Source organism: Peromyscus eremicus, chromosome 4 (assembly GCF_949786415.1).
Source record: "Peromyscus eremicus chromosome 4, PerEre_H2_v1, whole genome shotgun sequence".
Lineage (NCBI taxonomy): Eukaryota > Metazoa > Chordata > Mammalia > Rodentia > Cricetidae > Peromyscus > Peromyscus eremicus.
Genome location: NC_081419.1, coordinates 8,626,936 through 8,741,813, shown reverse-complemented (window position 1 = coordinate 8,741,813; position 114,878 = coordinate 8,626,936). Strand labels below are relative to the sequence as shown.

Genomic DNA, 114,878 nt, shown 5'->3' with positions numbered 1-114,878 from the left:
TCACTTCATCCTAGTAGGACAGCAAAACAAAAATCCCCGCTCCTTGACGATGAAGAACCCAAGACTAAGCCTCTTTCTCTTTGTGTTTGATATTCCCCAAGAAATGAGAGTAAGCCTCAGTCTGGATCTAAACCTCAACTTTTGTTTGGTTTTCTGAGACAGGATTTCTCTGTGTAGCTCTGGCTATCCTGGAACTCACTCTGTAGACCAGGCTGGCCTCGAACTCACAGAGATCTGCCTGCCTCTGCCTCCTGAGTGCTGGCACTAAAGGTGCTGCCGCTGCTGCCCCACCACCCGGCAACATTCAACTTCTTATCTAGACAGGGCTTTCCCTTTTCCTCCCTGTCCTGTGCCTCTCAATTCTTTTCTTTTAGAAAGAAACACAGCCCATGCCTTTAATTTCAGCACTCAGGAGGCAGAGCCAGGAGAAATCACAGGATTTCTGTGAGTTCGAGGCCACCCTGGTCTACAGAGTGAGTTCCAGGACAGGCACCAAAAACTACACAGAGAAACCATGTCTGGAAAAAAAAAAAAACAAAAAGAAAAAGAAAGGAAGGAAGGAAGGAAGGAAGACAGCCAGACAGCCTGTAATTTCAACACTCAGGAGGTTTGAACCAGGAGGATAGTGAGTTCAGAGCCAGCCTGGACCACACAGTATAAGCCAAGCATGATAGATATCCCTGCAATTGTGGAAACTTAAGGCAGAAGAATTGCCACAAGTTTAGGTCAGTGTGCGTTACATAGTGGCATAGGGCAGCCTGGGATGATGGATGAGACCTTGCTCCTCTGAAAGAAACAAAGAAACAAAGCAGCATGAAAGGCACCTGCCATCAAGCCTGACCACTCGAGTGCCTTTGTGGGAACACACACACACACACACACACACACACACACACACACACACACACAGTGGACTCACCATGTGCTTCTGGAGGTGAAGGAGAGTTGACTCTCTCCTCCAACCTTGTTGAGGCATCATGTCTCTGGTTTTTGCATCTGCATACTCAAAGCTAGCTGGCCCTCCAGCTCTCAGGTGATGCTCCTGTCTCCAGCACACATTTCTCAGTAAGAGTGCTAGGATTATAGATGCAAGGCACTGCCCTTACATGGATTCTGGGATCAAATTCTGAGTCAAGCTTATGCAACCAGTGGCTTGGGCCGCTGAGCTCTCTACCTGGCCTCATTATTGTAGATTCGGATGCAAACGTTTTCCTTCATAATTTGGGGCATGCATACTGGCATCTTATGGTTTTCCTCATCACTAATGAGATTATGTTTTTTATGTATCTATTGAGAGCCAGCTGTGGGGAGGCAGAGGCAGTTGAGTCTCTATGAGTTTGAGGCTAGCCTGGTCTACATAGTGAGTTTTAGGCCAGGTAGGTTACACAGTGGTTTTAAATCACGGTATGGGGGTGGTGGTAAGATGTTGTATGTATAGTATGAGAGCATGCACATACTGTAGTGCTCATATAGAAGTCAGATGGATCAGTTCTTGCCTTCCACATGAAGTCCAGGGATCACAGTCAGGTTGTCAGGCTTGGCAGCAGTCACCTTTACCCACTGAGTCAACTTGCCAGCCACCCCCTGCCCACACACACCATTTTTCTTTTTCAAAATCGTGTCCCACTATGTAATTCATGCTGGTCTCCTGCCTCAATATTCCAAGTGCCTGAATTACAAGTATGTAGCACGGACACCACACCCAGACATATGTATCTGTCTATCTATCTATCTATCTATCTATCTATCTATCTATCTATCTATCTATCTTTTTTTTTCATTGTTAGGGATTGAACTCAGGGCTTTGCATATGCCAGGCGAACATTTTACTTTTCAGCTACATTTCTAACCTCAGACATATATTTTTATTCACTATGTGGAATAAATAGGTTGCCCATTTCCCTACTGGCTTTCCTGTTCTGTAGTTATTTATATTGTAAATATTAGTCATTTTTGTTATGTGTATTGTCAGTAACTCTGATATATGTTTTTATTCCCTTAACTTTTATTTTGAGATGGGGGCTCATGTAACCCAGGCTAGTCTTGAACTGTGGAGTTGAGGCTTACTTTGAACGTCTGATCCTCTTGCCGCTACCTTCCAAATGCTGGGGTTGTAGGTGTGCCACCCCCAGTTTCATACCCTGCTCGTGTGCAGTTCAGGGTTTCTGTGTGCTAGACAAGCTCTATCCCAACTAAGCTACATTCCCTAGGCCTTCTTTTTTCCTTTCTTCTCCTTCCTTCCTTCCTTCCTTTTTTTTTTTTTTAAAGAGATTTATTTATTTATTATGTGTACAACATTCTGCCTCCATGTATGCCTGCATGCCAGGAGAGGGCACCAGATTTCGTTACAAATGGTTGTGAGCCACCATGTGGTTGCTGGGAATTGAACTCAGGACCTCTGGAAGAGCAGCCAGTGCTCTTAACCTCTGAGCCATCTCTCCAGCCCCCCTTCCTTTCTTTTTTGATTCAGCATCTCACTATGTAGCTCTGGCTGTCTTGGGACTCACTATGTAGACTAGGCTGGTCTCAAACTCACTGAGCTCTGCCCTACTCTGCCTCCCAAGTGCTGGGATTAAAGGTATGTGCCACCATGCCTGACCTACATTTTTTTTATTCACTCATCTGTTGGTGGGCATCTAGGCTAGGTCCATATCTTGGCTATTGTAAATAGTTCTACAATAATTATGGGTGTGTGGGAATCTCTGCAGGATGCTTGGATTCCTTCAGGTACGCAGTCAGAAGTCTCCCATCTGGATCATATGGAAGTTCTGTTTTTAGAATTTTGAGGAATTTCCACATTGATTTCTATAGTGGCTGCCTAGTTAACAGTTCCATTATTTGTTGTGGCAGCAGTGAAGGTTGAATTTATGGCCGCCAGGATACCACTGGTTTATATTTAAGTCTTATTTAAGTCTCACTCTGTAGCCCTGGCTGGCCTCAGACTCCCAGAGATCCACTTGCCTCTGCTCCTCAGTGCTGGACTTAAAGGAATGAGCCATGATATCCTGCCAATGAAGTCACTCCTTATGTACTGATAAGGAAAGATGCCCGAGATATGATATAGTGTTCAATAAAAAGAAAATTGTAGAACATAGCGTAGGATGTAAAAAGTGAACTTATTTGTATTAAACACACACACACACACACACACACACACACACACACACACACACACACACGAGGCACAGGCACAGGCACAGGCACACAAAGTGCACCCAAATTGACAAGAATGGCTTTCTCTGTGTAGAACTAGGAAGAAACCAAAGGAATTTTCTCTCCCTTTTGCATCATCTCCCCCCCCACACACCTCCCACCTCCCCATTTTTCGAAACAGGGTTTCTCCGTATAACCCTGGCTGTCCTGGAACTCACCCTATAGACCAGGCTGGCCTTGAACTCACAGAAACCTGACTGCCTCTACCTCTGGAGTGCTGGTGGGATTAAAGGCATGCACCACCACCGCCTGGCTGGCTTTATCTTGATAACTATTGGATGGAACAGAGTTGTTGCTATCTCTGTTTATGGTTAAAATAGGTAAAATAATGTCTCAGGTAAATCTCTTGTTTCTTCCTTGCATCTTTCACTTCCTAACCTTTGCCTTCTTTCTAGATAGGGCCTTGTTTTTCTTTCTGGGATGGTTTGCGGTAGGAACTAGGCAATCTTTGACATATAATCTCTAATCACGTATTACTAAAAGCAAGACTATAGGGCCAGTGAGATGGCTAAGAAGGCAAAGGTTCTTGCCATCATGGCCTGAATTTGATTCCAGAACCCATATGGTGGAAAAGGACTGATTCACATGAGTTGTCTCCTGACCTGCACACACACACACGGCACACACGTATAAACAAATGTGCACAGACACACTCACATACACAGACACATACACACAGAGAAATGCTCATGCTCACAAAGCACACACACATGCATAAACAAATACATACAGAGACACACAGACACACATATACACACTCACAACATAGACACACATACATACAACACACACATACACACTCACACACCATCACCCTCCCAATCCCCCCTCACACACACACCAATTGCATAAATACATTTAAAAGAAGGAAACAAAAAGCTAACCACGTGGGACTGGAGAGATGGCTAGTAGTTAAGAGGGAATATTGCTCTTCCATAGCATCCAAGTTTGGTTTCCGGTATCCATGTCAGTTGGCTCCCACTGGCCTATCACTTCAGTTCTAGGGGATCCAGTCAATACCTCTGGCCTCCTTGATCACCTGTGCTCATGTGCACAGATGTACATGCACACACAAAATTAAAAAAATAGTAAAAATAAATCTTTTAAAAAGCCAAGTGCATATTTATTTCTAGGTAGTAAATTGAGTTCCAGGTTACCAATGGTTAATGGTATGGGGTTCTCTGACTTTAGGGACTAAGTATTGATTTTAATCAAGTCAGCTGGGTGTGATGGCTTCCAGCAGTAGATAGAGCACTTGTACAGCACGTGTGACTCCAAGTTGGGCTCCCTGTACCATCCCCAACACTGAAAATAAATAAGTCAACACTAAAAAGACATTTGCCAGGTAGTGGTGGTGGTGTCAGAGAGATGACTCCGCTAAGGTGTTTGCTGACAAGCCTCATGACCAGAGTTCTTTTTTTTTTTTTTTTATAACTGTTTGGCCATTAGCTCAGGCTTATTACTGACTAGCTCTTACACTTAAATTAACCCATAATTCTTATGTGTTTAGCCACGTGGCTTGGTACCTTTTCTCAGTTAGACATTATCATCTTGCTTCCTCTCCATCTGGCTGGCGACTCCTGACTCTGCCCTTCCTCTTCCCGGCATTCTCCTTGGATGACCCCAGTTCTAATTCCAGGTCCTACCTTGTAGACAAATTTCTACAAGTTGTCCTCTGACCTCCAATGGGCATCTACATACATATACACAACAAACAAACAATAAGTAAAAACAACTTTTTTGTCTTTTTTGAGAAAAGATCTATTATGCAGCTCTGGCTATTCTGGAACTTGCTTTTGTAGACCAGACTGACCTTCAACTCACAGAGATTCTCCTGCCTCTGCCACCCTGAGTGGGATTAAAGGAGTGTGCCACCAGGTCCTTGTTCTTGTTCTTTTCTTCCTCTCCATTTTTTTTTTTTGAGAACAAAATCTCACTGTGTATCCCTGTCTTGCCTGGAACTCATTGTGTATACCAGGCTGGCCTTGAATTTACAGAGTTCCTGCTTTTGCCTCCAGAATGGTGGAATTAGAGGCATGAGATAACATGTCCAGCTCCAAAACACCTTTAAAACAAATTCTATGTCATTTTGTTTTGTTGTTTTGAGACAGGGTTTCTCTGTGTAATAGCTCTGGCTGTCCTGGAACTCACTCTGTAGACCAGGCTGGCCTTGAACTCACAGAGATCCACCTGCTTCTGCCTCCCGAGTGCTGGGACTAAAGTCGCGCACCACCACCTAGTTAATTGTTTTTTAATTCAGCACATCTAATTAATGAAGTCTGCCAGACCCCCCAGTTTTCCTTTGTTTGTTTTGTTTCGCCCTACTCCTCTAAGACCGGCTGGCACCCCAGGAAGGAAGGCAACCACTTCAAAAGCTGAGCTCCCGAGTTTGTGGCTGCCATGTGATTGGGAGGCACAGCACTTTAATGGACAGCATGGAATTGGGAGTCCAAATATCTGAGCCCTGATGAAGAGCCCGTATAATTGTCACTGTTGTGGTCAATTGAGACAAGGTCTTGCCCTGCAGCCTAGGCTGGCGCCAGCTTGTGACCTTCCTGCCTCAGCCTCCTGAGCACGGACATTACATGTATGTACCACCATGCCCAGAAAGATTCAGTGAGAATTTGTGACTGTGGACAAATAATTTTACATCCCTGTGTATCAGGAAGAAAATGTCTTTGGATAGAATTCATTGTTCATTTACTTATTTATTCTTGAAATGGAGTCTCATATATTCCATGTTGGCTCCAAACTCTCTGTTCTCCTGTCTCCATGTCCCAAATGCTGGGATTACGGGTGTAAATCACCACACTCAAACAATAGTTAGAAAAAGAATTATCACCATGACAAATTCTAGAAAGTGGACAGTTGATCTGCCCCACAGAGCAGTACCAGCATTGTTTACTAAGTTCTGAGCATTTCCCCCAAATTTATTAATTTTGACCATATTTTTCTCTCCCACACGTAAGAATCATTGTTGTGGTCCAGAGTTCTGGTAAGAATGTTATGTTCCTTAGGAATGCTGAGTGGAAAGATTAAAAACTGCCCATCTAGTTCCGGTACTCCATTTGTAGCTGACAGAACAGGGCTCTACCAAGGAACTGAACTTTCCTGTTCTCCTTTCATTTACAATGCACAATGCCTCGAATCCCAGCACTCGGGAGGCAGAGGCAGGGGGATTTCTGTGAGTTCGAGACCAGCCTGGTCTACACAGTGAGTTCCAGGACAGGCTCCAAAGCTACACAGAGAAACCCTATTTCCGAAAAACAAAACAAACAAAAACAAAACAATGCACAATGTACTTCTTTTAGGACTCTTAAGATCCTTTAGCATTTCTCTTTCTTTTATTTTTGTATTTACATATTCATCTATGTATTTACATACTTATTTACATATTCACACCATCTACTTATTTATTTATTCGTTTATGTGGGGGGCAAGTCCTTGCCACAGTGGAGGTCAGAAGACACTATAGGACTCATTTCTTCTTCAGTCATATGGGGTACTTGGGAATCAAACTGTTGTGGTGAGGTTTGGTGGCAAATGCCTTTACCTGAAGTCTTCCTTTTGTGTCTTTGAAAGCCCTTCCTTTACCTCCATGCTCCGGGGCCTTTGAACACAAAGAACCCACAAGCTGGGTTTTTCTTTATGCAATCTATTAATTCCATCTTCTATCTTGAAATCCAGCCACAGCCAAATTTCTAGTCTGTCTTTCTTCCTCCCTCCCTCTCTCCCTCCCTCCCTCCCTCCCTCCCTCCCTTCTTTCCTTCCTCTTCCTCTTCTTCTCCTTCCTCCTTCTTCTCTTGTTTTGAGTCTGGGTCTCTCTACATAACCCTGGCTCTCCTGGAACTCACAGAGCTGGGATTAAAATTGTGAGCTGCCAACCCTAGCCTGAGTCATGATCTCTTAATTTTACAAGGTCTCTTTCTCTGGAATCTCATAGCACTTTGTAATTTAGTTTATTGTTACATTTCTTAATCTGTGAGAGTTCCTCTTCACTTTAGATTGTAAATTGTATCCACTTGCCTTTTCATCTTCTTGGTGCTTTGTACAATGTAACAGACCCAACTGATAATCTTAATTGAACTCACTTCTCAACTCTGTTGAATGGCAACATGGTACCAATAACCAGCTACTCACAATGCTGTTGTTATGAGGTAGCAAATAGGAAGCAAATTCTGTCAAAATTTTTCTTTTTTGAGTCAGGGTCTCACAGGATAGCTCAGGCTGGCCTGGACATGCTGTGTAGCTCAGGCTGGCTTGAGCTCTTGGTAATTCCCCTGCCTCAGTCTCTCAAATGCTGAGATCACAGGTGTGAGCTACCATGTCAGTTAAATTCTAATGAGTTTTAAGGAGGTGCATGGAAGAGTGATGGAAATCAGCCTGGGATCTGATTCTTATTTACATTCGAAATAGTTGGGAAGATGAGTTTTCTTTTTCTTTTTTTCCTTTTTTTTTTTTTTTTTTTTTTTTTTTTGCCATAGACTCCTGGTGTTGTTGGAGGATATATTTATTGTCTTCAATGTTTTGAAGGGCTGTCAAGTGGGAGCCAATCCTTGCTACAGGCAGCCTAACTACTAGCAAAGGGAGGAAAGAAAAGGGAAGCAGATTTCAGCTCAGCAGGAGGCAGAACTTTTTAACCTTCAGAGCTGTCCAACAGTGGAGCATGCTGCACTTCTTAGAGGTTGTGAGCTGCCTGATATTGGAACCTCCGAAAATAGAAGCGACACAGGGAGGCCATCTGGCTGAACTTGCCTCAAGGTTTCCCTGCCTGGTCAGGAGCTGCACCGAGGACCGGTAAGGTGTGTTCTGATTCCAGGGTTTCTGTGACAGTTCGCTTCTGCTAACTTGACACGTCACGTGTCATTTTTGTTAAACAAACAAACAAACACAAAATTTAAACCTATTTAATGTAACTGTATGGTTTACAATAAAAACCGACAAACGAGAAGTGGGAATTAAATACTAAAAATGAAGATACCGCCCAATTGACATAGCTTTTAACTGAAAGGGAGTGTGCGTGCGTGAGTGTATGTGTGTGTGTGTGTGTGTGTGTGTGTGTGTGTGTGAGAGAGAGAGAGAGAGAGAGAGAGAGAGAGAGAGAGAGAGAGATTGAGAGAGAGAGAGATCATTGGATGATGTCCGGGGCAGGTGAAGAGTGTCATGTTTTTGCACACGTCTTCTCCAGCACCAGGTACACGGAGAGGTGAGAGCGGGGTTGGGCGGACAGGTCCCGAAGGCGGCTCTACCGGGAGCGGAAGGGCGGCCGCCGGCCGGACCACCGATCCCAGGGGGCCCCGCGGCGCCGCGCACGCGCACTGGCGAGGGGGCAGCGCCGCCGCAGGAGGCAGGGGAACCGACTGGCGATCTGTGGCGGCGGCTGGGCGGCGGTGGCAGTTCGCGGCGAGGGCGACGGCTCCGAGGCCGAGTGGCCGTCCGGCGGCGACCTGGACGCCGTCCCCCGCATGACCTCATCGGTGAGTGCGCGTCCCCGCCCGGCCCGCGCCGCGTGCGCCGCTGCGGGCTCGGCAGCCCCGCCGTCCGGCCTAGCCCCGCAGCCCGCGCCTGACGGCCGGCCCGCCCCGATCCCCGGGCCCCCGGGCCTGCCCCGCGCCGGGCGACGCTCGGGTGGGAAGCCGCGCGGCCCGGACCCGCGGGAAGGTGGCGGCGTGCGGGCCCCGGCGGCCGGCCTGAGGCGGCGGGGACCCAGGGCGCGTGGGGGATGGGGCGGGAGCGCGACGCGGCGGGAAGGGGCGCAGTGGCGCGGGTCGCCTCCGTGGGCGTCCGGGGCAGGTGGGCAGCCGAGCCCCGGAAGCCAGGAGCGGACCGAATGGCTTCGGAGCGCCGCCGGTGACGCGCCGGACGCTCGGGGCTGGGGACACCGTGCACCCGCAAACGCGCACCGGGCTCGGCGTCTGTGCACTTGCTGCTGGTGGTCTGCAAGTGCCCGTTCTTTCCACCTCTCTTCCTTCAATGTCGCCTTTTATTGACCGGCAAAATTGCCACGGGTACTGGCTGGGCAGACCGCAGAAACGAGCGGGATTCAATGCATAATTCTACATACAGTGAGATACGGTGAGGTGTCAGATGAGAGGTAGGTACAAGGAGGACTCTGTTTTTAACGTTAAAACTCAGTAAAATCAAGCTTAATAAAATGAAAATTCTGAGTTTGAGCAAAAGGGATGAAGGCTTGGGTCTAGAGTTTCCAACCCGGGGTTCTTCAGTGGGTTGAATGTAGATAGAGTAAAACTGGTCCTTTAGCGAGAATGAGGGTAAAATTACACCTTTATTTACAAACTAGTAATGGAAACTGACTGTTACCTTCAGTTATGAAAGCAGGCAACAAACCACACAATAATACTAGCAATCCTTGTGAGTTTGCCACCAATAGAAATGACATGTTTGTGTCACGTTTACAGTTAGAGCTATCTCAAAATATCATATCTGTTTATCGATAAATTTCTTTGAATTTGTGAGTTTCTGTTATATCTTATGTAATATGCTATAGCTGTACATGCCAATTTTTCATTTCATAATGCATCAGTATAATTTTTTTCATACTCAAATGAATTTTGTACTTAAAAGCAATCTGAGAAAGGGACCTTAAGCTTCACCAGACTATCAAAGAGGTAGATCCATGGCACAAAATGATGAAGAATTCCTGAAATAAAAATAAGCTTTGGGCCAGGCGGTGGTGGCACACACCTTTTGATCCCTGCACTTAGGAGGCAGAGGTAGTCAGTCAGTTCTCTGTGGAAGTCAGCCTAGTCTACAAATCGAGTTCCAGGACAGCTAGGGAAACCCTGTCTCGAAAAACAAAACAAAAGAAAAGTTTTGGAGAGGACTTGGTCTTTCAGTAAGAAAGCAGGGTGTGGTGGGGGGAGCAGACAGGATGAGACTATATGCATACAAAAGAATGTTATAATCAAGGACCTAATTGCCCTGTTGACCTAAAACTGGGTTTGTACACTCAGCTGGCCTCTAACTTGCTGTAGCTCTTCTGCCTCTGTCTCTCTGTCTTCCCCGTGCTGGGGATGTAGGTGTATGCCACCACTCCTGGCTTTTTTTTTTTTTTTAAACATGAATCATGCCAGAGTAGTAGTTTTGAAAGATAGACCAGACTGTAGATGTTTCATCTAGGATACTTGGGAATCAGCAAAATGCTGTGCTGAAGAAAGGGAAGTGAGTACTTTGGCCTTTTGATTTTTGTGCTGAGGCATCCCTACACTTACAAGTGGTGGAAGCCCTTCAAGCTTGTGAAAGGAGAGTTTAGTATTTGCTGATTTTCTTTTTCTTTTTCCTTCTTGTGTGTGTTGTGGGTATGTACATGTTCATGTATTTATATGTGTGCATGTATATGTTCCTGTGTTTATATGTGGGTATGTACATGTTCATGTGTTTATGTGTATATGTGCATTTTTTTGGAAGCCAGAGTTTCATGTTGAATGTCTTCCTGTCTTTTCATCTTATTTTTTATTTTTTTGATTTTTCAAGACAGGGTTTCTCTTTGTAGCCTGGCTGTCTTGGAACTCATTCTACAGGCCAGGCTGGCCTTGAACTCAGATCCACCTGCCTCTGCCTGGGATTAAAGGTGTGCAGCAGCAGCACCACCACCACCACCACCACCACCACCACCACCACCACCACCACCACCTGGCACCTTTTTGAGTCTAGATTTCTTACTGGCTTACTAGAAGCCCCAGGACCTTCTTGTCTCTGCTGCCCCAGTGAAGGAATTATAGGCACTGCCACCGTGCTGACTTTTTACATAGGTGCTGGGATCTGAACTCAGAGTCTCAGGCTTGTGGGGGAAGTCCACTGCCAACTGAGTCATCTCCCCAGCCCTCCTCCTCTTCTGAAAATAAATGGACTTTATTTATTGTTTGTTTGTACATTGCTGGGGATGGAACCTAGGGCTTTGCACGTGCTAGGCAAGTGATCTTACTGCTGAGCTTTGAAGCCAACACCCCTTGTATGGTTTTCTTAAAATCATGAAGCTAGTGTGAGCTTTACATAGGAAGAGATCCTTATTTTTCTCTCTGTGAGTGAGAAATAGCAAGCTCAACTATAATATGTCTTTGGTTGTTATTTTTTCATATAAGAAAAAGTAAACAGATTATGGAGAATCAGGAAGTTGGTAAGTCATTTTTTAAAAATTCTTTTGGGGCTGGAGAGATGGTTCAGTGGTTAAAAGCACTGGCTGCTCCTCCAGAGGAACCGTGTTCAATTCCCTGCACCCACATGGCAGCTCACAACTATCTCTAACTTCAGTTCCAGGGGATTCAACACCCTCACACAGAATATATACAGGAAAAACACCAGTGTACATTAAATATATAAATAAATCTTACGAGTCTTTTTTTTTTTTTTTTTTTTGGTTTTTCAAGACAGGGTTTCTCTGTGTCATTTTGGTGCCTGTTCTGGATCTCGCTCTGTAGACCAGGCTGGCCTCGAACTCACAGAGATCTGCCTGCTTCTGTCTCCTGAGTGCTGGGATTAAAGTTGGGCGCCACCGGTGCCCGGCCTTATAAATAAATCTTTAAAAAAATAAATTATATCATTCCTTTAAAAAGAAATTCTCTTTTCAGTAGCTGGAGAGATGGCTCAGTGGTTAAGAGCACTGGCTGCTCTTCCAGAGGTCCTGAGTTCAATTCCCAGTACCCATATGGTGGCTCACAGCCATCTATAATGAAATCTGATGGCCTCTTCTGTCATGCAGGCATATATGCAAATAGGGTATTCATATACATAAATAAACTTTAAAAAATTCTCTTTCTATGGGCAGTGGTGGTACACACCTTTGATCCCAGCACTCAGGAAATGGAGGCAGGCAGATCTCTATGAGTTCAAGGCCAGTCTGACCTACAGATCCAGTTCCAGGACAGCCAGGGCTATGCAAAGAAACTTTGTCTTGAAAAACCAAAATAAATGAATAAATTAGTTAATTAAAAAAATCTTTCAAATTCTTCATTTTCTGGCTCTCCCGTAGTACTGAGAGTGGACTCAGGGCCACAGGCATTCTGGACAGGTGCTCTATTACTGAGCTGTCTTTACACACAGAAAAACTTTACACAGCTTTTCATTTTGAGACAGGGTTTCACAAAGTTGCCCAGATTGGTCTGGAACTTGCTACATAACCCAGGCAGGTCTCAAAGTGGCAAATCTATGTGCCTTCAATCCCAGTACTTAGGAGGCAGAGGCAGGTGAATCTCCGTGAGTTCGAGGCCAGCCTGGTCTACAGAGCGAGTTCCAGGACAGGCAGGGCTGCACAGAGAAACCTTGTCTTGAAAAAACCAGTAGAAAGAAAAAAGGCATGCACCACCACTACCTGGCCCACGGATGTGATGCGTTTGTGTGTGTGTGTGTGTGTGTGTGTGTGTGTGTGTGTGTGTGTGTGTGTTGAGAGAGAGAGACAGATAGACAGGGTCTCACTGTGTAGCTGTGGATTGTGGCTTGTCTAGACTTCCTGTGTAGACCAGGTTGGCCTGCTACTCACAGAGATACACCTGCCTCTGCCTCACTAGTGCTGGGATTAAACGCATGCACCACTATAGTCATCTGATTTTAAAAAAAGATTAAATCTGACAATAATTAGTGTATTAGTGTAGAGTATAAATTTGTACAGGTGCCATTAGAGATAGTATTTGTAGTTCTTACTGAAGTTGAAATGAGCATACCCTGCCCTATAATTTCACAATATTTGTTAGGGAATAAAGATGGTAGGTGGTGAGAAAGGTAATGATATTTGTGATTTTTTTTTTCTTTTTTTCTTACTGCTTAAGCAGTAATGGTGATGTAGCTTAGTGGTAAAGCAGTTGTCTAGCATGTGTGAAGCTTCCAGTTTAATTCCAATAATATGCAGGCACACATGTGCATGAATTGTGATGATGCTAACAGTTATTTCTGGAAAGCTGAATACAAGTGTTAAGTTGTTTTATAGTTTTTTGGTTCCCCATTTTCTGCCGTTGGACTTGGCTTTTAGAACCTATAACTTAAATTTTTTATTTTAGCTGGATATGGTCCCAGCACTTAGAAGGCAGAGACTAGTGCATCTTTGTGAGTTCAAGGCCAGAGTGATCTATATGGTAAGCTCTAGGTTACAAAGAGAGACCCTGTCTCAAAACAAAGAAAATACAATAAAAAGTAAAAATGTTTCCCTGAAAAAAAAAAATGTTTCCCTGTTTTGTAGTCTGTAAGTTTTTATTTACTTACTTTATTTTGCAGTGTTAGGGATCAGGACCGGCCCCCCCCACCCCCACCCCAACACACACATACACACAGCCTGTGAGGCAATTGTTATACCACTGAGCTGGACCCCAGCAGCCAAATTGTTGCTTTTGTTGTTGTTGTTTTGTTATTCCAGACAGGTTCTCTCTGTGTAGCCCTGGCTGTCCTGGAACTCTCTTTGTAGACCAGGCTGGCCTCAAACTCACAGAGATCGTCCTGCCTCTTCCTCAAGAGTATTAGGATTAAAGGTGTGCACCACACCTGTTGTCTGAGTGTTCTTTAGGTCAGAATCATGTTAAACATTTTTAGCTGGGATGCTAGGGTGATTTTAGGTCTCTCACTATGTGTCATCAGAAACACTTGATGCCAGTTTCACTGTTGACATAAATGTGACTGATTAAGGAGTCTCACTAGATTTCTGTTGTAAAGGCATCTTTCCCCCTTTTTAATAAGTAATCTGTGGAATAATCATCCTTTTTACTTTCTCAAAGTCATGGTTTTGGGATATGTGTGTATGTATAAGCCAGGAGTTGATGGTGGGTGTCTGCCTTTATTGCTGTCCACCTTATGTTTTGCTTACTGAACCTAGAGTTCACTGATTGGCTGTACTGGCTGGCAGCAAGACCCTAAGGACCCTCTTGTCTCCGCTCCCTCAGTGCTGGGATTACAAATGTGTCATCACAGGAAACTTTTTATGTAGGTAATGGGATGGAATTTAGGATCTCATGTTAGCGAGACAAGCATTTTATCCACTGAGCCATCTCTCTAGGCTCTCTGTCCCCTTTTTTTCATGAGCCACGATCCCACTTTGTAGCCCAGACTGGCCTCAGACTTGCTATGGCAGTTTGGGGGACCTCGTCTTCTTAAATAATGGGTTTACAAGCAGGAGTCACTATCCCTGTTTTATGATTTCTCTTGTGTAAGTACTTGTAAAGGGTACTGGGGATTGAACCTAGGCCTCATATGTAGTAGGTAAGCTTATATCATTTAACCCTCCTTTTGTGTTTTATTTTGAGGTAGACATGCGTTAAATTGCTTAGGCTGTCTTTGAAGATAAGATCCTCCTGACTCATCCTTTCCAATAGTTGAGATGACAGCTCTGTGCCACCAGGCCTGCTGTCCTATTCCAGACTTTATTATTTGTTTATTGATTTATTGATTTATTGATTTATTGATTTATTTTTTGGTTTTTCAAGACAGGGTTTCTCTGTGTAGCTTTGCGCCTTTCCTGGAACTCACTTGGTAGCCCAGGCTGGCCTCGAACTCACAGAGATTCTCCTGGCTCTGCCTCCCGAGTGCTGGGATTAAAGGCGTGCGCCACCACCGCCCGGCTTTTTTAGATTTATTTATTTATTTATTATGTATACAGAAGAGGGTGCCAGATCTCATTACAGTGGTTGTGAGCCACCACGTGGGTTCTGGGAATTGAACTCAGGACCTCTGGAAGAGCAGTCAGTGCTCTTAAGCTCTGAGCCATCTCTCCAGCCCCCTATTTACTTATTTATAAAGTGGTCTCTCACTGTGTGGCTATGGCTATGAATGGCCTGGAACTCTGTAACCAGGCTTTTCTCAAACACATTTAAGTCTGCCTGCCTTTGCCTCCCCAGTGCTGGGATTACAGATGTATACCACCTCACCTGGCTTTATTTATTTATTTATTTATTTATTTATTAAAAGCAATTTTAAAGACAGGTGTGTAGCTAGAGTTTTCCTGCCTGGCCCACAGTCAGGGCAAGTTTCTCTCACCTGCCAGTCCCACAGCCGCTCAGACCCGACCAAGTAAACACAGAGACTTATATTGGTTACAAACTGTATGGCCGTGGCAGGCTTCTTGCTAACTGTTCTTACAGCTTAAATTAATCCATTTCTATAAATCTATACCTTGCCACAGTGGCTCGTGGCTTATCGGCATCTTCACATGCTGTTTTTCATCGTGGCGGCTGGCAGTGTCTCCCTCTCAGCCTTCCACTTCCCAGCTTTATTCTCCTTCTTGTCCCGCCTATACTTCCTGCCTAGCCACTGGCCAATCAGTATTTTATTTATTGACCAATCAGAGCATTTGACGTACAGACCATCCCACAGCACAGGTGTGGTGACACATGTCTTTAATTCCAGCACTGGGAAGGCAGAGGCAGGCGGGTCTCTGAGTCAAGGCCAGCCTAGTCTACAGAGTGAGTTCCAGGACAGCCAGGGCTACACAGAGAAACCCTGTCTGAGGGGAAAAAAAAAAGTTGTTTTTTTTTTTTTTTTTTTTTTTTTTAAAGTTGCATTTATTGTGTGTGTATGCTGTGTTTGTTTGAACAATGTTCTCATGTAGCACAGGCTGGCCTAGAAATGACTCGGTAGCCAGGGCTGCCTTCAAACTCCTGGTCCTCCTGTCCTTCCCCCTTCAGTGCTGGTACCAACCATGCCTGGTACCACAGCCTGGACTTTTCTCGGTGTCTCCTGTGTCTACGTCCCGAGGGTGCTGAGCCGCTCTCCAGTGACGACACAGTTCTTACAGCCTTACAAGGTAGTACGGAGAGTGTGAGAATATATTCTTCCTATTGGTGCAGCTAACTGTGAATTTTGTTACTTTTAAATAGGATGAACTGCAGTTTACTTAGTCTATTTTTAAAACTACCCTTATATTTTCAGAAAAGTTTAAGAGGTTTCTGAAGGTACTTCTTGGCAGAAAGGCATTTACTTTATTCTTTCATCTTTTCCATTTTTCTTTCTTTTTATTTTTTATTTATTTATTTATTTATTTATTTATTTATTTATTTATTTATTTATTTATTATATATACAGTGTCCTGTCTGCATGCATGCTACAGGCCAGAAGAGGGCACCAGATTTCATTATAGATGGTTTTGAGCCACCATGTGGTTGCTGGGAATTGAACTCAGGACCTCTGGAAGAGCAGTCAGTGCTCTTAACCTCTGAGCCATCTCTCCAGGCCCGCCATTTTTCTTTCTTTGAGACACAGTCTCATAATGTAGCCCAAGCTGGCCTCAAACTTGAGATGCTGCCTCAGTCTCCCAAGTATTGGGACTATAGGCAGGTGCCATGATATCCTTTTTTTTTTTTTTTAATTCTTTCAAGGGTGAATATTGGGGAGAATTGGTTACATGTTCTAGGAATCTCAAGGGTAAAGTATTATTTCCACCCCCCACCCCCCCAGACAGGGTTTCTCTGTGTAGCCTTGGCTGTCCTGGAACTCACTCTATATAGACCAGGCTGGCCTCGAAATCACATAGATCTGCCTACATCTGCGCCCCCCGCCACCAAGTGCTAGGATTAAAGGTGGACACCACCACCATCCAGCTCCATTCTGTATCTTTTTTGAGTATGAAGATGAATCTGACATCTGGTAAGTATTTCTACCTGAAAGAAAAGCATATCACATAACTTACAGCCAGGTGTGGTGGTGTGCACTTGTGGTTTTTATTTGTTTTTCAAGACAGGGCTTCTCTGCATAGCCCTGGTGTCCTGGAACTGGATCTGTAATCAGGCTGGCATAGAACTCAGAAGTCCACCTGCCTCTGCTTCTCAAATGCTGGGACTTAAAGTGTGTGTCACCATGTCCAGTTTGTGATATATATTTGTAATCTGAGTCGTTCGGTACTGGAGGCAAGGGGAACAAGAGTTCAAGGCCAGCCTTGGCTACTGAGTGAGTTTCAAAAAACAGACACGAAAAAATCCTATCCAAACAGCAGCAACAACAAAACACTGTGTGTTGTGTGCATGTGTGCTAGAGCAAGTCAAGCAAGCAAATCAAGTCTAGCCACAGTTCTGCTTAAGCTTGTGTATGTGTTTATACAGCTTTTTAGTAAGCTGTTTTCTTAAGACAAGGCTGTGCTCAGACTCTATAATGTCTGCTCATTATCTGTCTATCCAGGAAGGTGCTTGCTTGGTCTTGCTCCTTTATAATGCTGGTACGCCCACACAGAGACTAGCATATCGTCAAACATGTCTAGTTCTTCTCCTCTTCCTCCTTCTTTTGCTTACTAATGTATATTTTATGAATTTTTTTTATAATTCTTGAAGGATTAAGTAGACCAGAAAAGTGAAAATATTAAAAAGGGGCTGAGGGCTAGTAGCTTTCCTTTACTTTAGGATCAGAGCTAAATAGTACCCTCCCAAGCAGTTATTTGGACTAAATACTTGCTTTTTTCCCTCTTTTTCTGTTTTCTTTCTGGTGCTTTAGCTCAAATCCAGGGCCCTGTACATGTTAGGCAAGCAGTCTACCATTGAGCTACATTCCCATTGTGAGTGCTTATATGGTTTTAACGTTTTAGAAGTTTATGAGCTGGCCCACAAGTCACTGCTCTTGCAGAGGTCCTGGGTTCAGTTCCCAGCACTCATGTGTCAGCTCACAGTTGTCTGTAATCCAGTTTCAGGGGGTCTGGTCTTGTTTTGTTTTGTTTTGTTTTGGACACAAAGTTTTTCTGTGTAACAGCTCTAGCTGTCCTAGAACTCAGTTTTGTAGCCCAGGGTGGCCTGGAACTCACAGAGGTCCGCCTGCCTCTACCTCCCTAGTGCTGGGATAAGAGGCGTGCGCCACAATGCTCGGCTTGGTGCCTTCTTTACCTCCCTGGTACCAGACACACATGTGATGCACATACTTACATCCAGGCAAGGAACTCATAATCAAATACGTTTAAAAAATTTAGAACTTAGACTAAACTCATCTATATTTAACCCACTCTGAACCATCTTAGAAAATATATATTGTGTGTAAAGGGTGTAGTACCTTGGACAGAATTTCAGAATCCTTACAAATATGAATATTTGTATATGTGCAGACATACATGCAGGCAGAACACTGTATATGTAATAAATAAATAAATCTTTAAAAAAAAGAAAGATTTATTTAGCCGAGCAGTGGTGGCACACACCTTTGATCCCAGCACTTGGGAGGCAGAGGCAGGTGGATCTCTGTGATTTTTGAAGGCAGCCTGGGCTACAGAGTGAGTTCTAGGACAGCTGGGGCTACACAGTAAAATCCTGTCTTAAAAAACAAACAAACAAAAGATTTATTTATTCATGTATTTATGTGTATGAGTGCTCTGTCTTCATGCACACCAGAAGAAGGAATCTGATCCCATTATATTTGGTTGTGAGCCACCATCTTGGTGCTGGGAATTGAACTTGGGTCCTCTGGAAGAGCAGCCAGTGCTCTTAACCTCTGAGCCATCTCTCCAGCCCTAAATATTTTTTTCTTTTCTTTTCTTTTTTTTTTTTTGGTTTTTCGAGACAGGGTTTCTCCATGTAGTTTTGGTGCCTGTCCTGGATCTCGCTATGAGTCTTTTTTAAAAAAAAGACTATTGCTTTTTTTCTGGGGGATAGGGTGTCACTATGTAGTCCAGGCTAGTCTTTTTTTTTTTTTTTTTTTTTTAATGATGGGAACAAAAATATACCTAAAAGCGAAGCTTCTGGAAAAACCATTTGTTCTTCCCTGTCTTGTATCTTTCCTCAAACTTGACCTTGGCCTCCCGCCTGGCCTTGCGTTTCAGGGCTGGGTCTCTAAAGACATCCTTGTTGACAACTGTTTTGTCCAAGGGGATGTCCACAGAGTACCTTGTGGGCATGAGGTGATTGTAGTTATAAACTTTCACAAAGGACTTGATCTTTGACCTCTTGGCGATTTTCTTCTTGCCCATGGCAGCTGTCACTTTTCGGGGATAGCGGTCAATTCCAGCCACGAGGGCATGGCTGTAAGGGCGGTCTGAGGTGCCATCATCAATATTCTTCACGATGACGGCTTTGCGTCCGGAGTAGCGTCCGGCCAGGACCAGCACCACTTTCCCGGGTTTCATGAACTTGCCCATTTCGACAGCAAGGAGCCGGTACCCAGCAGAAAGGCCCAGGCTAGTCTTGAACTTCCAGTGCTCCTGTGTTAGCCTTTCAAGTGCTGGGATTACAGGAAGGAGCCATTCACACCTGACCAACAGAGATTTCTGAAACAGAAAAGCCTAAGAAAGAAACAAACCATTTTTTGTTGTTGGTGTCGGTGCGTGTTTGTTTGTTTTCTTTCTCTCTTTTTATTTTTTTAGACAGTATTTCACTCAGGAGGATATGAAGGCTTGAGGCCATCCTAGACTGCACAGTGAGAACCTGTCAGAAGGAAAACAACTTAGTTCATCTTTTCTGCCTCCTTTAGAACCCAAAGGATCCAACTTTTTAGTTCATTTTAATTAATTAATTAATTATTTAAAATTGGATACAAGGTATCTTAGAGTTTTTTATTGCCGTAAAGAGACACCATGACCACGACAACTCTTACAAATAAAAACATTTAATTGAGGTGACTTGTGTACAGTTTCACAGATTCAGTTCATTATCATGACAGGAAGCGTGGCAGCGTTCAGGCAGATAGGCTGGAGCCGAGAGTGCTGCATCTTGCAGGCAACAGGAAGTTGACTGACTGTCACACTGAGGGAAGCTTGAGAAAGAGACCTCAAAGCCTGCTCCCACAGTGACACACTTCTTCCAGTAAGGCCACACCTCCTAATAGTGCCACTCCCTTTGGGGGCCTTTTTCTTTCAAACCACCACACAAGGTCTCGATATGTAGCTCTGGCTGGCCTGGGCTGTGCTGTGTACACCAGCTGAGCCTTGAGTTCACTCACAGAGATCTGCCTGCTTCTTTCTGCCTTCTGAGTGCTGGTATTAAAGGTGTACACCACCATGCCTGGCAAGTAATCTAACTTTGACTCTCTATTAAAATAAAGTACACATTAACCAGCCATTTAAGGTTGTAATACTCCAACTTGGATTCCAACAGAAAATGACTTTAAGACTCTGAGTGTTTTTTATTTATCTATTTTGGTTTTTGAGACAGGGTTTCTCTGTGTAGCCCTGGCTGTCCTAGAACTTGGCTGTCCTGGAACTTAATTTGTAGACCAGGCTGGCCTCAAACTCAGAGATCCACCTGCCTCTGCCTCTCTATGGCTAGAGTTAAAGGCATGTGCCACCACCACCTGGCTTAAAAGTATTTTTTTTAATTAAATTATTTTATTTTTCACTTTGTGTATACAAGTGTTTTGCCTACCTACTTGTCTGTATTTTCACCATATGTATGCCTGGAGCCCTTGGAGGCCAGGAGAGGGCATTGAATCCCCTGAAACTACAGTTCTGGACAGTTGTGAGCTGCTTTGTGGGTATTGGGAACTGAACCTGGATCCTTTGCAAGAGCAACAAGTGCTCCTAACTTTGGAGACATCTCTCCAGCCCCTGAGTATTTGTTTCATCATTTTAAAACATGTTAACAATGATAGTAACAGCTTACACTTATCAAGTTCTTTTTCTTAGGCATTATACAAAGTATTCGAAATTATGAGTTCTATTCTATGAGGGCATTTTAATTTGTTTTAATGATTTTTTTGTTTGTTTTTTGTTTTTTGTTTTTTGTTTTTGTTTTTTTGTCTTTTTTTTTTTTTTTTTTTTTTTTTTTTTTTTTTTTTCCAGAGCTGAGGACCGAACCCAGGGCCTTGCGCTTGCTAGGCAAGCGCTCTACCACTGAGCTAAATCCCCAACCCCTTGTTTTTGTTTTTTTTCCAGACAGGGTTTCTCTGTGTAGTTTTGGTGCCTGTCCTGGATCTCGCTCTGTAGACCAGGCTGGCCTCGAACTCACAGAGATACACCTGCCTCTGCGCCACCACCGCCTGGGTCAATTTATTTTTATTTTATATGTATGAGTCATTTGCCTGTGTGTATGTTTATGCACCACATAAGTGCCCATTACTCTAGGAGATGAGAGGAGGGCGTCTGATTCCCTGGAACTGGAGTTACAGGCAGTTCTTAGGCACCCTGTAGGTGCTGGGAACTTATCCCAGGTCTTCTGCCAAAGCAGCAAGTGCTCTTAATCCGTGAGCCATTTCTCTAGATCCAATGAGGACATTTCAATGGCTTGTTTCTTTTGAAAAGCTATGTTAGGGCTGAGACAGTGACTCAGTAGGAAAGCCTGGAACCAGTGTGAAAGTGGAAGGAGAGAACTCTGATCTATCTCCACATCTTTCCTGTGTTAACCCCCCAACACCCCCCAACCCCATAATAACTGACTTTTTGTTTTTGTTTTCTCCCAGAGAGACTTTCTCTGTATAACAGCCCTGCCTGTCCTGGAACTCACTCTGTAGACCAGGCTGGCCTTGAACTCACAGACATCCACCTGCCTCTTCCTCCTTAGTTCTGGGATCAAAGGTGTGTGCCACCACCACTCAGCGATAACTGTTTTTTAGGCCAGGAGGTTCCTTTTGGGTAGAAACACAGTCAATGGTAGTAATGCCGATTGAAGTTTATAATGAGTACTTGTGATTATTATAATGCCAACATTCCAGCTTGGAGCTGTGCCTCAGTAGTTAGAGTGCTTGTGTAAGATCTGCGAAGCCCTGGGTTTAACCCAACTTTCTATAAACGGTCCCAGTGTTGTAATCCCGGTCTCAAGAGGTAGAGACAGAAGTTCAAGGTCTCCCTTCACTACATAGTGAATTTGAAGCCATCCTGGACTACACGAGACTGCCTTAAATGCAGTAACAAAGAAATGAAAAATTTGGTAAATGTAATAAATTGTACCTTGTGGGCTACCGCTTTTCTTTCTTTTTTGAAAAAAGATTTATTTATTTTTATTTTATGTGTATGGGTGATTTGATTGCATGTATGTCTGTGTAACAAGTGTATACTGTGTCTGAGGAGGCCAGAAGAAGGTGTCAGATTCTCTGGGGCTGGAGTTACAGACAGTAGTGAGCTTCCATTTGGATACTAGGAACTGAACCTGGGTCCTCTAGATGAACAGCCAGTGCTCGTAATCACTGAGCCATCTCTCCAGCTCCTTATTTTAAGTGAGTGTGTGTGCGTGTAGGCTGGCAGAGGGCATCAGATCCTCCTGGGGTTGGAGTACACAGGCGGTTGTGAGCCACCTCATGTGAGTGCTCTTCCAAGAGAACAACAGACACTATACTGGGATTAAAAGCATGCATCACCGTGCCTGGCTTTTTGGTAATATTCTGGGTTAATTCCTAGCAATTTTTTCTAATTAAAAAATTATTTGTATTTTATGTGCATTGGTGTTTTTACCTACATGTATGTTTGTGTGAGGGTGTCAGGTCTGCTGGAACTGGAGTCACAGACAGTTGTGAACAGCATGTGGATGCTAGGAATTGAATCTGGGTCCTCTGGAAGAGCAGTCAGTGTTCTTAACCACTGATCCATCATCTCTTTATCATTTCCTCCTTAGAATTTGAGGGAATTGAGATTCTTTATTTAGTCCTGAAGTCCAACTAAAACTTACCTTGCCAGACCGTTGGAAGCTTTCCAAGAAAACTGGGCAATGTCTGCACTCTGATTTACATATGAGTACTTGTAGTACTTGTTCAAGAGTGAGGCAGGAATTTACTTACATTTAATTAATTCATTCTTGGCAATTTCATCCGTGCTTTTACTACATTATGGTCACACTTATCCCTTCTCTCTCTCTTAGCCTCTTCTCTTCCATCCTCTTCCTTTTCCCAACAAGTCCCAGTTCTGTGAGTGGGGCAACTGTAAGTGCTGTAAGTGGTAACCTTGACTGTAAATTAAAGCACTCACAGTTGGGGGACAGTGAATGGGCTTAGTGGTGAGAGAGAGAGAGAGAGAGAGAGAGAGAGAGAGAGAGAGAGAGAGAGAGAGAGAGAGAGAGAGAGAATGTTACTGTGGAAAACCGAATTCTAAAACTGGATATAACTGGATTCTAGTCTCAACTTTACATGTTAACTAATTTGACCTTGGAAAATTAAATTGTTTTCACTTTCCTCTGCTATATTACTCTATGTTGTAATTAAGAATACTTCCATATCATCAGGTGTGGTGGCTCACACCTTTAATTCCAGAACTTGGAAGGCAGAGGCAGTGGATCTCTCTAGTTCGAGGCCAGCCTGGGCTACACAGTGAGTTCCAGGCCAGTATGGTCTACATAATGACTTTCAAGACTCTGTCCCCAAAACAAAAGAATACTTATAGATGTCTCGATGGGTAAAGGTGTTTGCCACCAATACTGAGGGCTTAAGTTTCATCCCAGGACCCACATGGTACGGGGAGAGCACAGACTCCCAGAGGCTATCCTCTGACTTCTGATTTGCACATGTGTTCCATGACACTCACTCACTCACTCACTCAAGTAAGTAAATGTATAACAAATTAAGGAGAAAGATTACTCACCTTCTGGAGTGGAAGTATTGGTAGAGCACATGCTTAGCATGCATTCGGCTGTAGGTCCAGCTTCCAGTGCCAAGACTAAAACAAAACAAGAAGTCATAGTATTTCAGTATTAAATTGGAGGATGTAGGCACCAGCTGATGCAGAATGCACGCTTGAAATGTGGTAGTTACTACCCTTTGTATTTCCTAAGCACCTGCGTACTTACTACCACTAGTCAGTTGAAACTGCTCCACCACAACTATTCCACTTCGTGTCTCTGTCACTCTCCAGGTAGACACATTGTTACACTGTAGCCCAGTCTGGTCTAACTCACTGTGTAGCCCAGGTTGGCCTTGAATTGTAGCAACTCTTATCTGTCAGCCTCCCAAGTGCTGGGAAGGATTACAACTATAAGCCACTGGCTACTGCCTTTTTCCCCCCTTATGTGTGTGGATGTTTTGCTGCATGTGTGTCTGAGCATCATGTGCATGTCTGGTGCCTGGGAAGATCAAAAAAGGGAGTTGGAGTCCCTAGAACTGGACTTACATGGTTGTAACTTGTGGGTTCTAGGACTCGAACCAGGATCCTCTGCAAGAGTAACAAGTGCTCTCAAATGCTGAGCCACCTTTCTAGCCCAGGCCACTACCTTTTGTATATGTTCATTGCTGGGGACTGAACCCAGACAGGTGCACCCCTAGCCAAGACCTTGGTTACTTCAAATAGGGTTTTTATAGCCCAGGCTGGTTTCAAACTCAGGATTCATCTGCTTCAGCCTCCTGAAGGCTGGAATTGCTGGCTTGTACCACCATGCTCTGACTCAACCAGTACTTCTGCTAGCTTAAGATAGGTTTGCTGTTGGGTGAAAGGTAACATAAAAGCTGGCTTTTCCCAGTGCTTGGGAGGCAGAAGCAGGTGGGTCTCTGTGAGTTTGGGCCAACTACAGCCTGGTCTACAGAGCTAGTTCCAGGACAGCCAAGGCTGTTAAACAATGAAAACCCTGACTCAAAAAACCAAAAACCAAACAAACAGACAAACAAGCAAAAAAAAAAAAAAAAAAAAAAAAAAAAGGTGGCTTTTCAGGGCTGAATGTATTGCTCAGTGGTAGAGTGTTTGTCATGTGAGAGGCCATAGATTCAACCTCGTGCTCTGTAAAAAACAGAAAAAACAAAAACCTAGTTTTTCTTAAACAGTTCTACCTAGGAAATATAGTTACCTCACTTCACATATGAAATTAGTGCAAAATCTTAGGAGTTCAGGAAATTTGTGTAATGAAATTTCTGTATTTTTTTTTAATTGCAGCAAACTAAAAGAAAAACATAGTATAATGTTGTGTGTCACAGAATGTTGGCCTGTTCTAGACCATCATAGGATTGGTTGGTGCCTTTTCTAGGTAGTAGTTGACAGAGATTGGGACACATTACAGTGTTAGTACTTTTTTCAAGTTTATATGATTTCACTGAACTGAATGCTTGAGTTTAGGAGCTTATGATTTATGTAATTAAAAAGTCTTGTTGTAGGTGGTGGCGCACTCGGGAGGCAGAGGCAGAGGCACTCAGGATGTAGAGGCTGGTGGATCTCTGAGAGTTCAAGGCCAGCCTGGTGTACATAGTAAGTCTCAGAATAGCCAGGTCGACACAGAGAAACCCTGTCTCAAAAGACAAACAACCGCCCCCCTAAAAAAAGAAAAGAAAAAGTAAAATAATATAGAATTCTCATAGACCCTGTATCAAGTTTCTGCTTCCTACCATTTTACACTAGTCTACTATATTTAATACAAGTAGTAAACAGTATTGGTAGACTGTTATTAACTGAAGTTCATAGTTTATTCAGTTTTTCTCATTTTTTTTTTTACTTCTAACATACTGTGTCCTCATTCTCTTCTAGCTAACTTTATTACATTCAGTTATCAATGTATAATTTTTATTTGAAACATCTTTAATTTGACAGTTTATTTGCAAGTAATGCTTCATTCTCAAATTTAAGGCCTCTCATCTGTAAGGCCTACCCTATTCCTAATAATGCTCTTAGTGTGAAGATAGCTATCACTTGATCACACTTTCAGTGCTTGGGGGCTAGAGAGGGACTCGGCTAATAGAGTACTTCAGAGCATGCTCGAGACCCCCAGCACCACATGAATCCACCAGGCATGGTGGCCTATGTCCTAGAACTGGGGAGGTGGATGCTGGAAGATTAAGCACTCAAGGTCATCCTCAGCTACACAGTATTTTAGGCCAACCTGTCTCAAAAAAACAAAATAAAAAACCCACAAACATGTAAAATATATAAATTTAATAAAAAACAAACTAAAACACCACAAGCAAAAACAAAGTGTAGGTCCCATGTTAGCAGGTAGTCTGTTACATCTCTTTAGTAATGACCTTGATTTTAGCCAGGTGTGGTGGCACTCACCTTTAACCTCAGCACTGGAGGACAGTAGCAGGCAGATAGATGGATCTCTGTGAGTTCAAGATCATCCTGGTTTACATAGCTACCTAGTAAGACCACCTCAAAAGAAACAAACAAAACAAACACATGATCTTGATCTTTCCTACTTTCTCAAAGGTTTACACAACTTTGCCCTGTTATGGGGATGGAGTCTGTCTAAGTATAGTGGTGAAGTAATTAAAACTACACAGCTTTTCACTGAGAATAGTAACAACCTACTGTGTTTCCAATCCCCGATTTTTATTTATTTATTTATTTATTGATTTTTCGAGACAGGGTTTCTCTGTGTAACAGCCCTGGCTGTTTTGGAACTCGCTGTGTAACCAGGCTGGCCTCGAACTCACAGAGATCCGCCTGCCTCTGCCTCCCTAGTTCTGGGATTAAAGGTGTGCACCACCACCTTTGGCTTCCTGTCACTTAGGAGTTACAGTCCTCTTACTGTTTTCTGTATGGGACAGATAAGGACATTGTTCTTTTTTTTTTTTTTTTTTAAAGATTTATTTATTATGTATACAGTGTTCTATCTGCATGCATGCCTGCATGCCAGAAGAGGGCACCAGATCTCATTACAGATGGTTGTGAGCCACCGTGTGGGTGCTGGGAATTGAACTCAGGACCTCTGGAAGAACAGGCAGTGCTTGCTCTTAACCTCTGAGCCATCTCTCCAGCCCCAGGACATTGTTCTTAAATTTAGTGGCCAGTCACAGGTCACATGACAGCAGGTGTCTGAGGTCATCATGGTTTTTGTGTGTTTGTTTTTCACACAGGGTCCTGGCTGGCCTTGAACTTACTTTGTAGTCCAGGCTGGCTTCAAACTCATAGAGATTAGCCTGCCCCTGTCTCCTGAGTACAGGGCTTAAAGGTTATCTCACCATGATGGGTAAGAGGCCAGTCTTTTTTTTTTTTTTTTTTTTTTTGGTTTTTCGAGACAGGGTTTCTCTGTGTAGTTTTGCGCCTTTCCTGGAACTCGCTTTGGAGACCAGGCTGGCCTCGAACTCACAGAGATCCACCTGGCTCTGCCTCCCGAGTGCTGGGACTAAAGGCGTGCGCCACCACAGCCCGGCTTGAGGCCAGTCTTAATTCCTCAGATCTACTCCAGTTTTAGTTTCCTCTCTGCTTTATTGACTAAAGTATCCTCTATATTAGATAATAAGTTGGATGTGGTTTCATGTCTGTCTGTCTGTCTCTCTCTCTCAAACTTGTATTATTTGAGGATGACCTGGAATTTTTGATCTTCCTACTTTTACCTCCCAAGTGCTGGGATTACAATTGTGTGTCACTGTCCCGTTAGCTGTCGACACTTGTACTGCATGTATTCTCCTTGGAACTTCTAATGTAATTTTAGCTCAAAAATTGTACCTTCTTATGCTTCTGCTCCATACTCTTCCGTAGAGGAGAGAAACTTGCTTATTAGAGGTTGGCAGCCTTTTCCTGTGGAGGCCAAATGGGCTGTAGAAGACTGGCTGCTGTTCCCCCGCCATTCCACCGTGAGAACAATCACAGACAACGTGACTAGATGGGCAGAGCTATGTATGATCCAGCAATCTAATCTGCACTAAGGGGCTGGAAATGACTCAATGTGCTGCTCTTGCGCAAGATCTGAGTTTGATTCCCAGCACCATGTTGGGTGGTTAACAACCACTTGTGACTCCAGCTGCAGGAGATGCACTGCCTTCGTCTGGCTCTGTGGGCACCTGCGCTCACATGCACACACTCAACACACACACATGCACACAGAGTTAGAAGTCAATCTTGAAGGGCTTTACAGGTCTGAGGCTGAGCAGGTGGCTCTAGAGGAAGCTGCTTGCCTTGCCAACCTGTCAGCCTGAGTCTGATCTTTGAAACCCCGTAGAGGTGAGAGGAAAGAACTGACTACAGATTTGTCACCCTTCTAGGGTGCTGTAGCATGTGCCATCCACCCGTATACAAGAATAGTAATAATAATTTGAGATATGTTTCCCTAATTGGCTGACCTGGGATACTCTATGTAGACCAGCTGGCCTTGAACTTACCTGCCTCTACCTCCTAAGTGCTAGGATTAAAGGTATGTGCCACCATGCCAGTCACAAATAAATTTTTAAAACCTTTATTAAATTAAATGGTCATAAAATCAAGTTGTGAATCTGACAAAGGGACTGGTGGGGAGGGTAATAGGGGTAGGAAAGAGTGATTATTGCATTGTAGACAGGTATGAAATTGTTAAAGAACAAACTTAGTTATTTAAAACAAACTCAAAAACAAAGCCCCCAAACCATCCTTTAGGAGTACAGACAGACAGCGGGCTAACCCTGATTTGCAAGCCATGGGTGGCCTGTCACTGCTGCACACCACTGTGGGGTGACGATGAAACAGCCTGTGTCACCCACCCTAGCTGCTCTAAGTGACGTTTTTACTGTGCGAGTCGAGAAGCTTAAATTAGCATCAGAATCTGATTTAATATGAATGGGAAGCTTAAATTAGCATCAGAATCTGATTTAATATGAATGGGTAGCATATACTCTGTGTGTGTGTGTGTGTGTGTGTGTGTGTGTGTGTGTGTGTGTGTACACATATACATATATTGTTTTTGTAGAAAAAGTGGCAAGTGGTATTGAATTTAAGTGGTCAGAGTCTAGTTTTTGACCCTTTCAAAAATGAAATTAGCGAATATAGAAAATGCATGCAAATTTTAGGAAAAATACATATTTGTGATGGTTTATCTTGGGTGAACCCTGACTATCATCACGTTGTTAGGTATCATTATACTACTGTTATTTGAGACAGGGCCTTTTTGTAGCTCTGGCCGGCCTGACACTCACTAGTAGTCCAGGCTGGCTTAGAACTTGAACGTGCAGTGGTCCTGCTTGTGACTGTGGTGCTAGACTCGCAGGCGTCCACCACCATGCCTAGATGGCACAGTTCTTTGATGTCGCTTGAGCCCTTTTCTTTCTTCTCCTTGCTTTTGTTTGTTTGTTCTTTGAGACAGGGTTTCTCTGTGTAGCCCTGGCTGTCCAGGAACTTACTCTGTAGACCATGCTGAGAGATCCACCTGCCTCTGCCTCCCAAGCGCATGCTCCACTACCACCCAGCCGCTTGAGCTGTTTTTCAGAGATGTGTTAGAAACGTTTTGTGGTTTTTGTTTTGTTTTGTTTTGTTTTTTTGTTTTTGTTTCTTTTTTTTTTTTTTTTTGGTTTTTCGAGACAGGGTTTCTCTGTGTAGCTTTGCGCCTTTCCTGGAACTCACTTGGTAGCCCAGGCTGGCCTCGAACTCACAGAGATCCACCTGGCTCTGCCTCCCGAGTGCTGGGACTAAAGGCGTGCGCCACCACCGCCCGGCCTGTTTTGTGTTTTTTATGGTATCTGGAACTGGGGATATATAGGCCTATCAGATGCTCCATTTTGAAGGACTGTTTTTTATTTATTTATTTATTTATTTATTTATTTATTTATTTATTTATTTATTTATTTTTATTGGAAAGACAGGAGGTAGATGGTAAAAGATGAAAGCAAGCCTAGTCAGTGGTTCCAAGGAAGTGACGTATTGGTTCTTTAGCCCAGAGTTGAGGTTTATCACTCAGCAGTGTATATGATTGCAAAGGTTCATTGAGCCAGGCTGTGGGAATTAAAACATGTAGATAAGAAGATATGAAGACACAGGATAATAGAAATGAGAAGGTCAATCTGACTAGAACAGATAGCGTAAGGAAATCGTGTAAGGGCTCTATTACAGAAAACAGACGGCTCTTGTTTTGTAAAAGTGCTTGCTGTGCAAACCTGATGACCGAGTTGAGTCTCTGGACCCTACAATGGAAAGAGAGAACCAGGTCCTGAGAGTTGTCCTCTTCCTTCCACACGTGCACCATGGCGTGTGCACACATTATGTACACACACTTGTACAGGCACTAGTAAGTAAACAAATAACGTAGTAGTGTAAAATAGGTGTGGGTAGGTGGACTGAGGTAAGACTGATTTTGAATTTTAAGTTAAGGGGCTTGGAAATAAGCTCTAAGAAATCAAGACCAATTAACAAATGTGAACATCTTCAATATACAGTGTGTGTGTCGTGTCAGTGAGTGTGGTGGTTATTTTCACCTACACAGTGAGGCTACATTGAGGCAGCCTGGACTGTGGGAAACCCTGTCTCAAAGGGGTTGTGTGAGGGGAAGGAGAAATACAATCAGTATATTCAACAGATTGTCATTAACTATAATTACTATGCTTAGAAAATAGACCTCAGGGTTGGGGATTTAGCTCTGTGGTGGAGCGCTTGCCTAGCAAGCACAAGACCCTGGGTTTGGTCCTCAGCTCTGAAAAAAAAAAAAAGAAAAGAAAAAGAAAATAGAGCTCATATTTTTTTCTCCTAACTGTAATATTTCCTAATTCCTCCTGTCCCTGCTACCTCAGACTCTGGAAGCTACCACTCTGCTTCATGAGGTCATGCATGTGAGTCTGCATGTGAGTGAGCTCATGCAGTGCTTGGTTTTCCTGGGCCGGCCCTTATTCCTTTAACAGAGTGATCTTAGTGCCATCCATGTTCCACATGTAAGGGTTTCCTCCCCTTCTCTTTTTATGGCCAAATAATATTCCATTTATATCTATTATATATACTATATATGCCAAATAATATTACACACACACACACACACACACACACACACACACACACACACATACGAGCTATACTCCTTAGTCTCAATAATAGTTCTTAAAATTTTGTTTTACACAGTAAGCCATGGTCAGATTTTTTACGACATTCTGACCAGTTTATTTTAGAAAGGAAAGCTTATAATTCTGTTTAAAGTAAAATGCTTGGCAAGTTTGCCTGTGGCCTACGCTTATTAAAATGGCCTCTAAAGCTGGGTGGTGGTGGCACATGACTTTAATCTCAGAGACAGATGCAGGCAGTTCTCTGTAAGTTTGAGGCCAGCTTGGGCTACAGAGTGAGTTCCAGGACAGTCTGCACAGAGAAACTACACAGAGAAACTCTGTCTCAACACCACTCCCCCTCAAAAGTCTCTAAGATCATGTCTTTAGGGCTGACAAGATGGCTCAGAGGGTAAAGCTGCCTGCTTCCAGGCCTGATGACTTGAGTTGGATACCTGGAACCCACGTGAGAGAACCGTCTCTCTAGTTTTTATTTATTTATTTATTTATTTATTTATTTATTTATTTATTTATTTACTTATTTATTTATTTATTTTTATTTTTTTCTAGTTTTTATATATTAATTTTGTTCACTTGTCTATTATTGAGACACTTAGATTGATTCCAGATAGTGGCTGTTGTGAAATGCTGCAATAAAGAGGAAGGCGCAGCTGTGTTTTTCACATATTGATTTCGTTTCCTCTTGTTAGAGAACCAGTAGTGGGACTGCTGATCAGGAGGTCATTCTGTTTTAAATTTTGGAGAATAATATTGTTGGTGTCATAGTGGTGATACAAAATTGAATTTCCATCAACAGTGTGTAAAGACATTATTTTCTCTACAGCCTTCCCAGTTTATGTGGTGTTCCAGTTTGAATTTAAATTAAGTAGATGTTGCTGGAAGTCAAATAATATTCAAACAAAACCTCCTTATCACTACTAGAAATCAAAGTAGACACAACTGACAAAATGTTTAGATTAGATGGTTGAATGGTGCTTCTCTGGAGTCAGACAGACCTGAATCCTACAGCAGAGTTCAACACTTTCCTGAACTGTCAAACGAGGCTGAGAGCACACCTGTCACTCCGTTGTGAGGTTGCAGTGAGGAAAAACTAGGACAATTCTTGGCATTAAAAAGTCTAAATAACCATAAATAAATAAATACATACATAAGTAAGTAAATAAATGCATACATGCATGCATGCTGGGAGATGGTGGTGCACGCCTTTAATCTCAGCACTCGGGAGGCAGAGGCAGGCAGAGCTCTAGGAGAGTGAAGCCAGCCTGGTGTACAGAGCAAGTTCCAGGACAGCCGGGGGTGGGGGGTGGGTGGGTGGGGGGGGTGGGGGGGTGGGGGGGTGGGGACGGACACACAAACAAAACAAACAAACCCTTCACTCATTCCTTAGTTGTCACTTTGGGTTTGTAGTGAAGGATTGAAGCCAGTGCCTCAAGCAGGCTGCGTAGTTGGTTCTCCACCACTGAGCTGCATTCCTTAGTTCACAGTAATGCTCTTCAATTTTGGGATTTGTTTGTTTGTTTTTTTTTTTTGAGACAGGGTTTCTCTGTGTAACCTTGGAACTTGCTCTGTAGATCAGGCTGGCCTCAAACTCAGAGATCCTCCTGCTTCTGCTTCCTGAGTGCTGGGATTAAGGGCGTGTGCCACCACCACTGGCTTGTTTTGTTATCTTAAATATAGATATTTCTTTTGTTAATATAAAACATTTGTGGTCTGGCAGTTCAAGGGTATAGCTTTAATAATAATGATTTAAAATATGTATGCTATTTGTATCTGTTTATTTAGTTATTGGATAAATAAGAATTGTTTGATTTCATATCTTTGGCAAATATTTATTCAGTTACTACTGTGAACTAGGCCCTCATCCAGACCTGAGATTAGAGCAGTGAAAAATTAGACAAATCACCCAATAAGGATGGTTAACAAACAAGTTGGTATCTGTGATAAATGCTAGCTAGGGGCCTGGAGGGTCAAAGATGTAGCTAGGGAAGACCACGTAGGACTTTAGATTTCATTCTAAGTAGAAGGTAAAGTCTTGATTTCTAGTCAAGGAATAAAATGACGTGACCTTAAGGTACACTCAGTGTTATGGGGAGAGCAGACTTTGGGAATTCAAAATAGGGAGCAAGGAAATCAGCTAGTCATAGGCTTTCTTTAGGTTGAGGTGATGGTAGATTCCCAGTGGAAGTAGGAAAAGTAATCAGATTATTTCATCTTATTTATTATTATTTAATTATCATCAAGTGTATTGATATGTGAAAGTAGTCAAGGGTGATTCCATGACTGATACGTGCTGGGATTATTTTTAAATTAGAGTCAGTGTTGTACCAAATATAATTAAAGTCTTATTTAAAGACACACTCTTTCTTACTATGATTTAATTTATTTTAATTTTATGTGCATTGGTGTTTTGTTTGCACGTATGTTTGTATGAGGGTGTAAGGTCCCCCGGAACTGGAGTTACAGATAGGTAGGTGTGAGATGCCACGTGGGTGCTAGTAATTGAACCCTGGTCCTCTGGAAGAGCAGCCAGTGCTCTTAACCACTGAGCCATCTCTCCAGCCCCCATAATCAAAATTTTGATTTTAGAAAGTAACTTGTATGACATAAACTTTTGAATTTTGTCTTTTTTATTAGTGATCAGCCTTTGTACCTTTTCCGAATTCAAAGATGGTGAAGCTAGATATCCACACTCTGGCCCACCACCTCAAACAGGAGCGCTTGTACGTGAGCTCTGAGAAACAGCTCATTCAGAGGCTAAACGCAGATGTGCTGAAGACAGCTGAAAAGCTGTATCGAACGGCATGGATTGCAAAGCAACAGAGGATTAATTTGGATCGGCTTATTATAACCAGGTAAAGTCAAAATTTTTAGGTCATGCATTTTGTGAACACTTAGTTATACTACAACTATAACTAAATGAATCTCTCAAGTGCATGGTTTTAAATCAATAGTAGGTAAGTCTTTGCTTATAAAGTATATAGTTTATTTTGTTTACTAATTAACTTAAACAGTGATATAGAAAATTATAATTTAAGGATTAACATTTTATACCACACTAGTTTTGTGTCTTTACATTTATAACATTTTATTGTTACAAAGAGTAAATTTTGTGTTATTATTTATCTCCATTTCCATGCTTTGGAATTATATATCTTCTTTTTTGTGTGTTTTTTGTTTTTTGTTTTTTGTTTTGTTTTTTGGAGACAGGGTTTCTCTGTGTAGCTTTGGAGCCTGTCCTGGAACTCGTTTTTTAGACCAGACTGGCCTCAAATTCACAGAGATCCACCTGAGTGCTGGGATTCGAGGCGTGGGCCACCACTGCCTGGCTATCTTTCTTAAAGAAAAACGTTTTTTGTATTTTTAAGTTTTATTTTATGTGTATGAGGTGTGTAGTCCACATATGTATCTGTGTGCCACTAGTGTGCTGGTGCTTGCTGTACTGTTCCACGAAGCAGTTTTTAACTGGAACAGTATTAGTATAATGGGATGAAAGTAGTCAGATAAAAAAGAGTATCTACTGTGTGACTGTATTTATAAAAGTCTGTAAAGGCATTCAGAATTACAGCTCTTTGTTGGGCTTGCCAGGGAGGTATTGACTGGAAGGCAGGCCGTGCAAGAGCACTCTTCTAACTGAGCCACCTCCCCACCTCCTGTCCTGATTATTTTTAGTAGTTGAATATTTGTGAATGTTCTGTGTCAGTAAATAAGCAGTTTTGAAGCTATAGCAAAATTGAAAATTTAATCTATAGAGGGTCACTCTGGACAACATTAGTATCTATAAATTGACACTGAAATAAATTTGATTTAATATGAAAAGGTTGGCTTCCTCTTTACTTTTAGGTGTGTCTTACTCATTTCCATGTCGTTCTCAAAGAGATTTCATTGTTGGCACAATAATGAACTCAGATTTATTCATTTCAATATAGTGCCTGTGTTGTATTATTGTTGTTACTAGTATTATTTTGCTAATGTGTGTGCTAATGTTTTCCAGTGCTGAAGCTTCCCCTGCTGAGTGTTGCCAGCATGCCAAGATTTTGGAAGATACACAGTTTGTTGATGGATATAAGCAACTGGGATTTCAGGAAACAGCCTATGGGGAATTCTTGAGTCGGTTAAGAGAAAATCCTCGTCTTATTGCCTCCTCTTTGGTTGCTGGAGAGAAACTGAATCAGGAGAGCACCCAGAGCGTCATCCACACAGTGTTTACCTCCTTGTATGGCAACTGTATTATGCAGGAAGATGAGAGCTACCTCCTTCAGGTGTTACGATACCTGATTGAATTTGAACTGAAGGAAAGTGACAACCCCAGGCGGCTTTTGAGGAGAGGAACTTGTGCCTTCAGCATCTTATTTAAACTCTTTTCTGAAGGACTGTTTTCTGCCAAACTTTTCCTTACAGCTACTTTACATGAGCCTATCATGCAGCTCCTTGTGGAAGATGAAGACCATCTGGAAACAGACCCCAACAAGCTAACGGAGAGATTCTCCCCAGCTCAGCAGGAAAAACTCTTTGGAGAGAAAGGCTCAGACAGATTCAGGCAAAAGGTTCAAGAAATGGTAGATTCCAATGAGGCCAAACTGGTGGCTTTGGTGAACAAATTTATTGGTTATCTCAAACAGAACACGTACTGCTTTCCGCATAGTCTGAGGTGGATTGTGTCACAGATGTACAAAACTCTGTCTTGTGTGGACAGACTGGAGGTTGGGGAGGTCAGAGCCATGTGCACCGACCTTCTGTTGGCTTGCTTCATTTGTCCTGCAGTTGTCAACCCAGAGCAGTATGGAATAATATCTGATGCTCCTATCAATGAGGTGGCCAGATTTAACCTGATGCAGGTGTGCTTTTGTGATTATTAATGCCACGTTTAGTGTAAGATCAGCTGATTGTTATAGAATGGAGTGGGAACAAAATGATGCCATTGTTCATATATTCTTATCATTTCTTTCTTTTTTTTTGAGACAGGGTTTCTCTGTGTAGCCCTGGCTGTCCTAGAACTCACTATATAGAGTGAGTGCTGGGATTAAAGGTGTGCACCACCAACTCCTGGCTATCATCTCTTTTCTTAAATTGTCCTAAATATTCACTTCTCATGAAAAAAAAAGCAATTATATTAGGATTTTGAGATATTATAGTGATAAAACATTGCATTGGTTTTCAGTGAAGTCCTTGAGCTCTTGGACATAGAGTTGGCTGGGTTTTCTAGAGCAAGCCCATCATCCCTTTCCTGTAATTTCAGAGTCCAGATTGGTTAGGAACTGAGATGTCCTTTGTACTTCAAAACTGGAGCCAAACAGGAGGCTACTTATGGTCAGTGTTCCTTGGAGCCCTAGTGAACTCCAGGCCTTTCTGCAGAAATGTCCGTGTGTTTGACAGTGGACACCACTCTTTGAAGATGGTACATACATGTAGTAAGGCACCCTCCTAAAGTCTGAGTTTTGGGCTAAGGAGATGGCTCATCGGGTAGAAGTCCTTGCTGAGGAAACTGTAACTTGAGTTCAGTCCCTGGAACTCATGTTAGTACAAGAGAACCAGCTACTGAAAGTTGTCCTGTGGCCTCCATGTACGTGCCATAGAGGAACCCAGAGTCTCACAATGCTAAGCCCAAGTTCTGCTGCTAAGTCACACCTGAAGTCTTAATTATTTATTAATTAATTTGTTTTACATGTAGGGTGTTTTACATGAAGTCTTACTATTTCTTCTAATTATTTACCTAATTATTTTATGTGTATGTGGGTGTTTTACCCAAAGTCGTCTTATTTATTTTAATTATTGATTTATTTAATTTATTGTGTGTAAGGGGGGGATTTTGCCTGCATGTATATCTTCATAGTGTCTACACAAGAGAACACTGGATCCCCTGGAACTGGAGTTAGAGACAGCTGTTCACCTGCCAAGCAGGGACTGGTAATTGAATTTAGGTTCTCTGGAAGAGTAGCCACTGGTCTTAACTGCAGAGCCATCTCACCAGGGTGCCCAGTCTTTTTTTTTTGAGACAGGGTTTCTCCATGTAGTTTTGGTGCCTGTCCTGGATCTCACTCTGTAGACCAGGCTGGCCTTGAACTCACAGAAATACACCTGGCTCTGCCTCCTGAGTGCTGGGATTAGAGGTGTGTGCTACCATGTGGACTCGATAAGCCTTTAAAAAAAAATTATTGGGCAGGAGAGGCTCTCTGGGTAAAAGTGTTTGTTCCTCTTCTAGAAGAGCTGAGTTTACTTCCCAGTGCCTATATCAGGCAGCCCACTACCTCCTGTAACTCCAGTTCCAGGGGATCTAACACCTTCTCTGGCTTCCATGGGCAGGCACACACATGTGGCTTATACTTAAACACACACACATTTAAAAAAAAAAAATTCATTCTTGTCTGCATGATGGCACACACCTTTAATCCCAACACTTGGGAGGCAGAGGCAGGCAGATCCCTGTAAGTTGGAGGCCAGCCTGGTCTAAAAAGAGAGTTCCAGGCCAGCCAGGGATACATAGACCCTATTTCAAAAACCAACAAAAAACAATAAAGAGAATGCTTAACCCTGAGTTCTTCATGGACTTGTAAGGGGAAAAGTACTTTGTGTTAGCCTTGAAGTCATTCATTGCATGGGTTAGCCTTCGCAGATTATTTAAAAATTTTCTCAGGCCCACAAGGTGGTTCCGGGTGTAAAAAAAACAGTGTGTAAGGCTAACAACTTGAATTCCATCTCTGAAACATATAATAGAAGGAGAGAGCCAACTCCCAAAAGTTGTCTCCTAACCTCCACATGCACTGTTTCATGCATGTGCTCCCCTGCCCCCAATAATGCACTCACATATAGTAATAATAGTTCCCCCCCCCCCACTGGGTTTCTTTGTGTGTAACCCTGGCTGTCCTGGAACTGTCTCTGTAGACCAGGCTGGCCTTGAACTCAGAGATCTGCCTGTCTCTGCCTCCTGAGTGCTGGGGTTAAAGGTGTGTGCCATCACCTGGCTAGTTTAAAATGTTTTTAAGCACAGAAAAAGTACAGTATCAGAAATAAATATACTGTACTTTCGATTTCCTAATGTTCCTGTCATGTGTTAATGAGAAATTACAGCAAAATTTTCTACTTCCTCTACCTCTTAATCTGAAAATAGTAAAAGCTGACACAGACAAGATGCACATTTTATTGGGGACGTAATTTTGTTTGCCTGATCAGATGAATGTGAATATTATTATGAGCCAGATACTTAGACTAGAACGGACCTGCTTCATAGCCCAGTGTTGGTGTGTGCAGTCCACATGTGCTTATCAATGCTTTTGTTTGCAGGTTGGCCGCCTTTTGCAACAGTTAGCAATGACTGGCACTGAAGAAGGAGATCCCCGGACCAAAAATAGCCTTGGAAAATTTGACAAAGTAGGAATAAATGTTGTGTTATGTGAAATACTGTTTGTAAACTGTTAGGTGTCCAGGTGTGGACTGCCTTGAGTTCAAGGTTAGTTTAGACAACAGTGTGAGTCTTCATATTACAAACAAACACCTTCCTTGGTACACAGCTTTAACCCCTGCACCCAGGAAGCAAGGACAGCTGATTACTGTGATTCTCAGGCCAGCCTGGTCCACACGGAAGTTCCAGGACAGCCAGAGCAATTTAGAGAGAATAGACAGTATAAAATATAATTTGTAAAAAATTCTGGCAAAGTACTAGTGAACTTAACTATTCTCTTTATTAAATCTTGCCTTTAGGTGGTATGAAAGTTAAATAATTCAATCATTTGCTTTTAAATTAGTTAACAATATTGTATTGGCAGCAGTTAAATTTAGGAAGATTTCTCTAATGATTAAACTGTCTTATAAATATTGAAGGAGTGTCATTGGAATAAGAATCAAGACCTACTAGATTATTTTTAAAAAGTTTGTTTTTAAGTAATTTGTTACTAATTTAACAATCAGCAGTAATTATTTTAAATGTTCTTCATTTATGGCATTGTTCAGTTAATTGAGTAAAATAAGTATTTCATTAGATTTTGAGTAGGCTATCAATTCAACTTGGTTTAAAACTCAAATGTTGGAGCTGGAGAGATGGCTCAGAAGTTAAGAGTGCTTGCTGTTGTTTGAGAGGACGGGAGTTTAGTTCTCTGCACTCACCTTGTGTCGCTCACAGCCACCTGTAATTTCAGTCCCCACGGGATCCTGCAGCCTCATCTTTTACCTTTGCAGTCACCAGCACACATATGCTCAGATATGTATGAATACACGTGCACATAGATAAAAATCAGAATCTTAAAAACAAATGAATACAATATATAAAAAGTCAAATACTGTGCTGAGTATAGCAGTACATTCTATAATCCTAGTACCTGAGGTGTGGAGGCAGGAAAATCACTCTGGGTTGAGGCCAGCCTAGACACCATGGTGAGTACCAGGTCAGCCAAAGCCACAGAGTAGGATTTTTTTCCCCTCATAAAACAATAAGAATAACAACAATAAAAAAATCCAAGAAACAGCCGGGTGGTATTGGTGCATACCCTTAATCCTAGCACTCAGGAAGGAGAGAGAGGCAGGTTGATCTCTGAGGTTGAGGCCAGCCTAGTTTACAGAAGGAGTTCAGGACAGCCAGGGCTGCATAGGAAAACCCTGTCTGGAAAAACAAAGCAAAACAAAACAACACCCCACCCCCCACCCCCCACCCCCCACCCCCCACCCCCGCCGCCGCCGCCGCCGCCGCCGCCAAAAAAACCCAAAAAACCAAGAAACAGGGCCAGCAAGATGGCTTAGTGGGTAAAGGCACTTGACACCAAGCCTGATGGCCTCAGTTTGACCCTTGGGACCCACAGGAGGAGAGAACTGGCTCCTCAGGTTGTTGTCTAATCTCCACATGTGCGCCATGAACACTCATTCACCCCCCCCATAAACATGAAAACATTTAAAGGAAAAACCAAATAAGATAAAAACATGTTCTGCACCATTTTCCCATAGCTCTCAGCTCTCACCTTCACTTCCCCTCCAGGAAGTTCTCAGGGGACCAGTCTTCTGTATTTTCTTCTAGAGTCTATGTGTACTGGCAGATTCTTAGGACTCCCACCACACCCTCCCTGCCTTTTCGGGACTGTAGGCTATAGATTACATCTGCTTTGTTTTTCTTGAGCTTATTCTGTATCATTACATAAAGAGTTGCAGTTTTTAAAATGCTGGGTTTAAAATAATTTTCATGAAACTAACTTTTCTTTATGCTTGTCCACCTTGGTCAGACAGTGTTCTCGTCTTTTGATGGGAGACTTTGATCTCTTGCTGTCTCCACAGGGCTGTGTTGCTGCTTTCCTTGATGTTGTTATTGGGGGCCGGGCCGTGGAGACTCCACCAATGTCCTCCGTCAATCTTCTGGAAGGCTTGAGCAGAACTGTGGTGTATATAAGTTACAGTCAGCTTATTACTCTGGTAATGGCATCAGTCTTGAATTTAGTTTTTTGAAATTCTTTTAGCCATGCATTGGCAGGTCACAGATGAATACATCCTGTAAGAAGTATGTTTTATTTCTGAAAAATTAATTTTACTAGATCAGGTCCTTTCCTTCCAGGTGAACTTCATGAAGAGTGTAATGTCTGGAGATGAACTGAAAGAAGATAGAATGGCTCTTGACAATTTGTTGGCAAACCTGCCTCAGGCCAAGCCAGGGAAGAGCAGCAGTCTAGACATGACTCCCTACAGCACTCCTCAGATGTCTCCAGCAACCACTCCAGCCAATAAAAAGAATCGATTACCTATAGGTAATGAGAACTTTCCATGTTGGAGCTTTTCTTTAAATTTATTTTTTCTTCAAAGTTGGGGGTGTAGCCAGTAGGTAGAGTACTTAACTAGTTTGCTTGAAGCCCTGGGCTCAGCCTCCAGCACTGTGTAGACTGAGTGTGACGGCACAGGGCCTTCATACATATGCGTAGGCCTCACTCACTCAGTCTGTTATCTGTGTACACGCATGCAAAAGTTGAGCATGTAGCCTGTAGCAGGCACTAAGCCTTTTTGCATTTAATCCATACAAACATCCAGTCACGGTCACTGTGTTGTACCTGAAGCATTATATCAGACGCCCACCGTGGATACACAGAACATTAATATGGGCCCTGATAGTCTCAGGTTAGTTCCTCCTAGGCAGTCAGGGAGAACAAGAAACAGTGCTTTTCCTACTAAGTGTCCATGGAGAGAAGCATGTGGGTCATGGGCCATAACTCAGCCAGGTGCAGAAGGAAGCGTTAAGCCTGCACTCTGTTGAGGAATGGGTGGGAGTTAGAACCAAGAAGCAGAGAGGAATATTAGGTTCAGGGGAACAGTATTCCAGCATCTGCTTAATGACGAGAAACTCAGTAAGGCCTACTCAACTTAGGTCAGCTTTATAGTTTATACTTTTTCCTTTTTTGGCTGTCTAGGGACTAAACCCAGGGCTTTGCACATGCCAGGCAAGTACCAGCCATGGAGCCATATCCCCAGCTCACCTGTACACATTTTAAAGAAGAGGGTTTCATTGTAACTTCTGTTAACTGATTTTTTTAAATGAACACAGTTTCTTAAAATCAATGTTTTCTCATTTAACATAATATGGATTTGGGCTGGAGAGATGGCCCAGAGGTTAAGAGCACTGGCTGCTCTTCCAGAGGTCCTGAGTTCAATTCCCAGCACCCACATGGTGGCTCACAACCATCTACAATGAGATCTGGTGCCCTCTTCTATTGTGTAGGCGCACATGCAGACAGAACACTGTACACATAATAAATAGATCAATCTTAAAATGAAACAAAACAAAACAAAAACCCCAAAAAATATAATATGGCTTTATATCAAGAGGAATCTTTTTTTTTTTTTTTTTTTTTTAAGCAATAAAATATTTTTAAAAACCATACTTGAAACCAGGCCTAATTGTGCATGGTATTTTGTTTTGTTTTGTTTTTTCTCCAAGAGAGGGCTTCTCTGTGTAGCCTTTGGAGCCTATCCTGGAACTCACTCTGTAGACCAGGCTGTCCTCGAACTCACAGAAATTCACCTGCCTCTGCCTCCCAAGTGCTGGGATTAAAAGCATGTGCCACCACCGCCGCCCAGCTTTGTGCATACTTTTAATCTCAGCATCTAAGAGGCAGGAAAAGGCTGATCTCTGTGTGTTCAAGACCAACCTAGTGTATCTAGCGACTTCCAGGGCGGCTAGTGCTGCCTAGTGAGACTCTATCTCAAAACAAATAGATCTTATTTGAGGGCGGCTAGTGCTGCCTAGTGAGACTCTGTCTCAAAACAAATAGATCTCATTTGAGGGCGGCTAGTGCTGCCTAGTGAGACTCTGTCTCAAAACAAATAGATCTTATTTGAGCCATGATTGGTGGTTCATACCTGAAATACCAAGACCCCAGAGGGTCACTTCATGCCCAAGGTTGGTCTAGCTCACAAGAGAAGTTCCAGGCCAACGATGGCTGGCTGCAAGGTGGAAACATGTCTTAGACAGACAGATGGACAGCTTATTTTGAATAAAACAACTGAAGCTGAGAATGAGATCATTCCTGTATAGCTAAATAAATGTCCAGCTCACTGATGACAGCACAAAATTTTTAAAATAAGTTTCTAGCCAGATGGTGGTAGTGCATACCTGTAATCCCAGCACCTGGGAGGCAGAGGGAGCCAGAACTATATAGTGAGACCCTGTCTCAAATGAATTCTTCTTTTGATGAAAAAAAAAAAGTTTTATGTTTAATGATTTTTAATATTTCGGACTGTTTATACTTTTAATAACATGAAAAAACACTATTTTGGGTAGGGATAACCCCTCCCCCATTGTTCACTGTTGTACAGTAGGTTTTTTTTGTTTTTGTTTTTTTTTTTTTTCATTTTCTGTCACTTGAAAATGCTATTAAAGATAAGTTTAGTGGGGAGTAGATTTCAAATGTTTGCCCAGTGTTCTGTTTGGTCATGTGACCTTGTCATTGCCTTTAATTTTATGTTTTAAACAATGTTTCCAGTGTTCAGAGGTTGATTTTTCTTTCTATTTAATGTTTTTGCAACCCAGGACAACAGTTAGCAGCCATCACTGCCTGGGATTCCTCAGCCACCAATCTTACTGCTCATATTCCTCTAGTAACCCCATTTGGTGGGTAATAGGCTGTTCTCCTTTTCTTCCATAATTGTGCTTTAGAAATGTTCACAGATGTGCTCTGTGTGCATGCTGCTTTTGCTTTCTATTAAGTTGTACGTGAAAGTTGATCACTTGCATTTTTATAAATTATAATTTTCAAGTTGGCTAAGATCATAGAGCTGCTCATGAGGTTAATTGTAAGTTCATAGTTCAGTAGAAGATGATGGGGTGTAGAAAGATGTGGTGGGCCTGTCTTAGTTCACAGCTCAGTAGACGATGTGGTGGGTCTGTCTTAGTTCACAGCTCAGTAGACGATGTGGTGGGCCTGTCTTAGTTCACAGCTCAGTAGACGATGTGGTGGGCCTGTCTTAGTTCACAGCTCAGTAGACGATGTGGTGGGCCTGTCTTAGTTCACAGCTCAGTAGACGATGTGGTGGGCCTGTCTTAGGTTTTTGGGTATTAACTGACTTCAGAATAAAAGTGATGAAGAACGCATACAGCTTTGTGAAATGAGGATGTCTCCACCTCTGCCTCTGTCTGTCTTCACTGCATTGTACCATCAGAGCATTTCCACTTCATACAGTGTATTGAGCTTGATTGCTCTGTGAAGGAAAGGTTAAACTTCTCCTGGAAGACTAGGTCACTTTGTCACAAGAACTGGATGTTTCAGTGTTCAAAATTTCTTAGAAGATGTATAGGATGAAGCCTAGGATAGCTCAGTGGAGTGTGCTTGTCTAGCATGGGCAAGCCCTGGGTGTAGTCCCTAGTATCACAGATAGAGAGAGAGAGAGAGAGAGAGAGAGAGAGAGAGAGAGAGAGAGAGAGAGAGAGAGAGAGATATTTTTAAATATATATAACAAAATAGTTGAAAAGTAAGTATTACTTGTAAGGCTGGAAAGATGGCTCAGAGGGTAAAGAACCTGATGGCAAACCTGACACTTTGTGGTTGATTCCTGGAATCCACATGGTGGAAGAGGAGAACTGACTGCCACAAGCTGTCCTTTACCTCTGCAGGACACTAAAAAAAATAGAAAATATTTCTAAAGAAATATACCCCCCACACTAAAGAAATAGAAAAGGGGAAAAATATATTACTGGTAGGAGAAAAACAAAAATAATGAATTAAAAAAAAGCATTTTGTGGAATCAAAGGCAGGTGGATCTCTGAGTTTGAGGCCAGCTTGGTCTACAGAGCGAGTTCCAGGACAGCCAGGGCTATATAGAGAAACCCTGTCTTGTGTGTGCATGTGCGAATGTGTGTGTGTATGTGCGAGTGTGTGTGTGTACACACAGGTGCTCCAACATGCACAGGTAGAGGTCAGAGGTCAACTTTTGGGAGCCAGTTTTCTTTTTTCTACCAAGTGGATTCTGGGAATTGAACTCAGGGTACCAGACAGTCAGCAAGTGCCTTTACTGCTAATACACATTGTCAGTCTGAATCTTCTATAGATTATTCATGAAAGCAAGAAGGACCTCACTTTAACATAAAGCAGTACCCCTGTGTCTCTGGAAAACATTGATATATTTCAGAAGAAAGAAATGTGCTTTCAAAAACTGACCTGGGTTTGCCAGTAATTGTATAAGTCCTTTGCTGGGTGTGGTAGTGGATGCCTGTCATCTCTTCTGGAACAGTGTTGATAGTGGGTTCCAGGCTTCTGAGCTACATAAGACAGCCTTATCTTACAGAAATAAGACCAAGCATGTTACTTCACTGTGTACTAGGTTTTCACCTGGCATTTTTAAACACTTATAAATTTATTTATTATTATGGGAGACTGCTGGCAGTTAAAAATTTTTATAAGAAAAATAGTTCAAGTGTCTTAAAAACATGAGAACAAGGTAGTACCTTTTTTGTCCCTGAAATCCTGTACCACACCTGTGATCAGGTGCAGCCTTTCTGTCCAGTGAGGTGGAGCAATTTTTCTGATGATCAGTTGTTTAAAACGTTTTTGTTTTTTTTTTTTTGAATTATGTGTATGAGTGTTTTGCTTGCATACATATCTGTGCACCAAGTGCATGCCTGGTACTTGTGGAGGCCAGAAGAGGGTGTCAGATTCCATGGGACTGGAGTTAAAGACAGTTGTAAGCTAGTATGTTGGTGCTGGGATTTGAACCCAGGTTGTCTGCAAGAGCAGCCAGTGCTCTTAACTGCTGAGCCGTCTCTCCAGCCCTCTAATGGTTAGTTTTGAAGGAGTGTCTGTGTTAGTCATCAGGAGACAGACTAGGAGAGCCTAGGTTTGTTTTGTCTTGAGTTTTCCTGTCCACGTTTTCACCATCATCTTTTATGCATGCATGAGTGTTTAACACTAAGAAAAAATACATTTTTTGTATTCATTTGCCATTTTCTTCATTTTGACTTTTTCTCTTAAATTATTTTATTTATTAGCAACTCGGAGCAGAAGCCGAAGTAATATGCTAATGGACTTACATATGGACCATGAAGGATCATCTCAAGAAACCATCCAGGAGGTACAACCAGAAGAGGTGCTGGTCATTTCCTTAGGGACAGGTCCCCAACTTACTCCAGGGATGATGTCAGAAAATGAGGTATGAATGTATTACTACCTTTTGTTTTGTCTTCCAAGATAGGGTTTTTTAGAGATTCGCCTTACTCTGCCTCTGCCTCCTGAGTGCTGGGATTAAAGGCGTACACCACCACTGCCTGGCACTTTATTTTATTTTGTGTTTTGATACTGAGTCTCATCACCCATAGCTGGCTTGAACTCTGGTCTTCTGCCTCTGCCTCCCAAGTGTAGGTATATGCCACTGCACGCAACATAGAGGTTTATAATATATAAAAAATAATGGAAAATATATAAAATAGTATAAAAATGCTAGTGGTTTATAAGTAACAGAAATTTATTTCTGATTATTCTGGGGGCAGAGAAGTCCAAGACCCAGGCTTGGTATCTTCTTAGGGTCTGATTTCTAGTCACCTCTTCCTTTGCCTCATGTGGAGAAAAGGTACATGTGCTCAGTTTAGAAGAACACTAACCCCCTCTATGAAGGCTTTGCCCTCACAAACCAGTCACCCCATCTAAAGCCCCAGGTCCAAATACTGTCACTTTTTGGGCTAGGATTTCACCAATGAATCTTTGGAGACCTCAAACCTGCAGGGTATATCAATTCTTTTCTTTCCTTCCCTCCCTCTTTCATTTCCTTTTAAAAAATCCCCCTTCCTTCCTCCTTCCTTTTCTTTCCTCTCTGAGACTGAAACCCAATATACATAGCTCCAGTATATGACCTTGAACTTGTGACCCTTCTGTCTTCCTGAGTGCTAAGGATTTACATGCCTGATGCATTGGTGCTGGGGATTAAACCCAGGATTTCACACACGGGCAAACACTCTACCAGTGTCCATTCCTGATGTGCGTTATTTTCAAAAGTCTACTGTGATAAACCACAAGTCCTAAGCCCCTTTGAACAGTTATGGAGGAGGGCCACCATGATCCTGAAGTTGGTGAATATGCTAGAAACAAAAGGAGTTGTTCTAGTAGCAGCAGAAGACAGGAAAGAAAGCCATGACATGTGGTAGAGAAGTTTGGTAAAACTTCTCCAGTGATTTGTGGGAAACGTTTTGTTTATTTTCATCTGGTGGTAGATTAGTAGTATTTCTGTTTAGAGTTCAAAATTCCTAATATATACCTTCTATTGTATGGTTAGGGGAAAAATGGAAGAGATAAATGAAAAGCTAGGAAAGGAAACAAATGTTTTTTAAATGTTATTTTGTTTTATGCATATAAGTGTTTTGCCTGCTTACATGTGTACACCACATGCATGCCCAGTGACCAGGAGACCCATTAGATCCCTGAACCTGGAATTATAGATGGTTGTGAGCCATCATGTAGTTGCTGACCCTGGTAGAAGGTTGGGAAGACATAGCTTGAGTTGGCTTCACACATAAGACTTGTTCTGAGTTCTTGTGAAAGCTTGATAGGCCTTGCAAATGGGCTTTTAGCTAAAAATAATTAAGAAGAAAATAATATGCACTCGTGGTTTATTTATTTTTATTTCAGTAGTCTTTCATTTGTGATAAGCCAAAAATTTTATTCTATTTTTCTTCTTTACTTTTTTTTCAGGTCCTAAACATGCAGCTCTCAGATGGAGGACAAGGAGATGTCCCTGTTGATGAAAACAAACTCCACGGTAAACCTGACAAAACCTTGCGCTTTTCCCTCTGCAGTGATAATCTGGAAGGCATATCTGAAGGTGAAGGGCTACTGCATTCAGGGAGTGTGTGATCCCAGTTGTTCTGTGTTCTTTAAAGGAGCCTTATAAATTACAGTTAAGCCACCATGCCTCTCACTAAGGAGGATAATGACATTTTCCTAATGAGTTTTAACATGGCTGGAAGATTGTTTCCTGAATAAAATTAAGATTACAAGAGGCTGTTGGTCATATAAAATCAGAACGTGTGTCTTCATTCAGTGTTAAATGAGTAACTGCAAGTCATGTTTCTCAGCCTTGATATCTGTCAAAGCTTATAGAGCTCCTTTAGAAGGATATAATGCATGTACAAATGGGGAGAATGGACTTACTAGCATTGCAGGATGTTGTGCAGACTTCTTATTGTTCTGTGTTCCTCTATACACACTCTAACATGTGCCTTTATGAATCAGGACACCATGGAATAAAAAAGGCAGTCGAGGGCGGAGATTTAGCTCAGTTGGTAGAATGTTTGCCTGGCATTGCTAGATTTAATCTTCAGGAGTAGTAGGAAATAAAAATGGAAATGCTACACCAGACTGTGAAGTAAGAGTTTGTCATTCCATATACTAGGGCATTTTGTTTATGATAAAAGTCCAGTTTCCTAACGTTTAAAAGAAGATATAAATGAGCAACGTATGTTCACTCTAGAAATGTGGAAACGAAATAAATTCACCTGTAATTTCACTATTAACAGTTAATATTTGGATTATTTCTAGCAAAATTAAGTCTATGATGTTTTGTAACCTTTTTACTTTTGTGTACCAGTAACATTCCCTCTGTAATTTATGTTCTTAAATAACATGCTTTTATTTTTATGAAATTCTTTCTTCTTTCTTTTTGAGACAAGGTGTCACTGTGGATTCCTGGCTGGCTAGAATTCACTATGTAGAACAGTCTGGCCTTGCACTTACAGAGGTTCTCCTAGCTCTGTTTCCCAAGTTCTCCCAAGGGATTAAAGACATGGCCACCATGCCTGGCAATAACATGCTTTTAAAGGGATTTTTAGCATCAAATTTGCCTATTAATTTATTTTAGCATTCTTCTATGTGTAGAATGGTAGAATGCTTCTACTTTTTATCTTATTTTATTTTTTTTACTTTTTCACTTTTATTTATGACAAATATTTCCTAATTTCCCCTGGTCTTTGAGACAATTCCATCAGCTTTAGCAAATCAGAAAATAGAATTGTCTGATTTATCCATCTTGCAAATGACCCCGCAGGTGGCATAGGTTTTAAACTGGCCATTAAACCTTCCTGTGACCTTGCCAACCTTGGCCATATTCCTCTGGATGGATGAATGGTTCTTGGCACTAATGATGTGGTTGTTTGTGGAGCATACAGGTCCACGAACTTGCTGGTGTTGTTCTGCATGTCCAGGCATCACCTGCTCCCTCTAGGTCCTTTGTGAAAGTGCAGAATGTACTTCTGCTTTCTAAATATTACAGTAGTTCTACAACAAGCAACCTTAGGTTATTTTTTTCTCACTAGTTTTTATAAAGATAAATTTTAGCCCAAAGGCATCTATATTTTTAAGGAAGTGAATATAATATTAAAAGTATTTTAAATCAGGCACGATAGCACACATCTGTAATTGCAGGGTTCAGAAGGCTGAGGCAGAAGACTTGAGTGTAAGACTAGTCTGGGCTATGTAGTGAGACCTTGTTTTAAAACACAACAGAACAAAAACTATTATCAATTTTTAGGCTCTTTTCGTGGCATGAAATGTTACATGGTGACTTATGAATGTTTTAAAAACGTTGCTGACAGGATGAACATTTCTCTAGGTCCTTCTAATCGCTCCAATTCAGTGTCTTCTCTTGACCTGGAAGGAGAGTCTGTATCTGAGCTTGGGGCAGGGCCTTCTGGGAGTAATGGAGTCGAAGCACTACAGCTGCTAGAACACGAGCAAGGTAAAGTAGTGTGGGTACAGCTGTGCAGAGAAAGGACGTGTGCGATTTCAAGAGAAGCAGTCTGTTTACATGTAGGTTGGCTGTGTTTGGGAAGAGTAATTTAAGTTGATAATGACCTTTAAAGATGCATTTATTCATAGCTTCAGTTTTTAAAAAGGTGTTTAGTTATACACAGAAGTATGAATTACTTTAGATTCTGTAATATTTGCTGTTTTTCATTTTAATATTTATGGTGTGCAATGGTAACTACTCAGGGCTCAAAGAATGTAGTCTAGGGAAAGAACAGTATGCAAATGGTTAAGAGCCCTCAAGCCTGGTGATTGAGTTTGATCCTGGGAACCCACGTAGTAGAAGAAGAGAGCCAGCTCCTCTAAGTTGTCCTCTGAGCTCCACATGTGCACACGGCACCTGTGCATGCACACATACCACCCATGCATGCACACACTTGTACAGACACACAGACTACAAATAGAGAGAAACAAAAGGAGCCAGGAAGATGGCTCAGTGGGTAAACTACCTGCCACACAAACATGAGGGTCCAAGTTTGCATCTCCAGCATCCACTTAAAAAGCCAGGCATCATGCACACCTGTAGCCTTAGCTTGGGGATGGGGTGGGAGGAGGCGGAGACAGGCGGATCCCTGGAGCTGCCTGACTTCTTGCTTACACATACATGAAAACGGTATAAGGCCTCACAAACCCTATAGTTAGGGCACCCATCCTCAGCTCAGTGTGAGGTAGTGTGCTTAGACTGCAGTGACCATGAAAGCTGTTCAGGGAACTTCCCAAGCCGTCCTAGATAGCGTGAGTATTGCCATTGGAGTGCATGGCTTATGCAGAAATAGTGCCATAGTGGATCCATTTTTCAGGGTATCAGGTCATATTTATTGCACATAACAGAGAAACAGGCTAAAATTAGCCTACTCCCAAGGTTGAATGAAAAGTCATACCTTTGCCAGGCAGTAGTAGCACACATCTTGAATCCCAGCACTCAAGAGGCAGAGTCAGGCGGATCTCTGTGAGTTTGAGGCCAGCCTGGTCTACAGAGTGAGATCCAGGACAGGCAGGGCTACACAGAGAAACCCTGTCTGGAAAAACCAAACAAAAAAAGAAAAGAAAATCACATCTTTGACTGGCCTCTGAGGGATTCCAGTGTAGGAGTTGACAGTCTCCACATGTGAACTGCTGAGTTAAGAAGTGAATCAAGGCTGGAGAGTGGGTCAGCCATTTGCTGTGACAAAACTTCCTGGAGAGACACACACGTCTGCTCACTCCAGATAGGGAGTCCATGACAGACCAAAGTCCAGCTTGGTAAACCATGACTTTTATTGGGTTTACTTACAGGAGTAGAAATGACTCAAAGACAGCTGTTTAAAGCTCACCCCAGCATGAGTGACAGTTCACAAAAGCTGGGAACCTGGAGCACACTGCACAGCCTGCAGGCAGCTCAACAGGTTGGAGAGTGTCCTTTCTATGTGACTGGTCTACACCTCTTCCCGGCAGCTTAGCTGGCTTCTGCTTCTTCCAGACAGCTGGTCTAGTCTTAGATTCTTCCTTGCAGTTTGGCTTTTCTTGACTCTGTATGTCTGAGAAGGACTGTCACTTTCATTGTTTATGCTGGCAGGGAGGGTCTTAGTGAATCTGCTCAGTTTCAGGAACTTCCCAAATATTTTGAGTTGTTTACCTCCTGCTTAAAGAGCTTCTCTTCCAGATGGACCATTTTGGTTTCAGAGAACACTGTTAAGAGGACTGCTATTCTTGCACAGCACCTTGGTTCTATTCCCAGCACTCACATGACAGCCTGTGTGGGCTCTGCAGACACCAGGCATGCTTGTGGTGCACATCCATATACATGAAGGCAAAACATTCATATACATGAAATAATAAAATAAATAAATCTAAAAAGAAAGTGAACTGAGTGAGGCATGGGTATGGTGGTGCGTGTCTTTAATCCTAGCACTCAGTGGGGAGAGGAGTTAGAGTTAGCTTGGTCTACACAGAGAGACCTTACCTTAAAAAACCGAAAGAAAGTGAATTGAGAGCTAGATGTGATGACCTATGCCTGTAACCTATCGTTAAGAGACAGTGAGGTGGGAAGAACATAATTCATGCCATTTTGAGGCCTTGCTTGAAAACAAAACAAAAAACATCGAAAACCAGATCTTATATTTTAATATAAGGGAATTGACAAGAGTGAGTTGTGGGGCTGGTCAGATAGCTCATGGGAAGAGTGCTCGCTCTGCAAGATGAGTACCGTAGTTTGAGTCTCCAGCACTCGTGTGAAAGCCATGTGTGCCCGTGACCTCAGCATTGGGCCACAGAGACAGGACAGTCCTTGGAGCTTGCTTAGCTGGATCGGTGAGTTTTCGGTGCAGTGGCAGGTGAAGAGCAGTAGCGAGGACACTTCTGACTTGTGTGTGTGCATCACATACACAAGCAAGCTGTGGGAAACTGGTCTAGGAAAGAAGGAAAACTCTAGAATGCACACTTGAGCTATTGCATATGGGTTTATCACCTAATTATTAGCACAACAATTGGATCCAATAAGGCACCCTGAAACCTTTACCTCTGCTTTCCTTCTGGGTTAGTTCTTCTCATTTAGACTTCTCCTCTATCTCCTGTTGGCAGTGGTTAGGTGGGGATCTCTGCTAATCTTAGCTGGGGTGAAGTGATCAGTGGGGAGCAGGCTGGAATGTGTGCTTATTAGTGATAAAATGAATAACTTGAAGTTTAAAGACAGAATTCTGTCAGGTCAACCAAAAAATTGTAGCTGTGTCACCATTTTTAAAGTACTTCAATTTGTTTTTGATAGCTACAACCCAAGATAATCTTGATGATAAGCTGAGGAAGTTTGAGATTCGTGACATGATGGGACTAACAGATGATAGGGACATATCAGAGACAGTGAGTGAGACCTGGAGCACCGATGTCCTGGGAAGTGACTTTGACCCAAATGTTGATGAAGATCGTTTGCAAGAGATTGCAGGTAACTGGTGTTCAAGGCCTCTCGGAATGAAGAACTGTGTAGGTGTCCTATCCATTTCTTCTTCATGGGAGGGTTAGGGTTAGGGCTCTGAGCACTGCCTGGGTGGCTAGTCTCCATATGGAGCAAGGCATTCAGTACCTAATCTAAATAGACATGTATTACCTACTGTCTGTGTTCATCTCCACCACGCTGGTAAAATGGCGGAACTGGGAAAGGCCCTTGCTGCTAAGTCTCATGAGCTGACTCAGACCTCTAGGATCTGTAGAGGGAAGGAGAGAACTGTTTCCCACAAGTTGTCCTCTGACCTGTGTGTGTGCCATGTCTTTTAACACAGTTTTAATACACAGGTTTTTTTAAAAAACAAAAGTTCAAGTTTATCCCAGTTCTTGGGAGGCAGAGGCAGGTGAATCTCTGTGAGTTTGAGGCTGGCTTGATCTACAGAAAGAGTTCCGGGACAGCCAGGGCTACACAGAGAAACCGTCTCGAAGAACAAGGAAAGCCTTACAGATGAGTGCTTTGAGTTAGTTTCATGTCAAGTCTTACCTTTGGGCACAGTATGTATTCTCAGTTTGTGGTTAGCTTATTGTCTTTTTGAGACTAAAAACCTTACCTTAAAATGAAGGTTTTTACAGACTGTAGCCATAAAATATGGACTAATAGGGGCTGGAGGGATAGCTCAGAGGTTAAGAGCACTGGCTGCTCTTCCAGAGGACCTGGGTTCAGTTCCTAGCACCCACATGGCAGCTCACAACTGTCTAGTTCCAGGGGACCTGGCACCCTCACACAAACATGCATGTAGGCAAAACACCAGTGCACATAAAATAAAAATCAATAAATTATTTTATAAATAAAAATATGGAATAATAGAATACTGAAGTTCTCTAAAAGGAGGGCTGGAGGTGTAGTCAGTGGAACACTAGCCTACCAGGGTGATGGTTTAGGAACCATCCCCAAGTACCACAAAACCGTAGAAAACAGCATTGAAATGAACTCATTTCGAGAAGGACTAATTCTGTTCCAAAGGATAACCAGCCAGTTTTTCCTTTTTTGAAATGTCAGTTTATTGTGTTGTGACATTCAAGACCTACCCTTTTTAGAATACTATTTTGTGACTTTTGAAAGATTCATACAGCCTTTTAATCACTATCTTCATTTTCTTTGTAAATCATGGAAAGTATCAACCAGACAACAGAGGATGCTTGGAACTCACTGTACTTGGCCCTGTGCTTCAGCAATCAGACACACATGGCCAGTGTGGTTTTCCCAATTCCCCTTGTTCCCCTCCCCCATCATGCTTAGACACGTTCCAGACATTCTTTTCCTTTTATTTGTATTTCATGTGTGTGAGTGTTGCATGTATACATAGGTACTGCATGTGTATTTCATGTGTGTGAGTGTTGCATGTATACATAGGTACTGCATGTGTATTTCATGTGTGTGAGTGTTGCATGTATACATAGGTACTGCATGTGTATTTCATGTGTGTGAGTGTTGCATGTATACATAGGTACTGCATGTGTACCTGATATCCACAGAGGCCAAAAGTGGGCGTTGGATCCCCTGGAGTTGGAGTTACAGCTGTTTGTGAACCACTATGTGGGTGCTCTGGAACTGAATCTGGGTCCTCTACTAATACAACAAATGCTCTTAACTACTGAGACATCTCTCTGTCCGGGCCTTGTTTGCAGTTTTTTAAATGTTCTATCTGTAAAAGGTAGCCTTTACTTTTAACTATTCTCAAAACTTTTTCATGATCCAAAAGAGAATGCTTTTTCTTTTTTATATATATAAACGATTTTATTTCTATCTTATGTGCATTGTTGTTTTGCCTACATCCATGTCTGTGAGGGTGTCAGGTCCTCTGGAACTAACAGATGTGAGCTGCCATGTGGATGCTGGGAATTGAACCCGGGTCCTCTGAATGAGTAACCAGTGCGCTTAACCTCTGAGCCATCCCTCCAGTCCCAGAATTATTCTTTTATTAGTTTCAATCAGATGTAGTATAGAATTCCCATCCTTAGTATGTCTGTGCACCACTTCTGTGCGGTAACTGTGGAGGTCAGAAGAGGGCGTCAGGTCCTCTGGCACTGGAGTTACACCTATTTGTGAGCTGCCTTGTGGGTGCTGGGAACTGAACCAAACTCTCCTGAAAAGGCAGCCAGTATTTTAACTGCTGAGTATATTAACACAGGCATGCAATAATAGTTTGTCCCTTCCACTTACGTTTTTTAGTAGTGTGTAGAGATTTCTCAATTGGTTTTGCATTACTTTGTTCCAGATGCCAATGTAGTATTGTCTTGGCCACAAGCAGTATTTGCAGTTGGCTGAGTGCTATGAAGGAGCTGTGTAGTCTCTTGCAAATGTATTTTATTGCTCTGAATTTATTGCTAATATGCCAGAAGAAAACATATTTGGCTAATATAATTTTCTGTGGTTAAATTCTCTGGAGTTTTGTAATCCCTGTGGGAATATAAATTTTATAAAGGTAAAAAAGATATCAAGGACATAGATAAGATTTGCTGAAAAACCATAATGAAAACAAGTTGCCATGAATCTAACAATGTGTTTTCCCTGTGGAGGGTCAAAGGTAAGCAGCAGGAGGAATTTAATGAAAAGGAGATTGTGGGACTGGAGGGATGGCTCAGCAGTTAAGAGCACTACATTTACTGCTCTTGCAGAGGAAAGGACCTAGGGTCAGTTCCCAGCACCCACATGGTGACTCACAGCTGTCTGTAACTCTAGTTCCAGGTATTTGGTGTCTCTTCTGATCTGCTCCTGCTCCTACCTGCATGTGGTGCACATAACTCAGGCACACATATGCGTCTAAAGTAAATATAAATTGTTTTTATAAATGAATGAAAAGAAAGGAGGTTGGGCCAGTGTATTCAGCTGGGAACTTTGTGTTTTTAGTATCATGTTTAAATGGAATAATTCCTTCCTTGGCCACTGTCTTATTGCTAAAGATTTTGTTTACCATGATTCTCCACTGCTCTCAGACGCTTTAATGTTTGCCTCCACTGCTTGTCCAGGTGCAGCAGCAGAGAACGTGTTAGGCAGTTTGCTGTGCCTCCCAGGTTCAGGGTCAGTTCTCCTTGACCCTTGCACTGGCTCTACCATATCAGAGACCACAAGTGAAGCTTGGAGCGTAGAGGTATTGCCAAGTGACTCAGGTTAGTATGCTGTCATTGTTTGCTTTTTTCTTTGCATATTTTAGTGTGTAAGGTATCTTAATTTCTGTATTAGATATATTTTGCCAAATGATATACTTTTATTTGTTTTGTTTTTTGAGACATCTGGCCCAGGCTGACTTTGAATTCAAAATCCTCTGCCTCTGTCTATAAGTACTAGAATTTCAGGCATTTACCACAGCACCCGATGATTCAAGTATATGTATCAGAAAATCATATTATTAAATTTCAAGTAGAACATTTTCTTTTCATCACGGGAAAGTTTATTGTTAGTTAGCACTGATGTCCATAGTAAGTGCTACCAGGAGACGTGGCACATGCCTTTAATCCCAGCATTTGGGAGGCAGAGGCAGGCAGATCTCTTGAGTTCAAGTCCAGTCTGGTCTACAGAGTGAGTGCCTGGACAGCCAGGGCCACACAGAGAGACCCTGTCTTCGCAAAACAAAGCAACAACAACAACAACAACAACAACATAATAATAATAATAATAAATAATACATAGCTAGTGCTTTCTGAGTCTGTTAAATTCTATTTGAAGCAATTGTTTGAAACTCATCAGAGTGTTGTGTGTATGATGTATTCGATATCTTTCACCAGTTCATCCCAGCATGAGAGTAACAGCCCAGCTCAGACTGTACATTTGAGTTCCTAGTCAGCATCCTTACATTTATCCCTGGGTGGCCAGTGAAACAGCTTAATGAATAAGGGTGTTTGCAGCCACACCTGATGACCTGAGTTTAATATCCAGAAGGAGAGAACTGGTTCCTAAAAGAGAACACACACGCACGAGCGCATGTGTGCGCATACAGTAAATAAGTGTAAATTTAACCTTGGGAATAACTTGTCCCTTTTAAGGAATGTCTAAAAGTTTGTTCATTATTCTTTTTGAGATAAAAATAATTTTTAAAGTTATGTGTTCACATGGGTGTTTGTATGTAGGTGTGTGCACATGTAATTGCAGGTACCCACAGGTTATTGGGTTTCCTGAAGCTGAAGTCTGGAGTTATAGGCAAATATGAATGGTCTGATGTGGGTGCCATCCTCTGAAGAGCAGCAGACACTCTTCACCACTGAGCCATCTCTCCAGCCCTAATTTATTCATTTATTCTATATGCCTGAGTGCTTGTGTGCATCAGATCCCCTGGGACTGGAGTTATAGCCATTTGTGAGCTGCCATGTGGGTGCTGGGAACTGGGCCCAGGTCCTCTGTAAGAGCAGCAAGGGCTCTTAACTACTGAGCCATCTCTCCAGTCTCTTAAAGGAGACTTAATTTGGTGGCACCTACCTGTAATTGTACTGTGTAGTGAGACTCCTCAAAAAGCCAGTTGATAAATGATTTTTCCTTTTCTTTCTTTTTGGGGATGGTTTGAGACAGGATCTTTCCATATAGCTCATGCTTTCCCCGGAACTCGCTCTATAGATCGAGCTGGCCCCAAACTCCCAGAGATCCACCTGCCTCTGCCTCCTGAGTGCTAAGATCAGTGGTGTCTGCCATCATGCCCACCTTAAAGTGCTCTTTTTTTTTAAAGATTTACTTATTTACTATGTATACAGTGTTCTGCCTGCATGTACGCCTGCACACCAGGAGATGGCACCAGATCTCATTATAGATGGTTGTGAGCCGTCGTGTGGTTTCTGGGAATTGAACTCAGGACCTCTGGAAGAGCAGCCAGTGCTCTTAAGTTCTAAGCCATTCCTCCAGCCCAAATGTGGTTTTGAGCTTCACAATGAACTAATTTTTTTTTTTTAGATGTACTTTTATATTTTATGTACATGAATGCTTTGTCTTCATGCACACCAGAAGAGGGCATCAGATCCCATTATAGATGGTTGTGAGTCACCATGTGCTGGGAATTGAACTCAGGATCTCTGGAAGAGCAGCTAGTGCTCTTAACTACTGAGCCATATCCAGCCCTTAAAGTGCTTTTGAAAACATTAAAACGTAGACAGATTGATGCAATGCTAAGCTATTCTGTGCTTTCTTATACAGTTGGCATGTTAACCAAGAATGTGTTTTTTCTTTCTTTTTTTAGAGATGTCTAGAATAGTTATCTGTACAAAACAAAGTGACTTTATATCAAGGGAAAATCATAACCTTGCTTTCTTTAAATCCTGATCTAACTACCTTTGCTTGGTAGCTGAGACTTAGAAATCTCTTTACTCCCTAAGAGCTTGTATGTTTGAGTCACAAACGCTGAAATTTTCATGCTCACTGAATCACTAGGTGACTCTTCCTGTCTTCTGTTTAGAGGCTCCAGACTTAAAACAGGAGGAGCGTCTCCAGGAGCTGGAGAGCTGTTCTGGACTGGGCAGCACGTCTGATGATACGGATGTCAGGGAGGTCAGTTCCCGCCCCAGCACACCAGGCCTCAGTGTTGTGTCCGGTATGTCTGTCTTGTTTTAAGGACTAGGAATTTGAAGGCATCCCTACTCCATATTTATAAAGTGTTACCAATGAGATAATGGGCTTTGTTGTTGTTGTTTTATGGGATGGTACTAGCTGTTGAACCCAGAACTGGGGCATGTTAGTCAAGTTCTCTATCACTGAGCTGCATCTCCATCCCCAAGAGAGATGTTTTATTTAAAAGCTCAGTAGTCTCCAGGGAACAAAATTAATTCTATGCCTCCATAGTCTTGGAGAATTTGTTGTGTGGCTTTTACAGCCTATTGAAACAGTGGATGAACTGTTCCTCTACAACTCTTGATGATGTTGGTAGTTTCTGCTACAATATTTAGGTATAATTCTGAATATGTTGTATAAAGTAAGATAAGTATATTTGAACAACAATATGATAAATTCACAGTACTCAGCAATTCACATGTATAGAACTGGAATATATAAAGTTTGAGAAAGAATTTCTCCAAACTTCATATAATTTTGTGTAACTACTCTGTTCTTGCAGTTTATTTATTTACATATTTATTTTTGCTGTATTTTCAAAGGTATAAGTGCTACATCAGAGGATATTCCCAATAAGATTGAAGACCTGAGATCTGAGTGCAGCTCTGATTTTGGGGGTAAAGATTCTGTAACTAGTCCAGACATGGATGACATAGCCCATGGTAAGTAGTGGGAGAGAGAATGGCTTTTTAAAATGATCATATCATAGCCTTGCCTGGTGACACTTGCCTTATAATCCCAGCACTCGGGAGGTGGAGGCAGGTGGATCTCTGTGAGTTTGAGACTTGCCTGGTCTACAGAGTGTGTTCCAGGTCAGCCGGGGCTACATATTGGGAACTGTCTCACAAAACCCGAAGTGGGGAGATGTCTCAGTGGTGAAGAGCACTGATTGCCCTTCCAGAGGAGCTAGACCTTCAGCTCCCACATAGCAGCTAACAAGTATCTCTAGCTCCAGTTCCAAGAGGATCCAATGTCCTCTTCTGGCTTGTGTTGGCATTGCATACACAGACATACACACAGGCAAAACACTCATACACATAAAATAAAAGTAAATAATGTAAAAAAAACGCTACAAAGCACTAACAACAAAGATCATATCCTGCTGGTATTTCATCAGTTAGTACAGCGCTCAAGCATAGCTTGTCACTGTGTGCTTGAGGCATTAAATGCTCATATTCTAAATTTGAAATAAGGAAATCTATGAATGGAGAAAGTTTTAGTCTCTGGATGTTTATCTATTTTAATATTTCTAGTTGTGTTAAGACATGCTTAAGGGTGTCTTTTTGGGAGTGGGGGGCTCTGTAGCCTAAAATAGTACATTTAGAAGTTACAGTTTTTAAAATGAAGTCATTTGCTGACAGCAATGTTACACTTTCCAAATTCACAGTTCTCAAATTACCTCTTCTTTAGATAGTATTGCTTATTTTTGTAGGTGGGGGAGGTGAGTCTCTGAGAGTTTGAGCCATTATGAAAAACACGGTTGCAGTCTTGTGGTTGTGTTCTTCGAACTAACCTAACAGCATCTGTATTTGTCTATCATGTTAATAAGCATATGGGTGCTGTACCCTCTACATGTAGTGAAAATCCTTACATGCAGATTAAAATGTGGGGTAATTTTTTTGCTTTTTGTTTTTCTTTGTTTTTCCAAACAGAGTTTCTCTGTAGCCCCAGCTGTCCTGGAACCCATTCTGTAGACCAGGCTAGTCTTGTACTCACAGAGTTCAAGCCTCCTGCCTCTGCCTCCCAGGTGCTGGGATTAAAGGCATGGGCCACCACGGGCGGGGTAATCAGAATTTGATACTCATTTGTTTCTTTTATTTCTGGTATGCTTCTCAAGTTCTAACTAATCAAGAGAGAAAAACTGGAAGAGTACCAGTGCCTTCTTCAGTGTGGGATGCGCTGTCTGCATCTAGCTTGATCTCATGGTTTGCCTTCTGTTGTAGGCCCCCACCAGCTGACCTCTCCTCCCTCTCAGTCAGAGTCTCTGCTTGCCATGTTTGATCCTCTGGCTTCACATGATGGTAAGCTTGTGGACTCCTGTCCTCAACAGGCAGGATGTGCAAACCTGTGGCTAGTGCCTTTGTCGAGTAGCTGTGTCTGGTCTACAAAGCTGCTTTGCTGTGTTACAGGGGCCTCTGCTGTGGTAAGGCCGAAGGTTCACTATGCCCGGCCCTCGCATCCGCCCCCGGATCCTCCAATCTTGGAAGGAGCAGTGGGAGGAAATGAGGCCAGGCTGCCCAGCTTTGGTTCTCACGTCTTAACTGCAGCTGAAATGGAGGCATTCAGACAGAGGCACTCTTACCCCGAGAGACTGGTTCGCAGCCGGAGCTCTGACATAGTGTCTTCTGTCCGGCGGCCCATGAGCGACCCCAGCTGGAACCGCCGTCCAGGAAATGATGAGCTCCCTCCAGCGGCTGCCAGCGGTGCTACTTCTTTGGTGGCCGCGCCTCACTCGTCATCTTCTTCCCCGAGTAAGGACTCTTCAAGAGGAGAGGTATGGGACACTAGCCATGTAGAGTTTTCATATTATGGCCAGGTCAGTGTTCTATCTGACGGGGTTCCCATGATGTCTGAAATGAAACGTGGACTGTGAACTCAAGATTAAGGACGACTAATGATCTGTCATGCTGGGCGGTGGTGGTGCACACCTTTAATCCCAGCATCTGGGAGGCAGAGCAGGCAGATCTCTGTGAGTTCAAAGCCAGCCTGGTCTACAGAGCGAGTTCCAGGACACCCAGGGCTACACAGAGAAAACCCTGTCTCAAAAAAAAGGAGAAAAAAAACCTGTCAGTCTAGTCATCCATTGGATAGATACAGTACAACTTGGTTCTGTAATAGTCTTGCCTTTTGCAACAACTTTTCTCTAAGCAGTTTTGTGTCTAAGGACACGTAGGACTGACTCACAGTACTCTTTTGAGATGGTTAAATCAGGTGTATCATTTTTTATTTGAAAGTCATAAAGTTGGGAAGACAAAACACTTCTTCCTCATTTAAGAGTAAGTTTTCCCCCTGGTTCTTTTCTCCCTCTTTGTTGTGTTAGTAGTGAGTTTCCAATAAGTAACACATTGTCCTGCATGTAATTCCCATCAGCACTCTGAAATGCTCACCCCAACTACCCCTCCCCATTTGCCAGCATTACATTCTTTTCATTTGTTTTGTTGGTTTATTGTTGTTCTTGTTTTTTGAGACAGGATCTCATTATGTAGCCCAAGGTTACCTGGAACTTAGTATATAGACCAGGTGATCTTGAACTTGTGATAATTCTTGTGCCTCAGCCTTCTGAGTGCAAGTGAGCCACTGAGCCTGACTCACCTTAATTTCTAGCAGCAGGACTCAACAGTGTATGTGTTGCTTGTCACCGTGTCTTTTTACACTTTCACTCTGCTGACGGTTCAGTTTTGTCTTGGCCAATTTTCTTCCCTTTAATTATTTTGAGATTATTTTTATTTTATGTGTATAAGTGTTTGTCCAAATGTTTGTCTATGTACCATGTACATACAGCACCTGCAGAGGCCAGAAAAGGGCATCAGGTCCCTTAGGCCTAGAGTTACAAATGGTTGTGAGCCAACATAGGAGTTTTGGGAATGGAACCTGGTCCAACCGGTACTCCTAACTGCTCAGCTCCTATGGTGTATTCTCTGTCTATTTCTGAAGTTAGCTTTTTCTCCAAGGGTCTTTAGGTGCTTTTGGTCAAACTAGTTTTTAGAAGTTAAGTCAGAACTTACTTCTGTGGCATGCACGGTGCTGCTCTCAGACCTTGCAAGGGGTAGGACTAGGGAGTATGTGTGTGTCTGTAGGTGTGTACAGTTACCTCTGTTTCTACTTTAGCTGCCTTTCTTGGCGTAGAGAAAACAGTGACTGGACACCGAGGATTCAGTTTCAGTCTAGAAAAAAACAGTTTACTCTGCTTCCCTCCCACTCCCACACTTTAACTCCCCATGGTGAGAAACTTGCTTTTGTTATTCCTCAGGTGTATAAACATGTAGATAAACATTTAAGCCTCCCCTCTAACTCCTGCTACATAAACCCTGATCTCTCTGATTGGAGAAATTACCTGTTGTTAAGTGCTTTCAGTAGTAATTGTATCTTCTCCATTCACACGAAGCCTTTGAAGAAATATTTCCTTCTAAGTAGAAATGAAGACAATGAATTGCAGAGAAGAAAGTACAGAATAAGAGTGGACTGGTGGAAGCCGGGCGGTGGTGGCGCACGCCTTTAATCCCAGCACTCGGGAGGCAGAGCCAGGCGGATCTCTGTGAGTTCGAGGCCAGCCTGGGCTACCAAGTGAGTTCCAGGAAAGGCGCAAAGCTACACAGAGAAACCCTGTCTCGAAAAACCAAAAAAAAAAAAAAAAAAAAAAAAAGAGTGGACTGGTGGGCAGAGAACAGGCACCTGCCCCAACAGCCAATTCAGTACATGAAAAGATGGAAACTAAGAGACTTCTGTGGTCACATAGGCTAGAGATAGAGTTACTGCCCTGTCCTGCAGTGTGAACAGAGTTGAATTGATGGTAACTGTATCAGAGGCTGGGCAGGTCAAAGTTTGATGGGCAGCTGGGCCACATGTAAGCTGTGGACCTTGAGGAGGGTCGTCTCATTTAGCTTCTTGTTTCTCATCTATAAAAAGGACTTAGGACAGCCTGTATAATCCCAGCACTCGGGAGGCAGAGACAGGCAGATCTCTGTGAGTTCAAGGCCAGCCTGGTCTACAAAGTGAGTTCTAGGACAGCCAGGGATTACACTGTGAGACCCAGCAAAAGGGGGAAAAAAAAAAAAGGACTTAAGAGCTGAGCATGGTAGCTCATGCCTACATTCCAGTAATTGGGAGGCTGAGATAGGAGTATTGCTGAGGAAGAGGTCAGCCTGGGCTACAGGTTGAGACCCTGTCTCAAAACAATAACTAACAACTCCTCCCCCCACCCCACCCCCATAATAGGAGCCGTTTTCTCAGGCGCTGAGAGGATGGAGGGATCTGTTCTCATGCTGGGTTCTGACACACCAGATTGCTATTGCCGCACCACATCCTCTCTGCCCTCATTAGAATTCACTGCGTTGACTAAGTTGCCTCTTTTGTTTTGCTTTGCTTTTGTGCTGAGGATTGAACCCAGAGCTGGTACCTGATAAGCACTTGTTTCTCTCAGTGATCTCTACCTAGAAGGAAGCTCTTAGACTTCCTTTGTAGGTGTTCCTGGGTTAGACCTTCGGTTTCCTAGCAGTTTAGAGACAGCGCCTACCCTCCTGCACATCAGCCTGACCTGAAGGGTATTCTTCCGCATTCCAGAGGGTGCCTGGCAGGCATTAGTAGTTTTCTGTGCTGGGAATGTGGCTTAGTGGAAGGGTGCCCTGAGTTTCATCCCTAGCACTATTCTCCTGCCCCGCTAATAGCTCCAAAAGAACAGCTTTGTTCTAAGGCCAATAGGATTGGCCTACAGACTTACTGCGATCCTTTTCATGGCACTTCTCCTGCTGCTGAACTCACAGTAAAGCATCAGACTCTCTCTGCAGGCTGAAGAGCGCAAGGACAGCGACGATGAGAGGTCAGACAGGAGCAGGCCTTGGTGGAGAAAGCGCTTCGTGTCCGCTATGCCTAAAGGTAATCTCATACGACTTTGGAGTCTCCAGTCTCGCCATGTCTCTGTCATGTTGCTGGGCCTGTTTCTAGTCGTGTGCAAGTGTAGAGATGCTTTCACTGAGAAGAATGCTCTGGCAGGGCTTTAAGATGTCCTGTTCTTTGTGGAAGTGGCAGTGGTGTCCTACATGGAAATCGTGCCAGTCATTGTCAGTAAACATGGAGGACTGTTGGCATGCTATTGTTACTGTTATCTTAGTGTTGAATAGCACTTTGATGTTCCTGGAACAGAGCTAAGCTTTTCATGTCTAGGTGCCCTACAGATGTAGCTAGTGTCTATTTTGGAAGGTAGTTGTATACATTTATTTTTAGTGAATAGCCTCGCATTGATTGAGTTGGCAAAAATGTCTCCTCCTGGAAGAAGAGATCACTCAAAAGTTGGAGACCTTTTCCCACGCTTCTTCTGCCCTCAGGAGCTGAGACCTGCTTCTGCCTGTGCTCCAGCCCACGTAAGGGAAGGAGGGAGTGAGACAGCGATGCTGAGGTGTTCTCTTGGCGAGGTTAAGAGGCCATGGTTTTGATTTCTCAGTGGATCCTCGTGAATCATTCTCTCTATGGCAGATGACTTCACAGTAGAGTCCGAAAGCTTCCTTAAGAACCTTTGATGCTATTCGAAGAATGATTATCAGTTGACGCTTGGGATTTCTTAGCTTTTAGAATTTCAACCTCCTTGCACTTAGAAATGTTGGCACACCAGTTAACTTCCGAGGAGTGCAGTATGTTATATGTCACACTACTGACTTTATTTAATTTCCAGCTCCTATACCATTTAGAAAGAAAGAAAAACAAGAAAAAGACAAAGATGATCTGGGGCCTGACAGATTCTCAACACTCACAGGTTTGTAGACCCATGGGCTTCCTGGCTCCTTCATTCCCAGAGCACATATTTCATAACACTTTTTCTTGGATGCCATAAGCATTGCCTTTTTAGAAGAGTGTGTCTGTGTGTGTACGGTGGGGAGTATGTTCTTCATGGCTCTGTGGTTCCCCCTAGGGCCACAGTGGGTCTTGGTGTGCTCTTCCTACAGACCACCACTGCCATCACCATCCTCATTACCATAGCCTGTTTCTGACAAGGCCTGCCTGACAGCTCACCACCCAGGGGACGATGCCACGGGACTGTTGGAGCGAGCGCGGGGTGCTGCTCTAGTGCCCTGCATGCCATCTCTCTGGACCATTGGTTGGACAGTTTTCTCTAACGCTGATCGTAGGATACTAAGTTTATTTCCATCTATAGTTTGCTCTAGTTTGATTAAAGTATTTGTTCAGACAGTATCACAAATGCCAACCATTGTAGTAAAAGTTAAAGGCGTCACTAATTTTTTTACAGCTTGAACCGTTATAACTGCTCTCTCATCCATGGCAGAGCTTTAGGGTCTTCCTTATCCAACACCCAAATTCCGCAGCTTCTTTGGTACCTTCAGGCAGAGCGCCAGCGCTAGCATAGATGACCAGTTTTGAATGTGATATCTGTTCATTGAGCCTTAGATTCTGTAGAGCATCTAGAGAGACGTTCTCTTCTCACTTCTTTTTTTCTTAATTTTAAAATGTGCTATCTTCCCGCCCTACTAAGTTATAATGAAGCTTTTAAATTTAAAATGGAATAGGTCAGTTGGGCAGTGGTGGCGCACATCTTTAATGCCAGCACTTGGGAGGCAGAGGCAGGTGAATCTCTGTGAATTTGAGGCCAGCCTGGTCTATAAATGTGAGTTCTGGGACAGCCAGAAACCCTGTCTTGAAAAACCAAAGGGAACAAAAGTGGAATAGGTCTTAAGAACATGGAGCATCCATTTTGATGCATATTCTAATGTCTAGTTGTGCATGTCAAGTGTACCCACTTTATTAATTTATCTATCTATCTATCTATCTATCCATCCATCCATCTATTTATTTATTGTTGGTTTTTTTTTCCGAGACAGGGTTTCTCTGTGTACTTTTGGTGCCCGTCTTGGATCTCGCTCTGTAGACCAGTTTGGCCTTGAACTCACAGAGATCTGCCTGGTTCTGCCTCCCGAGTGCTGGGATTAAAGGCGTGTGCTACCATCGTTCGGCAGCCCTGCTTTATTTGATACAGTAACTTTCCTATAATAAAGGGTATGAGCAGCAGGAGACAGGTAGATAGGCCACCATTCCCTGCTGAGAGCAGCCCAGCCTGTCCTATTCGGTCAGCAAATACTTGTTGATTATCTGTGTCTTGCCAGAAACTGTACTAGGTACTATGGGTATTAAATCAAATCACATATGGCCTGCTGTTTGCTGCAACATGCCAGTGTGGTTGGGAAGAGTTGAAAACACTGTCTTGAAAAGATGTCTTTTGGGCAGTGTATTTGTATATTTTCCTGTGTCCCAGTTCCTGCTGTTAGAAGTACATCTATTTCACTGAGAATTCTGGCACACCCTTTTAATCCCAGCACTGAAGAGGCAGAGGCCGGAGCTCAAGGCCAACTTGGTCTACATAGTGAGTTAGTTCCAGGCCAGCCAGAGAGCTACAGAGTGAGACTCTGTCTTGAAAAAAGGAGGACAGAGAGGAGTACTGCAGTGTACACAAGCTGAATTACATTGTTTAATTAAGGACTTTGAAGAAACTCTAAGTTGTTAGGTCTTTGGGAAATAATATTTTTCTTGATGAGATTAGAAACTGAGTAAAGTTTTTGTTTTTGTTTTTTCTTTTCATAAATAGTTCATTTTCTTTGGGTCTGATTAAAGAAGCTTAGCTTTCTTATTGGAGAAATTCAACCCAATCCTAACTAATGCTCACTTGGAGGTTACAGTGAAATCAGTTTGAAGTGTTATAAAGAGATGTTCCTTATGAGCCTGGCCATAAGTCCTGCCACTCTAACAACTGACTTTATTATCTATCGAAGTCCTCCACAGTATTTGTGCATGGTGGCTTTTCTGTGACTGAATCAGACCTGTATGAGTGTATTTATCTTTACCATGGTTCATACACTTCCCAGTTTCTACTGGGTACAGTTGGTTTTTAAATCATTTTTACTGGCTGTAAAACGATTTGATTCTACTACACTGTAGTGTAACTATTTTCCTATTGAAGTATTTGTTTCCTACCGTTTTTCTCTGAAAATACCTTTGTGCCTATAGTGTTGTCGTTATGTTGTGTAGCAATGCTGGGGACTGAACCCAGGCTTACACTTGCCATCAGGCAGTTTCCTGCTAACTACCCCAGCCCTGCATAGCAGCTTATTAAAGTAAGAGGTAATAAGCAACATTATAGTTTAACTGACTGAGTTTAGCCAGTTTATATCTGTCCCTTTTCACAGTCCTAGTGAGCTCTCAAAAGATAACCAGTGGAACTCAAGAGATGCTCAGCAGTTTGGAACGCTAGCTGCCCTTGTAGATAACCTGGGTTCAGTTCCCAGCACCCACATGCTGGCTTCCAGCCAGCTGTAATCCAGTTCCAAGGGCTCTGAAACCCTCTTCTGGTCTCTTCAGGCACCAGGTGTGCACGTAGTGCTTATGCACACATGAGGCAAAACACTCAGAATATTAAATAAAGAGTAAGAGTATTTTTAAAGCTATAACCAAAAATAATACTTCTTAAAAAGATTGTGCAGTGGTTCCACCTGTATTTTGAGAAAGTTCACAAGAGAGTATGGATCGCTTGTCATGACACACTGTTATAGTAGACAGTATTAAATGACTTTGGAAGTCAGCTGTGCTCACACCTATAACCCAGCACGCACAAGGCTGGGGCAGGAGAATTGCTTCAAGTTCAAGGCCAGCGTAGGCTACAGAGTGAGACCTGTCCCCCGAAAAGAAAAATTACAAAATACAACTTTGTGAATCATCTGTATAACTTGAGTTATTTTATAGAAACGTGAATAGCAGATCCTTGTTTTGTGCAGATGAAAGGCCATGAATCTCCATGCCTCTTGTTTGCTCTGCTCTGATGTGTGATGCCAATGCCTCTCTGTTTGATGAGCAAGTGTCCACACAGGTGCTTAGCACAGTTCACTGGCATATGGTAACCATGCAATAAATGGTAGCTGCTGTTGCCATATGTAACTACATACATAGGTATTGGTTTTAATGTAATTTTTGAATTTTTACAAATGGAATTCTACCAGAATGTAGACAGCTTGGTCACCTATTGGCCTAGCTTAGTCTCAGAAGTTTGTGTTTCACTATAGAACTTTATTTTGTATTGAAGATCCATAGTAGTTGATTAATGACTACTGTTTGAGATTGTAGGCTAACTTGTGTGTGTGTAGTGCTGGGTATAAAACTCAGGGCCTTGTGAATGTTGAGCAAGTCTCAATCACTGAGCTATGTCTCTAGCTTGGTTTTTTGAGACAGAGTCTCACTGTAGTCTAGGCTGGCCTTGAATTCACAATTCTCTTACTTCCACTTCCCAAGAGCGGGAGTTACAAGCATGTACCGTGACAGCAAGTGAGCTCAGCGCTTTTGATATCTAATTTGGTTGTCAGGGTAACAGTCCCATCAGTGAGGCAAGCTGCCTTCTGTGCAACCCGTGGACCATCCCAGCCCTAGAATACCTGGGTTCTCTAGCGATGCCGATGCTGTATGAACAGAGGTGCTGTGTCCTAACAGCTGCACTGTCGTGGACAGATGGAGGGTGATAGAATAGGATGTTAGCTTTCAAAGGTGATGTAAGAGGAACTCACAGAGAAAGAATGGAGAAAGCCATTTATCAAATTAAAAAAGAATTTAGGTCTAAATTTGAATAATTATTTTTCTCCTTCAGCATGGAGACATCTGATTAAGTATTATATAAAAATTCTTTTTCGGTGTGGTGGTACATGCCTCAAGTCTCTGCACTCAGCAGGCTTAGATAGGATAACTACAAACTCAAAGCTAGGCCTTGGCCTACATAATGAGTTAAAGGTCAGCCTGGGTTATACAGCAAGACTCTTCTGTTTGTCCCCATCCTAAAAAGAAACCATTGGTAGAAGTTATGTTAACATGAATTAATGGTTGCTGTGACTTGAGCAAGCGTTTTAGAATCCTTTCTGCACTGAGCTTTGACACAGTCATGCAGAATTCCAGTAGTGCTGAGGTGGAGTGACTCTTCTGGTTTCCTGCTTTGGGAAGGCTCTTAGCCCTAGCAGTGGGATTGAGTAGGCAGCTGCATGGCGCCTCATAACACTGAGCTATGTGCCCTTTTTTAGTCAGACCTCCTAATCTGCCTTTGGGATTGTGCTACTGGTGTCGTACTAACAGCAGGGTTGGTATAAACCAGGGAAATAATTCTCTCTTTCTTTTCCCCTGCAGACGAGCCCAGCCCTAGGCTCAGTGCACAGGCTCAGGTTGCTGAAGATATCCTGGACAAATACCGGAATGCCATTAAACGGAGCAGCCCCAGTGAAGGAGCGATGGCAAATGAGGAGAGTGCAGGTGACGGTCCTGATAGACCTGACAGTACCTGTTTATTTACCGTGCTGATGGCAGCAGCAGGCCATCTCGAGGCTCACGTCAGATTAGCGTGGCCCATTGTCCTTGCCCACTGACCCTGGCCACCCCAGATGGTTTAGGTTATCTGATGAGTCTGGGATGATAGCCCAGAGGAACTTGGTGCATGTTTTAGTGAGAGGGAATTCTTTTTTACTCTCTAGAGAAGAATGATTTGATAGAGTTGTGGACTTAGTAGAGTTGTGGCAGTCGGCACGGGCTAAGGCACTCCTGTTGCTTGCTACTAATGTTCTACAGGGTTCTCTCTCTCTTCACAGAGGAATACTGACTAGCTCTTGTCAAAATATGGAATCCTCAAGATAAATGAAGGGAAAGCAAAAGCATATAAAACCATATGCAGTTTGCTAAATCTGTCAATGCCTGCATATGCTGAGAGCATTTTCTGGAAGAATCTGCATGATGCTCTGAGGAGGATACCTAAGGCTGAAGGAGAATTCTACCTTTGTTTTTCTTTGTCAGGGTAGTAGGGTGGTAAGACAGGGTCTCATTCTGTAGTCAGGCTGCCCTTGAACTCAGAATTCTCCTTCTTCCCAAGTGCTAAAATTACAGGTGTGTGCCATCGTGTCTAATCTTTTGGGTTTTTTTTTTTTTTTTTTTTTTTTTGGAAAGCTTTTAAATAACAGTAAGTGAAGGGTAATAAACCTACATTTAGACTTGCCAGTCACTAACCCTTTGTCATAGTTTCTTAGACAGTATCTTTATTATATTTAGGAACATTTATTCCTTTTGACTTACAAGTTTTTTTTTTGTTTTGTTTTGTTTTTTTGAGACAATGTCTCATATAGCAGAGGCTTGCATCAAACTAACTGTAACAGTGGATAACCTTGAACTCTCTCTCTTTTTCTTTTTTAAAATTAATTTTATTTTATGTGTATGTATAGCTCGAGTTTTCCTGCCTGGCCCACAGTCAGGACAAATCTTTGTCACCCGCCAGTCCCACAGCTGCTCAAACCCAACCAAGTAAACACAGAGACTTATATTGGTTACAAACTGTATGGCCGTGGCAGGCTTCTTGCTAACTGTTCTTACAGCTTAAATTAATCCATTTCTGTAAATCTATACCTTGCCACGTGGCTCGTGGCTTACCAGCATCTTCACATGCTGTTTGTCATTGTGGCGGCTGGCAGTGTCTCTCTGGCTCAGCCTTCCACTTCCCAGCTTTATTCTCCTCCTTGTCCCGCCTATACTTCCTGCCTGGCCACTGGCCAATCATTGATTTATTTATTGACCAATCAGCAACACACTTGACATACAGACCATCCCACAGCATGTATGGGTGTTTTTGCCTGCATGTATGTGTGTGTAGCATATGGGTAGCATATGTGTGCAGTACCTGTGCAGGCCATAAAAGGGTGTTGGATCCTCTGGAACTGGAGTTATAGACAGCTGTTAGGTACTGTATGAATGCTGTGAGCCAAACCTGGGTCCTCTGGAAGAGCAGCCAGTGCTCTTAACCTCTGGGCCATCTCTCTAGCCCCAACCTAAACTCTTGATCTTCTTGCCTCTGTTTCAAGTGCTAAGATTACAGGCATGCATTACCACACTCATGTTATATGGGGCTAGAGAGGGAATCCATGGCTTCCTGCATCCTAACCAAGCACTCTGCTATACTGACTGAGCCTCTTGACTCTATATATGTGTGTGTTGTATGTGTGTATGTACTATGCATATATGTATATGTCTACACACATATACATGCTACACACACACACACACAAAAAAAAAAAAAAAAAATCTTGTGTTAACTGACTAAGTAAAAACATAACAGTTGTGAGAAACACAGGTCTGGCCTTGCTGTGTTTATGAGCTAGGCCCTGACTAAGCCTTAGGTGTGGTGGGGGCTCTGTTAAGGAAAATCAGGAGACCTGAGTGAGGAGGGTCTGTTCCAGCATTTGGCCAACCAAGGGATCTTCTGCCTGGGCTAGAGTCTGTGTCTCTAAAGTGAGAGTGTTGTCTAAAATGCTTTTGAGGCTCCTAGTTGTGTGGTTCAGTGATTCTGATTTTGGAATGTGAGCTTTATGAAGTTACTTGAAGCATTGGCTGTTTTGGACTGGGATAGGAAGTGCTGCCATTCTCTGCTGTCTTGATACATTGCCATTGTTGTTGATAGCCTGGTTATGTGTCTGAAATTTGTGTTCTTTCTCTAAGAACTCTGATTCTGAGATAAGCGGACTTAACGATTAAGTTGTTCTGAATGCCTGCTAGTACCAGAGATTTCCACATTAACTTGGGGTATCCTTTTCTTGGGGACGGGTTTTGTCTAGAGGTCATGGGTGACGGTGAAAGTGCTCATGACTCCCCTCGTGATGAAGCCCTGCAGAACATCTCAGCTGACGATCTCCCAGACTCTGCCAGCCAAGCAGCCCACCCTCAGGATTCTGCTTTCTCTTACAGGTATTGCTTTCAGGAGTTGGAAGTTTGGGGTTTGGACTTTCTTTTTTTTTTTTTTTTTTTTTTTGGTTTTTCGAGACAGGGTTTCTCTGTGTAGCTTTGTGCCTTTCCTGGAACTCACTTGGTAGCCCAGGCTGGCCTCGAACTCACAGAGATCCGCCTGGCTCTGCCTCCCAAGTGCTGGGATTAAAGGCATGCGCCACCACCGCCCGGCTGGGGTTTGGACTTTTTAAAAATATTTTTTAAATTAAAATATAATTATATTGTTTTTCCTGTTCCCTGTCCTCCTTCCAGCACTTCCCATTTGGGCTTTGGACTTTTTATCACCATTTCAATTCTTTCGAGTCAGCTAATTGTTAAGTGTAAAGAGCAGGTGGACAGTTAGGTGCTTGCTGCACAAGTCTGAGGACCTTCCTGAAAGGCCGAGCCTGACGGCGTGTACTTGTAATCTTAGCACTGGCCGGCTCCCCGAGTCTACTCTAAACCAATGAGGGACCCTGTTCCAAAAAAAAAAGGTTGATGGCACCTCCTGTGGAGTGGCACTGGTGTCCTGTGGTGCGTGCACACCTGAGACACACACATGCACACGTTCAAGAGAAGAGTGAAACACTGTTCACTAAGAAAACTCACCTTGGGCCAGGTGTGGTAATATACACCTTTAATCCCAGCATTTGGGAAGTAGGCAGGCAGATCTCTGTGAGTTTGAGGCCAGCCTGGGCTACAGAAAAAGTTTAAGGCCAAACGCTGTTCTTTTTTTTTTTTTAAAGATAAGACTCCAATTGTGGATATCAGATATTGAAAACATTAATTCAGGGATTAAAAAAATACTGCTATGTAGCAGGATTTCTTTTGGACCACCAACCAGCTCCCAAATAGAGATATGGAGACTTAATAATTATGAATGTTTGGCCTTATGATTTTCCCACTAACTCTTTTTTTTTCCTTTGGTTTTTCGAGACAGGGTTTCTCTGTGTAGCTTTGTGCCTTTCGTGGATCTTGCTCTGTAGACCAAGCTGGCCTCGAACTCACAGAGATCCGCCTGGCTCTGCCTCCAGAGTGCTGGGATTAAAAGCGTGTGCCACCACTGCCCGGCCCCACTAACTCTTATAGCTTATTTTAACTTGTTTTTCTTCATCTACATTTTGCCTCAGGGCTTTTTACCTTTCTGTACTCTTGTATGCCATAATCTGTGTCTGGCTGGCTGGCAGCTTTTTGTCTGGCTGGTCCTGGGTGTCTCCCTCTCTTTCTCCCTTGTTCTCTTCTCTCTCCAAGCCTAGATTCTTCCTCCTACTTATTCTCTCTGCCCACCAGCCCTGCCTGTCCCTCTCCTGCCTCACTGTTGGCCATTCAGATTTTTATTAGACTAATCAGGTGCCTTAGACAGGCAAAGCAACACCTCTTTACATCGTTAAACAAATGCAGCATATAACACCTCTTAAAACACACACACAAAACAAAACAAAACAAAAACCAAAAGCCAGGCGGTGGTGGCGCACGCTTTTAATCCCAGCACTCAGGAGGCAGAGCCAGGCGGATCTCTGTGAGTTCGAGGCCAGCCTGGTCTACAGAGCGAGATCCAGGAGAGGCGCAAAGCTACACAAAGAAACCCTGTCTCGAAAAACAAAAACAAAAACAAACAAAAAAAAAAGAGCACTCTTCTGATCCTCTCATCCAGGACCTAGAGGCCTGTGCTTCTCAGTGAGGTGTCAGTCAGTTAAAACTGATCCTTTCTTAAAGACTTGTTTGAGTTCTGAGCTAACATGTTAATTTATATGTAAATATTTGTAAGATGTGGCCATTTCTGGCTGAGGATGTGCCCATTTCTGTGTGAGTAAATTAGTGTGCCTGCACTTACAGAGATGTGAAGAAGAAGCTGAGGCTTGCACTTTGCTCTGCGGACTCGGTGGCCTTCCCAGTGCTGACCCATTCAACGAGGAACGGATTGCCGGACCACACAGACCCAGAAGGTAAGGCACCCAGGACTCCTCACTCTCTCCCATAGGCACAGCTTGAACAAGAGCAGCTGCCATCCCTTACCTGTCAGCTGACAGAAATTCTGTGTGATCCAGGGTTGTTACATTTATTCTAATGTAATGTCACATTCATGCTAAGTCTCTTAAGGGTACTTTGATCGCTTTTTTAAAAATGTATACATGTGTCTGTGTGTCTGCCATGTGTGTTTCTGTGCCCACAGAGGCCAGAAGCGGGTGGCAGAGCCCCTGGACCTGGAGTTCAGACAGGGTGGGTGCTGGGATCTGAGCTCTGGTCCCCTGGAAGACAACACAGGCTCCTAACCCCTGAGCCATCTCCCCAGCTCCTGGTACTTTGATTTCTGATTATTTATTCTCTTTAACAAGAGAGGCAGTATTGTTTGGCTCTAATGGTTTGCAGTGCAGCAGGATTGATATCCCAGATGCTGAGAGGGTGTGGATACCCTAACAGAACTCTTGTTTTTGTTTGTTTTTAGACAATGAAATTGTATGCTTCTTAAAAGTTCAAATAGCTGAAGCAATTAATTTACAAGATAAGAACTTAATGGCTCAACTTCAAGAAACCATGCGTTGTGTGTGCCGCTTTGACAACAGGACTTGCAGGAAGCTGCTGGCATCCATTGCTGAAGACTACAGGTACTGTTCCCAACCTGCTGCTTTATAGATCTGCCTGCACGCTGGTAGTGTTTGGTGCTGCTTGTTCTTTGTTTTGAGGGAGGCTTTTCTTTATTTGTTTTAGTTGGTCTTTATTGAAGAAATGAAGCTATGTGACTATGTTTACTTGGATAGAGCTTTTTAAGCAATACAATTTAGAAATGTTGTTATCAACAGTTCTTGCTAATAAAAAGAAGTATAATTTACTTCAGCTTTACATAAAAGAAGGTAAAGAAGAGGTTGGGGTGTTGTTTGAATCTTAGATGGTCTTTTAATAAAAAAACCCAGAGCCAGATATCAGGGTGAAAGCTGAAAGATCAGAGAAGCAGAGCAGCCAGCCACTATTCTTACCTCTGCGAAATCCTCAGTCTAAAGAGAGGGAGTTCCTGTTTCCTCACGCCTTATAGACCTTTCTCTGCCCTGCCATCACTTCCTGGGATTAACGGCATGTGTGCTTCCCAGTACTGGGATTAAAGGCGTGTGCCACCACTGCCTGGCTCTGTTTCCAGTGCGGCCTTGAACTCACAGAGATCCAGACGAATCTCTGCCTTCTGAGTAATAGGATTAAGGGTGTGTGCCACCACTGCCTGGCCTCTTTGTCTATTCTAGTTCCTGGCTCTGTCTTCTGATCTTCAGGCAAGTTTATCAGGGTACACAATATGTCACCACAGTGGGGAAAAGGCTGAGCAAGTGTAGTGCAACCATGAGGACCTGAGCACTTTGGTTCCCCAGCACTCAGGCAAAAGCCAGGCATATGGTGTGTATCTGTAACTCCATCTTAGGGGAAACGGATACAAATGGATCCTGGGGGCTTGTTGAGTAGCCAGAGCTGCAGACTCCAGGTTCAGTGAGAGATCCTGTCTCTAAAAGAAGGATACATGGAGCTGCAGGATGTCACTGGATAAAGGCACATGCCATGGAAGCTTGACAACCTAAGTTAGATTTCCAGAATTCATGAAAAGGTGGAAGGAGAGAAGTGACTTCACAGAAGATGTCCTATGACCTCTCCATGCATGCTGTAATATAGCTACACTCACACTCACATGTGTACAATGACCAGTCATCTTTTAAAGCAGGTAAATAGGCTTTCTTCCACTGGGGGGCCAGGAGGACTAGGTTATGTCTTATGTTTCTTTTATGTGTGGTAGGAAAGACCAAAGAGGACCAGGGAAGCAGAGATAATCTTGGGAATTGCTAGTGTGTCTTGCTGCCAAGCCCTAGCCAGTATGGGGGGAATGTGAGTGCCGCACTTAAGCAGAGGGGAAGCTCCTAGCCTTAAGGGATCTTGTTACACTAACACTATAAGCAAAATAATAAGTGGTTATTTAATGATCTAGTCTATATAATTTGTATTTTGTTCAGCAGCCAATTTTCTGTTAAGTGTGGGGTCCTACAAGCATAGAAACTGCTTCCATAATAAACGAAATGAGCCTGCAGAGGACCTTAGAGGCATGTAATAAGTTAGGTGCCGATGATGTGTCCCACAGAAACATGCATGGAGGCTTTCTTTCCTGAGCTGGCAGCGTGGTTCCCGCAGTAGTTCCCAAGATACTTGTCTCCAGCCTCTTGTGCCAACTTGTAAAAATCAGTCTGTGAAGTACTTGTTTTAAAAAGTTAACACTCTTAGTTGCTGAAGAAAGTATGTAAGTCTGTGCTGTATACATCTGATATTTAGCAGTACTTTTTTCTCTCAGGAAAAGAGCCCCATATATTGCTTATCTCACTCGCTGTCGACAAGGACTGCAGACCACACAGGCGCACCTGGAAAGGCTCTTGCAAAGAGTTTTGCGGGACAAAGAAGTAGCCAATCGGTACTTTACCACCGTCTGCGTGCGGTTACTGCTTGAGAGCAAAGAAAAGAAGATCAGGGAGTTCATTCAAGGTAACTAAATGCCTTCTTCAGACAGACGGCTCCTCAGTCTGCTTCACTGTTTATGCACATACCTTACTTTATCTATTTACCAGTTTATTTCCTTTCCTCCTTCAAGATTTTGGGGGCTGGTGAGTTATGAGTACTGGCTGCTCTTCCCGAGGACCAGGGTTCAATTCCCAGTCTCCACATAACAGTACTCATAATCATCTATAACTCTGGTTCCAGGGATTTGCTCTCTTCTAGCCTATGCAGGAACCAGGCACATATATGGTGCACAGACTTGTGCAGGCTGAACACCTATACACAGTAATAATAATAACAACAATAATAATTACATAGAAGATTTTAAATGTTTATGTATACATACGATGTGTGTGTGTATGTGTGTGTGTGTGTGTGTGTGTGTGTGTGTGTGTGTGTGTGTAAGCCAAAAGAGGGATCAGATCTCCTGCTACTCAAGTTACAGGCAGTTGTAAGGTGCACATGGGTGCTGGGAACCAAACTCCCATCCTCCAGAAGAGTAGCAAGCTGCTTTTAACTGGTGAGCCATCTCCAGCTTCTTTTAAGATTTATTTTTATTACTTTTATTTATAATTTTGTGGGGCTGGTGCATGGCACAGCATGTGATAGAAGTCTCAGACAACTTGAAGGAATTGGTTCTCTCCTTCCTTCCACTGTGTGGCTTCATGGGATCTGGATTAGTCAGGGTTCTCTAGAGGAAAATAACTGATGGGACTAGATATTTATCTATTTATGGGATTTACTAGAATGGCTTACAGGCCATGGTCCAGCTAGTCCAACAATGCCTGCCTATAAACAAAGTTCTGAGTAGTTATTCAGTCTATGAAGCTGGATGTCTCAGCTGATCTTCAGTATACATTGGAATCCCGAGGAAGTAGGCTGGTAATGCCAGTGAAGGAATGGACTTGCCAGCAAGAATAGGGCAAGCAGGCAGAGAAAGAAAGCTTCCTTCCTCTATGTCCTTTATATAGGCTGTCAGCAGAAGGTGTGATCCAGGTGAGTGTACCATCCTACCTCAAAAGATCCAGATTAAAAGTGATCTTCCTACTTCAAATGATTTAAATAATAATAATAATAATAATAGTAATAATAATAAATCCCTCACAGGTATGCTCAGTCCCTTGGATTTTAGTTAATCTCAGTTGTAGGCAGGTTGGTAGCCAAGAGTCGCCATCACAGGATCTGATGTGGGCTGGGTCTTCAGGTGTCCACTGAGCCGTCTTCCAGGCCTGGTTTTTGTACTCTTGGGATGACTTTGGGATTGCTTCTCTGAAAAGGCAGGGAGAAGTTTTGGCTGAAACCCTAAACAGGCTGGGGAGTTAGCTCAGCAGTTTGCAAGAATACCTGATGTTTTTGCAAAGGACCCAGGTTTGATTCCTGGTACCCATGTGGGAGCTCACAAATGTCCATAACTGCAGTCCAGGGAATCCAGCACCGTCTTTTGTCATCAGAGGACACCAGGCATGCATGTGGTACGCAGACATATGTGCAAGACATATGTATACAACTCGTATACATAGAAAAAATTAAACCTTTTTAAAAAGTAAATAACAAAAGATTTGTCAGAAAGAAAGAAAGAAAGAAAGAAAGAAAGAAAGAAAGAAAGAAAGGCACAGAAAGAACGTGGGAGGGAAGCCTAAATGGCTCCCAGAGCTATGATGAAGGAACTCTGTCCCACAGATGGGCTACCTGAGACAGCCATCAGCATCAGCACAGTCCAGATGGGGTCAGTGTGCAAATTCAGTGCTGTCACTTGAAGAGACTCTTTAAGAACTCGGACTTCCCAGTGGTGGGCTGCTGCTGCTCCAGTACACTCTAGAGGGAGGGCCAGATCATTATCCTCCGTGGACGCCAGCTTTCACTGGTCCATTCCACAGTACTGCTCTCTGAACATAGTACCTAGCTCAGGATGGGTAGGGAAAGCCAGCCCTGTATTTGCTGCTCAGCTACTGGAGTGAAACCAAAGGTTTGGAAGATGAGCTCTGTGTCCTAGACAACCTCTGCTCAGAGTGGGCGGGTGGCAGCAGATCTTGATGACCCTGCCTCCAGGCTGTGCCTCCTGCCTAGGTGCACATTATCACACTGGATGGAGAGATAATTCAGTATAGCCAGAGGCTGAAAATACAGGCCACTCAATAAGCTGGAATCTGCAATAATGTAGAGACCGAACAGCAGCTTCACTTTCGTGGTGGTTTTTTCTTTGTTGTTGTTGTTTTTATGTGTGTGTGTGTTTTGTTTTGTTTTGTTTGGACAAGGTCTCACTGTGTATTCCTGGCCGGCCTTGAAATCACAGAGATGGTTCTGTCTCTGTCTCCTGAATCCTGAGATTTGAGTTATGTGCTATCATGCCTGGCTCTTAGTAACCTTTGAAGCCCCATACCTATAACCTAGCACTTGGGAGGCTGAGAGAGAAGGTCTGTAAGTTTAAAGTCTGCCTTGGCTACAAAGTGAGGCACAGTCTCAAAGGAAAAAAGAAAACTATGGGCATGGTGGTGTAGTTCTGTAAGCTGCTCGGGGTTGAGGCAGGAAGATCACACATTCAAGGGCTCCTTGGGATATTGAGTGAGTTTAAGACCAAGGAGGAGAATTAGGAATTCAAGACTAGCCTGGACAACTTAGTGAGACCCCCTGTCTCGAGATTAAAAGCAAAAGCAGAGTAAGGACATAAGTTCAGTGATAGCAATTATCCTGCGTACGTGAGGCCCTAGACAATCCCCAGCACTTCAAAAACAAACTAATTCAAAGTAGTGAGCATTGATAACAAATCTCTCAGTTGCATTATTTTCTCTCAGATTGAGTATCTATGTATTAAGAATTGAACAGGGCCTGCAGAGATGGCTCAGTAGTTAAGGGCACTGACTGGTCTTCCAGAGGAGTTGGGTTCATTTCTCAGGACCCACATGGCGCCTTACAACCATCTATAACTCTAGTTCTAGGGAACTAGATAACCTCCAGGGAACGTGATACCCTCTTCTGGCCTCTGCAGGCATCAGGTGTACATGCAGGCAAAACATCCATATGCGTTTAAAAGAAAATTGAGGATGTTCAAATTTTAGATCTACTTTTTTTTTTTCTTTTCTTCTGTCTTCATGTACACCTGAACGCCAGAAGAGGGCACCAGATCTCATTACAGATGGCTGTGAGCCACCACGTGCTTGCTGGGAATTGAACTTGGGACCTCTGAAAGAGCAGCCAGTGCTCTTAACTGCTGAGCCATCTCTCCAGCCCCAGATCTACTTTTCATTATTATTTTTTATTCAAAGTCTCAGGCTAGCTTCAAACTCACTGTGTAGCCATGGCTAGCCATGAACTATACTGATTCTCTTCCTTCCAACTCCCAAATGTTGGCATTAAAGGCAAGTGTGGCCATGTCCAGCATTGTCTTTTTGTGGTTTTTTTGAGACAGAGTCACAGTGCATCCCAGCTGGCCTCCAGCTTGTAACCCTCCTACTCCAGCCTTCTAAATGATAAGAATGTAGGCATTTTTCACCATGACCAAATTGTATCCACACAACTTTCAAAAACTGTGTATATTAAAAACAACTGTATATTTTTGTAATAAACTTTAAATGTTTACATATTTCTTACTTTTTCTTGCTTTTGATATTTTGGCAGCAAATTCTAAAATCTCATCCACACATTTTTGGCTTTAAGATTAGGGTATTAGTATCATTAGTTAATTAGAATGATTTCTACAGCTTGCTCTCCCTTTTCCATGAGAGTTACATTCTAAGGCTGCCCCTATACCCAGTGGAATTGGTAAACTGTGCATAGGACTGAACGCTGCATACCGTGTGGATAGCTGAGCGACAGATGATAATGAGCAGGCTGCATACAGTGTGGCCGTCCTGACCAAAGGGATAATTCATGTCCGCTTGGATAGAACGGGAGTTTCTCGATTTCTTCACTCTATCCAGAACAGTGTGTGATTTAAAACTTATGAATGGAGCAGGGAAGATGGCTTGGTAAATAAAGGCATTTGTGACCAAGCCTGATGACCTGAGTGTGATTCCTGGGATTCATATGGTGATGAAAACCAACTCCTACAAGTAGCCTCTGACCTCCACATGTGTGTTATGCCAGGTGCACACTCCCCCCATAAATAAATGTTAAAAAAGGAAGAGAGATAAAAATAAAACTTACCAGTGCTTATTTCTAATTTTTCCATTTAGTACTTCTAGATAGGATAATGGGAACAGAGAAGAAAGCCAAGGATACTCGGGGTCCACAGTGATTCCTTTTTAGTGTTACTTGATGCGTGTTTTAAAGATGACTGTTTTCCTTGGAGACTTTCAGAAACTTACTGCTGCTGACGACAAAACAGCTCAAGTGGAGGATTTTCTGCAGTTCCTGTACGGCGCCATGGCTCAGGACGTCATCTGGCAAAACGCCAGTGAGGAGCAGCTGCAGGATGCCCAGCTGGCCATCGAGCGGAGTGTGATGAATCGGATCTTCAAGCTTGCTTTCTACCCTAACCAGGACGGAGACATACTCCGAGACCAGTGAGTGCGTGTGCGCTGGCCTGCACAGCTTGCTTTGGTGTGCAGTAGTGAAGCGAGATGTATCATAGTGAAGCGAGATGTATCAACGATCATCTCCAGTCATCGGTTGGCAGGGTGGTGCGCAGTGGGGAGAGAGTGGTCTGAATTAGTGTGGTCTGTGAAATTAGTGCTGTGCACCTGCCTGCCCCAGATCTTCGGGGCCTTCTCTGTGAGGCGAGTTCTTGACAGTTGTTTCTTCCTGACCCAGGTGTCGCATTCTCAGGAAACCGTTTCCTTCCTAGCTTAAGGTGCTCAGGCTCACACCTCTAATAGTCTCTTGGTGGTTGATTGCAATTTGTTTGAGTCGTGGTTTCTTTTCTTTTTTAAAGATTTATTTTTATCTTACATGTATTAGTGTTTGGCCTGCATGTGTACCATGTGCATGTCTGGTGCCCTCAGAGGCCAGACGAAGGCATCAGATCCTCTGGAATGAGAGTTACAGATGATTGTGACCTGTTCATTTTCAGTCCCTCGTTTACACCCCTCTCCACTATTAGGCTTGTACTTAGGGCTTGTGATCGGCGACAAAAGGCCCTGGGCTTGATCCCAGTATTATAATAAATGAAAAAGAATGCAGTCAGGCAAGGCGGTACACCATTTATTTATTTATTTATTTATTTATTTATTTATTTATTTATTTATTTATTTATTTATTTATTTATCTATCTATCTATCTATCTATCTATTTATTTATGACTTTTCAAGACAGGATTTCTCTGTGTAGCTCTGGCTGTCCTGGAACTCTTTGTAGACCAGGCTGGTCTTGAACTCACAGTACCGTCTGCCTCTGCCTCCTGAGTGCTGAGATTAAAGGTGTGTACACCACGCCAGGCTCTAAATAAATCCTAAATAGAGATAGTCTTGCTGTGTAGTCAAGCTGGTGCTGGTCTTAACTTCCTGATCCCTCCCTTAATTTCTGGCTAGAATTACAGGCTTCCACTGCCATGCTTGGACTATAACAGGACCTTTTTTTGTTGTTCTTGTTTTTAAGACCATGTTTTCTGCGTAGTTAAGGCTAGCCTCTAACTTTCCTTGTAGTACATGCTGAGCTAGGAAAGCCTTCTTAAATAAAGTATACCTATGACTAAGAGAGCTTCAACCATAATGTAATCTGTCTAGAAGTGAGTCTAAAATGTTTTGTTTTGATAAACTACAATTGTGACTATTTGTATACTTTATTTTCACAAATGTGCATTTACATTTGAATTTTGGGTGGTTTTCAGGGTTCTGCATGAACATATCCAGAGATTATCTAAAGTAGTGACGGCAAACCACAGAGCTCTGCAGATACCAGAGGTAACACGGACTTGTGTGCAGTGTGGGTGGTGGGTGGAGACTTACCACTTGGGCAAGGCACCCAAGTGCCCCAAACGAAAAGTGCCATTTCCCTAGGTGTTCCTCCCTTGAGTTATCACTGTCCCGGGGGTAGTTCTGGGGTTTAACTTCCCCAGTGTGGAAAAGGGCCTCAGTGGAAGAGCAGGGAGATCCCCCAGGAGAGTTTCCTTCGGTGGCTCTGTGTCCTAGCGTAGCTTCTGCCCCAGCTCTACCCTCCAGGCTGGGCATCTGCTGCCTCTGCATCTCTTCAGCTGGGCTTTGCACAGCTGCCAGATAAGGGCTGTTCCAGAAGAAATACTCGGGTCTGCATGGCCTCGGGACAGCTACTCAGATGAGCTGTCAACACTGCCTCTTCTCCTGATGAGTGCCCTAAGGGAGCTGCAGGGTGGCAGCGGCTTCAGGCTTCTCCGGTTGTTGTTAAAACTTCCTTATGATGAAGCCAGGTGGTGGCGCACTCCTTTAATCCCAGCACTCGGGAGGCAGAGACAGGAGGATCTCTGTGAGTTCCAGGCCAGCCTGGTCTACATAGGGAGTTCCGGGACAGCCAGGGCTACACAGAGAAACCCTGTCTCAAAAAACAAAACAAAAACAAACAAACAGAAATTCCTTATAATGAAACAGAGTACTGTGAAGTTTTACATTTTCTTTAGTGTGGGTTATTTGTTGTTTCTTATTTATTTATCCATTAGAGACAGGCTCTTCTTGCAGTTGTTTTTTGAGACAGGTTCTCACTATGTAGAGCAGGCTTGAACTTACAGAGATCTACCTCCCAAGTAGAGACAGGTTCTTATATAGTCCAATCTGGCTTCAAGCATGCTGTGTTGCTGAGGCTGGCCTTAGACTTCTGATCCTCCTGCTGGGGTCACAAGCTTGTGCCACCATCCTGAGCAGTACTGCAACAAAGACCCACAGTGATGTTTGCATCCTCTTCTTCTGATGGCTTCTCTGTGCTTTTGGAAAGTCTCATCCCAGTTTTGTAAAAAACACGGGATGGTTCTGAGCTCCAGGCTCTGTGGTATACATATCATCTCTGCACCCAGTGTCCAGGCTCTGTGGTATACCGTCTCTGTGCCCGATGTCTTGGGTGGGAGGGAAGAAACAATCCCTTGTCCTCAGCTTGATGGGGCGGGCACCATGGCTGCAGTGGATTTGTGATCTGTATGTTGTCTACCATCTGGCTTAGGTTTATCTTCGTGAGGCCCCATGGCCATCTGCACAGTCAGAAATCAGGACAATAAGTGCTTACAAAACTCCCCGGGACAAAGTGCAGTGCATCCTGAGAATGTGCTCCACCATCATGAACCTCCTGAGCCTGGCCAACGAGGACTCTGTCCCTGGGGCCGATGACTTTGTTCCTGTGTTGGTGTTTGTGCTGATAAAGGTGGGTCTCTTACTAGTGTCTGATAGTTTGTGTGGTCTCCTGTGCAGGGTTCCACAGGGCTTCACAAGGTAATGATGGGTTCAAATCCTGGGTTCCTTTCCAGGTCTTGAAGGTGCGTATTTCCGAAACAGTTTGTTTATGGGTCCATGACCAGTTCCACAGATCCTGGAAGCCCAGGTGCTCAGATGCTCTGGCATAGCAGAGCACACGAGTAATGGGTTCTTTCTTGTTTCCCACCTGTCCAGGCAAACCCCCCCTGCCTGCTGTCAACCGTGCAGTACATCAGCAGCTTCTACGCCAGCTGTCTGTCTGGAGAGGAGTCCTACTGGTGGATGCAGTTCACAGCAGCAGTGGAGTTCATTAAAACCATTGACGACAGGAAGTGACCGGGACCAGGCCCACCAAGGCATCAGACCGTAGCCGGAAGACAGCGTAGCAGCTACTTTGAGAGCTGAAGATTGTTTTGTCTAATATGTACAGCTTCCAGACGTTTCCACGTGGCTCTTCCTAAGCAGATTAACAAGCTAACACGCTGGTTCTCTTTCCTTTCAGCCTTTCTGAGTTGCATATTTTACTTCTTGTCCCCAAATAGAGAGTAGTACTGCAAAAGGGACCATGTTTTTCCAGGTGTTTTAAAATATTAAAAAACAGAACAGAATCTTTTAGGAACTGTCCAGGTCTCCTTTTATGGATTCCCCACCCGTCCCTTTCATTTTAGAAAGAACAGTGTGCATCTTGTAAGACCCTGTCTCACAGCATTGGAGCAGGCAGCCAGCTACACTGAGGATTTTAGGAGCAGTGTGCTACAGCCTTCCCATAGATAAACTCTCCTGAGTTGAAAAGCTAAGAAGGATATGTAAATATAATATATATTTGTATTTGATGTAATATGGGCATCTTCAGACTCTAATAAACAAGGACAGTTGCTGAGAGTAGGCTGTGACATTCCCTCTTGTGAAATGGTTTCCTTGACAACATTTAAGCTGAGCTTAAAAGCAAAACCAGAAATATTTATTAGTGTAAAATACAGTTTATTACTCTCCACGTATGGAGTTTGATGGGGGAGGTGTGTAGGCGTGTGCCACCACGGACATGTGTTGAGCCTGCACATCAGGACAGACTCTGCCATGTGTTACACAGGATGAGCAGTACATGGCAAGGTGTGCCGTGTCCTGTGCACCCTTAATTGTCATCTGTTTTTGATGATTATTCACATTGAATGCACAGACCAGGAATTCAGTGAATGTCATTTTTTAAAACTAATTTATATTGTCTGCTCTACTGATCCAGGTTTTACTAGTGTTAAACTATTTTGATCAGCCACACTATTCTTATGGGGAAAAAAATCTATTTTGGCAGGTTTCTGTGCCTTTATTGCCCTCTTCTGAAAAAAAAAAAAAAAAGAAAGAAAGGAAGGAAGGAAGGAAGAAAGAAAGAAAGGGTTTCCATAGTTTGGTTTGCATTGTACATGAGTAATGAATCAGGAATGGGCTTTGGTGCCCGAGAGGCTGGCCCAGAAGGCTCAGCAGAGCTTCAAGCACAAGTCTTGTACACAGGCCATCACTGACTGGTTCCACCTCGCATGCTTCCTAAACAAGTTTAACTTTTATGGCAAATGCTGCAACCCCGTACAAGTCCCTTGTTGCTGGCAGCAATTCGGGCATCGTCTAAGGGACTGTGCCGACCAACCACGGGCAGACGAATAACGAGGCTCCCTCTCTGAGAACTGGGCCACACTGTGCCAAAAGAAGCTGGGTCTTCCTCATGCTTCCTCCTCTTCTCATTCCCGTTAAAATCCCAAAATAGGAATTTACACAGGAGTGTGGTTTCTGCCTTTTAGGGAGAGATCAAAACCAGAACCACAAATTCCTTTGGAATGTGGGTCAGGAAATCTATGGACTTGGTGGGCTGTCATTGTCAAGCTTGCCTTGTGTCGAAGGTACGTCCCGTCGTAAGGGCAGTACAAGCCACACTAGGACGTGGTTCTGCAGCTAGATGGGAGTCTTAACATCCACTTCAGCATCGATTCGTAAATGTTAAGTCAGCAGCAGATTCTGAGTAGTTGGAATTCATTGTTAATGGGACTTAACTTGTAAGTCAATGAGAGATTTCTCTCTCTCTCTCTCTGTAATGGTAGCTAAATATATTCCATGTTATCACTGTGGAAATAAATATGAAGATATGGACATTGCAGCAGGGCTCTTTTCTGTGGAATAAGATGGTGGATTTGGGGTGTAGGGTTACACTGCCCAAGCAAGTGGCGAGGTAGAATTTGGCACTGGTGACACCTCTGGACTTGGGGGTCAAAGCCAGCACTGTTCCAGGGGCAGACAAATCCCCTCTAAAACCCATCTGGAGTCAACAGGACCATGGCATCGACCATCACTGCTTTGCATTCAGGCTAGAATTCTTTTCTTCTCCCAGATCTATTGATTTTATTTTATGTGTACAGGTGTTTTGCCTGCATGCCTGTCTGTGTACCATGTGTGGACAGTTCCCATGGAGTCCAGAAGAGGGCATCGGATCCCCTGGAACTGGTGTTACAGATGGTTGCAAACTGCCATGTGGGTCCTGGGACTGCTACCCGGGTCCTCTGGAGGAGCAGTGTTCTTAACTGCTGGGCTGGTGCTTCAGCCCCCATGAGAGAACTCTGGATTTCTATAGCAAGTGTTCACACTCAGGCAGTGGTCGCGTCTGAGACCGAAAGTGATTCATTCGTTTTCCTGGAGAAGGGAGTGGTTGGTCTTCAGTGTTTCCCACTGTGTCTCAGCACTCATTCTCCACGAGTGTTAGTGCAGTGGGCAAGGCACCTCGGAAGGTCCGGGCACCTCAACTCCTGTGTAGAACTTACAAAATTAGCGAACTTTGGCCGGGAAGCAGTGGCTCAGCTCGTGACAGCTCTGCAGAAGTAAGGAAAAGAGAAATCCATTTGTATTTTCAGTCAGTGTCTGTTCTTTAATGTCATAGGAATGCATTTGAGATCATTTTTCCTTAGAAACTTGAATGTTTTTCTAATTTGGTAAAATTTATTTTTGTTTTGTGAACATTGATGTTTTGCCTGCATGTATGTCTGTGTGAGGATGTCAGATCCCCTGGAACAGGAATTACAGACTGTTGTGAGCTGCCATGTGGGTGCTGGGAATTAAACCCAGGTCCGCTCTTAACTGCTGAACCATCTCTCCAGCCCTAAACTTTTTTTAAACTAGGAAACATTTTGGTTTTTTCTCCTCACCTTAGGTAAAATCTTGACCACAGTAATTAATGCTTTTTTTTTTTTTTCTTATTTATAAAAATGTGCTTCTGGGGCTGGAGAGATGGCTCAGAGGTTAAGAGCACTGGCTGTTCTTACAGAGGGCCTGAGTTCAATTCCCAGCAACCACATGGTGGCTCACAACCATCTGTAATGAGACCTGGTGCCCTCTTCTGGCCAGCAGGTGTACATGCAGGCAGAACACTGCATACATAATAAATACATTTTTTAAGTGCTTCTGAGAGCCTTTGGTATAGATGGATTGCCATCGGAGGGGTCCGGGGCTTTTGGAGCATTGAAACTAGATGTGATAGTGGTTGCTCCCTTCCTGTTGTGTCCTAAACATCTTTATTGCAATGGAACTTTGTAAATTCTCCTTCCTGAAATGTGTAATCGAAGCTGCAAGCCCCAGTCTGACAGGAGGGCTGTGTTCTTGCCTGAGAACCTGCATTCACCCACAAGCTGAGCCGGGTACCGTCTGCATAGTGCTTATGGTGGAGATGTGTGCACTAAGGCCAACGAGGAGTCTCAGGTGTGTGTGTGGCATTCCTCCCAGTGACTGGTGTGAGGAGGGAAGGGAGACACAAAGCTGTCAGACGTGTTAGGAGGCTGCACAGACAAGATGGAAGTGAGGAAAATGCAGCCCTGGGAGCATGGTACCAGTGGGGTAGCCGGTTCCTTTCCACCGCTCCATCTCTGCTGTTTCCTAAAGAAAAGTCCGCACTCCTGGGGCTTTTGTTGTTGTTTTGTGACAGGGTTTTTCTGGCTGCCCTGGAACTTACTTTGTAGACCAGGCTGGCCTCGAACTCACTGAGATCCACCTGGCTCTGGCTCCCAAGTGCAAGTCTGCACTCTTATCTTTGAGATCTAGTAAGTTGATTCTGTATTTGCTGTGATGGGGTGGGGTCAGGAACCATTTTCTTGAAGCTGGTGCGCTTTCACACAGTGATGGACTGTTGGAAATCTGAATGCTAAGGGCCTGAGGGGTGTGGCTCATGCTTGTGAGTCTAGCCATGGAGATTGAGGGCTGCCGAGTAAGGCCTACCTCAAGTCAATAAAAAAGGAAGATAATTGAGAGCTTTGCCAGATGGATGTTGGCGAATGTTCCAGAGCAGGTAGTTTGTTCTGAATTCCGTGTCCTTCACTGCTGTGTGTTCTGTATTCCGTGTCCTTCACTGCTGTGTGTTCTGAATTCTGAGGTCTTCACTGCTGTGTGTTCTGTATTCTGTGTCCTTCACTGCTGTGTGTTCTGTATTCCATGTCCTTCACTGCTGTTTGTTCTGAATTCCGTGTCCTTCACTGCTGTGTGTTCTGAATTCCGTGGTCTTCACTGCTGTGTGTTCTGTATTCTGTGTCCTTCACTGCTGTGTGTTCTGTATTCTGTGGTCTTGACTGCTGTTTGTTCTGAATTCTGTGTCCTTCACTGCTGTGTGTTCTGTATTCCGTGTCCTTCACTGCTGTGTGTTCTGAATTCCATGTCCTTCACTGCTGTGTGTTCTGTATTCCGTGTCCTTCACTGCTGTGTGTTCTGAATTTCGTGGTCTTCACTGCTGTGTGTTCTGAATTCCGTGGTCTTCACTGCTGTGTGTTCTGAATTCCATGTCCTTCACTGCTGTGTGTTCTGAATTCCATGTCCTTCACTGCTGTGTGTTCTGTATTCTGTGGTCTTCACTGCTGTGTGTTCTGTATTCCGTGTCCTTCACTGCTGTGTGTTCTGAATTCCGTGTCCTTCACTGCTGTGTGTTCTGTATTCCGTGGTCTTCACTGCTGTTTGTTCTGAATCTGTGGTCTTCACTGCTGTGTGTTCTGAATTCCGTGTCCTTCACTGCTGTGTGTTCTGAATTCTGTGGTCTTCACTGCTGTGTGTTCTGTATTCCGTGGTCTTCACTGCTGTGTGTTCTGTATTCTGTGGTCTTCACTGCTGTGTGTTCTGAATTCCGTGTCCTTCACTGCTGTGTGTTCTGAATTCCGTGTCCTTCACTGCTGTGTGTTCTGTATTCTGTGGTCTTCACTGCTGTTTGTTCTGAATTCTGTGGTCTTCACTGCTGTGTGTTCTGAATTCCGTGTCCTTCACTGCTGTGTGTTCTGTATTCTGTGATCTTCACTGCTGTATGTTCTGTATTCTGTGTCTTTCACTGCTGTGTGTTCTGTATTCTGTGGTCTTCACTGCTGTGTGTTCTGTATTCCGTGTCCTTCACTGCTGTGTGTTCTGAATTCCGTGTCCTTCACTGCTGTGTGTTCTGAATTCCGTGTCCTTCACTGCTGTGTGTTCTGAATTCTGTGGTCTTCTGTAGCTAGAGTTTTCCTGCCTGGCCCACAGTCAGGACAAATCTCTCTCACCTGCCAGTCCCACAGCCGCTCAAACCCAACCAAGTAAACACAGAGACTTATATTGCTTACAAACTGTATGGCCGTGGCAGGCTTCTTGCTAACTGTTCTTACAGCTTAAATTAATCCATTTCTATAAATCTATACCTTGCCACGTAGCTCGTGGCTTATCGGCATCTTCACATGCTGTTTATCATCGTGGCGGCTGGCAGTGTCTCTCTGACTCAGCCTTCCACTTCCCAGCTTTATTCTCTTCCTTGTCCCGCCTACACTTCCTGCCTAGCCAATGGCCAATCAGTGTTTTATTTATTGACTAATTAGCAACACATTTGCCATACAGAACATCCCACAGCAGTCTTCACTGCTGTGTGTTCTGTATTCTGTGTCCTTCACTGCTGTGTGTTCTGAATTCCGTGTTCTTCACTGCTGTATGTTCTGTATTCTGTGGTCTTCACTGCTGTGTGTTCTGAATTCCGTGTCCTTCACTGCTGTGTGTTCTGTATTCCATGTCCTTCACTGCTGTGTGTTCTGAATTCTGTGGTCTTCACTGCTGTGTGTTCTGTATTCTGTGATCTTCACTGCTGTGTGTTCTGTATTCCATGTCCTTCACTGCTGTGTGTTCTGAATTCTGTGGTCTTCACTGCTGTGTGTTCTGTATTCTGTGATCTTCACTGCTGTGTGTTCTGTATTCCGTGGTCTTCACTGCTGTGTGTTCTGTATTTCGTGGTCTTCACTGCTGTGTGTTCTGTATTCCGTGGTCTTCACTGCTGTGTGTTCTGTATTCCGTGGTCTTCACTGCTGTGTGTTCTGTATTCTGTGGTCTTCACTGCTGTGTGTTCTGAATTCTGTGTCCTTCACTGCTATGTGTTTTATATTCCGTGGTCTTCACTGCTGTGTGTTCTGTATTCTGCGTCCTTCACTGCTGTGTGTTCTGTATTCCGTGGTCTTCACTGCTGTGTGTTCTGTATTCTGTGTCCTTCACTGCTGTGTGTTCTGTATTCTGTGATCTTCACTGCTGTGTGTTCTGTATTCTGTGGTCTTCACTGCTGTGTGTTCTGAATTCCGTGTCCTTCACTGCTGTGTGTTCTGAATTCTGTGGTCTTCACTGCTGTGTGTTCTGAATTCTGTGGTCTTCACTGCTGTGTGTTCTGTATTCTGTGGTCTTCACTGCTGTGTGTTCTGAATTCTGTGGTCTTCACTGCTGTGTGTTCTGAATTCTGTGGTCTTCACTGCTGTGTGTTCTGAATTCCGTGTCCTTCACTGCTGTGTGTTCTGTATTCTGTGGTCTTCACTGCTGTGTGTTCTGAATTCTGTGGTCTTCACTGCTGTGTGTTCTGTATTCTGTGGTCTTCACTGCTGTGTGTTCTGAATTCTGTGGTCTTCACTGCTGTGTGTTCTGAATTCCATGGTCTTCACTGCTGTGTGTTCTGTATTCTGTGGTCTTCACTTCTACTGTGTTCCAGAGCACAGTAGCTTTTTACTGGGGGAGCAGAGCTGAGCAGAGGGCAGGCTCGGGTGAGGAAGGAACCCCATCTGAGCTGGGGGCTGAGTCGTTTCTGCTGAGATGATGCCTGCCTTCCCTGTGTGCTGTGCCCACTTTCTTCCATCAAGCATCGCCTCCCGTGTGAGCCTGGACCTGTGGGCCTGCAGTCACCTGCCTCCCAGGGTGTCACTGCTCTTAGATGTCAGTCTGTGAACCTGCTTAACAGGGATGGTGGCCTCCTTCCCTGCTGTGTGGTCTGTATTCTGTGTTCAGCATTGCTGAAAATGTGTTTCACTTCTTGAGTGTTACTGATGTTCCCCATGAGTTTATACTTGAGAAATAGCCATAGATACTTGACCATATGGAAGATTGCAAGTTCGAGGCCAGCCTGAGCTAGATAAAAAGACTGTCTCAACAAAAACCTTGTTTATATGGTGCTAGACAGAGCTAGAGTGACCCAGCAGCCCTTGAGCTGACTGGCTGCTCTCTTAGCACACTTCCTACCCGATCCCGTACTAGGTATTCATTGGCTTTTTCTGTTGCCTCCAACTGCAGTATTTAAGAAACCTCTGTTTACCTGGTGTTCATAAAACTGGTGATAGGTGTGCCTGTCTGTAAGGCAGCCGCCCCTCTGGAGACTCTTCGCTGATGGAAGGTGCTTTCCAGAGGACATGCTCCCGATTAGGAAGGAGACATCTGAAAACTAGTTGAGGGCTGTTTTCTTTCACGGTGGTCAGAGTTAACACGAGACTCTGACTTGCCTAAAATTGGGAGACTCCATCATATCTTGCTGAGTTCGATTTACGTGTGTGTCCTCTACTCCTGTTTGTGCCCACTCAGCCTGCACTGTGAGGTGTCCTGGAACGTGGGACCCGGTCTAAAGCCCCTCGGCTGTATGTAAACCTGGAGGCTTGAATGCTCTGGGCATCGTGTCCCATCTGCTTAGGGTAGCCCACAGACGTAACCATTTACCACGTGATCATACTGGGCAATCACTGGCTAAGGAAATCAAAACAAACAAACAAACAAACCCATCTTACAAGATGTTTTTTTGGCCTGTAGACAACAAACTTGAAATGCAGTGATCTTACTTCTGGTGTCTGGGAAGCCACACGCTGCTGACTGATGCGTGGAATTTGATGCCGCTCTCAAGCATGTCCAAAGTGAGCTTCCCTAGCTCTCCCGGTTCATGGTGGGGACAAAATTTCTGTGACTTGGGTCTGGTGACAGATAGTGTTTCTTCTATTGGTTCCTGACTAACCCAGCCAAGGGAGCTAATGTGACCCACCAAATTGTCATCTTTGGGGGTGGACTCCTGGAATTGGCTTTTTGTTTGTTTTGTTTTTGAGACAGGATTTCTCTGTGTGTCCTTTACTGACTTGGAGCTCACAATGTAGAACAGGCTGACCTCAAACTCAGAGATCCTCCTGCCTTTGCCTCCCAAGTGCTGGGATTAAAGTCCTAGATTGGAACATTTTTAAGTGCTTTATCAGGAAAGCTACCAGGGGTATCTATCCATCAGTTCAGGTCCCAGCGCTTCTGTAACAGCTGCAGTATCCTTACACCTCTGCAGCCCCAGAGAGCGAGGGATGAGGGACAGAGAAGTCCTGGTTTTGAGGGAGGATCACTGAGGCCTGAAGAAAACAGGAACCTCAGATTCAGGGAGAGACTTCCCCACGCACCCACATAACAGATACAAGCAGGGCAATATTAACAAAAGTAATAGCCAAGTCTGCAGCTGCCCCAAGCTCTTTGGTCTGTCTACCTTTGCCAGTGAGGTCCATCTTCCTACAGCTCCATTCCAGCCCCTCAAAATTGTCCCTTCCTCCTTCGGTGTTACCTTTGTCTACTGCAAATACCCTTTTGGAGGACCCACTGACTCCTTCCTCCCCTCTCCAATAAGGCCTCACTCCCACTCAGTCCCTCAAGACAGTGGTGGCTTCCTAGCTCCTTCCTGCTGGACTGCAGTCTCAGGCAAATAGCCCCAGATATTTGCTGATGGGAGGAGATAGCAGAAACTAGCTTTCCTTTCCAAATTCAGGCAAGACCTGTCACTTAGCTATCTCCTCCCCAAACTAGTCTATGGCCCTGCAGTTCCCATTTTCTGGGAAGATCATGCCCACACCCTCTCCTGGTGGGCTTCAGGTGTGTACAGGTGGGCTGAGCTGGTCTGCAGGTGGGTACAGGTGGGGTGTAGCTGGTCTGCAGGTGTGTACAGGTGGGCTGAGCTGGTCTGCAGGTGTGTACAGGTGGGCTGAGCTGGTCTGCAGGTGGGTACAGGTGGGCTGAGCTGGTCTGCAGGTGTGCACAGGTGGGCTGAGCTGGTCTGCAGTTGTGTACAGGTGGGGTGTAGCTGGTCTGCATGTGTGTACAGGTGGGCTGAGCTGGTCTGCAGGTGTGTACAGGTGGGGTGTAGCTGGTCTGCAGGTGTGTACAGTGGGGTGCAGCTGGTCTGCAGGTGTGCACAGGTGGGCTGAGCTGGTCTGCAGGTGTGTACAGGTGGGGTGTAGCTGGTCTGCACGTGTGTACAGATGGGCTGAGCTGGTCTGCAGGTGTGTACAGGTGGGGTGTAGCTGGTCTGCAGGTGTGTACAGGTGGGGTGTAGCTGGTCTGCAGGTGTGTACAGGTGGGGTGTAGCTGGTCTGCAGGTGTGCACAGGTGGGCTGAGCTGGTCTGCAGGTGGGTACAGGTGGGCTATGGTGGGTTGTAGATGTGTTTACATCCGGCATTTTACGCGGTGAAGGTCAGAGTCCTGCACTGCTCCCACGCCACGCCCCTTGTCTGAGCTTGGAAGTCGGGTCGGGAACATCGGTGACTGGTTATGAACGCTCCAGGGTGAGGGCTGTAGGCTGCGCATGCGCAAGTCGACGCTCCCTCTCCTCCCCTTCCGGGTCGTAAAGCCAGTGACCGCCACACGAAGAAGCGTTGTTTGTCTGCTGGGAATGATCAGATGTGAAGCTGCGGGGCTGAGGCCGTGGTCGGCGCCCTCTGTGTCCACGTGCAGCCCACGTGGGACCTGCCGAGCGTCCCTGGGCCCTCCGTGTCCCCCGCACGCTTGTTCGAAGCCGTGCCCAGGGAATTGACGCATCTGGGGGAGAGAACGCAGTGGAAGTCGCAGCCTCGCCTGATCAGGTTAGGTGGCGACTGCTGTAGGCTCTGCAGAGATCTGCCCTTGTCCCCTGGTTGATTCCGGTCTGGCAGCTTCCTCCCAGGCCCTCGCTTTGCCGCTCCTTGGGTGACATCTTGTGGCCAAGGACAGGTACAAAGCACTGGCTGCGAGGCGGCCCTGTGGGCTCTGGGCTGGAACACAGTCGCTCCCAGCTTCCACCGCCTTGCAGAAGCCCTGGACCAGGACAGCTCTAGACAGATCCTGGAATGTGTGAGGGTCCCCACGTTACACACGAGAACACACCAGGATCCCCCTTGCCCATCCGGCGTCGTGTGAGACGGTCATCATTCCCGGTGTGTGACGCTTCTCTACGACAACTCAGGGTCCAAGTTACTGCAGTGCCTTGAGTCCTTCGCTCCAAGGTTCCCATCGTGAAAGACCCAGCAGTACTATCCCGACACCGCGAGCTCTCAGGCCCCTTCTGCAGGGGGTTCTGCTGGAGGGTGCTGTCTCTAAGACCATTTTCATCTGGCAAGAGTGATGCCCAGTGATTTACATATATATGTCCCTCCCACAGCATGGGCATCACCTGGGCCCCCATTGTGCAGGTTTCCCTGTCATTACTGTGATAAAACACCCTGACAAAAAACACATTTGAAAAAGAAAGGCTTTATGTGGCTTACAATTTCAGGACACATGGCAGGAACTTGAAACCACAGAGAAAATAAACGCATGCCATGCTTCCTAATGCACCCTGTCTCGGCTTTTGTACTGTTCAAGGTCCCGCCCTCGAAATGTTGCCACTCACATTCGAGGTGGGTCTTTTCACAGCAATTAACCCACTTAAGAACACCCCGCCACACACACCTGTGGCAATTCCGCCGGCCAGCTGGATCTAGACAGTCCTTCACCGAGATCTCCCAGGGTGATGGTACATAGTGTGGAGCTGACACACCCCATGGCTTAGAGACGCAAGCTGGCTTATGGAAGCTGTACAGAAAGCAAACGGCAGATTCCATAGCTCACCAGATGTTATAATTTTCAGACCAGAATCTGTTTAAGAGGTGTCCTCAAGCGAATACTTTCACCATGACATAATCCTACCACAGCTCTAATCTCAATTTTAAATAGTTACATACAATTTTAATTACAAATTATGGATTATATAATATGGATATGGATATATTTGTCTATTGCTTTACTGATAACTATTTATTTATTTATTTATTTATTTATTTATTTTTGGTTTTCGAGACAGGATTTCTCTGTGTAGCTTTGTGCCTTTCCTGGAACTCACTCTGTAGACCAGGTTGGTCTCGAACTCACAGAGATCCACCTGGCTCTGCCTCCCGAGTGCTGGGATTAAAGGCATGCGCCACCACCGCCCGGCCTTGTTGTTTAAATTTTATGTGTATATGTGCGCATGTTTGTACATCATGTGTGTGCAGGGCCCATGGAGGCAAGAATGTTGGATCCCCTGGAAATAGGTACAGATGGCGGTGAGCTCAGAATTGAACCCAGGTCCTCTGGAAGAGCAGCTTCCACTGATAACTTTATTGTTGCTGTTTGAGACAAGGTCTCATTATGTAGTCCTGGCTGTCCTGGACCTCACTATGTAGACCAGACTGGCCTCCAGCTCACAGAGATCCACTTGCTTCTGCTTCCTGAGTGCTGAGATTAAAGATGTGCACCACCATGCCCAGCTCTGATGACTATTTTTAAAGAGGGGGGGTCTCAAGTGTGGAGGTGTATGTCTATGATCCCTGCACTTGGGAATCGGAGGCAGGAAGATCAGAAGTTCAAGGTCATTCTCAGCTACCCCATGAGTTCTTGGATAGCCTGGGCTAACTTGAGACCCTAAGCATGGCAGCAGATGCCTTTTAGTTCCAGCACTCTGGGGGCAGAGGCAGGTGGATCTGTGAGTTTGAGGCCAGCCTGGTCTCCATAGTGATTTCTAAGTCTTAAAAAAACAAAACAAAGGACTAGAGAGATGGATCAGTGATTAAGAGCACTGGCTGCTTTGCCTGAGGACCCGGGTTCAATTCCCAGCTCCTACATGATGGCTCACAAGCATCTGCAATTCCAGTCTGAGGATCTAATTGCCTCCTCTGGCAGTGCACAGCATAATGCACAACAGATATACACCCAGGCAAATACCCATACTCAAAATAAAGATTAAATAAAAAAAAGAAAGAGGCAGAAATAGGATTTGAATCCAGATCTCAAGAATGCCCAAGTCTGTATCTTAGCTTCCTAAGGATCTGACCCTGTCTGCCTTCTGCAAAGCCAGCCTCACAGGACTGTGGAGGATCATGGGAGCCAGGGAGCAGCAGGGGCAATGTGAACTGTAGAGGGTGGTTCCCATGGCAGTGTTTCATGATCTTCATTATTGTGATTTCCTTCTGTATTCATCCATTGTTAGGGTTTGACATCTGGCGGAGATCTGCAAGTCAGACTGGATTTTAGTCCCCAAGGGAGGGAAGACCCATGTCCCTGCTCATGGCCCAGGTACATCAGCAGTGTCAACGACAAGGCAAATGACCTTCACCTCCTCTTTGCTGCAGCGGGCTGGCACTGGACTTCCCACAGGTCCTAGAGGAAAGGGCCTGATTGCAGAGTGTGGTCCCTTGCAGACCCTGAGGAAAGCAGGAGGGTGATGGAATACAGATAAGGAAGCCTCCAGGTGGTGGGGTGGAGCCCCACGGGGCAGCAGCCTCTTCTCTCTGCACAGATTGAGTCCATGATGAAGATGAATGGAACCCTTTTGGTTAGAAAACGTGGCAGTAATCAAGCTGGCTACCTGTGCCCAGGGTCCCTCCCACCAGCCTTGAGCAGGAAAACATTAGGATTTGAAATTGCAGCCCCCGCCACATGGTTAGCACAGAAATGAGGCAAAGACAGACCAGCAGCCTTGATTACAGGATAAATGATCCAGGATGCCAGGGAGCTTGGCAAGAAGCAGCCAGCAGATGACAGCTTGCTCTAAAGCGAGGTGGCCCAGATGGGTGAAGACCCCTGGCCCAGCCTGGACCCCTCAGTGAAGTGTCCTGATGACTAGAACCTTGCCCTCAGCAATGGCACTGGGGGCCTCATGGCTGGATGGAGGGGGAGATGGGGTGTTGCTTTGTGTGTTGGCTGAGGAAAATAAACAGGACTCGCAGAGTCCAGATCCCACACTGGGAGGCACGGCTGATGAGGACGCTGCGTCTTCATCTTTCCAGCCCCCAATTTTTCTCAATATGTCCACGGCAGAGACGTAGCTGACCATTCCGGTCCCACGCACTGTGGACCAGGATGGGAATGTCTGCGCCACACTTGCTAATACTGTTGGCGGGATTGCAGGGGGCATGCTTAACTCGCTTCAGGTGCTCCCGAAGCCGCGCACAATGGAGAAGCTAATTACAAATCATGCCTATTTATTCATTAAACAGGGCCTGGGGGAAATTCGAGAGGCAGCACCGTCCTCACTTCATTCAATTTGCAGTCTGTGATTAAAGGGAACACAGCTGCAGGGCTCGGCTGTCTGCTCCGTTCCCGCCTTTTCTCAGGATCAGGCTGACCCTTTTTCTAGGGGTCATGTCTGTCCTTCAACAGGGTCTTATCATCCTTCTTCAGTGCTTCAGCTACCTGTGGGCTCCTGGGTGACAGTGCAAGTCCTTTCAGCAGCCAGCACCCCAGTTTCCCCGTCTATGAAGTGGGTGCATTCCGTCCTGAGAGACCAAAGGGAAGGAGTCCTGTCCTGTCCCTTTCCCCGTGTGGTGACTTCTTTGGTATCCTCTGACCTTTTCCGGGAATGGCTGTCACAGAGGCAGAGGGCCCAGGGTCTGTCTCCTTTCTTCCCAGACTCGGCGCCGAGCCTGACATGATGGAAGGCTTGCTTTGTGCTGGCCGCACCGAAGCCTCCAGCCTCAAAACAGAGTCCAGGTCCTGCCCCCTGGCAGGGTGACCAGCCATCCCGTTTGCCCAAGACTGAGGCTTTCTCTAGAGGTGACATTGTTCAGGATCAGTCCCACGGAAGTCAGGACAATTAGTCTCTGCAGTCTTGGTGTCCCGGGACAGTCTCCTTACCTAATGCCTCCTAAAATAAACCCCAAAGCGGAGACACACAGGCTGCCATAAGAAGCAAAGGGTGCATTTCCGTCATTGATAGAATGTGTTTGGTTTACAGATGGGTCTCATGGGCTGTCTTTTCTGTTTCTCTGTAGCCCCTGACTGAACCCCCAGCGTCATGGGAAGTGTGAGGTCAGGGGCACAGCAGGACACAGGCCCTTTGACCTCTGATTCTGGGGGCTGGAAGCTTTTGGATTTTGTGGCACTCTTTTTCTTCCTTATATTATTTTTATTATTATTACTTATTACATTTGTGTGTGTGGTGCGTGCGTGGTGTTCAGATGATAACTTGAGTGAGTCACTCTCTCCTTCCACCATGTGAGTCCCAGAGATGGAACTTAGGTCTTTAGCCTTGGCAGCAAGCTCCCTGTTCACAGAGCCATGTCTCCAGCCCATTGTTGTGATCATCATAACACCCCTACAAGGTCTCACATAGCCCAGGCTAGCCTAAAATTTGTTATGAAGTAGAAGATGGCCTTAAACTTACGATCCTCCTGCCTCTGCCTCCCAAGTGCTGGGATTGCAGGCATGTGCTACCACAGCTGTGGTATGTGGTCCTAGCGATACGTTCCACCTCCATGCCAGGCTAGCATTCTATCAGCTGAACTATGTTCCTATATTCTAATTTCATTCTATTGATGTGATAAACTCTTCTGACCAAAGCATCTGAGGGTGGGAAAGGGTTGTTTTAGCTGGCAGGTCAGAGCCCATTACGGAGAGAAGCCGGGGCAGGAACTCAAGCAGGAACCTGAAGCAGAAACCATGGAGGAACAGTGCTTGCTGGCTTAGCACATTTTCTTGCACAGCTCAGGCTCAGTTCCACCTGCCAAGGGATGGTGCCACCCACAGTGGGAGTGACTCCTAGTCAGTTAGTAATTAAGATAGTTCTTTATGGACATGCCTGCCGGCAGGCCAGTTTCATCCAGACAAAGCTTCAGCTGAGACTCCCTTCTCAGGTGGAGTCAAGTTCACAGTTAAAGCTACAGGACACTAGAGCACTCAAATTCCTCCCCATTCTTTTCCTTTCCTTTTGTGAGGGTCTTCCTCTGTAGCCTAGGTTGGCCTTGAATTCACTCTGTTGCCCAGGATGACCCTGCATTTGCTGCATAGCTAGCTTTGAATTCCTGACCCTTCTGTCTCTATCTCTCAGCGCTTGGGTGCTGGTACGCCACCTTAGGTGTCTGGAGATCTCGTTTGCTCCCATTCCGCAGGGTGGGATCCAGCCGGATCATCCTGCCTGGTACTGCTGCAGAGCCCGCCTCTAGCTGTTTCTCTCCACGAGAGCTCGACCCTCCACTGCCCTTCTGCCTTCCCAGCCAAGTGGCAAGGTCCTCTCATTGCTGGTGTTTCCCAAATAACCTTGACCCTGGATCAGCTTTCCCTCTCTACCCCCAACTAGGGGGACTCCCCTCCCCTTGAAGGCCTCTCTGTAAAGCACCCCATTTCCCAGGACTCCCTGTGGGGGGCCTGATGGGTTTCTAGACATGTTGCCATCCCCCCCATGGCTTCTAAAACATACAAATCACTCTGTGCTTCTGTGTTTCATTACTAGGAATGCACATTTGAAAACAACAGAGGGTGAGGTCTAAAAGCAACATGCAATTTTTATTACATATATCTCCAAATCTGCCATTAGGGCCGTCCCTGCGGTGTTATTGACCTTGGCTCTTTCTCATTTACATCCTGCATTTTTCATCCTTTGGAATATGGTGTTTGGGGACTTCTCCATCATTAAGTGGGTTTACAGCAATTTCCCTGTGTGTTTTCTCCAAGGGATTCTGTTATGAGATGCACATTAAGTCTCCATTAATACCTCATTATCCCACTGATAAGATTACCATGATAATGAGGCAGAAATTCTAATTGTTTCACTGTTATTGTGCCTTCCATTTAATCCTTCCTCTCTACCTGGAAGTTGTTCACCAGCCAGGGCCAGGCTGGAGAAGTCCCTCCCACTGGAGAGGCAGAGACTGGGATGCCGGATCATTGGTGATTAGGCCCAGAAGGGGTGTAGTGAAAGTGAACTTCCTGGGCCAGGCCCTTTGGATTGAGAGAGAACACAGGGACACGCTGGTTCACACATGTGCAGGGACACGCTGGTTCACACATGTGTCTGCCACACATGCGCAAAGGCCTGTACTAGAAGGGAGCCCAGTCTTTTGATTTTCTGCTCTATTTTCCCACTGGCCTGGTTGCCCTTCTAGAACATTCCTGGTTGAGGAGCAACCTGAACCTGCCCTCCAGGCTGGTGAACCTTTTGACAGAGTTAGAGGCTCTAGGGTCAAGAGTGGAGTGAGGAAATAGAAACTATGGAAAAGAGGCCTCTTCCACGGGGCCTACGCCAGGACCCTGTGTGAAGGGGGTTCCCAGGACGTCTCTGGACCCTAGGCATGTTTGTCTGCCACATGTGCGGGTTCCTCTGTTGTGGAATCTATTGGAGGTTCTACTGAAGTGATTCTGTGACCAAGAGCACCACCCCATCAGGCTCAGGGTGCACAAACTTTGAAGGTACCTGTGGCCATGCCATTCCTGCAGTGGGGTAGCCTGTGGCAGACCCAGGACCCCAGTCCTCATCATGCCTCTCCTGGCTCCCTAGCTTACAGGGACTATTTAGCCTGAGGTGCTTTCAACGCCTGCGAATGTTTGGAAGCATCCAGAACGACCTTGATGACTCTCACAGTAGGTCTGTGTGGGTAGAGAGACTCCTGTCCTCTGATGTCACGAGACTGGAAAGCTAGAAGCTGATTCCACTTCCCTGGGGGAGGATGACATCACTCTGAGCAGGGGGCTGATGGTAAGAGGTGCTCAGTGTGGCTGCAGTCACCTCTGTGGGCTGTGATGTAAAACACCGCGATGTCCTTTCACAGCTGCGGAGGCCAAGTCACAAATGGGGGTGCCGGCAGTAGCCCTCCGTCTCCACTGGGCAGAACTTCCCCTCTTCTAGATCCTGGTGGAGGCTGTCACTGTGACCCTTGCTGACACCACTGTGACCCTCCACATCGCAGGGCTGTGTTCCCTGTCTGTCCCCTCTTCTAAGAGCCCTATCAGATTGGGCTCATCTTAACTTGATGTCATCTGCCAATGGAGCCACACCCAGGCATTAGGGTGAGGCTCTCGACACATCTTTGGGGATGAGAGACAAAAGTTAACCTTAAAATCCTCCAAAATATGTTCATGTAATTAAAGCACAAGATGAGACAGGGCATGGTGGCATGTGGCTTTAATTGCAGCACTCAGGAGGCCGAGGCAGAGGCATCTCTGTGAATTTGAGGCTGGCCCAGGCTATATTGTGAGTTCCAGGCCAGCTAGGGCTACAGAGTGATACCTTGCCTTCAACAAAACAAACAAGGAACACCCTACAACAACGAAAAACCCCAAACAACAACCACAACAACAGCAAAGCTCCCCAAATAAACACCTCCGCATCACACAGACAATACTGGAGACGGGTACAGCCTGCAGAGCTTGTCAACAGGGCCTAACTGTAGTGAGTGTCTGTGGATGGGAAACTGTGTTTTAGACATGATGCCTACACCCCCAGTCCATTTTCTATGGTAGCTCAGGTTGGCCTCAAATTCACGGCAATCCTCCTGCCTCAGCCTCCCTAGTGGTAGGATTACAGGTATGAGCAGAGATCTGCCTGGCTCTGCCTCCCGAGTGCTGGGATGAAAGGCGTGCGCCACCACTGCCTGGCCGGTTTATTATTTCTTTTGTGTGTTTTGTTTTTCAGACATGGTGTCCTCTGCCTAGGTTGCCCCAAACTCCATTTGTACTACAAGGTGACCTTGAACTAGCATAGTCTTCTTTATTTTATTTCGTGTGTGTAAATGCTTTGCCTGCATGTGTATATGTTCACCACATTTGTGCCTCGTGCCCAAAGAAGCCAGAAGTGGGTGAGCTGCCATGTGGGTGCTGGGAACTGAACCTGGGTCCTCTGTGAGAGCGGCCAGTGCTCTAACCACTGAGCCGTCTTTGTCATTTGACAGAAGCTGGTTTTTCGTTTGTCTTTTCTGCTTCTGTATGTTGACACAAAAACACAGATCCCAGTTCCAGGGGATCCAGTAAGCACACATCTGGTGCACATGCATGCAGGGAATAAAAGATAGTTTATTCTGCAGCTAAATATGAGTGACCGTGGCCCAGGAGCACAGATCCGGGTTGGTTGCCCCAATATCACATTCCAGCCTAAAGTTTTCATACTAACACAAAGAGGAAGAGTTTGGATCAAGACAGTTTTTAAACACCATGTCAGAAACATCAAGTGACTGTGTCACTGCGAGCAGGGACCTTTCTGTGCAGGATTCAGATGCTACCTCATGACATTCTAAGCTTTGGGTTGTTGGAAGCTCCTGTGTTAGCGCATTCCAGGCATGTTAGTCACAAGGGTGTGAGTCACACACAGAGGTCTCAAGATAGCTCAACTTCCACAATCACTCCACAGTCTCTGATTCCCATCAGTCAGTTGGAAGCTGGAACACGGCATGGAACCTGGAACACGGGCATGGAACCTGGAACACGGCATGGAACCTGGAACACAGGCACAGAACCTGGAACACTGCATGGAACCTGGAACACAGGCACGGAACCTGGAACACGGCATGGAACCTGGAACACAGGCACGGAACCTGGAACATGGCATGGAACCTGGAACACAGGCACGGAACCTGAAACACAGGCACGGAACCTGGAACATGGCACGGAACCTGGAACACGGCATGGAACCTGGAACACAGGCATGGAACCTGGAACACAGGCACAGAACCTGGAACACGGTATGGAACCTGGAACATGGCATGGCTTTCCTATGCCTTCGGCTCACACTTGTGTATATAACTGGTTGAAGGCTGGACACTCATCATCTTGTGGTGGACAGCAGAGACAAACAGACAGTGCTGGTGTCTGGAAACACACACACTTCTGTTGCATCTTTCCTTCAGGGACTTGAGTTGGTCAGATCTGGCATTGAGATGGGTCTGCTTGGTGGCTGTCGGGGTTACCATCACCCCTTCACATTGCTCCCTTCCTTGGCTGACAAAGGTGAGTGTCTTTCCGTGTGCTTATATTTGCATATATGCTATACTTAATCCTCATCATTTGTCTTTTGAGATAGGCGCTCACCACATTTACTGCTTATTTGAGACAGAATCTCTGGCCCAGGCTGACCTGAACTCCCCAAGTACTACCTGACCTTCCTGCCTCCATATCCCAAGTCTTGGGGTTGCAGGCAGGTAAATGCCCAAACTCAGTTGGAGAATACACACACACACACACACACACACACACACACACACACACACACACACACACACATATATATATTCTTGGGATTGGGGCTGTTAAACTGATACCCTAGTCATCAAACATTGTCAGATCTGAGAAGGATAAATTTAAGGAGAAGTGAGACAGCTTTCTAGCTACGTAGGCAGCGATCCCAAGTCTCTCAGTGGTTGTTGGGGGACAGAGGCCCCAAAGGCAGCATTTGTTCAGCTGATAAGCCCAGAAGATCTGACAGTTTTTTTTCCCTGTGGAGTAGAAATTTGGGGAGATTGACCTACCTTGACTTTGCAGTATGGGGCAATTGGTCCTCCATTCCACTTATTCACAGTCTGGACAGGATCTCAGCTTTTCACTGTGTGGCCAGCATTGCCATGAGCTTCTGGGTGGAAATTCTTCTGTGGCTGTCCATCTTCTTGGAGGAGATACAGGATGCTGCCAGGAGCTGACATGTATCTTTATCATAAAATGCTTTTATATTAAATGGCCATATTCTCAGATCTCTACAGGTGTTTGAGGACTGGGGGAACAAAATCTGTTAGATGTATTTATAACTTTGAAAGCATATATACGACTCAAATCTGAGTATACAGGTTTCCCAGTTAGTTACAACTTAATGAAGTTAGCAAAGACAGGGGGGCTGATCTTTGAGTATAGCCAGATTATAATCTTGAATAGAAATAATTATTTCTTAAGCTGTCTCCTCAGAAGGCAAAGAAGAGGGACAGGGAAAGATCTCAAGGCTGAATGAGAACAGGAGAAAAGGGGCTTGTGTCCATGGTGCAGCCCAACTCTGAGAAAAGGAAAAAGACCATCTTGGTGGACCAGAAATTCCATCCTGAATCATTTATATAGAAATAATAATTTCTTGAGCTGGGCGGTGGTGGCGCACGCCTTTAATTCCAGCACTTGGGAGGCATAGGCAGGTGGATCTCTGTGATTTCAAGGCCAGCCTAAGCTACAGAGTAAGTTTTAGGAAATGTGCAAAGCTACACAGAGAAACCCTGTCTCAAAAAAAAAAAAAAAAAAAAAAAAAAAGAAATAATAATTTCTTTCTTTCTTTCTTTTTTTTTTCAAGACGATGGCCAAATTACAGTTTCGGCTTCCAGTGTGACAGAGAGGCTGTGTTCCCAGCTTGGCTCCCAGTGTGACAGTGTGCTGTGGTGTGCTGTGTTCCCGGCTCGGCTTCCAGTGTGACAGTGTGCTGTGTTCCCGGCTCGGCTCCCAGTGTGACAGTGTGCTGTGTTCCCGGCTCGGCTCCCAGTGTGACAGTGTGCTGTGTTCCCGGCTCGGCTCCCAGTGTGACAGTGTGCTGTGTTCCCGGCTCGGCTCCCAGTGTGACAGTGTGCTGTGTTCCCGGCTCGGCTCCCAGTGTGACAGTGTGCTGTGTTCCCGGCTCGGCTCCCAGTGTGACAGAGATGCTGTGTTCCCAGCTCAGCTCCCAGTGTGACAGTGTGCTGTGTTCCCGGCTTGGCTTCCAGTGTGACAGTGTGCTGTGTTCCCGGCTCGGCTCCCAGTGTGACAGTGTGCTGTGTTCCCGGCTCAGAACATTTGTTTCTCCTGGCAGGAGTAGGAAACCAACATTGTACTCAAGGGTCACCAAGGGTAACAGTGACTGGAGCCATTCCCACATTTTCACTTGGACTCTTGACCGTGAGAGCACAGCTCAGCCTGATGGGCAAAGTCCTGCCCTACAACGTCATGTGCTCTGTGGCCAGTGACATAATGGAGTCTTCTGAATGACAATCACACCCTTCTACAAAACTTGCTGCTTCAGAGTGGAGGAGAGTCCCCGGGGTGGATGGAGACTTCCACGTGCCCTGGGATGTGTAACTTGCTGCAGAACAGGTTCTCTGAGCCTGGGCAGGACCGCACATCTCTATGGTGGCTGACAAGCTCCTTGAACATGGATGGATGGAGTTTTGGCAGAGGCATTTTGGGTGAGGAAGCAAATCTATACTAAAATAAAGGTTCTGAAGACTGGGAGATGGCTCACGTGAAAAAACAAAAACAAAAAGCAATGAAGCGTGCCAGCCTATTTATAATCCCACCCCCAGGAAGTGGAAATTGGAGATCCTGGGATTTGCTGGCAGGCCCAGGTCTCAGTGAGAGACCTTGGCTCAAAAAAATGGGGATGGTTCAGGAACAGCACCCGACTTGGCCTCTGCCTGCCACCCTCACCCCGCCCCTCAGGGATTCATATAGTTCTTGCAGGCCCCTGGGTGGTTCCCACAAGCGGATTACAGGAAGAGAGAACCTGTCCCATGACTCTCTGGCTTCCTTACAGTCTCTCTCACAAGCACGTTTACATGGTACCCTCCGCTGTGCTGTGATATACCAGGAGTCGAGCAGACGCCGACCTTATGCCCTTGAACTTTTAGCAGCCATCAGCTGACTAAACCCCTTTTCTTTATTAAGTATCCAGCCTCGAGTGTTTTACTACAACAGTGAACTAAGAAAGCATTACTGGCAACTTTCCGTCTCCTAATCCTGAGCTGTGTCGGGAGCCCTCAGGTCCCTGTACATGGGACCCAGTGAGGCTGTCATCATCGTCTGACCTAGGCTCTGCATTTCTTGAGATTTCCTCTGTTAGGAAATTCAGTCTACATCCCTTCTCTTGAGTCTGGATGGTTTGTGGTTGGTTGCTCTGACCCCCACATTAACAGAAGACACTGTGACATCTGGGCTCAACAAGATGTGTAATGGGGGTGGGTGGGCCGGAGAGATGGCTCAAGGGTTAAGAGCACTGGCTGCCCTTCCAGAGGTCCTGAGTTCAGTTCCCAGCAACCACATGGTGGCTCACAGCCACCTAGAGCGAGATCTGGTGCCCTCTTCTGGCATGCAGACAGAACACTGTAAACAATAATAAATAAGTAGATCTTTTGGAAAAAAAAAAAAAAAGATGTGTAATAGAATGCAGTGGGCTTGCATCTCGGGAGCACAAAGCCAACATCAGTAGTCAAGACATACAAGAATGGAGAAAGATGGAGGTACCACTTGGTGCAAGGAGAGCAGAGGAATTTGTCCCAAAGATACGCTTTGCAGCAACAGGGGAAGGTGAGGAATTTATGAGGGCACGTGTAAGTATTCAGTAGGAGAGGCACTTTGGGGAGGGTACAGTTCTGTGCATGCCTAGTTTGAAGGTGTATTAGAGCAGGACTTGAGCCCCCAAGGTGCCTTCCTTGCTTACACACTAAACAATGCATCGCTCACCTTTTGGCTGGCACTGTTCTGTGCCCACTCAGGCATGTGAGAGGGGATTCATGGACCTCCAAGAGCCCCCACCCCACTCACTGAGTACCATTGCATGATCTTGGCTGGCATGGGCAGGGGTAAAAACAATATCCCTGAGCTCTGCATGGACCCCAAAAGTGACTTGAGAATGTGGTAGCTTGCTCCCTGCAGAACTCATCCAAAAGCCTCTCCTCAGACTAGCGTGCAGCAATATCTCAAGAGACTTCTAAGAATTAGCTTAAGTCAGAGGCACCATCCAGTAATCCCTGGTGTTCTCTTTTTAACATAGGGCCACATTGCTAAGTGATCTTGGGTAGATGATAGAAGCAGTTTTATAGGGACTTGAAGTGTCGTGGGACCTTTCATCATGGGGATCCAGTACCCCTTTCATCCAAGGGCCTCTGGGCTGTGAGCTGCTTAGACGGGAACTGGGGCAGGGGCTCACAATGATCCCTGTGATTCTGTTGATTCTGTTTTCCATGTTAGTACGAATCAGGAATTTATTATGTTGTCCACTTATCTGAGGTCTCCATGATCAAACGATCCATTCATTAATTCTGTCTCCTTGTCCTTTGTCATCTCAAACAGAAGAGACTGAGGGTGTGTGTCAGTGGGTGGATTTTAGAGCGTTCAGTTCTAACCCCTCTAAATGTGTCTATTTTTGAAAACATCAGTTTGCTTGTGTGTGGATGTGTGGTGTGGCCATCAGAGGACTCCGACAGGAGTCACTTCCCTCTTTCCACCATGTGGGCTCCAGGATGGAGCTCAAGTTGTTGTGCTTGGAGGCAAGCACCTTTATCCACTGAGCTCTGGGCTTTTGTCTTTTTTTAAAAAAACTTTTTTTTGTTTTTTTGTTTTTTTGTTTTTCGAGACAGGGTTTCTCTGTGTAGCTTTGCGCCTTTCCTGGATCTCGCTCTGTAGACCAGGCTGGCCTCGAACTCACAGAGATCCACCTGCCTCTGCCTCCCAAGTGCTGGGATTAAAGGCGTGTGCCACCATCGCCCGGCTGGCTTTTGTCTTGAGATGCTGTCTTCCTATGTACCCAGGCTAGCCTGAAGGGAATAATCCTCCTCCCTCAGCTCCCGGATGCTGAGATTCCAGGCACGCACCTCCACATCTGACCTTCTATAATTTTTTGATGCTTTCTACACAGTACCAAGGAGATTCCAGCATCTCAGCCTCACTCAGCAGAGAGGATCTCTAGGTCCAGGATTTGATAAATCGACCAAGCAAACCCTTAGGGCTGTTCTGGCTGCTTGAGTTCCCATGGGAGCCCAGTGTCCACTTAGTGCCCACCTGTGTCAGCAAGCCACTCCAGACCCAATGCTCTACTCTTTCCACTGGCTGTGACACAGAAGATTGGCTCCCAAGTACCTGCCACTGATGGCTTCTGTTGGCCCATGTGTTGGTTAGGTGTTTGTCAACTTGACACAAGCTAGAGTCATCTGGGAAGAGAGAACCTCAATTGAGAAAAAATGCCTCCATCAGATTGGTCTGTAGTCAAGTCTATCTGCCATTGCCTTGATTAGTGATTGATGTGTGAGGCTCAGCCCACTGTGGGCCATGCCACCCTTGAGCTGAATAAGAACGGAGCAGGCTGAGCAAGCCATGGAGAGCAAGTCTGTAAGCAGCACTCCTCCATGGGCTCTGCTTCAGGTCCTGCCTACAAGTTCCTGCCCCGGCTTCCCTCAGTGATGGACTGTGAGCCAAATAAACCCTTTCCTCCCCCAGTTGTGTAGTTTGGTCACGGTGCTAATCACAGCCCATGTTAGACTTCTCTCATGATGAGGATACTCCTTGGGGGCCACCCTGTGTCTCTGAGCCCTGAAGCTTGCCAGGTCTTTGTCCATCTGAAGATCGAGAGATGTCAAGACGTAGGGACAGCTCTTGGGGAAGACCCCTGCTGCCATGCCAGGCTGCCACCTGGGGAAGAGGCTCTTCCAGGAAGCTGGGCTATGAGTATTATGGGATACTGGCCTAGCCTGACTGGGAGTGGCGGAAAGGCAGAGAGGACGCTGGGGTCAGAGGGGGCGTGTCCACCGGGCGGCTAAGAAGCCAGCGCTCCAGAAGCCCTGGAGATGGGCTGGTGGCACTTACAGGGGAATGCCCCCATGGTGACATTGAGGTGAGTCCTGGCATTAACTCCACCATCCAGACAGCGGGGCAAAGGCACAGAGAGGGTGTGTGGCCGCTGCTCTTGGGGGCAGAACTCCCACCCACCTTGATCTGCTTTCCTGGGATCAAGAAAGAGAAAGCCAGCTCCCTGCAGTAAAACGCAGAGGCCCAAGAGGAAAGCCTACGACAGGGCCTTTCCAGATTGCTGCCAGTGACCTGGTGGCACATGCCCAAGGCCTGCTCACCACTCACAACACAGGTCACTCCTTGTCTCTCTTCTGCCTGACAAGAAAGGGAGCCCCCTAGCCGGGCGGTGGTGGCGCATGCCTTTAATCCCAGCACTCGGGAGGCAGAGCCAGGCGGATCTCTGTGAGTTCGAGGCCAGCCTGGGCTACCAAGTGAGTTCCAGGAAAGGCGCAAAGCTACACAGAGAAACCCTGTCTCGAAAACCCCCCCCCAAAAAAAAGAAAGGGAGCCCCCAGCCAGGCTTAGATGCCACATTTCAGCCTGAGGGTCTCCTGAAGCAAGGCCCATGCTTCCAGGACAGGGGGCACAGTTCTCATGAGGAGCCATTGTGCCTGGGCCAAGTTCATGCTCCGTCTCTTCCAGATGATGAGATTTTGGGGCCAAAGTATCTCAACTCTTCTCAGTGACAGCTCTCCTGGTTCTAGAGTGAAGGCTCTCCTGGTTCTAGAGTGACAGCTCTCCTGGCTCTAGAGTGACAGCTCTCCTGGCTCTGGAGTGTCAGCTCTCCTGGCTCTGGAGTGTCAGCTCTCCTGGCTCTGGAGTGTCAGCTCTCCTGGCTCAGGAGTGAAGGCTCTCCTGGTTCTAGAGTGACAGCTCTCCTGTCTCTAGAGTGACAGCTCTCCTGGCTCTAGAGTGAAGGCTCTCCTGGCTCTGGAGTGACAGCTCTCCTGGTTCTAGAGTGACAGCTCTCCTGTCTCTAGAGTGACAGCTCTCCTGGCTCTAGAGTGACAGCTCTCCTGGCTCTAGAGTGAAGGCTCTCCTGTCTCTAGAGTGACAGCTCTCCTGGCTCTAGAGTGAAGGCTCTCCTGGCTCTGGAGTGACAGCTCTCCTGGTTCTAGAGTGACAGCTCTCCTAGTTCTAAAGTGAAGGCTCTCCTGGCTCTTGGGTGACAGCTCTCCTGACTCCAGAGTGACAGCTCTCCTGGCTCTAGAGTGACAGCTCTCCTGGCTCTAGAGTGAAGGCTCTCCTGGTTCTAGAGTGAAGGCTCTCCTGGTTCTAGAGTGACAGCTCTCCTGGTTCTAGAGTGACAGCTCTCCTGGCTCTAGAGTGACAGCTCTCCTGGTTCTAGAGTGACAGCTCTCCTGGTTCTAGAGTGAAGGCTCTCCTGACTCTAGAGTGACAGCTTTCCTGGTTCTAGAGTGACAGCTCTCCTGTCTCTAGAGTGACAGCTCTCCTGGCTCTAGAGTGAAGGCTCTCCTGTCTTTAGAGTGACAGCTCTCCTGGCTCTAGAGTGAAGGCTCTCCTGGCTCTGGAGTGACAGCTCTCCTGGTTCTAGAGTGACAGCTCTCCTAGTTCTAAAGTGAAGGCTCTCCTGGCTCTTGGGTGACAGCTCTCCTGACTCCAGAGTGACAGCTCTCCTGGCTCTAGAGTGACAGCTCTCCTGGCTCTAGAGTGACAGCTCTCCTGGTTCTAGAGTGAAGGCTCTCCTGACTCCAGAGTGACAGCTCTCCTGACTCCAGAGTGGGGATAGTAATAATACATATCTCCCAGGATAGATTTGGATATGAGATAAATATTTATAAAAACTGTGCAATAATGCTGGGGAAATGGCTCAGCTGGTACCTGCCACCCAAGCACGAAGATCAGAGTTCGGAGCCCAGCATGTGCATAAAGGCCCAACCCAGCAGCCGGAGTCTGTGCTTCCTGTGCTGTGGGAGTGGACACAAGTGGATCCCTGGAGCTCACTGGCCAGCCAGCCCAGCACAACCTTGTCTCAAAAAATAAGGTGGGGTCCTGGAGAGCTGACTCAGCAGTTAAGAGCCTGGCTGCTCTTGCAGAGGACCTTGATTCAATTCTAGCACCCACATGGATACCTCATACCCACCTGTAACCCCATTTCCGTGGGATCTGAACTCTCTTCTGGCCTCCCTCTGTACCAGGTATGGACGTGGTGCACAGACATATGCAGGCAAAACATCCATATACATACAATGATGTTGTTTTTTTAATTAACAAAATTCAGGTCATCTGCCTGCATAGCTACACGCTCTCTGCTGGGCGTGGTGGCACACACCTTCCCCCACTCTTGGGAGGCAGAAAGAGGCAGGTGGGTCTCTGTGAGTCTGAGGCCAGCCTAGCCTACTTAGAGAGTTCAGGACAGCCAGGGCTATATAGAGAAACCCTGTTTCAAAACAAAGATGTGAGCTCTTAGCTTCCCGTCCCCTGCCGCCTGCTGCCCCCACCACGATGGTCTCCAGCCCTCTGCAACCATAAGCCGGAATAAACTCTTTCTTCTAGGTTGCCTTGGTCATGGCATTGTGTTTTGTTTTTGTTTTTATCAGCAATGGAAAGTAACTAGTGCATTCCTTAAGTTATTTCCGTCAGGTCTTTTGGTCACATCCATGCAGCAGTGATGAGCATGGGCAGGGATGCAGCCCAAGGTGGGTTTTGTTTCAGCAGACATGTTCATGTGTCTCACTCTGTCCTAGTTGGTTGGTCTTTGCCCAATGCTGAATCCTGGGCTGTGCCTGGCACAGGGGTGGAGGGGAAAGATCCCAACATGTGCCTGGCACAGGGGTAGTGGTGGTGGGGGCACTGATCAGTGACCTTTGAGTTGTCAATCTCAGTGGCCACATTCTCTGGCCAACAAATAGCTTCTTCACACGGGAAGCTGTCAGTGCCCCACTGTTGCCCCTCTGGCTTGACATGGTGACACCCAGCCCCAGCTGCCACCACCTTGCCTGACAGCTGTCTTTGGCAGCATGGCCTCCTCTCAGTGTGTGCCCTGCTGACTGGAAGTACAGGAAGCTGGAGGCCCATTTGACCAGTAAGGCTCTCAGCCAAACTGGCAGCACGGCCTCCACCGCTGTGGTGAGCCAGCCTGCGGTTTCACGCTCCAGTTGTCCCCAGAGTGCCTTGATGGCCGGGGTAGAATGTCTCCTCTTGGCACAGCAGACTATTGACATCCCTTTCCTCTTGAACCTGGTTGACCTTCGTAACTAGTGAAGAGACAAGTCTATGACGTCTGAGGTCCTGGGACTATGGCATGGTTGTCATCCGGCACCTCTCAGTCTCTTCCTCATCCTTGTCTTTGGGACTTGGCTACAGTCTCGAGGAGCCAGGTTACCATACGCAGGGATTTCAGCTGACAGCTTCAGCCAGGGACAGGCAGGACCAACTTCTAGCTATGGTCAGTCTCTAAATGCCCGGTGCCCACGTCTGACTGGTCAGTCTTTAGATGCCTGGTACCCACCTCTGATTTCCAAGCTAGGGCCCCAGATGTTGTGAGTCACCAGCCACACAAACTATGAGAGCTGACAAAGAATATTTGTCTCAAGCTTCTAAGTTTGGGGGCTGTTTGTCAAGACAGCAGTTAAATATGCAACAATTGTGGGCAGTGTGTGTGTGTGTGTGTGTGTGTGTAGGTGTGTGTGTGTGTGACAGGTGCATGTGCATGTATGTACACGTGAGCACAGGAGGCCAGAGCACATACTTGATGTCTGATGTTCTCAGGTGCTAGCCAACATTTTTTTAAAAGATTTTATTTATTATGTATACAGTGTTTGCTTGCACGCCAAGAGGGCACCAGATCTCACTACAGATGGTTGTGAGCCATCATGTGGTTGCTGGGGATTGAACTCAGGACCTCTGGAAGAGCAGCCAGTGCTCTTAACCTCTGAGCCATCTTTCCAGGCCCTAACTTTTTGTTTGTTTGTTTGTTTGTTTTCGAGACGGTTTCTCTGTGTAGCTTTGGTGCCTATCCTGGATCTCACTCTGTAGACCAGGCTGGCCTCGAACTCACAGAGATCTGCCTGCTCTGCCTCCCAAGTGCTAGGATTAAAGGCATGTGCCACCACTGCCCAGCCAGCCCCTAACAGTTTTAAAAGATTTATTTAGTTTATTTTATGTGTATGATTGTTTTACTTGTATGTATGTCTCTGCACCATGTGCATGCCTGGTGCCCATAGAGGTCAGAAGAGGACACTGGATTTCCTGGAATCGGAGTTACAGATGGTTGTGAGCCTCCATGTGGGTGCTGGGAATGAACCCAGGTCCTCTGCAAGAGCAGCAAGTGCTCTTAACCACTGAGTCATCTCTCCAGCTTCACCATCTGATTTTTTAAAATGTTATATTATAGCACTTATTTATTGTGTGGGTGTATGAACACACACACACGTCTGCATGTGTGGAGATCAGAGGACAACCTTTGGAGTTAGTTCTAGCCTTCTACTACATGGGTCCCAGGGTTTGGACTCATGTCATCAGACTTGGTTGTAAGCACCTGCTTCTGCTGAGCCGTCTTGTGGCCCCATTTGTGTTTTGAGACAGGGTCTATTACTGGCATCTAGGGCTGGCCAGTGAGCTCTGAGGGTCTCCTGTCCCAGCACTGAGATTTCAGGTGTGTGTCAACATGCCTGGTTTTTCACATGGGTGTTGGGGATCAAACTCAGTTCTCACGCTCGCAGAGCAGACATTTCTCCCACAGTCACGACTGCTTTTCCGCTGCGTCCTTTCCTGTGGCACCGTCACTGCCCTTCTGGTTTTCCTGGGACCACCTTCCAAATCGGCCACCACATCTGCTTCTGGGGGACCCAACCAAGAAGAAAATTATAAAACAGAAAAACACTCGGGGGTCCAGAACCAGAAGCTTCTCTGTTTACACTTCTCTCTTCATAGTAACACGTAAAACCACAAAAGACACCATTCCCACAAAGCCGTGGTCAGGCCTCAGAAGACCCAAGATAGACCCAGGAAGCAGATTCTGGGGACACGGTGAACTTCTGGCTTCTTGCATCCAGGGAGCAGCCGGACTGGAAACTATAACTGTTTGTTTGTGCGGGTGCCGAGGTCAGAGGGCAGCTGCACAGTGGTTTCTTTCCTCCCACCGTGTGGGTCCTGGAGTCGAACCCAGGTCGCCAGGTTTACCTGCAAGCACCTTACCTCAGAGCCCTCCTGCCTGCCCAGCAATGGTGTTTATTAATTTTTAATTTTTCTATTTTGATTCATGTGTATGGGTATGTGTTTGCCAGTATGTATGCATGCCAGTATGGTGCCTGTGGAAGTCAGAAGAGGCCTTCGGATGCCTGGGACTGGAGTTACAGACAGCTGTGAGCTGCTGTGTGGGTGCTGGGAATTGAACGCAGGTTGTCTGGCAGAGCAGCCAGTGCTCTTAGCTGCCGAGTCATCTTTCCAACCCCTAGCAACAGTATTTTTAATGTTTTAAATAAGCATTTAAAGACTGTGATATGTAAATAAATGTCCCTGTTTTGCGTGCACAGTTCAGCGGCTCTCAGTGTTTATGACAGTCACTATATCTCCAAAACTGTTACCTCAGCTGGAACTCCATCCCCACTAAACATTCATCCTGGGGCCTTTGAGATGGTCCAGTGGGTAAAGGCACTTGTCACCAACCTGATGACCTGAGTTTGATCCCTGAGACACACACGATGGAAGGAGAGAACTGATTCACTTAAGTTGTCCTCTGACCTCCACACAGGCCATGGCACGTGCACACCCAATCCCCAATATAAATAAATAAATGTATACAATAAAAATTTAAATATCCATCCCCCAAGTCCCTTGTCTGCCAGCCCCTGGTGGTCCCCCTTGTCAGTCCACAATTTCACTCTAGAATCCCACACAATTGGACCCAAAAATGACAGTTTGATCCTTGTGTGTCTGGCTTGCTTAATTAATGTGGGGCTCTTTCCCAAATGGTGTGAGGGCCGCTCTGTGGTCACTGCTCCCAGGACCCGCATGGCCCTATCCTGTGTCCAGTGGATGTGGCTGGCCCAGACACTGTCCCAGTCCCACTCCAGGCAGCTCCCTTTCCCTGGGCCAAGCAGAATCGCCGGGCGAGGTTAATCAACATTCAGTCATGTTTCCAAGTTTAAATGGCGCATTTGTTTAATTATGTGTAAGCAGCAATACATTGTGGCTATTATCTAAATCACTATTTTATTTCCTGGATGTGGTTTTTATAATGCGGGGGGTTCCGCTCCAGCCTTGCATCATTAACAGGGAAGAGTTAATGAATATAAAAGCAGAAAGGCTAATTACACTTTAATTTACAATCATGGTCTCATTTTGGGACCACATGAAATCTGTTTTGAAAACAATTAAAAAAAAATTCTACTCTTGTCCTGGTAAGAAGAGGGACCCGGCCAGGAGCCGGGCTCTGCCTACCATGTCATGGCTGAGTGGCCGTGGCTGGCACCGATCCCCTCCCTGGAGTCATGACTGGATGGTGTAAGAAGCTCACTCAGTCCAGCATCCTGCACTCTGCTTTTGGGTCTTCAATGTCTGCGCTGAGAACTGGGGAACCTCTCCAGGCTGCCCATGGTCTGACTGTCCCTGCATGACTTTGCCAGGAATGCTCCTGGGAACCCCAGAGCATTTACATTGAGGTGAGGTGTGGGTCTTTGCTGGGCCCCCACGGTGGTCCATGAACTCCAATGGTTTCTTTTACGAACATCATTTATTTCTTGCAATGGCTTATCAGTGGCGACTAACCTAGAAGCAAGACTTGGCCCCTTGAAAACACTTCATGGAGTCACGGCATTAAGGTGGGTTAGGAATGATGGCAGCCCACGAATGTCCTGATTCCTGTGGCTCTGGGAGAGAAGCAACGTGAGGTGAAAGGTCCAGCTGTTCACCTCTAACTCACACTTGACTCTGGAAGAAAATTAAATAAAAAATTATATAGTGAAAGTGCATAAGGGGAGGGGACAGGCTGGGAGAAGGGAGAGAGAAAGAGAGAGCATGCACAGCGGGTCTCATTTTTAGTGTGTGTCTATGAGTGTGCAGGAACATGTAGGCACGTGGAGGCCGGAGGTTAACCTTTGGATGTCACTCTTCAGAAGCCATCCACCATCCACCTTTAAAAATTATTTATTAATTTTATGTGTACGTGTATGCCTGGGTGTGTATGCGGGTGCCTGCTCCCCTTGGTGGCCAGAAGAGGGTATCAGACCCCCTGGAATTGGAGTCAGTGGAGGTTGTGAACCTCCTGATGTGCTGTTAACTGCTCAGCAGTCTCTCCTGCCCCTGACACCCTAACTCCACACTAACATTTTAAAAAATTATTTATTTTATAT

At 44.9% G+C, this 114,878-nt stretch overlaps 2 protein-coding genes and 1 pseudogene across 8 annotated transcripts; 1 reads left to right on the top strand and 2 right to left on the bottom strand.

Annotated features, from left to right (window-relative positions):
• The first annotated feature begins 8,547 nt into the window (after positions 1 to 8,547).
• Positions 8,548 to 83,350, top strand: Gapvd1 (GTPase activating protein and VPS9 domains 1). Of its 7 annotated transcripts, none has more exons than XM_059260127.1 (27): positions 8,548 to 8,690; positions 33,316 to 33,533; positions 34,673 to 35,516; positions 37,960 to 38,046; positions 39,934 to 40,068; positions 40,208 to 40,397; positions 42,671 to 42,751; positions 45,122 to 45,282; positions 46,815 to 46,881; positions 48,730 to 48,855; positions 51,667 to 51,840; positions 54,870 to 55,010; positions 57,278 to 57,412; positions 57,972 to 58,091; positions 59,373 to 59,450; positions 59,559 to 59,923; positions 62,934 to 63,021; positions 63,815 to 63,895; positions 68,308 to 68,430; positions 70,770 to 70,899; positions 72,754 to 72,863; positions 73,364 to 73,523; positions 75,236 to 75,423; positions 79,724 to 79,937; positions 81,200 to 81,272; positions 82,495 to 82,692; positions 82,938 to 83,350. In XM_059260127.1, the coding sequence occupies exons 2-27, from the start codon at positions 33,349 to 33,351 to the stop codon at positions 83,076 to 83,078; spliced, it is 4,395 nt and encodes a 1,464-aa protein (XP_059116110.1). In that variant the 5' UTR covers positions 8,548 to 8,690; positions 33,316 to 33,348; the 3' UTR covers positions 83,079 to 83,350. The 7 variants fall into 7 exon arrangements, with proteins under 7 accessions (XP_059116110.1, XP_059116109.1, XP_059116113.1 ...); XM_059260126.1 differs by having other exon boundaries at positions 46,815 to 46,944; XM_059260130.1 differs by lacking the exon at positions 42,671 to 42,751.
• Positions 18,810 to 19,280, bottom strand: LOC131908952 (large ribosomal subunit protein eL27). The gene has a single exon (XM_059260133.1). It carries the CDS (start codon positions 19,250 to 19,252, stop codon positions 18,842 to 18,844), a length of 411 nt encoding a protein of 136 aa, XP_059116116.1. The 5' UTR covers positions 19,253 to 19,280; the 3' UTR covers positions 18,810 to 18,841.
• Positions 48,072 to 48,316, bottom strand: LOC131909694 (small ribosomal subunit protein eS21-like; annotated as a pseudogene).
• Positions 83,351 to 114,878: the final 31,528 nt, after the last annotated feature.

What these genes read in the sequence shown, in the direction of transcription:
- Gapvd1 (XM_059260126.1), top strand. Translation starts at nt 33,349, where the DNA reads ATGGTGAAGCTAGATATCCACACTCTGGCCCACCACCTCAAACAGGAG. An exon ending in ACAGTCAGCTTATTACTCTG is followed by an intron (nt 40,069 to 40,207) that starts GTAATGGCATCA and finishes CTTTCCTTCCAG; the next exon opens with GTGAACTTCATGAAGAGTGT. An exon ending in CGTGTCCGCTATGCCTAAAG is followed by an intron (nt 63,022 to 63,814) that starts GTAATCTCATAC and finishes TTTAATTTCCAG; the next exon opens with CTCCTATACCATTTAGAAAG.
- LOC131908952 (XM_059260133.1), bottom strand. Translation starts at nt 19,252, where the DNA reads ATGGGCAAGTTCATGAAACCCGGGAAAGTGGTGCTGGTCCTGGCCGGA.